Source organism: Bos indicus x Bos taurus, chromosome 2 (assembly GCF_003369695.1).
Source record: "Bos indicus x Bos taurus breed Angus x Brahman F1 hybrid chromosome 2, Bos_hybrid_MaternalHap_v2.0, whole genome shotgun sequence".
NCBI lineage: Eukaryota > Metazoa > Chordata > Mammalia > Artiodactyla > Bovidae > Bos > Bos indicus x Bos taurus.
In genome coordinates this window covers 125,423,398-125,543,017 of record NC_040077.1, presented here as the reverse complement: position 1 = coordinate 125,543,017, position 119,620 = coordinate 125,423,398, and the positions used below count along the sequence as shown (strand labels likewise).

The 119,620-nt window shown below is 46.3% G+C and overlaps 2 protein-coding genes and 2 non-coding genes across 5 annotated transcripts; 2 read left to right on the top strand and 2 right to left on the bottom strand.

The window, feature by feature from the left end:
• The first annotated feature begins 9,066 nt into the window (after positions 1-9,066).
• Positions 9,067-12,234, top strand: GPR3 (G protein-coupled receptor 3). Its single transcript, XM_027519221.1, has 2 exons — positions 9,067-9,177; positions 10,218-12,234. The coding sequence occupies exon 2, from the start codon at positions 10,223-10,225 to the stop codon at positions 11,213-11,215; it is 993 nt and encodes a 330-aa protein (XP_027375022.1). The 5' UTR covers positions 9,067-9,177; positions 10,218-10,222; the 3' UTR covers positions 11,216-12,234.
• A 7,055-nt stretch (positions 12,235-19,289) lies between these two features.
• On the bottom strand, positions 19,290-90,304 carry WASF2 (WAS protein family member 2). Of its 2 annotated transcripts, none has more exons than XM_027519204.1 (9): positions 90,103-90,304; positions 39,562-39,734; positions 32,925-33,059; positions 32,243-32,396; positions 30,030-30,147; positions 28,879-29,003; positions 26,406-26,561; positions 24,145-24,650; positions 19,290-23,170 (listed from the first exon to the last, which is right to left on the bottom strand). In XM_027519204.1, exons 2-9 carry the CDS (start codon positions 39,689-39,691, stop codon positions 23,013-23,015), a joined length of 1,482 nt encoding a protein of 493 aa, XP_027375005.1. In that variant the 5' UTR covers positions 39,692-39,734; positions 90,103-90,304; the 3' UTR covers positions 19,290-23,012. The 2 variants fall into 2 exon arrangements, with proteins under 2 accessions (XP_027375005.1, XP_027375011.1); XM_027519210.1 differs by lacking the exon at positions 90,103-90,304 and adding an exon at positions 40,911-41,079.
• Positions 49,328-49,434, top strand: LOC113881956. The gene has a single exon (XR_003508230.1). It is a non-coding gene; the product is annotated as a U6 spliceosomal RNA (small nuclear RNA).
• Positions 90,305-102,328: 12,024 nt separating the features above from the next.
• Positions 102,329-102,400, bottom strand: TRNAC-ACA. Its single transcript has one exon. It is a non-coding gene; the product is annotated as a tRNA-Cys (tRNA).
• Between the last annotated feature and the right edge of the window lie 17,220 nt (positions 102,401-119,620).

The window sequence follows — 119,620 nt, the reverse complement described above, 5'->3', positions numbered from 1 at the left end:
TGGCATCCAGTCCCATCACTTCATGGCAAATAGATGGAGAAACAGTGGAAACAGTGGCAAACTATTTTTCTGGGCTCCAACATCACTGCAGATGGTGACTGCAGCCATGAGATTAAAAGACACTTGCTCCTTGGAAGAAAAGTTATGACCAACCTAGACAGCATATTAAAAAGCAGAGACATTACTTTACTGACAAAGGTCTGTCTAGTCAAAGCTATGGTTTTTCCAGTAGTCATGAGAGTTGGACTATAAAGAAAGCTGAGTGCTGAAGAACTGATGCTTTTGAACTGTGGTGTTGGAGAGGACTCTTGAGAGTCCCTTGGACTGCAAGGAGATCCAACCAGTCCATCCTAAAGGAAATCAATCCTGAATAGTCATTGGAAGGACTGTTGCTGAAGCTCAAACTCCAACACTTTGGCCACCTGATGGGAAGAACTGACTCCTTGGAAAAGACCTTGATACTGGGAAAGATTGAAGGCCGGAGGAGAAGGGGCTGACAGAGCATTGGATGGTTGGATGGCATCTCCGACTCTATGGACATGAGTTTGAGTAAGCTCCAGGGGTTGGTGATGGACAGGAAGCCTGGTGTGCTGTAGTCCATGGGGTCACAAAGAGTCAGACACAACTGAGCAACTGAACTGAACTGAGTCAGAGGTCACAGAGTTAGTGGCAAAATCTAGATTTGAAGAGAGGTAAATTTCCTGATTTCTGAGGTTCTGTAGAGTTCATCCTTTAACCAGGAGGGAAGAACAGGCCCCCAGACTCTGGCAGCCTGTATCGCTTCACCTGTTGCATCTTCTTCTCTTCTGCCCCTCAATACACTGCATCTATCTCTGACCCACCACACACTTTGGCCAAGCCAGCCATCTCACTGGTACTGGGATAAGTGGTCTTTCTGCAACCTTCCCCTCTCCCTCTTCTGGCTTTTCTCCCTCTGCAGCCACTTCTCAGGTCCCTTAGAAGACAGCTCCTCTTCCACTCTGCCCCATCCTCCATTCTTCCCTTTCCCCTCCCCACCTCTCCCCTCTCCTCCCCTCTCCCTTCTCTACTTCTCCTTTTCTTCTTTCTCCCTCTTCATTGCTGCTGGCCCAGTTCAGTCCTGAGCCCTATTCCTCTCCTCTTCTGGGTCATCTCAGTCAACAAGTACCATATCTCTATCTCCAGCCCAATGCTCGCTCCCCAGCTGCCACACCTGTAATAATATATCGTTAGGTGGTTCAGTGGTAAAGAATCTGCCTGCAATGTAGGAGATCCAGGTTCGATCCCTGGGTCAGAAAGATCCCCTGGAGAAGGAAATGGCAACCCACTCCAGTGTTCCTGCCAGGATAAATCCCATGGACAGAGGAGCCTGGCAGGCTACAGTCTGTGGGGTCTCAAAGAGTCAGACATGACTTAGGGACTGAACAGCAACAAAGCAACTATTAATGACTTACTACTAGCGGAATTTACATTCTACTAAGCGGAAAAGACTCTGATGCTGGGAGGGATTGGGGGCAGGAGGAGAAGGGGACAACAGAGGATGAGATGTCTGGATGGCATCACTGACTCGATGGACGTGAGTCTGAGTGAACTCCACGAGTTGGTAATGGACAGGGAGGCCTGGCATGCTGCGATTCATGGGGTAGCAAAGAGTCGGACACAACTGAGCGACTGAACTGAACTGAACTGAACTGAAGCGGCTTAACTTATCAGGTCTTTTCTGATGTCCACAACTACCCTCTAAACATGGGTTTTGTAATCTCCCATTTGCAGGCCTCTGGTAAAATCACTTTCCCAGGGGCACACAGTTATAATGGAGGGGGTCAGGATGTGGACCAGGGTCTAGTGAGGCCAGAGGCTACTCTGCCCTCCACTGTGCCTCCTGAGGGTTCATCTGCTTCTAGGGCATCTCCACTTGAGTTTGTGCCTCAGGCCCTGGAAATTGCCCAGTCCCTCTTTTCCCCTCAGGGAGGCTCCTTTCATCTTACCAGGCAGCTGATTGGAAACCCTGGTCTCATCCTCACCCCCTCCCTCTGTCTTGCCCCCAGACTAAAGTCCTGCAAATCCTGCTCCTGGGTCCTGCTCCCTCAGCTTTCCTTTGCTGATCTCACACTTCCTCTCAGTCTCCAGGCCTCTCCCCAGCTCACCCCTCACAGTGCAGAGCTGTCCTGAAAACGTGGATTTGACCATGAAACAAATTTCAACTCAACTTGGCTTTCACAGCCCTTTGATTCCTAGCTCTGGAAGCCTCAGAAGTCTTGTGCTCACCCCAACATCTTACCCTCTGAGAAAATAGAATAGCTTTCCCCCTAGCATGCATCGTTTGTACCTCCTTGCCTTCATCTGGTAGTGGTTTTCTCTCTTGGAGGGTCCTCCTCCTCTCCAGACTACATGTGTCTGGCAAACTAATCCTTCATGACAACACTAAATGGCCACCGCCTGCAGGAAGCCCTCGGTGACTGTCACGGAGCAAGGCTGAACTGCTGTGGCACTTGTCCCAGCTGGAAGATCCGAACCCATCTGTCCTCCTGCACCCAAGGCCTCACCAATCTCTTGCCTTGGTGACTGCAGTGGCCTCCTGGTAGGGCTTCTGCTTCTGCCATAGTCTGTTCTCCACTCAGCAGCCAGAGCAATCCTTTGAAAATGTGAATCAAATCATATTATTCCATGTTTAAGCTCACCGATGGCTTCCATCTAACCACTTTCCAAGACTTACATGATCTTTCCCCGGCCTGCCTCTTTGAGCTCAACTCCTACCTCTCCCCTTGGCTCCTTTGGTCCAGACACACTAGCTTCTTCTCTGTCCCTCAAACAATCAACCCTTTCCTCATAAGACTTTCAGTTCAGTTCAGTCACTCAATCATGTCTGACGCTTTGTGACCCAATGGACTGAAGCAAGCCAGGCTTCCCTGTCTATCACCAACTCCCAGAGCTTGCTCAAACTCATGTCCATCAAGTCAGTGATGCCATCCAACCATCTCATCCTCTGTCGTCCCCTTTTCCTCCCACCTTCAATCTTTCCCAGCATCAAGGTCTTTTCCAAGGTGTCAGTTCTTTGCATCAGGTGGCCAAAGTACTGGAGTTTCAGCTTCAGCATCAGTGCTTCCAATGAACATCCAGGACTGATCTCCTTTAGGATGGACTGGTTGGATCTCTTTGCAGTCCAAGGACTCTCACGCGTCTTCTCCAACACTACAGTTCAAAAGCATCAATTCTTCTCCGCTCAGCTTTCTTTATAGTCCAACTCTCACATCCATACACGACTACTGGAAAAACCATAGCCTTGACTAGATGGACCTTTGTTGACAAAGTAATGTCTCTGCTTTTTAATATGATGTCTAGGTTGGTCATAACTTTTCTTCCAAGGAGCAAGTATCTTTTAATTTCATGGCTGCAGTCACCATCTGCAGTGATTTTGGAGTCCAGGAAAATAAAATCTGTTACTATTTCCATTGTTTCCCCATCTATTTGCCATGAGTGATGGGATTGGATACCATGATTTTAGTTTTTTGAATGTTGAGTTTCAAGCCAAGTTTTTCACTCTCTTTCACTTTCATCAAGAGGCTGTTTAGTTCTTCTTCACTTTCTGCCATAAGGGTGGTGTCATCTGCGTATCTGAGGTTATTGATATTTCTCCCAGCAATGTTGATTCCAGCTTGTGCTTCATCCAACCTGGTATTTCGCATGATGTACTCTGTATATAAGTTAAATGAGCAGGGTGATAATATACAGCCTTGACATACTTCTTTCCCAATTTGGAACCAGTCTGTTGTTCCATGTCCGGTTCTAACGATTGCTTCTTGATCTGCATACAGATTTCTCAGGAGGCAGGTCAGGTGGTCTGGTATCCTCATCTCTTCAAGAATTTTCCACAGTTTGTTGTGATCTACACAGTCAAAGGCTTTGGTGTAGTCAATAAAGCAGAAGTAGATGTGTTTCTGGAATTCTCTTGCTTTTTTGATGATCCAACAGATGGCAGTTTGATCTCTGGTTCATCTGCCTTTTCTAAATCCAGCTTGAACATCTGGAAGTTCACAGTTCATGTACTGTTGAAGCCTGGCTTGGAGAAGTTTGAGCATTACTTTGTTAGCGTGTGAGATGAGTGCAATTGTCCAGTAGTTTGAACATTCTTTGGCATTGCTCTTCTTTGGGATTGGAATGAAAATTGACCTTCTCCACTCCTGTGGCCACTGCTGAGTTTTCCAAATTTGCTGGCACATTAAGTGCAGCACTTTCACAGCAGCATCTCTTCAGATTTGAAAGACTTTGCACCTGCTCTACTCTCTTTGAAACTCTTCTATTCTCTTTTCAATTGACTTGCCCCTGACCTCCCTACTAAAAACAGGTCTCCTGGTTATTCTACATCACGATGTCTCCTTTTCCCTTCAGAACATGTATCAGCTATGTACTTAATTACTCAGTTGTTTCCTAGTCTATAAATAAGTTCCAGGAAGGCAGAAACCATGTTTGCCTTCATCTACAGTTAACTCCCTGCACCCATAAAAGCTAAGCAGGTGCTTATTAAATAACCACACTGTACCATGTTGTGACTGTGTACATGTTTGCCTGTCTCACTGGCCTGTGAGACCCTCAAGGGTTCCCTACTTAATATCATATTAAGTGTTTATTTGTAGATTGTCCATTTCCCCATTAGAATGGAAACACCATGAAGAGGAGATATCTGTTCATTGCTATATTCTGTGCCTAGAACTATGCCTGGCAAATAGTAAATAAACTCGATAAATATTTACTGAATGTTGAAAATGCAGGGATATGGCCACATCGTCTCTGTCTGTAGCACCCTCTTAAACCCAAGCCCAGGGGAACTGTCAGTGAATATTGGCTGAATGAATGGGTCTGTGCTAAGAATGTGTACACTGATGATGGCCAGATTCTTGGAGCTTGGACAGGGGGCTTCTGTCTGTGTCTCTCTCACACACTTCCCTCCAGAGTCTAGGCCCACAGGGTTGGTAGAGGGAAAGAAAGAAAGAAGTGTAACCTGGAGGTGAGTGCTCACAGCCATCTGGTGGTCACCTGGGGAACTACAAGTATTGTCCACCTTAGTCAAATTTCACCCCCAGCCCCTTCTGGGGAGAGAGCTAGGCTAGAATGAAGGCACACTGGATTTGGTTCCAAATAGAGTGGCTTCAGATCCCAGCTCTGCCATTGACAGTGTGATTTGGGCAAGTCGTCTGGCTTCTCTGGGCTTCACCTATGAGATAGGGGTGTAGGATTATGGTACGTACTGGGCTCTGGTCTGGCACCTGGTAGGTGGGAAGGGCTGGAGGGCGAAGTCAGTGACGAGCAGAATTAAGGAGACAGGGAAGTGGGCCTGAGGATGAGAGAAGAGAAAGGGTTGCCTTTTCCTCTAGATAGCAGATCTCTGGGGAACAGACCTGGTTGGCAGTGATGGCCTCAATTGTCCTGTTGACATGGGGCAGTTTTGGAGCACGAGAGAGTGTACTCACATGAAAATCCATAGCTTAAGACTTCCCTGGCAGTCCAGTGGTTAAGACTCTGTGTTTCCACTACGGGGGACGCAGGTTCAGTCCCTGGTCGGGGAACTGAGATCCTACGTGCTGCATGGCACAGCCAAAAACCCAAAACAAGCAAAAAAGAAACTCCACAGCCTCACTTGAGTCTCTTAGGTCTCCAGGGTTCCTCATGGTTAGAAATATCACTCCACTCTTTTCCTCTTTGGCTCGCTGAGGATCGCCTCCATCATGAACCAACACCATGATTCTCTGGACCAGGAAATTCTGACCAACCAGCTACTTCAGGGGAAAGGTGGTCACTGATGTTCTTCACCCTGGAAGGGCAACCGTATCCAAGACAGAAATTTGGGGAAAACTAGCCAAAGTATGGAGAAGGCAATGGCACCCCGCTCCAGTACTCTTGCCTGGAAAATCCCATGGACGGAGGGGCCTGGTAGGCTGCAGTCCATGGGGTTGCTAAGAGTCAGACACGACTGAGCAACTTCACTTTCACTTTTCACTTTCATGCATTGGAGAAGGAAATGGCAACCCACTCCAGTGTTCTTGCCTGGAGAATCCCAGGGACGGGGGAGCCTGGTGGGCTGCCATCTATGGGGTTGCACAGAGTCGGACACGACTGAAGCGACTTAGCAGCAGCAGCAGCAGCAGCCAAAGTATACAAGACCACACCAGATGTCATCTTTATATTTGGAGTCAGAACCCATTTTGGTGGTGACAACTGGCTTGGATGTGATTTATGATTCCTTGGGTTATGCAAAGAAAAATAAACCAACACCACCTTGCAAGACATGGGCTGCCCGAGAAGAAAAAGAACTGAAGGACAGAATGAAGGAGCTTGGGGGATCACAAAGACCAATGTAGGTGCTGGCAGAAGGAAGGATTAAAGATCCTGCAGTGACTTTATTTGTGGTGATTGTACAGATGTTTCATGAGAGGATTAATAAACTATGCAAAATAAAAAAAGACCACTGCCACTCAAAAGAGAAGATGGTCTCTCATACATCTCCCCTCTCTATTTGTGTGTGTGTGTGTGTGTGTGTGTGTGTGTGAGCCACATGGCTTGCAGGATCTTAGTTCCCTGACCAGGAATCGAACTTATGCCCCCTGCAGTGGAAATGTGGAGTCCTAACCACTGGACCACAAAGGGATTCCCTCTCATACACCGTCTCATGCCAACCTCCCAGCAGCCTCTCTGAGACCAATTGGACAGTTGTTGGGACCTGGCTCTGACAGGGGAGAAAGTGAACATCTGGGTTCCTGGGGGCAGATGTCCTTATATTCTCTTTGATGCCCCACTTTCCTCGACACTGTGCATATTACTACTCCCTCCGTGTTTTCCTTCCCTTTCTTGGATGTTGCTTTTTGTCCAGTCATCCAGTCAGCAAGTATTTATTGAACACTTCCTGCATGCCAGGCTTTGTTCTCCAGCACAGACCAGAACAAAGTCTGTACCCTCGTGGAGCTTATATCCTGGTGGGGCTGACATGTCTTTTCTCTTAAAACAATAAATTTATAATTTCAGGAGTGCTAAGTGCTCTAAAAAATGATAAATCAAGGAAAGCACAGAGAGAATGATGGAAGCGGGAGTGGTCGTCTAGGGTAGATGTTGGGAAAGCCTGCTCTGGAAGATATTGACTTGGCCACAGAGGCTCTCGAATGGAGTAAAGGGGTTCTGGGCAGAGGGAAGAGCCAGGCAAAGCCCAGGAGCAGGAAGCTTCTTTCCCGCAGTCTGTACTCTCACTGGTGGGTTTCCCTGAAGTTCCTCCTCTCTGCTCCCTCGCCGCACACCCAAGCCTCCCGGGTGTCCTCCTGCAGCCAGCACAGCCAGTGCTGACAATGTGCCAGGCCCCTCCCAACAATCCCATGCAGAAGATACTAACATGGTCTTTTTCTTAACTTTTATTTATTTGGCTGTGCTGGGTCTTGTTAGTTGCGGCATGCAAACTCTTTAATTGCAGCACGTGGGATCTAGTTCACCTGACCAGGGATCAAACCCCAACCCTCTGCATTGGCTATGCAGCATCTTAGCCACTGGACCAATTGGGAAGTCCCTGTCTCTAGAGAAAACAGGCCCAAAGAGCCTAAGATATTCACCCAATCTAACTGCTGACCACACCACCTGCTAACCACCCCAAACTCACCATGTCCAACCTGAAGTACAGTATCTTCCCCAGCCCTGACCTCCCCATGTACCCTGCCACTGGCCTGCCCCCTCCTTCTCCCTGTGACACTTCAGTGGTTCTGTGCTGGGAGGATAAGTGGTGGGGCCTGGGATCTGGGCCCTCACCTGGTCCCTGCCCCCCAGCCCCATCCCACAGGCCTGGTTGATTCCAATGAGGATCAGAGCTCGAGTTGGAGGGTGGAGGAGGCAGCTATTTTCCCTTCCCCAGAACTGGCCATATCTGTGGCATCTGGAGAAGTCAGCTGGGAGAGGTTCCCTGGGAACAGGAAGAGGTGGGGAAGGGGGAGTTCCTTCTCTGTGCCCTGACCTGCCAGGGTGCCTAAGATGGGAGGCTGAGAGGGGCCCGCCCTGGGGACTGAGCTGATGGCTTTCTGCTTCCAAGTTCTTCCCGGCTCCCCCACTCCTGCTGCTTCGGGGAAGTGACCCCCACCCCCACCACCACCCCGCTGGCTTTCCAGATCCTTGAATAAATAATTCAAGTTTTGAAATCTTGCCAGGCCCACCCCTCCCTGTGCAGTGAGGGCGCTATTGGGCTGACATGATTGACGTCGCCCGGTTCCTTCTGCCAGCCCCAGCATCACGAGGGCTGGCCCGGTCACTGTCAGTCCAGACCCTTTACCCTGTCCCACTCACCTGGGGGCCCACAGTCACCTGGTATCTTCATTCCAGGACCCTGTGACCCTCATCACAGCCTGGTCACTTCAGCACTTGTGACAGGGTCACGGTGACGTGAAGAACTATCACCCAGCCCCTCCACCTTCCCTTTCTTTCGCCACCACCTCATCCCTGAACCCCATCATGGCCCAGAGTCACCCTGACACTGCTATGGTTGCCCTAGGGGCTTCTTCTCTACCTCAGCGTCGTACTGCCACCATCCCCCCAAGATCCTGTCACCACGCTCATACCGTCACTTCCACCCACCTCCCTGCTCCCTCGTGCTCCTGTCACCATCACCTCAGGGCCCCATCGTCTTGGCAACCCCTGTCATCCTCACTGGGGACTGGGACGCTCATTCAGCCCCCATCACTCGGTCTCCGTCACCTGAATTCCGTCAGCCTGTCTCTGCCACCCGAGGGTCCCATCACCTCCATAAACTCTCCGGGGCCCCTTTCCTCCTCTCCCTCTAACACATGCCCCCCGCCACCTTCCTGAGACTTCAAGGGCTCTCGCACCAGCGACCCCGAAACCCCCGGCCCGTAGAGGGCGCAGCGTCAAGGACAGCGCGGGCCGACTCAGAAGGGGGCGGAGCCGCAGCCACGGTCGCTTTTTATGAATGGGGGAGCGGGCGGCACGAGGCCTCATTACTATGCCGAGCGGCGCGCGCTGCGCCCCAGCGCAACGCACCCATTGGCCAGCCGGGCCACTGACGTCACCAAAGCGGTGGTCGGGGGCGGGGCGGGGCGGGGTGACTCACGCCGCTTCTCCCGCGGCCGCGGGGGCTTCTCGGGGTCCTCACACACCCTGCGCAGCCCGGACCCGAGTTCAGCCTTCCCGCGGCCCGGCCGCGCCCGGTTCCGAGAGGTGAGTAACGGGCCCCGGCCTGGGTACCAGGCATCCGAGAGGGCACGCAGGATGCTGGGGCGCTGGGCAAGCGGTCAAGCTCCCAGCGGTTGATTGGGGTCGGAGGTTGAGACCAGGAACCCTGAGTCTGGGCTCACAGGAAGGGACCCAGGGTCTGGGTGATAAGAGCTGTCAGCTGGGTAGCCCGGCGTGGGGTGAGCACTCCTGCAAGGACCCGAGGCCCTGAAGGGACTGATGGTCATCTGAGTTTGGGCCGGCAGGAGGCGTCTGGGCCAGGACCCAGGCGTCCGAGCAGGAGGAGGTGTCCGACTTAGAAATCCAGACGTCCGGACAGGAGGCGGAGTCAGGCCCAAGATCCAGGTGTCCAAGCAGAGGGAGGGATCTGACTACAGGATCCTGGCTTCCAGCAGGGGGTGTCTGTCCCAAAGACCCAGAGGTTCAGGCAGAAAGAGGGGTCCAGCTGGGGGGCAGAAGTCTGGCCGAGTGTGTGTTGGGGGGCTGAGGTTCCAGATGTTGTTACCCCAGGAGTGCAGGGTGGGGGCTGGCGGGAGCTTCACGAGCATTCTCTGGGGGCGGAGTCTGGGGCTGGCCATACTGAGAATCGTGAGGGGTCTGGTGAGCCTCAGAAACTGAGCGTCATCCTCCCTGGTGGGGAGGGAGCAGAGCTGCTGTCAGTCTTGAGATGTCACCTCCCCCGGTCCTGGGCCTTTCCCAGCTTCTCCGGGATCCTATGGGCCTCTATCCACTTATGGTAGTCCTTGATCTTGTCCTCCTCAGTCACACAAGTGGGAGAAAGAGACCTGCAGGACTCAGTGAGTTAGAAGGGAGAGGGGAGCGACCCACCACAGGGATCACCAGACCCCTGCTGGCCTAGGGGCATAGGCGAAGACAAGGGTATCCTGGAAGGAGCTTCAGGGCATGGGAGGGGGTGGGCAACCTGGGACCCAGCCAGGTATCCTGAGGAGAGACCCCCACTGCTTCCAGACCCCTCCACCCAGCACCCAGCCCTGCCAGCTTCTCACAGGGCCTTTCTCCTACAGGTACCATGATGTGGGGTGCAGGCAGCCCCCTGGCCTGGCTCTCTGCTGGCCCCGGAAACGTGAACATGAGCAGCATGGGGTCCACAGAGGGGCCCACAGGCCCTGCCACACCGCTGCCCTCCCCCACGGCCTGGGACGTAGTACTGTGCATCTCAGGCACACTGGTGTCCTGTGAGAACGCGCTGGTGGTGGCCATCATCGTGGGCACTCCCGCCTTCCGTGCCCCCATGTTCCTGCTAGTGGGCAGCCTGGCTGTGGCAGACCTGCTGGCAGGCCTGGGCCTGGTCATGCACTTTGCTGCTGTCTTCTGCATTGGCTCAGCAGTGATGAGCCTGGTGCTGGTTGGCGTGCTGGCCATGGCCTTTACTGCCAGCATCGGCAGCCTACTGGCCATCACCGTTGATCGCTACCTTTCTCTGTACAATGCGCTCACCTACTACTCAGAGACAACAGTGACGCGGACCTATGTGATGCTGGCCCTAGTGTGGGGGGGCGCGCTGGGCCTGGGGCTGCTGCCTGTGCTGGCCTGGAACTGCCTGGATGCCCGGGCCACATGCGGCGTGGTCTATCCGCTCTCCAAGAACCATCTGGTGGTCCTGGCCGTTGCCTTCTTCATGGTGTTTGGCATCATGCTGCAGCTGTATGCCCAGATCTGTCGCATTGTCTGCCGCCACGCCCAGCAGATTGCCCTCCAGCGGCACCTGCTGCCTGCCTCCCACTACGTGGCCACCCGAAAGGGCATAGCCACCCTGGCCGTGGTGCTTGGCGCCTTTGCCGCCTGCTGGCTGCCCTTCACCGTCTACTGCCTGTTGGGCGATGCCCACTCCCCACCCCTCTACACCTATCTCACCCTGCTCCCTGCCACCTACAACTCCATGATCAACCCCATCATCTACGCCTTCCGCAACCAGGACGTGCAGAAGGTGCTGTGGGCTGTCTGCTGCTGCTGTTCCTCTTCCAAGACGCTCTTCCGATCCCGCTCCCCCAGTGATGTCTAGTCTCATCCTGGTGACCCTCCAGCCCTGATCACTACAGAATTCCAGAGTGTTAGGTCCTCCAGGGCTTTGTTCCAACCCCCAGCTCCACACCCCAAGACCCAGCTGGTTCTGGAGTTCTAGGACTTTGGGTGTTTCACAGGATTCTGTTCAGATCCCTGCAGGGCCCAGCTGGCTCCATGGTTCTAGAATGTTCCTGTGGTCAGGGTTGCAACTCAGAAATGTCCCACAGCCCAGATGGGCTTGGAGTTCCAGTAGGCTGCTGGGTGTTTCACAGTGCCATTCCAAGTCCCTGACCTTCCCCCTGCCTTGACCTTGACCATGTCACTTTACTTTTGGGTTTCTGAGCTAAAGAGTCAGAGAGGTTAGTTACTCCGTTGCCTAGATAAGAGAAAGATTTATCTGTATATATGTGCACATACAAAGAGAATATCTATTTATTATTTATTTATGAATTTATTTATGGGTGTTAAGGGGAAAAAAAGAGACCCACACCTTGAAATCCAGGCCATACCAGGGTACTCCCAGTCCCCAACACCCTCATTTCTGACCTCAGTTCCTAGAGGGGGAAAAGGGAGAGAGAGAAACCACGTATTTTGTTATTATTTTTGCTTACTTTTTATCGAAGAGATCATAGAAACCAGAGCCTTCTCCCCAGGCCCGCCCCCCTCGGGTTTGCAGGGGGAACACACCAGCCTCTGGTTTTTTATTTTTTTAAGAAGCCATCACCTGAGAAACCGAGAATTCCTCTGCTCTGGGGGCCGACTGCCCTCTGGTGGCCGTTTTTGGGGAACTGCAGCCGGGTCGGCCGTCAGAACCAGGCCAAGCAACCCCAGCTCCACTCCAGCCTGGTGTCCAGCACCATAGCCAGAGCCTGGGGTCAGGTCTCACCCTGCAGTGCCCTACAGGAGGCAGGGTGCGAGCCAACACCTGAGCCCTCTGCCATCTGGGGTAGGGTCCCCAGTCCCCTATTCCTGTTCCTAACCCAACCCTCAATAAAAAAATGATTTTGTGATAAATAAGATTTGTCTGTGCGTGGAAGGAGTGGTGTGGGGTGTAATGGGTGACAGCCTGGAATGGGAGGATTAGGCCAGGCCTGGGGACCTATGGGAGGATCCAAGAAACTGGAGACCCAGGTGGAGTATGGCTGGCAGGTGACACCTCCCACCCCAGGATGCCAATCTGATGGGTTCCTCTGTTCAGACTCAGGCATCCCCAAACAAGAACCCCACCTCCACCGAGACTAGAACTCCTGGTGCTAGAGCCCCTTGGGTTTCAGTTGCTCACATCTTGCCTACATTAGCTTTAGTTTGGGGTTTGGGCATGAAGAATGTGCTCAAGGCATGTAGGTGTTCCAAACAACAGCAGCCTCTTCCACTCACAGGTGTCTTGTGTGCTGGGCACTGCACTAAGCGTTTTGCATCCGTCAGCTCACGTTTGCCTAACAAGCACCCCCTGGCACGGGTAAGAACTTCTCATGTTACAGACCAGGAAGCAGGCCAAGGGAGAGTCAGTGGTCAGCTCAAGGTCATACAGCTAGGAAATGGCAGATCCAGGATTCCAAAGAGGAACATTTGTTTCCAGGCCCTGTGCACTGTCCCCTGGCCGATGTCCCCTCATCTCCTGCCTTCCCAAGCCAAAGGCTTAGGACATTCTGGACCCTGCCTTGTGTCGGGGTTAATTTTCAGAGCCAGTGGCCCCATTTTGGGAGGTGGTTGGATGGGGTCTGTTCACTCAGGAGCTGGAAGGGCTTTTTTTCTATGCAAAGGTGAGTGATAGTAAGAGTGTGTGTGTACCCTTGCGTGCATTTGAGGACAAAATTGGGCAGGACTCTGAATTTCACTGTTTTGGAACCAAAAAGAACTTGTTCACCAGGTACAGGCAGGAGTAGGTTTGGGGTGTGGCTGAAGAGGAAGCTCTGACTACCCCAAACCCACATCTACCCAGATGGGCAAAGCCTGGAGGTGGGGCCCTCAGAGCGCCCCTATTGCACAGTTGGGGAGACTGTTTCCCTGGCCAGAGAGCTTTTGCCTGATGTTCAAGTCTCCTCCCCAATAGTAGCCACAGGAATCCAAGGGGAGTGGGTATACCAACAGGGTTGGGTCACAGCTGGCGGAGGGCGGGCCTGGGCTGAGCTACACACAGTGCCAATCCAGGCCCAAAGTGGGGAGGCTCCACCAGGTCAGGTTGAGGCTTACCTCCTCTCCCCACCTTCCTGGAAGGTCCCTAGGGAAAAGGTCCTCAGTCAGGAAGCACCTGTCCCATGCTAAACATCTCACACAACATCACCATGGTCCCTTTGGGGGAGGGGTGGTACTACTGCTTCCCCCATTTTACAGAAGAGAAAGTTGAGGCTCTGAGAGCAATGAATTTTCGTTTATTCATTGCTGTCCCTGTGGGCAGTGTAAATTCTAGCTGGAGGACACAGTAATAAAGAGAAGAACTAAAATATGATAATGTCAGAGTGATATATCCTCAGAATCGAGGCACAGGGAGCACATGTAATCTTTAAATGAGAGTGCCCCTTGGGACTTCCCTGGCAGTCCAGTGGTTAGGGTTCAGCTTATCCACTGCTTCTGGGGACCCGTGTTGGATCCCTGGTCGGAGAACTAAGATACTGCAAGTGATATGGAGTGGCCCAAAAGTAAAAAAAAGATACGGATGCCCTCAAAATCCTCACTGAAGGTGACATTTGATTTGCCTAAAGTCACACAGTTAAGAGCTGAGCTGACCTGAGGGTTGAACCAGGTCCTTGTGACTCCCAATCTGTTTCTTTTCTGGGTGAGGGAATTGGTTTCAGGAGCAGCTCAGAAACAGCAAGCAAGGAAACCAGGGCAGGGAGCCCTGTCCTGGGCTATGGGAAGTTTTGGGGGTCTCCAGGGTACCCCTAGGCCTTTGGGAGGGGCAGTGTAGGAACAGGCCTCCTGTTTGCCTCCGCCACACTCCCAAGGAGCACCCACCAAGGTCCCGAAAGAGCAGGGCCAGGGCCCATCCCACCCTCGGCGGACTTGGCTCTTGGCCCCCTCCCCGCTTCCGGCTCCAGGGCCCAGCAGGGCCAGCCTCACTGCTGGTGGACCCTCACGCTGTGAGTCCTCTTCTGTCTCCGTGCAGCTGTGAGGTGGCGCTCAGGCATTTCTGGAAGCCTGCATCTTCAGTCTCGGCCTTGAGTCCTGGGCCCACACGAGGGTGTCTGAGCCTGTCCCCGGGTTGGGGTCTGTGTGCAAGGTGGGGCCCACTGGCTTCTCCTTCCCCTGGGATTCTGCAGCTACATCTCAGGTCCTCCCTGTACCCTAAGTCTGTGTTCCCTCCAGGAAGCCTCCCTGGCTCAGCCCTCCTGTGGCTGTGAAGATGAAGTTTACACACCTCGCTACACTTCTCCTTAGTAAATATTTACAGAGAAGTTTTACCTTCCTCATCAGAGTGGGGGCCACTGAAGGTTGTGTCCCAGCTCCAACCGAAGGGCCCTGAGAAAAGGGACATGTCTGGCCCTCAAACTGAAGCCGTCTGTGTCTCTTTCAGGCTCAGACTTCTCAGCCTGGGGCTGCTCATCACGTGTGCATGCATGTGTGTGTGTATGCCTGTGTGTCTGTTTTTCGGGGTGGGGTGTGGCCAAGCCTTCCAGCCTCTCTGCCTTAGCCAGTTGTCCAACTCCATACCTGATCCCCCCAGTGACTGAGGCCCAGGAGGGTGAGCTGGGCAGTGGTGGGGGAGGTCCCTGGCTTGGAGGAGGCAAAGGCTGGGGCCCAGAACCCTGCCTTCCTGCAGGGGTAGGCCTTAGGGTGGGGCTGGGGCCCTTCTCTTCTCCCCTTCTTCCCAGGTCCTGTGGAGGGGGCAGCCCCCACCAGGGCCATGACCGCTTCTCCCTGCAATAAGTGAGGAGACAGCAGCTATTAATATAAGATGAGTTCACGGGCTCACAGCTTCTGCAGGCTGGAAAACAGGCTCCTGGGGCCAGGGGCTGCGGCAAGTCTCGTCTGTCAGATTTTCTCCTGGAGCCTGAAACCTGCCAACCCTGCACCCTGAAACTCCCTACATGCAGAGACATGTGTGCACACAGGCACATAAATGGAGGTCCAGGTTCCTGGCTGTTGAGAGAAGACCCACACATGCATACACATCCAGACACGCACATATGATCAGTGTGTCTGCACACCAGTATGCGCACCTGTGCACACAGATATATCACATGTACACAGACCATGTCAACCTCAGGTACACATGTTCTCATGCAGAAGCACAAACCTAAATGTATGCACATGCCCCTGCACAAATACGTATGCACACAGACACACAGCCTTGTATATACATGTGTGCACACAGGTCCAGGCATGCTTGCATACCCAGACCCATCTGCACACCATGGCACACCCACATATATACAGACACAAAACTGCCCGGGTGCATACAGATGGCATCAGTCATGTACACACATGTGCATACAGGATTACATTCAAGGACTTGTACATGTACACATATATGTACATGCATGTCTTTTGCACACAGTGTACACACAGTCACACAGGTTCCTCACTGTCAGTGTTCAGCAATCATGAACTCACAGGCAGACCCTTGGTTTCTAGCACCATCCGGCTGGCTCAGCCTCCCCTCCCCCCAGCCTCATGACAGGCAGATCAGGCTCCTGCCAACCCCAATGTCTGCCCTTGGCTTCCCACCCCCCGGGGGTCCCCAGATCCCTGATTAACCCCCTCACTAATTGGCCACCAGCCCCTTGACTTTGCTGCAGGCCTTCTCAGGAGCTGGGAGCGAGAGGCTGCAAATTGGCCAAGCAGGTTGGGTCTGGGGAATAGAATGCGAGGCAGGGCGGGGGTGCTATGAGCTCAGTGCTGAGCTGGAGCCAGGCAGGGTGCCCCTATACCAGGATTGGGGGGGCACTGGCTTCGTACCCTCGTGGGAGGGCACTTAGGATTCACATGCACCCAGTCACCTGAGCCTTGATTGCACGCACTTTCAAACACACTAGTCATGTGGGTGGACATGCTCCAGCCCACTTCACACAAATGCATGTGAACATTTGCACACACCCACACTCAGGAAAAACCCCATTAATCAAAATCTTACATGTTGATAAATTCACCTGTCAGATACAGAGACCACTGATATATGTACATCCAAACACACTTCACCTAAATGCCCAAATGTGTCACATGTATACACGCTTGCAAACACGAGTTTACATGCTATACATGCCTATGAATGTACACCTAGGTATACCTGTAGGCATGTAAGAACATCCATCCACACCTGTACATGCACACCCAGAGTCCAGGCTTGTGTGTGCACACCATTTATGTGTGTGCCTACCATGATGGACCCCCAAATAGCCACAGAATAAGAACTCCCACAGCCAGCCACCGGCTTTGTGGAGGAACAGGGAGTTTGAAGTTCCTGCAGTCTAGGGAGAGGGGTGTATGTTGGGGGCGGGGAGTGGTGGAACTTGCCTAATACCTAAGCCCACTACTCCCTCTGGGTTCTCCTCAGCCTCGGGGCTCCCAGACAGGACGGAGGTTCTGGCTTTGCTTCTCTAGTTCCTGTCTCCTTGGCTCTGGGCCTGAGCCCACAGTGAGTTCTGCTTTCTTGCAGACAGCCAGGGGCATTGGAAAGCAGAGGGTTTCTACTTTCATGCTTGCTGCCAACTTGCTGTGTGAACTTTGGGCAAGTTGCTGTACCTCTCTGTGTCTGCCTTTCCAACTGTAAACTAGGAATAAAAAGCTTGGTATTGGCCATCCTTCCAGGATTGCCTGAGGAGTCCATGGGTTCATCTTCATGGATGTGCTTTACCCGGGCATATGTCTGGGAGAGGTTAGTTCCCAAGACAGCAAGACACTGGAGCTGTGGTGGGGGGTTGGTGTTGGGCAGAATACATAATCCTGTTCAACTCCTCACTGAACAGGAGGGAGCTGAGTCCCAGAGGGAGCCGCAAGGTGAGAGCTACAAAACCTGGCCTCCGACTTCTCAGCCAGGAAATCTTCTTCTCTTTAAATACGTATGCAGGGCATGAGCAGGTGCGTGCACAATCCCCCAGGTAAGGGCGGGGATGCCTGCCTGCTGCAGCGGGAGGGTGTCTCTGCAGAATGCCTGCCACCATGGTACCGAGCATTCTACCAGGGAGAGATTCTTTTGGGTGTGAAAGGCTTTATTTTCTTGTCCTCTAGCTTCAGACCCCTCACAAGACACTTCTCCCGGGGCTAAGGCTGGCTCTGGGGAGCACCTGAGACAGCTCCTAGCTTCCTGATCTAGGAGGGAACTAGCTGACAACCACCCAGAGCAGCGCTTACAGAAGTGCTGCCAGGTTGCCCTGGCCGCCAGGCGGCCAGGAGGGGGCAGTGCGGAGCTGGCCGAGGCAGCACAGGAGGGGTGGCTCCTGAGGACTTGGTGTGGTTTGCTTATGCTAGTGCTCCTGTAACTGTGTGCTGCTCTGTGCTCTTGTGTGCACAAAGACAGCATTCTGTGTGCACGTGTCTCCATGTCTGAGTGTGCACAAATGCCCACATCTTAACAGGTGTGTGCATATACTGAAGCTGTGTCTGTTGGGAGCCCCCGCCCATACACAGGGAGACCACTTTGTTCCAGGCAGTTGAGGGCACAGGGTACTTCTAACTCTAAAGGTCTAGGATAGCAGGGCCCCCAGTACAGCTCACTTATTTCAAAGCAAGAGCAAAATTAACCATCATTTATAAAACTAGGCACCAGTGGGTAGGTAGGTCAGCCTGTAACAGAAAACCTTTAACACACCCGCCTCTGACACCAAACACCATGATCCTCGATGGAGAGATTCTGAGAATGGTTTACGTTGTGTGGTGGGCAGAACAGGAGACCCACGTGCGAACTATGGCTCTGCTCTTGGTCGGCTATGCGGTCTTAGGCAACTCAACCTCTCTGAATCTTTTTCTCAACTGTCAAGTGGGAGACCCTTGGTTGGTGAAATAAAGCATAGGCAGTCTCGGGCAGGTAGTAGTTGAATGCTCATTCTTCTCACGACTAGCCCAAAGAGCTGAAGCTCCCAAGCGGAGGAGCTGGAATTTAAGTCAGACTCCCAGCTGCCCAGAACCACATTCCTTCCCTCCAATTCTCCAGCAAGGGCGGCTCCCGACACCACCATTTTGTCTTCTCCCAGGGCGGGCGTCTGGCTGCCTGTCAGTCACCGACCTCGGGAAGCCAAGTGCTGACTAAACACAGGCCTGAGCACGAGGGTGGGGCGAGGGGCTCCGCCGGGGCCAGCCGGCTCCCGCGCCCCCTCCCCGGCACCCCCACCCCCAGCGATGAGCTCAGAGTGGTTGGCGCAGCACTTGCTGACGATTCAAAACTTCTGCCCCCTCTCCTGGGATGCCAGTGGGTGACTCTCTCGCAACAGCAGGCGTGACCAGCCGAGTCACCAACCCGGCTCCCACCCCTCTCCCGGGGCCGCCCCACACCGTCTGCTGGGCTTGGAACAGGGAGTCCGCTCATCAATTACCCCCGGGGACAGCTACTCGCAGCAGCTGTGCTCGGTACAACCGTTGCTTCCTGGGTAGGTCATTTTTTTAGGGTCAGAAGAGAAACCCAGACCTGTCACCTTCCCAGGCAGGAGAGAGAGGGGGCCTGCGGCAGCCTAACCCTTTTATCGGATTCCATTGTAAGTCGTTCTATTTAAGGTAAGTTGCTCGGGTCTGAGAGGCAGACAAGATGCCGGCCAGATGCTGGCAGGCAGCATCAGCATTCTCCTGCCTGATGTGAGGCTCCCCACCGCCCCCCCGCCGCCCTCCCCGGCCCCAGCACACCCCTCTCAGCCAACTGAGGCGGCCTCCACATCCCCCAACAGGTCTCCTCCTAAATCAACACCCCCACCTCCCGCACAGGGCGCACCAGCCAGAGGCAGAGGCCCCCGCCCTCTGAGCCCACCCACACCGACCTCCCTGTGGAGCTCTGGCCACCACCTGTGGCTATCAATGTCGCCCCCTTGGAACTGCTTCTCCCATTACACAGATACAAGTGTGCACACACACACACACACACACACACACACATACACACCCCCCCCAGAGGTGGCTGCGTGGTTACAAAGACTTTCATCAAATTATTTAAAATGTTGGCATTTATGTATTCGGAAGTATACATTAAAAGTTACATAGAATCTTCAGGTCACTTGGTGTGCTAACGTGCTACACACATGAAACCTGGCAGGGACTCAAGTGAGACCAGGCCTGGAGGCACAGGGCTTTGAAAAACTGGATGTCCTTTTCTAAGGACCTGAGAGGAGCAGGGGAAAGAGGAAAGGGTCACTTCAGGGGTCTGGCTCAGCCCCACTGCTCAGATCTCAGTTGCAGCTCCTGTCCCATCTTCAGGGGAAGGGACCCCATCTTCAGACTGTACCCCACGACATACAAGCCCAGTCCCTAACATCTTCATGTGGCAAACACACCCAAGAATAATCCACCAGACCAGGTCCTTATAAATATATTTATATCAGAGAAAACAAGGCACTTTGGGAGCATTACAGCTCACTCTCCTACACATACATCATTCTAGACAGAAAGTAAAAATTGGTTAGTTTCTCAAGTGAGTTAACTGAGTAAAGTTAATACAATAACAAAATTGCTCCCTAGCCCTTCCTGAGGCACGGGATGAGGTGCATCTCTGGGCACACCTGGTATCCCAGGTCAGCTGGACCCCGGTAGAGCTCAAAGCCTGATGACTGCAGAAAGCCTGACATCTCTCCTGAGCAAAAGTCCCTAGCCTTGGGGCACTGCCCCCCTCCCCAAGCCAGGTGAGGGGGGGCTGCAGTGGGAGGCAGGCAGAGAGCAGAGCTGGGACACGGTGGGAATGCTTAAGCAGGGTCACCAAAGCCACAGAGACCTCAATCTGTCCGAGCTGGCGCTGCAGAGCTGGAGGATCGGCGCCACGGGAAGAGATTTCACATTAGCCCTGACAACACCGCCTCGGCTCTGCGGTGACATTGGCCAGGGTCGTTTCTGAGGGGCGCGAGCTTCCGTTGGACGCGAGCTGGAGCTCAGGCCAGCTGCTCTGAGCCTCCAAGGGATCGCTGAGCCTGCCCCCTCCCCGTGGCTGCTCCTTTGGAATGTACTCATCTCACAACCAAGGCAGAGCCACAAGTCACTTCTGACACTGCCGAACTGGAAGCTGGGCCCCTGGGCCACAGGAATGGGGGCAGGTCCCCTGGGCTGGGCAGAACAGGGAAGGGAGGCGGCTCCTTGCCTTCAGCCCTCAGAGTCCTTAGGGGCCATTGCTCCACACCCTCACCAGCCTCAGCCCAGTTTAAATAATCACTAAACTTGGCTTTCTACAATTACAGGATTCCAAAGACACACAATCACCTGCACAAGGTCCTTTATCATCTTAAAGGGCTCTGGGTTTAAAGAAGCTTTTTCTTTTTTTGGTGCACATATGCATAAGTAGAGCCCAGAGGGCCTCTCGGCTGACTGGGTCCCCAGCCCCCCGAGCTGAGGAAGCTTCGCAAGGCCGGCTGCTACAAAGCGCCGAGCTTGGCTGCATAGATTTTAATGAGAGCGTCAGGCAGAGCTGTGCTGTTGCTCTCCGGGACTTGCAGATCATTACCAAACCAGCTGTAGGATGAGAACACAGCACATCGAAACCCTAGGAGGTCACTGAGCTAATGATCTAATCCTACCTTCCGCAGGCAGTGCCCCTCCCCACCTCCTCCTGCCCCCAGCCCTCTTCCACGGCAGGCTCTGTCCATTCCAGAAGCCAGGCCAACACCGCCCCCTTCAAGGTCAGAGCAGGATGATACGAGCACAGTGCTGGCTCCCCCTTTTCCAGAAAGGAGGGGGATGGGGGTGATTCAGTCAAAGCCATTAGGCCCAAACCCTGGCCTGGCCTGGCCAGGCCCCAAGACTCCTATTTGGGAGAACCGCTGCCCTCTGCCTGCTGCCCTGGTCACTGCTGGGCGACAGCTGGGGGCACCTTCAACAGCCATTTTAGAGTTCTGAAGAAAGCACCTTCAGCTTCTGGAGCACACTGTGGGAGGCACGGCAGGGGTGCACACGTTCTGGTTCTCAGCGCTGAAGCCCGGTGCCCGCCCTGCGCCCAAGACGCCCTATCTGGGGAGACAGGCGGGCACACTGGCCTCTTAACGGCTCCGTCCTCATGACTGCACGCTCTCCTCGAGCTGGAGGGGCTGATGAGGGCTTTGGCAATTACTAGAACCATGTGCTGTGCTGGGGGGAGACAGATCCTGTTTGTCTTTGTTTCAGGGCTCGGAGAGCTGGAGAAGCCAGGAAAAGCCGGTTTCAGCCTAAGAGGCTACACAACAGAAGAAACCTCACTGCTGGCCAAAGCTGACCAGCTTTTTTTCCTCAAGAATAGCACCTGTGTATTAGCTTGGGGAAAAAGGGAGGAGGGAGGGAGGGAACATCATGGTACAGTGAGGAGGGGAGCTGGAAACAGGACCCAGAGACGTCCTGCGTCTCAGCCCTCCTCACAGCTGCCAGGCCTCCCCACCCCACCTCCCCAGGCACTACCTGCGGCCGCTGCCAGCCTGAGGGACTGAAGTTTCTACAGTTGGCAGGACCTATGCTTAAACTGGGGAAACAAACGGGGGAGGAGATGCAGAGGAATTGAAAGCAGCACCTGTCACACTGCCTACCCTCTTCCTCCTCTCACTACTCTGGTCCCCCAAAAGAGCAGCTCTCAAGGCCAGGTGCTGGGCTGGTGACAGGAAAGCGGGGGCAAACGACAAGAGCAGCCACGAGGGTCTGAGCAGTACGGACAGGCCTGGCGCAGGCCCTGAGCCCTGTTGCTGGGACTCCCCTCTGCGCGGAGGTCTGGAGCAGCGCAGAGCCCAGAATCTAGCAGGTGCCCACAATTTGGTCCCATAAAGCACAGGGGACTCGGAATCAGGAACTCTGGGCTCGAGCTCTGTCCCCATCCAATGGTGTGACCGTGAGCAAGTCACTTCCCATTTCCAGGCTTCAGCGTCATTCAACCCAAAGACTTCCGTCTTCTTCCAGTCCTGCAGCTCCAAGTCTCTGCTCGGCTCCTAACCGCAGCAGAGGCTCAGATCCCTGGGTGTCAGGGCTAGTTTGGTCATGGGGTCTAGAGGTTAGAACCGGGCTGTGGTGCTTGGAGGCACCTGGTGGCAAGGGAGGGGTATTTGAGGGACACAGGAACAGCACAGTCAGGGAAGGAAGCCTGGGAGGGAGGCAACCACCCCTGCCTTCATAAAGGCACTGTTTCTGAGCAGAGAGGGTAAGACATTTCTTTAGGGGCCTGATGGCTCCTGGAATAAAGGGCATCTAGAAACAGAGATGGCTTAGAAAAAGGCAGCCTCACCCTGTGGATGAGGACAGAAGGGTGAGGCACCGGGCCTGCGGCTGCTCCGCCCTCTCGATGCACGGGAAAAGGGCCAGCAGGCTTCAGGACCAGAAGATGGCTGGCACTATGCAAAGCAGCTGAGGACAAGGATTCTGGAAGACTACAGAAAATGGCTCCTGGGGGAAGGCACCATTCCAATTTAAACCCAATCAAAGGAGTGTGCTTTGGGGTCTTCCTTTCTCTTCAGTTGGCAACATTCACTTGAAGGGAACAGGGAATATCCCAGGTACTGAACCTCAGCAGCCCCATGGGGCCTGACCTCAGGGAGACGGGAAATACATGGTGATTTGGAGGAAGGACTTGGGATATATCTTTGGTTGCTTCAGGGAAGGCTCTGGCCCCTTGAAATTCTTTTTTTCCTCCCTTTTCTTCCCCTTGGGACTGTTGGGGTAGGCATCAAAGAAGGCAGGTAGGAAAGAAAGAAAAAGGAAGTAGGCGGCAGGCAGAAGAGTTAATCCGACCATTCGTCTTCATCAAACTCAGAGGAGTCGTCTTCCGAATCGCTGTACTCCACAGCAATGCGACGCGACAGGATGGTGGCCACGTCGTTGCCCACAACATCCCGCTTCTCTTGTTCCCGCTGCTCCTCAACCCTGCGCAGCTGAAAGCCTGGAGGGGGAGAGAGAGGAGGGTTAAGAAGGAGCGTCAGTCTCTGAATCCATCCAGGACTGAGGAAGAGGGAGTGGCCCCTGGTGGAGGAGGGTACTGGAAAGGACAGCTCAACAGAAGGACGCTGGAGGAGAGCAAAGAGGGAGAGGGCAAAGCCGATGAGAGGTCAGACAGGCTTTAGGACACTGTGGTCCCAGTGCGACAAGAGCGTCTAAAGGGAGCCTGCCATTCTTTCAGGCTCCCACGCTCTCAGGCTGGTGAGGACGGTACTTCTCCCAAGGCTTTGAGTGAGGAGTGGCTGCCATACCCCATCTAGCAGGCACTCAGTCTGCCGAAGTCATTGATTTTCATGGAGTTGAGCTGCCTGAGGTTGTCTCCTCTAGACAACCCTTCAATTCACTGAGGATCAAACAGAAGAAACCACTTTCGCCTCCTGGGAGCAGAACCAGCCTCTGACAGAGAATAAATGCTCCACAATGGGAAGACGATGATGAGGGAGAGGAGGAAGGCAGGGTGAGAGGAAGGAGACATGGAGACAGGAGGGAAAAGGAGGAAGGAAGGAGGTGGGAAGGTGGGGGAGAGGAGCGGAGAAGAATAGGAAAGGTAAAAAAGTGAAGGACAGGGAGTGTCTGAGTCCAGATGAGGAAGTACCTTCCAAGACAGTGATTCTTGGTTTTCTCGGGGGCACAGAATGAACGCAAGAACACACAAAGCATAACTTTCCAAGCAGTTTGAACATCCTAGGTTAAGAAGCCTTTACTTTAAACCAAGGTGGAAAGAAATACAAACCTCTGCATTTTGGGGTGAAGCCTTTCTTCAGACTGATCTGAGGTCTGAAGTCCTACTCTCTCTCCACCCAGCGAAAGCCATTCCCCTGGGAGGGCACAGGGCCCCCCCCCCGTCCACCCTCCAGTCAGTCAACCCAGCTGCCCAGACAAGGCGCCACGATCCTGGACCCACCCCTGGGGGTTTACCTTGACGGATGGCTGAAAGCAAGTCGCTGCGGGCATCGCTCACAGGAGGCAAGGAGGACTTGGGCTTGGTGGTGTCAGAAAGTGGTGGAGGAGGTGCAGCCAGCTGGCCATCTGCACCACTGAAAGGGGGCGGAGGGGGCCCTGGAGGAGGGGGCGGGGGCGGAGGCGGAGGTGCGCCTCCTGCTGACTGGGACAAGGGAGGTGGTGGCAGAGTCGAGTAGTCAACTGCCGGCGGTGGGGGAGGAGGTGGAGGGGCAGCAAAATCGGGGTGAGGCGGGAAAGATGGGGGTGAAGGTGGTGGAGGGGTCGCTGGAGACCCAAATCCTCCAGGTGGTGGTGGGGGTGGAGTGTTTATCATCGGAGGTGGAGGCGGAGGGGCAGGTGGTGGAGCAAACCCGGGTTTGGGGCCTGGCGCAGAGCCCAGAGGAGGAGCTGGCGGTGGGTGGCTTGGGCTGACCACACTGGACCTTTTGAGTCCAGCTCTTTGGTTATTGTCTGCCGGGTAGCTGAAAGGACAAATGAAAAAGACCCACTATCACTCTCAGGATGCAAACACCCACCCTTATGTTAAATTTATCGATTACCCTAGGTTCATTCTGGTTGACGGTATAATTTCATTTTAGCTCAACAGAAAGAACAACCTGGGGATGGTCAGAAATTCCCAGCCTTGAAATGGGCAGCTTTGTAAGATAATGAGCTTCCCGTCAGCAGGAGTAGAAGCAGAAATTGAGAAATACTGCCTGAAAAAAAGTGGACTTAGGAGTTCTCTAACAGGTAGGGCTGGCCAAGACCATCTCTTAGGTGCCCTCAAACCTTTCAGCTCTGCAAGGGAAGGCGCCCTCCTGAGTCCTCCTCTAAGAGGAAGGGTCAGCTCAATCTTGGAGCCAGGACTAATAAGCCACGCAAGAACGAACCGAAATAAAAATTCAAACACCACCACCCACCAGGCTCCATTCCACAGGCTATTAACATGCACGGGATCTTGTGAGGGCAGGGAACCCAAGCCAAGCTAGGCAAACCTGACCAGGGTGCAGATTCAGGTGAGCACACCTTCAGTGCTCCTGTGGAAAAGCCTGAGCGCGAATGAGGGCCTGAGGGTCAGCAGAGACGGGAAATGAATGTGCCGCCAGACTTGACCCAAGTTGAGGGAGCATTAAGGCTCACCTCTCCTGGGTCAGGCCTGCTTGCCTGCAGCGGCGAGGTCTGAGGCATGTGTGAAGCTGAAGGGCCTCTTTTTCCACCTTTGTGTCTGTCCTACACTAATAGCTACTCCTTAGGAAAGCATCCATCTTGGAATTTTCCACAGACCTTGGAGCCTCACTGTATCTGACGCGGCAACCAGCAGGAAGTGATTGGGAGGCAGAAGGAGGTTTGGGATTAATGGTTTCAGACGCCAGGAACAGGGCGGGGGGTGGGGTGACAGCGTGGCTACAGGTCTCCATTGGGAGGGTCCTCAACATCCAGTCTCTGATTAAACAGTGTCCAAGGAGACAAATGTACCTTTCAAAGCTCTCACTTGTTAGGCATCAGAAAGAAAAGTAACTATTTTTCCTCAGGAAACACTGAAATCTAACACTCCTCAGATCCCTCCCCTTTCCAGCCATGACATGCTAACTCTTCCTGTATACACCTCTGCCAGGGACACTGACAAATATCAAAATGGTCAGATCCTAAGTCTCATCTCCTTCTCCTTTGTTTCATTCTTTCTGGAGATTCTGGCCACAGTGAAATGGAGCAGAGGCAACAGGAGAAAAAGGCAACTACTTACTAGGTTCCTAGACAACTAGGGAGAAAGGCTATTCAGTATTTTATGGACAGCAGCAGATTACACCACTTTATTTCATGCTGAGTCAGACAGAGCTAAGCTAAAAAACAGAGAGAGAAGCTGGTGACTTCTCTGTTCAGGTGTAGCCAGTAGTTAAGAATTCAGGCTCTGGAGTCAAACTGGCCTGCTTTCCAATCATGAATCTGCTTCCTACTGACAGTGTGATCCTAGGTGAGTTCACGGGCCTCTGTGCGTCCCTGTCTACTCGTCTGTAAGATGGGTACCTATCTCAAGAGGACTCTTGTGGAGGTTAAGTAACATATATAAAGTTTGCTATAATGCCTGGTACCTTACAGACAATAAATATCAATTATTTCTATTATCCTGACTCACTTGTCTGGAGTTACTTTAGTGGTCCTGGCCTGGATTTGGAACTTTTACTTTGTTCTTGAGTGTTTAACCAACCAGAGTAAATAGAAGAGATGCCACTGTTTACCTGAATTCTGCTGGTGGGGGAGGCAAGTTGTCCTCAGAGAAGGAAGGAGAAGGTGGAGAAATGGAGTCTGACTGTGGTGGTGGTGGATAGTTGCCTGCATCCACATTCTCAACAGAGCCAATGCTGCCATTCTGGTACACCAAGGTGGGTGGATACCTGATAATGAACCCAATGCCAGAATTGTTATTTAAAGCCTGAGTGATACTCTCTTGCTTTCCTAAAAAAGCCCACAAAAAATGCATTTGATTGCTAAATATCTCCCAGATATTTCTACTCCCCCAAGTTGCTGTAGTTGTAATTATTTTATTTTTTAAAAAAAATTTAATGGAGTATAGTTGATTTACAATGTTGTGTTAGTTTCAGGTGTACAGTAAAGTGAATCAGTTACACACACACACACACACACACACACACACACACACACACATCGACTCTTTTTTAGATTCTTTTCCCATATAGGTTATTATGGAGTACTGAGTAGAGTTCCCCCTGTTATACAGTAGGTCCTTACCGGTTATCTATTTTATACATAGTAGTGTGTATATGTCAATCTCAATCTCCCAATCTTCCCCTCCCCTCTCCCAGATATTTCTGTTGGATTGTCTGTAAAAATGGGACTCAACCCAGCTTATCAAAATCATGCTGTTCCTTTCCTAGTGCTGGCCTTGTCACACCCAGCAGTTCTTTGAAATTCTCTCCCAAATGTTAGGAGCAGCCCAGACCCAAATCCCAAAGTCTGTCTTGCGGCAAAGGGCAAAGCCAGGCCCCAAGGCTAGTGAGCTGCAAACACGTGACTGGCACACAGCCTGGTTTTGAGGTCGGCAAGCCTCTGGAGCGCTCAAAGGCCAAGGAGGCATCTGACTGCAAAACCAAACTGAGGATAAAACCAAGCTGAGGATAAATGCAAGTTGCTATGTGGTAGTTGGATGTGGTCTCTTATCTCACAAACCAAGCTGCTGATTCAAGTGGGGTCCTAGGGCTGGCCTCATGAACACCTGTCCCTCATAGCACTGGGCCGTGGGTGAATTCACTCTGGGTGAACAGCAACAAACTTCCACACAAACAGGAACACAACAGGCAGCAACTAATAAAAGTGTGGCCTGGCCCGCTCCACCTCGCCCTTCTTTCCATCACTGCTGGGTTATAAGGAACTCATCTAAAGTAGACCCCAAGGAGAACAGAGTTGGAGGAAACTAACTAAATCAAATGATGCTCTGACGTAAAAAATCCCCAAGGCCTTCAGCCCTGTAGACCTGGCATATCTCTTTACAGGTTTACCATGTAGAACAGCCTTGTAGCCTGATCCCGAACCTCTTGGACAACAGAATCACCATACACACACACACACGTAATGGTTGGCATTCTGAACACACAAGCTGCTGGTCTTAAGAGTCACTGAGCCTTCCTATGACAAGGGCCTGTCTGAACAGGATGAGATCATGGAACAAAATGGCCCCTTTTTATTGGGAGGTGAAGGTAATGGAGGTACCCTCAGGGCTGATTCCCCTGTAGAAAGGTTCGTTTTTTTCCTCTCACCATCTTCATCACTCTTTAAAACAAATCTCTTAATCTAGGAAGAACAAGTGTCAGAAGTGTCAAGATTTCTAAAAGTCAAGAATTTCATGGTAGAATTATTCCTAAAAGCAAGAACAACTCAACTCTTTCCTTTCATCATTCCTAGACACCCGGTATGGGCTGGCATGGTTCTCCGACAGCCAGGATGCAAGGTATTTAGGGGAAAACCAGGGCGACATTTATGCCAGGCAATCTCAGCGACTTGGCTTTGAATGTCACACAGGTCAGATACCAGGATAAGCATCAAACCAAGCTTTAAAACCATTTTCCCCCCTTTTAAACCTCTAGTGTGATTTGGTATTGGGAAATGGGGTCAGACTGACATCTACTATTTCTCCACAGAGATATATAGCCTCAGTACTGGCTGCACGGCCTTTCCCACACTGTCTCTGAGGTCTGCTTTCAGTCCCTTGGCCAGCCTCTCTCCCGAGACTGACAAAGGCTGACTGAAAAGTTGCTTTGGTGATGTGCACAAATTCTCTGCCTGGCCTTCCCTACTCCCATGAAATGTCCAGTTCTTAGTCACGACCTTCGAATCAATGCTCTGAAGGCAAAGAACTCCTAAGACCACTTTTCTTCCCTTTCTAGTCTTTCATTTGAGGCCCTCAGACATCGTAAGGGCCCTAGAAGCCATGCGCTTTATTTTCCAGACCACTCTGGTCACCTTATTTAAACTGCTGAGCCTCTAGATTTTTTTCTGTTTTTTAGCAAATTTTCATCACCAAATGGAGGTACTTTAAAGTAGCTGATTAGCAGTGGTATTGATTTAAGCCACACAGCCAGACGTCAGGGGTATGAAAGGTGTCACACCAGAGCTGTCAGGCTGCTGCCCCCAGGTGCCCAGACCCTTCAAAGAATGCTGCCAAGAGGAAGCAATGCTACCAAGAGCAGCACCTACCGAGAAGGCTTTTCTTTGGATTCCACAAATTCTTGACCCATCTTCATTTTCTCCCACTCTTCCTTACGTGTCTTGATTTTACGTGGGTTTACATTTCCTCGATTTGGATTATCTTTCTTTTCTTTCTATAATGAAAAGAAACAGAAAAGCTTAATAAACATTTCCCAAAGTTCTTCATTAAAATTCCACCCACCTTCATGGATATACACCCTAGAGATAATCTGCCTAGACAACATACAGTAACCACAGAACTTACAAAATTGCTGGGTTTAGAGTGACCTAGAGGTCATTTAATCCAAACCACCTCCTGGGCTCAAACACATTTCTTCAACCCCACACTCAAATACCTGTAGCAATGGAAATCTACCATCTTTCTGGGTAATTCATTCATGTTTTTGAGCAACTCTAACTGTTAGGAAGTTAATAAATAGCTATTTATTATTCGTTATGCCACAAAGGTCAGTGAAGAGAGAAGAGAAATAATGACAGCCATAGATATCTGGGACAGATATAAGGAAATAGTTAAAAAACAAACCCAAACAACTGATGGATTCTTCAGCTTGTGCAGCCGCACTAGCCCCTGGTGCTCTCTTAGGCCTCCCAGCAGCCATGCTAATGGGATTGTGAGGTTGCAACTGCTAGGTCATATGCTTACACACATCACTGGGAGTCTAAGGGGAGGGGAGCACCTCTACCAAAACTAGGCCTATGCCCCCACCCCTGCCCCGCCCAACCAGTAGTCAAGTGTTAAACCGCTCCCGTTGCAAATCGAACACTGTAGAGCCTTGTGCTGATCTCTGAGAAATGAGCTGCAAAGCTGGCGCGGAAGGGACTAGCCTAGCTCAAGTGTCCAGCAGAGTCAGGTGCAAATTGCAAAAGAAATAAATGGTGAATAGAAAAGTCAATTTCTAAAACTCAGCCTGAATATACTCAATTGTTAATAGCACTGGGGGGAACAAACACATTTTTGGTGTGATTTATACTTTCATCTTGGTTGTGCTTGGAGTGGACACATTTTTTTAAGAGTCTCACCTGGCATCCAAGCAAGCAGCCACTCAGAATGATTACTTCACATAAGACTGGCTTCCTTTTTATCCCCCCTCCACAATCGTGCCTACTGATGTGTAGAACAGAAGCCCCTTTCCCCTCACCCTATGCTTCCTCTTCTCTTTCATGATATCCTTGGTGTCCTGCAGCATCTTCTCCTTCCAAAGATCAAAGAAGTACGAAGGGTCTGTGTAGAATTTGAGTGCCTCTTTCCCATCGTCCCTGGGATAGAAATGAAGACAAGTAGCTGTCAGTAGACAAATGAGCTCCCAACCAAATCCAATATTCCAAACACCTACCAGTTAGCAGTTTTTACACTGAGGAATCAAGAAGTCATTCAAATCGACTGCGTATTTTCCTCCTCTATACCAGAGTTCCAAAGCCCCTGAATGGCATGGCACCTCTTTACTTATCTAGCTTTTTAAGAACCTTAGTCTTACATTCAATTCCTGGTGGAGGAATCTGCATGGTTAGGGCAAGAATGGTTTATAGCAGCAGGGATCCTGCTTATGTCTAATGATCTCCAGGGCCGCAGACATCTCCCTGAGGACATTCTGATGTCTTGGCACATCAGACCGGATTTCTGCCACTGGCTCCCCTACCACCATCAATTGCCCAGGACTCTCCAGCAAGCATTAATGGCCTTCCACCCACCCAAAACCTGTGTACACATGCACAGCTTCACATGTGTACAGACGTATGCATATACACACATGAATGTGTATTATGTGTGTAGCTGTCATTCCTCTGTAAATACAGGCAACACAGCACTTAACCTATGAGAAGAGCTCAGCATCCGCCCCCATCCCCCAACCACAAGGGGGCCCCAGTGAGAAAAGACAGCCAGCTGTTCTATGACCACAAGATTTAATTACCATCTCTTAGTGGCTGTGACAGAAGAACAGGGTGAGCTGATGAGTGTCAGTGTAAGGGTCATCCACCAGATTCAATGACCCTGGCTGGAAACCTGAACTTTGGCATGGCTAAGTCTCTCCCCTTTTTCAGAAAGCATGCATTACACTATTCTGAACTAAAACAAATTGGAAAGGTAATTCTTTTCTGACCTCCAATCCTATCACAATACACAGAAACCAGTTCCAATCAAGCACTAATGATTTTTATATTAAATCTTATTCTGAGTTAGCCACATCATTCGTTTCTGTTAGGCTAAATCCAGAAAACTGAGAAGAGAATGTTAAAAAGGAAAACACCCTACATTAGCTGAAAAATATACTCGTCTTACCATACTCCATTCGATATTATTAAGTGTGTAATCCCTTGCTCTCCTACAAACCCTCTGCCCAGGTCCAACCAGACTCAATGATGGAGGCTGCAGAGTCAGATCTCTGCCCTGCTATGTTAGTTGGCCCCTTTGAGAGCCAAGGGGCAGACGTAATTTCACATGGTAATAACAAAGGATAGGTACCACGCACTTTCTCTGCATCTGTGTGAGAAGTGGCCATGTTCCTATTCTGGCTCTCTGGATCAGGTGGGTGTCCTTGAATTTCACACACACACACACTCTACTTTGCAGTACACCCATGTCTCACAGAAGACATCTGCCTCCAGCTATCTGTAATTACTTTTACCTGTTCCAAAGATATTTATGGATGCGAGCAAGATAAATATTCGCTTTCTGTCCCTGCTTGGAAGTTTTTTACACGGTAACACTACCAGACCAGACCACTAGAGGGGAGGGGCTTTAAGCTGTCTATAAGGCTGCCTTTTTCAAGTCCAGCCATAGCACCGTAGGTCCTTTCACAGGGGAATGTTGAAAGGATGTTCAAAACAAAGTGAACGACACTCACTGGAAGAATGCCAATTACTCCTTAGGCTCTGGAAGGACCCTCAGGGCCCAGAGAAGCCAGTCCAAAAGGCTGGCCCCACTAACACGCCCAAACATCTGGTAATCTAGCGGTTTCAGAGTAAGTGGGAGCCTTGCTAAAATGTTGCCCCTGGGATGCAAGCTATAGGACTGCCTTGTAACAAAGTCCTTTTGGTTCTATAATAACTAAATTCCTTGGATGGAGTCCAAGATGGACCTGGCTTATACCAAATTAAACTCTGCAGCATAAATGCTGTAACAAACTTTCAATATTATATATTATATTCACTCATATTATATATGAGTTTCAGAAACCAAACAATAATAAGTGACACCTGTTTATATGGTAAATGTTAGCTTCTTCCACCATAAGCAACTCCGGGGTAGGTAGTACGCTTTTCGATACAATCCTCTGATGTACACAACATCTTTAAAAAGACAATCTAGTGTTGTTAGCCACAGGCTGAAGAGGGGAGAAGCTAGCCAGGCTACCTGTAAGGGGTAAGGTTGTTGAGAGGTGGAGGAGTATCACAGGTGTTGTATGTTTCCAAAACAGGTATGGGGAGAGAGTTTCTGTCAAAGAGCTTCTGGTCTTGAACAGTAGAGCTTCTGAAGGCCTTTCGGGTGTTGATTCCTTGTAGTGATACTGAAAGAAGATGGAAGGCATTAGAAAATGGACGACAGGCTATCTGAGCAAACACTGAGTCACACCAGCCAGAGAGGCCTCAGCTGCTGCATTTCTTGGCTGCGGCTGTCTGCAGCCAGGTTTTTTTTTTTTTTCTTCTCCCCCTCTGGGGAAGCCCCACAAGGCTGTCAGCGGCCCAGCCATTTCATGACTGAACAAAATGAGGCAACACAAAGGTTTACTATGTGGCCAGATCTAGCAGGCCCCTCCTTAGGAGGATTGAATCTTCCAAGTACTTTTATGGTAGCAAACACGACTGGGGGGAAGGGGAATTTGAGAAAGAGGGAATTGGGGAAATGGGAGAAAGGGAGTATGTGGAGGTGTGGTAGAGATGAAAAGGTTTCTTCACATCACCCAGGTTTGTGTCATTTCAAAGAAGAACTCCATAGGTCTCTCTGATTTCCCCCCTCACTTTTTTATAAATCAGGGGAAAAAAATTCTAAGCAACTGCTCAGCAGAGCCTGCAAATGCTGAGCTCAGCTTCCTTACCTTCTTCTTCCTTGGGATCCAGCTGAGTGACTTTAACTTGTAGGCGGTCGACCCTCTCAGCAAGGGAGCTTACCCGAGAGGCAAAAGTATTTGCCTGAGTAAAGAGCTCTCCAAAAATGTCCTCGGCATATTTACCTGAGAGAGCAAAGAACCAAGTCAGTAGTGCATAAAAGTGACAAAAATGGTCAGAAAAACTGGCTACTAAAGACTGTACTCCCCACCTCCCAAATACACACGGACCCCGCCTCTCTAAGATGGTTCAGGCTACAGGAAGAGCTTGTTCTTGGAGACAGAGATATACCCTCCAGAGCCTGGGCAGCCTACAATGTGCTCTGTAACTAAGAATCTTCTTGGCAAACTGAGCTGTCATGAAACTCAAAGCAAGCTGAATAAAATCAAAATGTGTAATACAAAGAAACATCCTAGAAGAGTGGATAGTATGTCTACACATTTGCCTATAGCCCTTAGCTGTTTGCTGTTCTGTAAAAGTACCCTCTGAAAGTAGTTCTGGAAAACAAACTGTGAGTTAGTTAAGTGTTTACAATTAACATACAAAATAAGAAGTTACAACCTCAATGGAGCCCCCAAAATACACTGAACCACCATGATGAGATGTGGTATCTGTAAGAGGTCTTGAACTGTCACTAACAACTCCTGCTGCTGCTGCTGCTGCTGCTAGGTCGCTTCAGTCGTGTCCGACTCTGTGCGACCCCATAGACGGCAGCCCACCAGGCTCCCCCGTCCCTGGGATCCTCCAGGCAAGAACACTGGAGTGGGTTGCCATTTCCTTCTCCAATGCATGACAGTGAAAAGTGAAAGTGAAGTCGCTCAGTCGTGTCCAACCCTCAGCGACCCCATGGACTGCAGCCTTCAAGGCTCCTCCATCCATGGGATTTTCCAGGCAAGAGCACTGGAGTGGGGTGCCAATGCCTTCTAGTAGAGACTAACAGCTTCTTCTAAAGGGTGAAAAGGTGATTTTATGATTCATAAGCTACAATTTTGAAAGTCTTTGCTTTAGGTTATAATCCTTCAAATCTACATCTTAGGGAACAAGTGGAAAGCTGAAACATTCAAGCTCTCCCTGAAAAACAACATACCAGTGGTCTCATTCCACAATGTCTTGTTTTTTAGAAAAAGAGCTCCGTACTTTCAACCCTGGAATGCAAGGAGAATCTGCAGCCAAAGAAACATAACAGCAATCTGACACTACCTCCATACTGTCATTCCAAGCCACAAAGCACATTCTTGCTAGGAATGAAAAGTGGTGCATACGAATAAATATACCATCTGAGTGTGTTACTTGCAAGGTGAAGGCAGGCATAAGTGACTGCGCCCAACCGACAGATCATTTCTTTGAGAATTATTTAAAGTAGATCTGATTTTTAGCTTCTAAACTACATTTATGCTTAGTCCACACCTAAGGGGGAAAAAATTAGTTCAAAAGGCCAAAACTTCACCTTGAGGGTGAACTGCAGCTCACTCACCTTCCCGGTGTAACCTGAAGAGTAAGCATAAGACCAATCAACAGCATATTCTGGATTGCTAGTAGATTTAGTCAATAAGGAGTTTCTAATCAAGGAAGAAGCAAGTCTTTGCATACTGAATGGTTCTGTAATCTAAACAACCATGGGAAGCTCCTGAGCTCAAAGGACCCAAACTGGCTAACAAACTGCATTTCCACTGTGCAGGTTGAAGATTCCTATCTGATCCCTGTCCATAAAAAGGCTAAGTTCCTATAAGAACCATACTGTATTGACTCACAGATACAGAGAACAAACTAAGAGGGAGAGGGAAGAGGAAAGGGACAAGATGGGCTAGGGGATTAAGAGGTACAAACTACTAGGTATAAAATAAGCTATAAGAATACATTGTAGAGCACAGGGAATATAGCCAATATTTTATAATAACTATAAGTGGAATATAACCTTTGAAAATCTTGAACTACTATGCTGCACACCTGACACATATTGTAAATCAACTACATTCAAAAAAACAAAAAACAAAAACCATACTGTATCATGCTTGCCTAGGTAATGAAAGACCGACTGAGAAACACACATTAGTATGGAAAATAACAAAGGCTCAAAGATATCTGGTAACCAACCAACTGTTGTGGAGGAAAAGAAAACCCCAAATCAACTCACCCTTAGATCACCGAAAGACAGCACTCAGGACTTTGCGTGCTCCTCAGTGAAAGGAGCAGTGACAGCAGGAGCAGAGCTCAGTGCGGCACAGTGACTTAGGATAAAAGTCATACAAAGAGCTCCACCACACAGAAATGGTGACACTGAGAATGCTACCTGAAGGGGCAGTGAGGCGGCGTAGAGGCTTCCCCACTGTCAGGTTACATCAGGACTTAAGCATACTTAGAACCCAAGATAATGCGTGGAAGAAGCAGTAGTCTTCAAACCAGAAAGTCTGAATTTAAGTCTCAGTTCTTTCTCTCTATCCTTGTCTTACTGACTCTTCACCAAGTCAAACTCTCAGCCTCAGTTTCATCATCTGTGAAACGGGGGCAACTGTATCTATCTCACCAAGTTGTCATAGGACTAAATAAGCCCAAAACGTAAACAGTTATATAATGAGATTCTTCCTTATACTGATGACTTTTAAGAGTATCGATATCTCAGTATCTTAAGACTTATGCTTGAAAATGAAAGTGAAATTCGCTCAGTTGTGTCCAACTCTTTGCAACCCCATGGACCACACAGTCCATGGAATTCTCCAGGCCAGAATACTAGAGCAGGTAGCCATTCCCTTCTCCAGTGCATCTTCCAATTTAAAATATAATTCCAGTTGGTAATGTGATCAGATCAAATCAGATCAGTCACTCAGTCGTGTCTGATGCCCTGCTCTATAAGTACTAAAAAGTACTACAACCTCTGAAAACAGGAGTGTGATACTTACATATCTTGTTCAGAGTTAAATTTCACTCATTCAGATTACCAAGACAGATCCACTATCAAATCAGGGCATTCATAATAGACATCTACCTCATTCTGCAAAAGATACCTTAGCAGTAGAATTTTTCAAACGAAAACAAATCTTCTTAATGACCCAAGAGGAGGTTCCATTCTCCTAGGTGGTCAGAATACTGATTCAGTGCTGGTTGGCTGCACGTTTTCTAAGACATGGCAACCTAATACGTGAAACGCCAATCTCACTGCCCTGAGGGAAAATAAGAACTCTGGATATGCTATCAGGGAGCAATCCATGGCTGTGAAATTTTTAGTTTTGTGCTTCATGCATTCCATAATCAGACTTTCCCTACTAGACCAAGCACTTCCGGCTAGAATATATAATGCATGAGGTCAAGGTCATAAGCCTGAAGTACACAGGAGCCCATTCCTGCACCCCTCTCTGTTGGACGTAAGCCTAGTCATCTTTCAAGGTTCGGTTCATTATGTAACCTCCTTTATGAAGCTTTTCTTGACTCTCCCTATTCCTGCTATGTTCCCACTCCCCGTAGGAAATATTCCTTCTTTCCCTGTATTCTCTGTGCACCGACAGCATGGAAGGACAGAAAGAATAGAAGCACGAATCACTTAACAAATATTTACTGAGCTCCTATTGGGTGCCGGGTACTACACAAGATGGACACTGGGGTTCAAGGAAACAACACACGATTTCTGCCTTCAAAAACCTTTTAGTTTAGTATAGGAGATACAGATAATTTTTAATATAATGTGGCAGGTAATAATACAGCAAGTAATAGGATCTCAGAGGAGTACTCAGTCCAACCTGGAGGAGATCCCTGAGCTGGGTCTTAAAGATCCACTGCAAAGATGGCAAGGGCTCTCTAGCAGTGGGAACAACAAAGGCACAGTGCAGAAGTATGGAGAGTACACGGCCCGTCTCAGAAGCTATGCGCAGCTGGCAATTCACCTTTCCTTCCTTCTTCCTCCCCCCCTTCTTTTTTTCCCTTTTTAAAAGAATCTCTTTAAAAGATTGTAAAATGGGAGAAGATGGATTGCAGAAGATGAGGCTGAAAAGAAAGGTATGTCTTAAAGCCTTGAATGCCATGTGAAGGAATTTAAAATTAAGTAACTCCATAATGAGGAAGACGGGAGATGAAATACATAGCTAACATTTATGCTCTTATTTTAAAAACATTTTTTAAATTGCAAAAGTTAACACAGACTTAACTTTTTAAAATTCAAACAAAAATAAATAAAAATAAAATAAAATTCAAACAATTCAGAATTATGAAAGTAAAAAGTCAGATTTAGTTTTGTGCAGACCACTCTGGCAAGATAAGTTTAAGATTTAAAAGATTTTACACAATTTTTAGGTTTATAGATTTAAAGAGGTTGATCAGAGAAAGGGAGGCCAGAGGTGGACTAAGAATCGTTTGGTGAGTGTTCAGTTGGGCTGCCCTGGTGGCTCAGCAGTAAAGAATCCGCCTACAATGCAGGAACTGCAGGAGACATGGTTTTGATCCCTGGGTCGGGAAGATCCCTTGGAGGGCACAGCAACCCACTCCAGTATTCCTGCCTGGAGAATCCTTGGGACAGAGGAGCCTGGCAGGCTACAGTCTACAGGGTCGCAGAGAGTCAGACATGACTGAAGAGACTTAGTACGGCACAGCAAAGGTCTAATACAGGGCAGTCGTGGGAGAGACAGGGAGCCAGGGGACAAGCTTAGAAATTCTTAGGAAGTCTGACTTTGCCTCTCAGTGGCTACTGTGTCTGCATGCAAGTTACCTTACTTTTCTAAGCCTTCATTTCTTCACCTGAAAAACGGGAATGCCAACATCTAACCTCAAAGGATTATTAAGAAGATTAAATGAGATAGTCTATATGTCAAGATCCTATTAAAACCTGGCATAAAGTAGGCAATCAACAAATATGAGATCTCTTCTCACCCTCTCTCATTCTCCCCTTATTTCTTTCTTTCTCCTCTGGTAGATTATGGGCTCCCAGAAGGCAGAGACCACTTCTTATTATTGCTGTATCCTCTCAGCACCTGGCACATAAAATATGTTCAATACATGTTTACTGGATGAATAAAGGGTCAGCCAGCTCTACGACGTGAGAAAATCTTGTTTCCATAAGCACAGGCCAACCCTGGCCCTCAGATGAACTTCCTCAAGATAGGAGTGGCCTGATCACAAGTGGGAGAGTGAGCAATGGCATCCAGCAACACTACCCTGGAAAAACACCTGAGAGAGACCATAACGCCTGCTGAGAGAGAAGACGACGCATCATTAGCTAGATGGCCTCTGTCCTACAGAGAAGGAGCCCGAGTGTGACTGACTTCCACCCATTTGGCCTTCTCAGGGTGACAGAAGCAGCAATGGTGCTTTCAAGGCACAGTGAGGCTCTCTGCAGTCTTCATGTGCCTCCCCGTCAGCCGTACTGCTGTGGCACTGCTGTCGACATTCCTTTGTGTAAGACAGACACTGGCAGGGTTTCATTTCTTTCCTGACGCCCCATCCAGGTTTCCCTAAGCCCTGGATCAACTGAGACGGCCTCTGAGCTGGGTGACGGCTTAGGAATCTCAGACCCCATACATCATCTGGTCACAGGCCTCTATCTCCTCAGGCCCCTGTTTCCAAGGCAGGGGCTATTACTATCTGGGGTGGCGGGGGAGGAGGGGAATGCAGACTTTCTTGATATTCCACTGCTTTCACGAAAGGCAGTGATGCGACAGGAGGGTTAAATGTCTGAAATAATTCACACTAAGATGCTTCTGCTAAGGAAGATCACTAAAATGGCATTTTGACAGAGGTTCTTATGGGAGCTAGAAAGGCACTAGACAAATGCAGAGCCTATCCAAGCATCTGCCTTTCCCATATCTCGGCTCCAAGCAAACAAAATCCGCTCAATTCAGAATGAAATCCAAACCCAAGCATGTACCCCACTCAAGGCGGTCTCATTCATTCTTAGCAATTAAAAAAAAAAAGAAATTACGGTTGAGCTGGCTTTCCTTCAGCTTCAAAATAGACTAGGTTAACCCCCATCTTCCTCCTAGAGAGGAATGGCTCCAGCTACAATCTGTGTCACTGTGTTCACACAGCTTGCAAAACTCCCAATACCCCAGAGACTACAGAAGTAATTTGTACCCTGAACTTGGACCTGGGGGCTTGCAGCACAATTAAATGTGTACCAAGGTAGACAAGTCAGCCAGAATCTCTCTGAATGTGTGTTTGCTTTACTCCTCTTTGTGAAGAAAGGTGGTGGGGGTGGGGGTGGGGGGTTGGGTAGATAAAGACTATTGGTACATTTGAGGCTTCAACAAAGTCAGGCTACATCGAATAGCTTGTGCAATTACAGGCACATTCCCCAACCCAAGATACTGCTCTGTGAACCTCCCACTTTACACAGAGAATTCTGCTCTGTCATTCCATCTGCAGTTTCTGCTGCAGCCCTTCCTGCCACCCTTCCCACAGATTTCTTTTGAAGCAGGTGGAGGGGGAGGTGGAGGGAACCTAGAGGGTGGTGGTAGAAGAAAGGGTTGAAGGGAAGAATCTGTATAAAAAGAAGCCTCTCTCTGGGGAGGGGTGAGGGTGGGATAAATTTTCGCACTACCTAGGGAAGGCAGATGGGGGAGAAATAGGAACACGGAGGAGAAGGGGAGGAAATAAAGAGCACCAACGACCCCTGAGGGCAAAGCACAGGCTCTCTGCGGCACTCACTCAGGCTGCCCAGCTGTCGGATGACATTTGCCAGGGTGATGTTGGTCATGCATTCCAGCTCGCTTCTAACGCTAGGCAACGTCTGACGGCACAGGTGCCTTGGCTCGATGTTCCTCGTTACTAACGGCATGGTGGACCTGCTTCAGGCAATGTTCTGAATGATGAAAAACAACCTAAAAAAGAAATAACAGGAAAGTATTACTCAACCACAAATTCCAGGCACACCAAGGCTGTGTGAGTCGTTTTTCCTTTTGTCTTGCTCTGATCTAAACAGCTTTAAAAAATCTTTCCCTCTATCTCTCTTTTTTTTTCCTGCTTTAAGCCCTCCCCATCACACCCTTCTTTCACAGGTTTGCTATTAGAGCCCTGTTGGATGAGTTTAGAAATTCTGAACTGGTGACTGCTTGCTGAGAGTACACAGGCAGCATAAAAACCTAAAAACCCTAAAATAACAAGTATGCTCCAGCTAACAGAAGTCTCTAGAGGCAGGGACGCATGGTCAGAAAACAGCCCATTCAGCAGGTCCTGGATGGTACAGATCCTAACCTAGGGGTGTCCACAATCAGAACAGATCAGATTCCAAATGATCAATTATGAGAATCAAAAAAGAGCTTCTGTCATCTGACAGGCTCCACAATGAAATTACGTTGCCAAGTGATTCCACTGTTCTACATCAAAACATAACTTCTCCAGTTCTTCCCTGATGGAGGACTCTTAATGTACAACTAAATACTGTATCTATTAAGACTACTAAAGTTCAGTCTGTAAATGGACAGAATGAAAGAATACCAAGGAAAATTTTACATGTTCAATATATCAAACATGATGCCAAGCACACTGTGCTGTAAGATTCTCCAGTCCTTTCTCTTCTACTCACAGCTCCCTTTCTCTCTCCCATCCGGTTCAACACACCTGGGCCAAAAGGCTCTTGAGACAGCAGGAAGTGTCTGGAGCAGATCCGGAAACCTTCCAGTTACCGTTTCTTATCCTGTCGGCTAAGCCCCTTTCCCTAGGAAATCCCCCAGCACTTTAGGCTCATGCTGAGCTATTGTTTCAGAGTTAGATTACCAAATTCCTAACTTTACAAGGACAGGAGGAGGTTTTTTTTATCCAACAAAATGACTATATGACTATAGCCAAAGTACACGGGGCTGGAACTGTTCACCTAACTTGTGAAACTAAAGAAATCTGAAGCAGTCTAAAGGCTTTTGTGCTAGGGAAAATGGCACGTTAAATGGTAAAGCATAAAGGTAATATACTCAAGTCCCCAAGACTGCAAACACCTCTTAACACACACACACACACACACACACACACACACACACACAAATCCACAGAGGTTTACTTACATTGAATCTTAAAACACCAGCTCATCACCAAAAAAGTTGACTGTGAACACGAAATGCTTAAACCAAGCTATACATCATAGAACTTAAAAGTGAACCAACATATTGTCTGACCAAAAGAAAAAAAAGCCCTTCAGCTCAAAGAGGGAGTAGAACCCTTTGGAACAGACTGCTCCTTGTTATGGACATTCTGATCTGCTAAGAGTAAAAATAAAACAGGAAGCCAGCAGCTTGGGGAACAAGATTTCCTGTCACCAACAGCAACAGCCCAAGAACCAAGAGAATCAGCTGTTTGCTCATAACTCTGAACCTCCCTTTGATAGTCACTGTGTGGCAGCTGTGCCTATCTTTGGGGTGCAGAGGTGTTTCCTGAATATTTGTCTACTGTCTAAGGAAATAATTTTCATTCTGTTACTCAGCTAAGTTCCCCTTTGATTCAACAGATTTTCTAATCCAAACTCTGGACTTTCCCTTCCAGTCTAACGATTCTCCTCTTTTACATAATGTAAAGGGTACTGGGTACTAACATGCAAGCTTCAGTAACTAACTCAAACTGAAAGAGAGTTTAGAACAGAAAAGGAGACAAGGGGTTACAAATAAAAGAAGCTCACAGGGCTCTGCATTCCTCTGGATGCCCTCAGATTCCCAAAATTTCAAGCTTACCAGAAGAACCAGAAATTCAGGGTACAGCCAAAGATGACTGAAAATAGCCACTATGGCTCCCTCCCTTAGCAATCATTTCAGAACTTGCTCCAGCATCTTAGAGGAGCTACAGGAGCCAGATCCCCTTGAAATTCTGTGTCGAATGGCTACTGACAGGGCATTCCAGACATTCTCTTTGGACACCTAATGGAAACTGGATTCCAAATAGCTAGGTAAATGTCAGACGGGGATGAAGCTGGGGAAGCCACTCTTAACACCTTGGTACTTTAGCATTTATGTTTTCCCAAGTTCCTTGGGTAAGAAGACACAAATGGAGTCAACCCTGTGTCATCTGGAGGGGGGGGGGGGGGTAAGTTTTCAATACCAAGATAGCTAGCTGCGTCTTGCCAAAAAAACCCAGCTCCCACATCAAGCTAGAGTAATCAAAAAATTACAGTATTCAATATCCATCAAGACAAAAGAATTTAAAAAGTGAATCTGCTACTAAAAAAAGTCGTTTTACATGTTTCAGAGTCACCAAAGACAAGAGTCCTTATTAAATGGAATTACCCACATCACTGCTCACTTTTCTTCAAAAGAAGTGTGGAATTATGCACAATCTGAACCAAAATACTAACTTGACCAAGAAAGAAATCCTACATTCCAGTGAAGATAAACTTGGAAATGAGGCAAAGACTTCCAAGGCTCTTGACTCAACTCAGCTTTAAGTTGTGGAGTTGAGACATACTTGGGTTAGTGCCCTGAGTCTTGACACCTTACTAGCTGTGTGATCTTGGGCAATTTTCCTAGAGACATTAAATAATGTAACATATATAAAATGTCCACTACAGGGCTAAGAAAAAAAGGTAGCTATTTTTAGTTCACTAGACCTGAGGCAAATCCTCCTGTAAAGTCAATTTTATTCATTGACAAATATTTTGAAACACTTTTAACAATGGACATATTATGCAGTAGAACGCAGTGTTCACATAAATTTAAAGATGAAACCCTAGACGTCAATGAAATTTGTGAGTTCTTTTTCTGGGGACTGCTCCCAGCCATGCTGCTGGACCTCTTAAAGAACATAAATTCTCTCTCCTCTACTTTTACAATGGGTTCCTCATCTGAACCACAGAACAGAGAAAAGGATTAGAGTGACTGTCTTCTCCATTCTCATCAAGAGTGTAAACAACCAGCACCATTCCAGATGCACTGGAGAGAAGCTAAGGCATTATATACAACTGATGCCTACTGGCATTAGGGCTTAATGTTCTCATGGGAATCCAGTTGAGAAAAACTCCTCGATCATCAGTCGTCATTTAGTGGAAAATGAGTGGAGCACTGGGTGTTGAGGAACCACTAAATTAAGGAAGTGACATGGTCAAATCTGCATTTTTAGACAAATCATTCTAACAGAAGTAGGAAGCTGTATTGGGACAGAAAACTGAAGGTAAGAAGACCAGTTGGGAAACTCTTCCCAGGATGAGAAGGAGACAATAGAATGGAGAGACCCACCACAGCTAGCAATTAAGAACTGAGAAACCACAGACAGGCTGTGAGGGTGAGTCCAATCCTTCAGCTATCCTATCTGTAGCTCTCCCCTGATTGTTCTGTACAAAGTGATAAAATGTATGTTTCTTTATTAAACATATTATGAGAGAGTTCCCTGGTTGCCTAGTGGTTAGGATTTGGTGCTGTCACTGCTGTGGCCTGGTTGCAATCCCTGATCAGGAAACTGAGATCTTGCCATTTATAAAAAATTTTTAAGAATAAAAGTACTATGAAAGAACTAAATGCTAGTGCCAGTAATGAAGGGACAGTGAAGAAAACCAAGAAAGTAGTCATTCTTAGCTAGAAAAAGAAGTTTTGGACACATGAAAAGTGGAATGTCCTGTCTTTATAGAATCAGTAAAAGTTCTTTTTCAGTTATACTTTACTTTGATTAGAAAAAGTATACACTATAGTGATATTTGCTAATTTGGGGGTTTGAGAAGGTCTTACCTTCAGGGATGTTACATAGGAGAGGAATTAAATTAGAACCATTGAGAAGATAAAAGTTATAGGAACGTAGATTTCAATTAAGTTAGTTCCTTTTAATTAGAGCTGTCCTATATTAGAATGGGTTCTCTTCAGAGGTGATAAGTTCCCCAGTATCATCCCCTGGATATCAGCTATTAGGCATGCTGGGGGAGAGATTCCTAGACTGTAAGAAAATGATATGGAGAGGTCAGACTGGATGATTTATACAATGCCCTCTAAATCAAAGATGATATAATTCTCACTCTGGGCTTCAGTTTCTTCATTTGCAAAATAAAAGGACTAAGCCAAGATCTTTAAGAATTTCTAAAATTCTTGGATTTGCTGGACTTTGGCCACCTAATGTGAAGAACTGACTCATTTGAAAAGACCCTGACACTAGGAAAGATTGAGGGCTGGAGGAGAAGGGGACAACAGAGGATGAGATGGTTGGATGGCATCACTGACTCAATAGACATGAGTTTGAGTAAACTCCGGAAGTTGGTGATGGACAGGGAGGCCTGGCGTGCTGCAGGCCATGGGGCCACAAAGAGTCGGACACAACTGACTGACTGAACTGCCATAACCTCTGCTTGGCCAACAGTCACTTGCATTTTGAACATAAGGCCAGGAGAGGTCTAGGTACTGTAAAGATGGATGGATCATGTCCATGAATCAAACTCTTCTATAGATCTAGAATGGTGAAAAGGACATTCCAGACAGTGCTCTGGGGTTAAGTTAATTACACTCTGGGAGCCTCCCAAGCCAATTTGGGGGTTGGCTACCCAAAGATGTAAAAATGTCTGGACCAGTGACAAACATCCAGTCAGACTCAGCAGCAACCCCCATCTTCACCCCCAGCTATTTTCAGCTTAAGGGACTTGAGAATGAGTCAGAATAAATCAAAGACTTCAACCATCTCCTCCGAGCCATGGCTTGGAGTACACTGACCAGTTTGGACTTCCAGTACCATGATGGGATTCATGCTTTGAATTGGAAACTGGATGTGTTCTTTGAGGTCTCTTCACAACAGTAAGACTCTACAAGTTTGTGTATTTGAAGTTATCATGGGATATTTATATATCACATTTGGCCAGTCTTAAGGCAAAAGGAGACTCTGACATGTACCCTACACTCTGAACTCTCAACTCTGCTCCCGACAGCCTGCAGCAGGAGTGGGGTGAAGTAGGTGAGAGGGATGGATTGGAAGCTGGAAGAAGGTAATAAAGGAAGACTGCATGTGAGGGGGAAGATGCACTCATCTGTACCCTACACTTTGAATTCCTATTAACAGCAGGACAAAAAACAGATGACTGCTCATTCTGGCAATGACATGTATTACTAGCTGTTTATTATAAATAAATAAGCAATGTTTCATTTAGAGCCATGGTCACTGATAACACCTGCAGATTTCTATGGTCACATCCCAAAGCAAGTATATCTGAGCTACAGCAATAACTATAACAACAGAAATGCTTCTCAAGGCAGTTCCTCTTTGAAACATACCCTCAAAATGCTGATCAGCAGTAGCATGGGATGAGAACATGTGGGGATATTGTATGTGTGGCAATTAGTACTTCTGCTTTTCACTTCAGCATTTCCCACTGTTCTATAGTTAACAGCACTTTGGATAGGGGCATATGAGAAGCGCCTTCCTTTGTAGACTAGTTTCCTCTTTCAGGAGATAAATTTCTTTATGATAAAGAATATGCATTCCACAGTGGTTCAAGAATCTCAACTGAAAGGTCAAACAATCGCTTGATTTCAAAATGAAACACAACACTCAGGTTTACTGTAATCTAAGTTGGTCCATCAAAATATTTAAAGAAGTATAAATTGACTGTTGCATATAGCAGTTCCTCACTATCATGCAACAATTACAAGGAGAATTGCCTCTTTATAGACTTAGGCACCTGCCTACTTCCTGTTGAAATACAGGGCGGGGCTGAAGCTACACATATAACCAGACTCTCTCCAAACACAAGAAATTACTGATAAACCAGTTTAGGTCACTAATGTTCAAAAAAGCTAGCAAGATAAATGGAACTCCACGAGTGGACAAAGAAAGTATCTGACTGGGAGAACCAAGAATAAAAGCTTACTTGTGATCTAAAACCAGGAGAGATTACCAATTTCATAAATGAATGACACCAGCTATGGACCTACCTTCAATAAATGTAAAGTTCCTTCTTGTCCTAATTTGGTTTTGGGAAAGGAGTCCAGGGGAACAGAACTTCTAAACTACAGTGTCTTACTCCTTCAACATACTGCACATCTAGCAAGGACCACTCACATCTGGCAATTTCGTAACTTTCTATTATCTTTTAGGGGCAATACCACCTTTTTTCTTCTATTACTCTTCAGGCTCTATTCATAGCTTTGTTCTTAAAGCTAAAATCGGGGGGGGGGCTAACTTCGACCTGCAAAACTGGTTTTTTCTAGTATCAACTATTCCATAGAAAACTGCCTTTTTTTGTTGGTTTTTGTTTTGGGGTTTGTTTGTTTTGTTTTGATTATTACTGTATAGCTTTACAATGTTGTGTTAGCTTCTGCTGTACCGCAAAGTAAATCAGTTACACAGATACATATATCCCCTCTTCCCTGGCTTTCCTTAGGTCACCACAGAGCACTGAGTAGGATTCCCTGTGCTGATAGCTGGTTCGCATTAGTTTATCTATTTTATACATAGTAGTGTATATACGCCTATCCCAATCCATCCCCAATCCCACTTCCCCCTTGGTAGCCATGTTTGTTCTCTGCATCTGTGCAATACCTGGAGAAAACCATAATTCAAGAAGATACAAGCACCCCCAATGTCCACTGCAGCACCATTTACAATAGCTAGCACATGGAAGCCACCTAAACGTCCATCAACAGAGGAATAGGGAAAGAAGATGTTGTAAATATATACAATGGACTATTATTACTCAGCCATAAAAAGGAATGAAATTGTGCCATTGGCAGAGATGTGGATGGATCTAGAGACTGACATACAGAGTGAAGTCAGAAAGAGAAAATCAAATATCATATATTAACACATATATGCAGAATCTAGAAAAATGGTAAATATGAACTTATTTGCAAAGGAGAAATAAAAAACTACTTTTCAAATGGCCAAAATTAAGCTCTTTTTTTAAGTAAGATCCATCTGGTTGTCCAAAAGAAAATACACTTAAAATTGTGCATTGGAAACCACTTAAAACTGTGAGTCGGGTTCTAGTTCTTAGTCTAATGATGACTAGCAATTGGAGAAAAACTTTCAATTCATCTTTCCAGTTCAGCTGTGAGCTGCACTAAAAAAAATGCTTGAGAGGTGCTATATGAAACTGAGATTTTGTTTACAAAATATTCCTAGCTCCAAAGAGATTTATTCACATAAAATATTTCCTGTATCTGCATCTTTGCCTAAGTTCCTAGTTATGAATCCATTTAAATTACACAGGGTCTGCATGGTTATCACTGATAACTCTAATAACAGACACAAAGTTCATTTTACTCTCCCAGTCTTAATTCCAATTTCTAGCAAAACTTAATTCATCAAAATGGAATGGTCTGAAATACTCCAAACTATCCATCTAAAAGGTCTTTTGATCCAGCAATTACACTCCTGGATATTTATCCAAAGAAAACAAAAACACTAACTTGAAAAGATACCTGCACCTCTATGTTCACTGCAGCATTATTTACAATAGCCAAGACATGGAAGCAACCCAAGTGCCAATCAATAGATACACACTGGAATATTACTCATCCATAAAAAAGGAATGAAAACCTTTGGGACTGATATATACACACTACTATATATCATATAGGAAACTAATAAGAACCTACTGTATAGCACAGGGAACTCTACTCAATACTTTGTAACAGTCTATATGGGAACAGAATTTAAAAAAGAGTGGATAGGGACCTTCCTGGTAGTCCAGTGGCTAAGACTCAGGCTCCTAATGCAGTAGGCACCCGATCAACCCCTGGTCAGGGAACTAGATCCCACATGGTGCAACTAAGAGTTCGCACATTGCAACCACAAGATCTCGCATGTCGCAACTACAGATCAAACACACCATGTACCTCAACTAAGACCCAATGCAGCCAAATAAACACTTTAAAAAATTAAAATAAAAAAATAGAGTGGATATGTACATGTGTAACTGATTCACTGTGCTGTATAGCAGAAACTAAAACAACACTGTAAATCAACTACTGTAAAATTACTCCCCCCACCAAAAAGAATGAAATCTTGCCATTTGCAACAACATGGATGGACCTAGAGGGTATTATGCTAAGTGCAATGTCAGACAGAGAAAGACAAATACTGTATGATTTCACTTATATATGGAATCTAAAAAAGAAATGAACAAACATAATAGAAATGGGTTCCCTGGTGGCCCAGCGGTTAGGATCTGGTGCTTTCAGAACTGCCGCGCATGTGTGTGCGTGTGTGCTCACTCAGTCACGTCTGTTTGCAATCCCACTGACTGGAGTCTGCCAGACTCCTCTGTCCATGGAATTTTCCAGGCAAGAACACTGGAGGGGGTTGCCATTTCCTACTCCAGGGGATCTTCCTAAGCCAGCAGTAGAACTCGAGTCTTTAGAGTCTCCTGCACTGGCAGGCGGATTCTTCACCACTGGGCCACCTGGAAAGACTGGGATTCAACTGCTAGTTGGGGAACTGAGATCCCCTAAGCTGCAAACTGTATGGCAGCGCCATAAAAAAAAAAAAAAAAACAGAAACAGAATTATGATACAGAGAACAAAATAGGTGGTTGCCAGAGGACAGGGGGAAAGAAAGAAACAGGTGAAGGAGATTAAGATGTATAAACTTCCAGTTTCAAAATAAACAAGTCAGGGGTATGAAATGTACAGTATGGGAAATACAGTCAGTAACTATGATATGTATTTGTATTGTAACATATCTTAACCAGACTTATCCTGGTGATCAGTTTGAAATGTTTCAAAACACCAAATCATATACTGTATAATAGGAACTAACACCGAGTTGCAGGTCAATTATACTTCAAAAATAAACTCATAGAAGAAGAGATCAATTTTATAGCTATCAGAGGCAAAGGGAGGGGAATTGGATGAAGGCGGTCAAAAGGTATAATCTTCGTTATAAGATAGATAAGTGATAGGGATATAATGCACAACATGATAAATATAATTAACACTGATGTATGTTATATACAAAAACTGTTAAGTGTAAATCCTAAGAGTTTTTAACAAACACACAAATTTTTTTTCTATTTCTTTAGTTCTGTTATCTATATGAAATGATGGATGTAAGTAAAATCATTACACTGCATACCTTAAACATATACAGTGCTGTATGTCAATTATATCTCAATAAAACTGGAAACAATAAATGGGGGCTTACTTTTACTCTGACTGCATGCATGCTAAGTTGCTTCAGTCATGTTTGACTCTGTGACCCCATGGACTGTAGCCCACTAGGCTCCTCTGTCCACGGAATTCTCCAGGCAAGAACACTGGAGTGGGTTGCCATGCCCTTCTCCAGGGGATCTTTCCGACCCAGGGATTGAACCCACATCTCTCTGTATCCTGCATTGGCAGGCGGGTTCTTTACCACTGGCACCACTATGAATAAGTGAGGAAACCTTATTCCTATCATTCGTGGGTACTCAAGTACCAGATTTCTTTCAGCTATCGTCATCAAATGAGCATTAAATTCACACAGGAGTTTAACATGAAAAACAACTCAACTGCTCTGGGACAAAAAAACCCTCACAAAACAAAACCTCGTGCTTGCTCCAGCAGCACATATACTAAAATTGGAATGATACAGAGAAGATTAGCATGGCCCCTGTGCAAGGATGACATGCAAATTCATGAAGCGCTCCATATTTTTTAGGAATAAAACTACCATATGACCCAGCAACCCCACTCCTAAGCATATACCCTGAGGAAACCAAAAATGAAAGAGACACATGCATCCCATTGTTCACTGCAGTACTATTTACAATAGTTAGAACATAGAAGCAACCTAGATGCCCTCTACAGATGAATGGATAAAGAAGCTGTGGTACATATACACAATGGAATGTTACTCAGCCATAAAAAGGAATGTATCTGAGTCAGTTCTGATGAGGTGGATGAACCTAGAACCTATTATACAAAGTGAAGTCAGTAAGAAAGAGTCAGAAAGAGAAAGATAAATGTCATATTCTAACACATATATATGGAATCTAGAAGAATGGTACTGAAGAACTTATTTACATGGCAGCAATGAAGAAACAGATAATAGACTTATGGACATGGGGAGAGGGGAGGAGAGGGTGAGGTGTATGGAAAGAGTCACATGGAAACTTACATTGCCATATGTAAAATAGATAGCCAGTGGGAATTTGCTGTATGGCTCAGGGATCTCAAACAGGGACTCTGTATCAACCTAGAGGGGTGGAATGGGGAGGGAGATGGGGGGAGGTTCAAAAGGGAGGGGATATATGTATACCTATGGATGATATGGACTTCCTTGGTGGCTCAGATGGTAACGCATCTACCTACAATGCAGGAGATCCGGTTCGACCCCTGGGTTGGGAAGATCCCCTGGAGATCCAGTATTCTTGCCTGGAAAATCCCATGGATGGAGGAGCCTGGTAGGCTACAGTCCATGGTGTCACAAAGACTCGGACACGACTGAGCAACTTCACTTTCACTTTCTTTCATGGCTGACTCATGTTGAGGTTTGACAGAAAACAACAAAATTCTGTAAAGCAATTATCCTTCAACAAAAAAATAGATTAAAAAAAACCAAAACCTCAACAAATCACTGCACAAGATTATTAGAAACGTGTCAATAACTCACACAAGCCCTAATAAAGTATTCTCTTTTTAAAAAAGTTTTCTTTATTTACAGACAATGACAGAAATGAGTGATCTCTGGTTGGTGGTGGCCAAAAAACTGAGATGAGGATAGATACAAAAGGCATTCCTCTCCAAGTACCTGGGCTTGAAAACCTGGGAGGAAGCCTAACCTGGACATGTGCTACATATGGGAACACAAAGTTGTTTTTTATCGGAGAATGTCTAGTTCCCAGTTTACTATCTCACCGAGGGATAGAGAAAATGGAGCTAGGCTGTAACCCTTCTTTCCTGGTTCTCTACTGCACTTCGTTAAGCTCCCTACAGATGAGACATTGGAGCACCCACTGGTGGATGAGATACTGAAGCAAGTTTGAAAATGAGGAAGGAGATAATCAGGATGGAACCGTACATTAGGCACTGAGTAGGTCTCATTTCATCCTGCTGGCTCTCTAGCCATGCATTTAATCTCTATTATGCTTCTCTTCATATTTCAAGCATCCCTCTGTAGTAACTACTCCCTCTCTGGGATGAAAAGGCCAAAAAAGAAGCCAGTTCTATACAAATGAGAAAGGCCAGGGGGAAAAAAGGTTACAGAGTAACAACAAAAAAGGAAATTCAGCAAAATGTTTTGCTGACAGCTCAAGGTGATACACACACACTGGTCATGGAGTAGCCAGAGCAGTAGTCCTGGACGTGACTGCTAATACACCGACTTAAGTGAGGAGAGAGACCTAGCAATCTCAACTGCATCTGTACACCAGGGAGTGGAATTATGAAGCAAACTGCCATGAAATTTCATAGCAACTATTCTGTTCTGCCAGCTGTAACAAGAATTCATTGCTGAAAAAGTGTCACACACTCATCTGTCACTAACGGCCAAGCTGCCAGCAACTGACTAAGAGCAGCAAAGGGCAGCTGTACATCTTCCTCTCACAAGGTCTATCCACCATTCAAAACATGGGATTTATAAGGAAAAGTCCCTGAACAGCAGGAAAAGTACGTGTCCATTTCTTTTCTTTCTATTCTCAGTTTACTAGGTTACCAAAGCCCTCAAAAGACCTAATAAGCAGTGATGTAGAGCAGCAAGAGTATGGACATTAGAGAAGGAGGTATGGATTTCACCCCACTACTGCCAAACTTCAGTTCTGGGACCTTGGCAAGCAGTACTCGCCCTGTCTGTTTCCTAACCTGTTAAAATCAGTAAAATGATCCTTAGTTTAAGGTTGTTGTGCAGAAAAATGAAATAATGCATGTATAAAATATTTAACATAGTACCTGGCACAGCATAATTACAATAATAGTACCAATGACTGTAGTATTAATAGTAGTCCCTGCAGCAGTAGTAGTAACAGAAATACTAATTCTACATCTATCTAGCACTTAGTTCTGGCATCCAGTTAAATATATGGTTCTTTTAACCAGTAAACAACTCTTTAAGTTTTGGGTTGCATTAATTGCTAACTACTAATTATAGCACGCTTATCAATCAATGAATATTTATCAAGTAGACACTGCTGCTGCTGCTGCGGCTAAGTTGCTTCAGTCGTGTCCGACTCTGTGCGACCCCATAGATGGCAGCCCACCAGCTCCTCCGTCCATGGGATTTTCCAGGCAAGAGTACTGGAGTGGGGTGCCACAGACACTAGATGATACAAATATAAAATTCTTCCCATGACCAAGAGCTTATAATTTGAGGAGACAGATAAAACACAGGTAAGTAACAACATAGTAAACAGAAGTTATCAAACGAATGATGTAGTCAATTATGACAAAAGAAAGGATGAAAAGATCACTTTCAACTGAGCAGAATTCCTGGAATAAAGACTGGAACTGGGCAGGATTTGGATTTAAAGAATAAAGAAGGGAAGTTTTCTAGGTCAGGGTAATATAAGTAGAAGACTTGAATTCTACCGTAAGTATTTATGGAAAAGTCACAACTCTAATGGGTTTTTACGGTATTTCATGAAATTTAAGATGCATGATTATTCCAGAGATGTTAAAATATGGGGAAAATATGCATCTCAGAATTAATGAAACATAATATTTCTTTTTCTATAATATGAGAGGGTAAACACGATGATCTTTAAAAAGTTCTTTCCAATTCTAAAATGATATAAAAAAAAGAAAAAAGAAAATGATATGATTTGGTAACTTAGACTTACAAGATAATACTCAAATTTTACCAAATCATCAACAGCATGAGAAGAAAGATAATAAAAAATAAGAGAGACTGAAACCAAATTCCACTATTTGTTTGCAAGGCTAAAATGTTTACCTCCTAATTAATATGTTTGTATTTTCTTTTATATGTGCTAAGTCACTTCAGTCGTGTCCAACTCTTCGCAACCCAATGGACTGTAGCCTGCCAGGCTCCTCTGTCCATGGAATTCTCCAGGCAAGAATACTAGAGTGGGGTGCCATTTCCTTCTCCAGGGGATCACCTACGTATCAAACCGGCGTCTCAAGTCTCCTGCACTGGCAGGGCGGGTTTACCCTTTCCTCTGTATATTTGAACATAATTATAACAGCTGTTTTAATATCTTTGTCTGGTAGTTCTATCACCTCTATCATTTTTGAGTGTTTCTACGAACTGATTTTTCCCCTAATTATGGGCCACATTTTCCTGGTAACTTTTGACCGGACGTTGGACGTTGTGATTTTTTGATGTTGAGTACCTAACATTGTTGTCTTGGTTTCAAAAATGTGAGGCTTTGTTCTGGTTGGCAGTTAAGTGACTTCTGGTTCAATTTGGTACACCTGAGGTTTCTTTTTAAGCTTTGTTAGGGTGGATCTTGAGCAGCTTTTACTCTCTTGGCTCTTTAGCCCCCGTACAGACGTGGCCCTTCAGTGATCTCTACTGTATACTTTCTACTGAGGATCTCTGCTGGAGAGTGAGCAACATGGGCTCTCTACTCAGGCTGATAGGAATTAGTACACCTCCCTGCACTGGGAATCAGTTAGCTCATAAGTTTCTGGTCACTCTTTTCCAACCTCCTATAATCTGACCCCAGGCAAAGAAGATTTCTAGAACAGTATTCTTCCTTTCTTCCAGAACTGCACCCCACAGCTTCCAGTTGCCTCAGACTCCCTTGAACTATTAACGCAATTTGTCTCAGTTCAGTAAGACGAATCTGCTCTGCTTGGGATTCCCCACCGCCCTGCCCCGCTTTGCTCCATGGTTAGAATCTAGACAGAAAATCAGGGTAATCACGGGGCTCACGTCCTTATTTCCCTTCTCCCAGAGATGAAAGCCACAAGCTTCCTATGTAAGTCAGGACTGATTTCCCCTCTGGTTTTGCAAGGTCCCCAATTATAAAGAGGTATTAATTTCAATTTATCTTCAATAAGTATATGCCATAGAAAACTTTTAAAAGGAAGAACAGGTATCCCAAAATCAAATAAGAAAACACTGCAAAAAGGTAGGATATCACCACTATATGCCTATAACATATTTGAATAACATTTTTCTGAATAATCATAATTAATAATGGCAGAAAATTTTCCCTTTTTCTTTTTTTAAAGTTGGTACTCATATAGGTATTTATCACATTAAAAAAAAAAATCAGTACAGCTTGATGAATCCAGAGGCAAGTTCAGCCAAGAGACAAGGGTCCCCTGAGCCTCTAGTTATATATGACTCTGGGCTGGTTCATCTTTCCAAGCCTCATCTGTAAAATAGGGAAAATAAAACCTATCCCATAGGATGGTTTTCAGGATAAAAGGAGGTAACATACGTAAGCCTTCTAGAGGGGTATCTAGCACCTAGTAGGTACTCAACAACTGACAGCTCTCATTATTGCTAATTCAAAGCAGCACCGAGTTTGTTGGACTTACCTCCTAGTGGTAATACAATAATTTAAAGAGCGCAGGTCAAATTAAACAGCACTGGGCATTACACACAGAGTTCTCCTAATTGGTTCTCTTTTCTTTGGTCTCAGAAGAAACCAAGCAGTAGGTAGGCCTCTTAACTTCTGCAACGGGTTCTCTGGGAGTCTGAAGACAGGAGCTGAGAATGAAATGGATGGCCTCAAAATTCCACCAAATGCAAAACTTATTTTTGAAGTGGAATTAGTGGATACTGACTAAAATAATAAAGACATCAACAATAAAACATGGCTGTAAAGAAACTTATGTATCTAATTAGAGCTGGTTACTATTGTTAAGTGAAGAGTCAGCTGGAAAATTCAAGTTAGAACTTGTTTACTTGATCCCTCAACTTTTAAGAAATGCAATCCATTATAAACCTTTGAATTTTAAAATATTTTACTACAGCTGTGTAAAATATCACTTGAAGAGAACTGATTTGCCTTTTACCTCATGTTGTAAACTAAAAGGTTCAATAAAAATGTATCCAATGTCAAAAAAAGAAAGAAATGGATGGCCTCTGCTTACGTTATACCAATTTTAAGGATTAAGACAAAGGGTATCAGTCTATCAGTCTTTCCAATCATAGTCAAGAGTGAATTCAATATTTTCACTTTATGTATTTTGAAAGCAGTCTCAAAGGTACTACTATCTGGATTGTGCCATTTCTTAAAAAAAAAAAAAAGAAAATTCCTTCATCTTAAAGGCCCAAGGCAGACGCCACCCTTTCTAAAAGCCCAAGGCAGACGTCACCATTTCTAAGAAGCCCTCCTCAACTCTTCTGGTCTGAAGCCATTTCTCCCTCTCCAAAGGTGCCAAAAAAGTATGCTGCACCTTTTACGGCAGTCACTACATTCTATATTGTAGCACAGCTTTTTGGAGTGTACAATTCTTTGAATACAGGAACTGAAAAACAAAATATCTTTAAACTTAACAGAAACAGTAGTAACAGCAGCAGCTATTGGAATCTGCTATAATAAGGGTGGGATTTTTAAAAACTTCTTTGCATCCTATAGTGTCTGCCCAAAATGTGTCAAGTATTTATTCACATTTTCTTTAACAGATCTAATCTTCAAAACACTACTGAAAAGTAACTGGGAGCATTGTGATTTTACAGCTAAGAGAACTAAAACACCAAGAGCAGTTCTATAACTTTCTCAGTCACACAGCTTTTAAACCCAGGTCCACCTGCATCCATGACACTATGCTGACTTCACAAAACACCCTGGCCAAGACTGTGCCCACATTTCTCATTTTCATACACAAGTGCCATCAAACCCCAGACTAGTTTCTTCCCCCTCAAAAAAAAAAAAAAAAAGATAATATGCTAACATAAGAAAGCCTTCCTGACATATTTACCCTGGAACTGCAATGGTGTTAATGAGAATAACACACTGCTTTCTCCCTCTCTACACCCAGTTTTAGCCAGCTGCTCAGGGGCTTCACATCTTTCACTTTAAATAACAGAAACACTGGCTCATTTAAAGCGCCAGCCTCAGATACCATGTTCAGATGCTACTGCTTTTCAAACAAACGCCTGTTTTCAAAGAGCTAGGCATTTGGGGTTCTGTCACTTCTGATGGGTTACTTTTATTTACAGGGTCTCTGAAAATCACTTTAAGTTTCATTCTCTGGGCACTGTTGAAATCATCAAATCTTGTCATTAAGGACTTTTTAAAAGTGCCTAATCTGTCGTCTTCTTTTACAATGAACCAAAACACATTCCCATGGGTAATTCCTAAAGTGTATACAGTAGTCCCCTTTCTCCAAGAGTCATACGTTCCAAGCCCCCCAAGGATGCCTGAAAGTACCAAACCCTATATATAAACAAAATACTTTTTTCTTTCCTTGTTAAGTCGAGAACTTTCACCTTTTCACTTTTTGGCCTCTCTTTGCCTACTCTTGCATTTGAGGGTCATTAATAGGAAATATAAGGATTATGTGAACACAAGCACTGCAACACCTGACAAGTGATCTAATAACCGAGATGGTGGCTAAGTGACTAACAGGCAGGTAACATACACAGTGTGGCTACGCTGGACAGAGACAATTCACATTCAGGGCAAGACAGCATAGGATGGCGTGAGATTCTGTTATGCTACTCAGAAAGGTGAGCCATTTAAAATTTATGAATTGCTTATTTCTGGAATTTTTCATTTAATAATTTTGGACTACTGAAATTAGTTATTATTTAATAATTTTGGTAACTGAAACGGAGGAAACTGAAACTTCAGATAATGGGTGATGACTGTATGTATGTTTTAAAATAATATTCTTCTGAGCCTTTTTCTAAAAAGCACAATTGTTTTTCCTTTTTAGCCCAAGTAAAGATACTTATATATCAGAAGTGAGTCCCACCCCCCCATCTCTTTCTGCATATGGGGAATGCTGAAAAGAGAAGTCTTTTTTAATTATTAAATGTAAATAGCTCATTAAATATAATCCAATTACTTTAATTGTAAAAAGGAAGTAATTACAATATGTACATGTATTCTTGCCTAGTAGATTTAATATCTTAAATTAATCTTTTCAGCATTAATATTTTAAATTAACCTTTGATATCAGAAAAATTCAAGAGACTGATGTCTACTTTAAATATATACATATAAAGCTGTACCTTATGGATCTTTGTTGTGCTTTCACCCACAAACAATTTTTGTGGGAACAGCCCCATCCCCATAAAGAAGGGTAATTAAATAACACCTGCCCTAACTGAACTGGTATTTCTAGTCTGCTGTAATTCATGTTAAAGGGTCTGTTTTAAATTCTAATGCTTTTGTGGGACAAAAAGCCAAGAGATGAATTCTGTGGCATTCCAATAATCACAACAGCTTTACTTAGCAAGACAAATTCAAGCCAAAATTAGGAGCATGTCTCTGGTATAGTAGCCTAAATTTTCCACTACCTCATTTCTATTCTGTTCCTATCAATTACAGTTCCCTGAGACTACCCCCGAGCATTCTTCTCTTGCTAGCCCCTTCTGGTCTAGCCCCTCAAGTTTGCTGTTACAACACTTTCCCTTAGCAGCCATTTGGCTCTTTGATTTTTACTCTTTCTTGGTGACCGAGAGTAAGTAAATTGCATAGCTAAATCTATGAACTGCTTTGAAAATGGGCTCTGCCACGGTCTGTGCACAGAAGAACTTCTATTAAAATGGAGAGTAAAGGCCTATACAGATGAGAAATTACGAAGACTGAGTTTTGTTTTTCTACCCCCCACCAAAATCTATCAATGAGTGTTGTTTTAAGATATGAGCATGTGTTTAGAAAAATTAAAACTGTGTTTACATTAACACGGAACTTTTCCAAACTTTAGAAATATCAAGAACTGAATGAATATGTATGTTGTAGCAGTAACAACTGCAGCCATGTTTGTACAGCACTTCCCCTCCAAAGTAGAAAAGTTCTATTTAAAGTACAAAGAGGAACTTCTCTGGCAGTCCACTGGTTAAGATTTTGCGCTTGCACTGCAGGGGGCACAGGTTCAATCCCTGGTCAAGGAACTAAGATCCTACGAGTCACTCAGTGCGGCCACACACACAAAAGAAACTGCAAAGAAGCATCATGCGTTTTCAGCAACTCTCCAGGATTTCAGTGAAATAAATTTCACGGCTCAGACTCCAGTATTAATGAGCCAAAGGTGCATCTGTGTCTCACTGTTATGACTTCTCAAAACAAATAATGAAATAGGTAAGCCTGCTGCTGCTGCTGCTAAGTCGCTTCAGTCGTGTCCGACTCTGTGCGACCCCATGGACTGCAGCCTACCAGGCTCCTCCATCCATGGGATTTTCCAGGCAGGAGTACTGGAGTGGGGTGCCATTGCCTTCTCCAATACATAAGCCTAACTATGACTAACTCCTTTCGCCATTCAGACTGTAGCCATACTGGAACGGTTCCTGACCACATAATACATAAGGCTGGCTTCTGCTGTCATCCTGGCTAACCTGGAAGGCTATTTTATGGTCCAAAAGGATAGTGACAAGGGGTCACTGTGAGTGCCTCATTTCAAACACTGTAATGAATTCTGAACAGTTACCAAAGGTTAGCAGAAGGAATGGAGTCTGATATCTGATGATGATCACAGGACTCCAGAAGGACAGTGCCATTAAAAGACAAGAAGTAATTTCACAAGTAAAAGGTGTACTGGCAGCTAAAACTGAGCCCCTTTCAAGATTTAAATGATTCAAGTCTCATCTTAGTAACACTGGTATTTTTGTACAAAATATATCTTATTAGGCCAGCCCTTGAAAGTTAAAAGGTGTCTTTAAATGCCTGCTGACCTAAAATTGCCATGTTCCATGTTTAAAGGGATTGATTTTCTGGAAAAGGACAATAAGATGCCAAATTTTGTTCAATGGAGATCAGAATACTATTTGGTGAACCGATTCTGCACCTGTGGAAGCAAAAGAATAAGACTGGCTCACACACCCCAGAGGGAGGGTAGTATTTATGTGGGCTCTCCCTATGACCTCTTTGGCAGCAATGTAAGAAAGCCCTTTTTTGAGGCTAAGGGGTGGGTCCAGGACTTTCAACTACCCATTCAAGCAGGGTTACGATTCCCCTCCTCCGTAATTAAGTTCCCTTTCCCACTCTCCATGCATGCATGAATTGTAGTGACATTGACATGGGGGTCTGACATTAGTCTTTGAAGGTCATTTAAATCCTCCTCCTTCCAAGCTGCCTTAAAAGCAATGCATCATCCTCTCCACAATGCCTGAGTATGGGGTTTGACTAGATGGTTCTCAATGTGGAGTGAACCTAAAGCATAAAAGGAAAGGGGGCTCCAAATTCATATGATACCTCCAAGGGGTATCATAAAACGAACAAACCAAAGAAATAAAACATTAGGTAAAACTCAGCTGCTCAAGAGACAATACCAAGAGAAACACTAAACATCTAACATTACATGAATGAAAACATGTCTACTGATTAATTTAGGAAGGTAGAAAAGGTCATTCACAATATGGCCCCTTTCTTTGGCTCCAGTCTCATCTTCTGTCATATCTTCACATTTACATACTCTTCCCTGAAGTCCCACAGACCTTCTCATGGTTTCCCATCTCATCACGTTCTCTCTTGCTTCCATACTTTTGTTCAAGTCTAACCACCTACCACAACCCCCAGCTTCTTGGTTCAGTTCAGTCGCTCAGTTGTGTCCGACTCTGCGACCCAGTGGATTGCAGCAAGCACGCCAGGCCTCCCTGTCCATCACCAACTCCCGGAGTTCACCCAAACCCATGTCCATTGAGCCAGTGATGCCATCCAACCATCTCACCCTCTGTCGGCCCCTTCTCCTCCTGCTTCTAGGGTCTTCTCCCCAACATCTAGGGTTTTCCAAAACTGAGCTCAGGTATTTCGCTGGTGGTCCAGTGGCTAAGACCCTGCAATCCCTGCAGGGGGCCAGGGTTCAATCCCCGATCAGAGAACTAGACCCTGCATGTCACAACTAAGACCCAGGGTAGCCAAATAAATAAATTAAATTAAAAACAAACAAACAAACAAACACACCCACTGAGCTAAAGTGAAACATCTTTTGACATGCCTTGACCCCAAAGGAGCTTGATGCCCCTCCCTCACACCCTCTTCAAAATTCCATAATACTCTGTGCATGCCCATCCTATCCCACTGCTTAAAAATGACTGATTTTCTTACCTGCTCTCCCACTAGACTAAATTGAGGTTAGTGATCAGTCATCTCTAATTCTAATGCCTACCACCATGCGAGACACAGAATGTTCAATAAAAATTTATCAAATGAATAAAGCTACAGTAAGTGGCTACTATGCTTTAGCCCTCAAAAAGGTGAGGTGGGGAGAGTGTCTCTGGACCTCCAGTCTTACAGCACTGCTTCCTGAGGGAAGAGAACCCAATCTGAACGGTCCAAGTTTAACCTCTATTTTAGATTAAGAGTCCTGGTAGCACACCAGATCACAAGACAGAATCTCCATACACTTTCCAAGCCCTAGAAAATATCAAGGGTCTAATCTGGTACAGAGTGAGACATTAAAAATTAAAACCCAGGGCAAAAATTAACTAAAAAACAAAAGGCTACCCTGACCAATATGATCAATCTGCCACCTCCTTTTTATTCACTCACTTCAAAGTTCTTACTTCCTAAAGTAGAGAGAGATGAATGATAAGAGTCATCAGCCAAAGAAGATAAATTTCCAAAAAGGCTAGGGAAGGTCAGAAGAGGGTAAGTCATGAAAATCAGCACATGTCCACAGCTTGAAAGAAATCCAGGCTGTTATTAGAATCCCCGGGCACTTAGCCTAAAACGTTAATAAGCCTCTGAATCTTTCCTTTCCCTCCCAAGTCAGCTTCTGGCTTCCCTTCCCTCGATACTTCTTCCCCATCATCTACTCACCCAGCAGCCTGCCCCCCGTCTTTCTTTTCCTTCCTACCTTCACAAATACTGACAGAGATTATCAGAATGTGGCAAACAAGTGACAACTAACTGCATGTGGGGCATCAGTATAAAGGACATCCAATTACTCATTTGTTTGTTCCTCCTTCCTTCACTCATTCAACAGACCTTATATACCAGACAGTGTGCACACAGTGGGGAAATAATTCAACACTGCCCTGTCCTCATGAAGCTTGACCGCTCCTGAAGGAGACAAATTAAAAAGGGGGACAATAATATAAAGTGATGAATGTGACCACAAATGTTAAAATTCAAGGGTTATGGAGGCATCCAGCTCACACTGTGGGTGAAGGGGTCATAAGAAAGAGTGTCTTAAAAAAAAAAAAAAAAGTGTCTTAAAAGATGAAAAGGGTTAGTTAAGAGAAGTTTCAGGGGAAGGAAGCAATGTGTGCAGAGGCGAACAGTGTTCCAGGAACAGCAAACAGCTTGGTGTGGCTGAAGTGCAGGAGGTCACGAGTGATGAGGCTAATCAGACGGACAGAGGCCCAGGTGCAGAGAGCCTTGTGTGCGTACTATAGCACTTGGGAGTGTGTTGATGGCTACTTCGAACTACTTAAGATTGAGGCCAGGGAGTGACATGATCGGATTTGCATTTAGAAAGCTCTCTCTGGCAGCAGAGAGAATGTATTACATGAAGGGGAGAAAGACTGAGGCAGTAATCCAAGTGGAAGCACTTCTAATTGATCGATAGAATCTACATAATGGGAAAGTTGCAACGTAAGATGACAGAAATTGCTCTATATTGAGTTTGAGACCAAGTTGTCACTGATAAGCTTTCTCTTTTGAACAATTAAATTACCTAATCTCTCTCAGTTTTTACATTCTGAAAAATGCATTTGTGTGTTCTAGGGGGAACACTAGACTATCACCTATCATCAACCTTTTCTTAATGCTTTAAAATTTATAGTATAAGTTTTTTAATATATGTATAGTGAGATAGCAAGTATCAGTGTAGAGTGTACCTACCGCCTAGTTTAAGAAGAACATTACCATTAGTTTTAAAGTCCCCTGCATGTCTCTCCCCAAACCCACCTTCTTCTCTTTTCACCATGAGGTAACACTATCCCAAATAGTGATAACTTTACCACATCTGTATCTCTAAACATTTTTAGTTTCACGTTTCTTCACATGAATCTTATCATAATATATATTCGTCTGCAACTTTTCACTCTACAATTTGTTGAGATTCATTCATGTTGCTACAGTTGCAATTTAATCATTTCCATGGCTACACGGTGCTCTACTGTATGGCCACACTGAGATTTATTTATACAATCTGAAGTTGATGGATACTGGGATTTTTTTCCCAGTTTGGATTTTTTGTTTATTTTGCTAATGCCAACAGTGTTGCTACGGACATTTTTGTACACATCTCCCACTGCACACGTGCAACAGTTCTTCAGGGTAGATACCCAGGAGAGAAACTGCTGCGTACAGGTAAGCACATCTTCAATCATGAGATAATACCAAATTGTTTTGCATGACAGTTGTACCCATTTACACCACTATTTGCTGGGTTCCGGTTGCTTCATGTCTTTGCTGACATTTTTTGCCAAACTTTAATTTTTGCCAATCTGATAAACACAAAACAGTACATCACTGTAGTTCTAACATGCATTTTCCTGATTGCTCATAAGGCTGAGCATCCTCAATGCTTTTTGCAGAAAGGAGCTACTTTTTATTTTCAGAAACCTTCTCTGAAAGCCTTGAATGGCTGGAAGTCCTTCAGAAAGCTGCCTCCCAATAACTAACAAGATGAAAATTGGTCTTTCTTAGCACTAAGCTAAAACTGTATGACCAAACCTCAGCCATACTGACATCTGACACACAGGCAAATCTAAGATTTTTCATCTGACAACTGATGGTGAGTTAGAGGATTTAGAAGAACTATGCTGCTGCTGCTAAGTCGCTTCAGTCGTGTCCGACTCTGTGCGACCCCATAGACGGCAGCCCACCAGGCTCCCCCGTCCCTGGGATTCTCCAGGCAAGAACACTGGAGTGGGTTGCCATTTCCTTCTCCAATGCATGAAAGTGAAAGTGAAGTCGCTGAGTCTTGTCCGACTCTTAGCGACCCCATGGACTGCAGCCCACCAGTCTCCTCAGTCCATGGGATTTTCCAGGCAAGAGTGCTGGAGTGGGGTGCCATTGCCTTCTCCAAGAAGGACTATAATGAGACAGAAAAATCAGGGGGGCAAATATTGCAATATTTAAGGCCTCTGACTATCTGATATCAACATACTTCTTCAGCTTCCTTTCTGGTCACACCTTTACAATGCTCTACACTTCTCCTGCCTGTGATTTCATAAAAGACATTTCCTGCTTCCTGGAATACCTACCTTTTTTAAGTTTTTTTTTTTTTTCCTCCCCCTACTTCTTGAAATTTTATTAATCCTTCCCTGCCCAGTTCAAATGTAATTGCTTCCGTGAAGCCATCCTCACCCTGTTCCCCAGAAATAATTAATCAAGCTCTCCACTGCTTCAATAGCACTCTATAATTCTTCTGTTAGAGTACCCATCCCATATTACAGTTGCAACAGGGATCAACTAGGAGCTTTCTAAGGGAAAGTACTATCTCTTAAATCCTCAGGGGCTGAGTAGCACTCTGTCAACCACCATCAATTCTTCATAAAACACTGGGTAAGCAGACAGAAAGATAAACAGAATCTGCTAAGAAAAATTCTCTAAGGAATACCCTGGTGGTCCAGTGGTTAGGACTGTGCACTTTCACTGTCTAGAGCCCAGATTCAATCTCCCTGGTCAGGGAACTAAAATCCCGAAAGTTGCACAGTGCGGCCAAAAGGAATATAGTTCTTAAAAAGAAGAAAAGAAAAAATCTTTCAACAATAAAAAGGTTCTTTCTTATTCTTGCTCATTATGAAGGAAAAAAAAAAATCAGAAAAAAGGCAAGGTAGGACAAAAGCACTGGGAACTAGTAAGAATTAACTTTGACAATTCAGACTCCTTAATGGAGCTCTGTGTCAGGTAGGCCAGGAAGTGAACATGTAAACGGTACAGTCACCTTTTTAATGGGGGACAAGAACATCGAAAAAGAGATTTATAACTGAATCTAAAACCTCAGGTTGTATCTTTAAATTCATCTGGAAATTATTTGGGCCTGGTATTTTCTGCAGGAGAAGTTGTTTTCATTATAAATTCAATTCATTAAATAGTTAAAGGTTTTCAATTTTTTCTTAAGTCATCTTGATAAGCTTTCTTTTGAAGTTTGTCCATTTTATCTAAATTTTAAAATAAAATGACATAGTATTCTTTTTAACTTGATTAGCAAAAATGATTACTATAAAGAAAAAATATCTAGAAGACTGGACAGAATAAGGGCAGAGATAAGGATCCAAAACAAAGATTTGAGATTTCACAATACTGCAAAGTGTTCATGTGTCTCTGCATTCCTAAAGCATAGACTTCTTTTGGACAGGGATCATGTCTACCAGTCTTTTGTACATAATGTATTCTAAAAAGTATTTCCTGATTTCCCACATCAAATAAAAAATACAAAATTGATAGTTCAAGTCAACAGGTATTTTCTTATTTTAAGAGTTGATTTTGATTAATATATGGTTGACCCAAGTAATATTTGTAGTTGTCTTTAAAATAAAAACCTTTTTTTCAATCAAGTAAAAACTGGTTTCAAAGGTTACTCTCACTCATTAACTTAGATCTTAAAAAAAAAAAATCCATTTAAATACGGGAATTCATTGAATTTAAAGGGAAAAAAACCCAGCAGGAACTGATTTGAGCTATAAAATACAGCTTTGAATGAAAAAATACACATTACTTTAAAAAATAAAAATGCAGTTATTATTAAGACTATTGTTACTATAAAATCACACTTCATGACTTAAGAAAAGTCAGTTTACTGGTTTAAAAAAAAGCATGGTAGTCATTTGTTTTATTCACTTCTTCCTCAAACCTTAGAACACAGTAACTAACTGGAAGGAAAACTATCTGATTTAAATTTCAGGGTCCCTACCCTGTCCCACCCTCTCCCGCCCCAGCGGATGTGCACTTGGTTAAATGCATTTTGTATGAGAAAGGAGAAGCAAAGAGATGGTTTGAGCTTTAAAAATCCAGAGCAGATTAGAATAATTTTGAAAGCTTGTTTAGCGACTCATGGAATAATACTAGTCTTCTATTAGTGAAGGTCAACCTTTTTAATTGGACATAGTCCAGGACACTACCTGGGCAACAAATCAGTGAGACAGTACAGACACCTCTGATTCTAAACTGGTATAATCCTTTTTTAACAAGCATTATCACAGCCTCCAGTATTATACAATAAGATTTCCCAAATATCTATGAGAAGTTGACAGTGGTAATACTTCTCTACCTATCTCATAATACCAATGTATTTTACCAGCTCTTCTCCCTATAGAAATCACATTAACAGAGATGTTTAGAGAAATTCCCTGGCTGTCCAGTGGTTAGCACCCCACGCTCTCTCTGCCCAAGGCCCAGGTTCCAACCTTGGTTGGGGAACAAAGATCTCACAAGCTGCTCAGCACAAGGCCCCCCCCCAAAAAAAAAAAGATGTTTGAGGATTTATGGTTTTAAATGTCCGTAGTTTTAAAAACTAGACAAGTGTTACAAAAATTTTTGTTGGTATTTTTCAGGCTTGGTGAAAATGGAATTTGACAAAGATTATTTTCCAAGTGGTGTGGAAGGAAGCAGAGAATTAGCAAAATCGAGAGGAGAAAAAATGAGAACGCATCAGGTGAAGGCCTGAGGTTTGTTGGCAGGAGAAAAGTATGGTACTCTGTAAACAAGAATCCATGGTAAACAAAATTTAATTAAAGTGAAGCAATTATCATGTCTTGTCACATTTGTTAAAACTAAACTCTGCCAACAGGTATCCTGTTTTAGGGTGTCCATCAACTTGATTTCCATCAATTGTCCCAGAGAAATTATTAATAGCGCCCCCTCTTACTCTTAAAAGTGAACTAGTTTAAAAAATACCAAATCACCATGTTGTACACCTGAAACTAACATAACATTGTAAATCAACTATCAGTCAGTTCAGTTCAGTCGCTAAGTCGTGTCCGACTCTTTGCGACCCCATGAATCGCAGCACGACAGGCCTCCCTGTCCATCACCAACTCCCAGGGTTCACTCAAACTCACATCCATCGAGTTGGTGATGCCATCCAGCCATCTCATCCTCTGTCGTCCCCTTTTCCTCCTGCCCCCAATCCCTCCCAGCATCAGAGTCTTTTCCAATGAGTCAACTCTTCGCATGAGGTGGCCAAAGTACTGGAGTTTCAGCTTCAGCATCATTCCCTCCAAAGAAATCCCAGGGCTGATCTCCTTCAGAATGGACTGGTTGGATCTCCTTGCAGTCCAAGGGACTCTCAAGAGTCTTCTCCAACACCACAGTTCAAAAGCATCAATTCTTCGGCGCTCAGCCTTCTTCACAGTCCAACTCTCACATCCATACACGACCACTGGAAAAACCACAGCCTTGACTAGACGGACCTTTGTTGGCAAAGTAATGTCTCTGCTTTTCAATATGATATCTAGGTTGGTCATAACTTTCCTTCCAAGGAGTAAGAGTCTTTTCATTTCATGGCTGCAGTCACCATCTGCAGTTATTTTGGAGCCCCAAAAAATAAAGTCTGACACTGTTTCCACTGTTTCCCCATCTATTTCCCATGAAGGGATGGGACCAGATGCCATGATCTTAGTTTTCTCAATGTTGAGCTTTAAGCCAACTTTTGCCCTCTCCTCTTTCACTTTCATCAAGAGGCTTAAAGGGTGGTGTCATCCGCATATCTGAGGTTATTGATATTTCTCCCGGCAATCTTGATTCCAGCTTGTGCTTCTTCCAGCCCAGGGTTTCTCATGATGTACTCTGCATAGAAGTTAAATTAGCAGGGTGACAATATACAGCCTTGACGTACTCCTTTTCCTATTTGGAACCAGTCTCTTGTTCCATGTCCAGTTCTAACTGTTGCTTCCTGACCTGCATACAGGTTTCTCAAGAGGCAGGTCAGGTGGTCTGGTATTCCCATCTCTTTCAGAATTTTCCACAGTCTATTGTGATCCACACAGTCAAAGGCTTTGGCATAGTCAATAAAGCAGAAATAGATGTTTTTCTGGAACTCTCTTGCTTTTTCGGTGATACAGAGGATGTTGGCAATTTGATCTCTGGTTCCTCTGCCTTTTCTAAAACCAGCTTGGACATCTGGAAGTTCACGGTTCACATATTGCTGAAGCCTGGCTTGGAGAATTTTGAGCATTACTTTACTAGCGTGTGAGACGTAGCGTGTAAATCAACTATACTTTACATAAAAAAGTTTTAAGTGAATCGGTTTACACAATCAATTATATGATCACCCTGTCCTTTAAGAACCAGGAGGTAGAGCTGCCTCAATGTTCAGGATCGAATCATAGTCCCAACTATTTAAAATTCAGTACATATTTCCCTCATTTATCTAGCACCATGACCACAACAGCAACAGCAGAGTAACTAAGAACATGGACTCTAGAAGCAAACAGCCAGAGTTCAAATCTTAACCCTGCTACATAAACTCTAGCTATGTGACCTCAAGAAATTTTGCTGTTTTTTTATTTTGAAATAATTTCAAACTTGGAGAAAAATTGCAAGAATAGTACAAAGGACTCCTTTATGCCCGTCACCGAGGTCCACCAATTATGAACATTTTGCCATATTTACTTTTTTATCTTCACCACACACACAATTTCTTACTAATTTTTAAACTATTTTGATAACAGGTTGTAGATAGACATGGTGCCTCTATGTCTAAATACTTCAGAAAGTCAACTCCTAAGAACATACTACAGTCCAATTATCACATTAGAAAATTTAACAATAACAATACAGTATTATTATGCAACATAAAGTCCATATCTAAATTTTACCAATTGTCCCAATAATGCTCTTTATGGGAATTTTTTTCCCTCAATCCAGGATTCTAATCCAGAATTGTGGCCAGGTTTCTTAATTTTTCCCTCATGGGATTACTGGGAGAAATAAAGGAGTAAACATACAGAATTTAGAACAGTTTTTGGCATTTAATACAGGTATTAGCTGCTTTTAGGGAGAGACAGACTCCATATAGGGCTTCCATGGTGGCTCAGACGGTAAAGAATCTGCCTGCAGTGCAGTGCAAGAGACCGAAGTTCGATCCCTGGGTGGGGAAGATCCCCTGGAAGAGGGCATTGCAACCCACTCCAGTATTCTTGCCTGGAGAATCCTATGGACAGAGGAGCGGGGCAGTGGGCCACAGTCCATGAGGTAACACACAGACTCCATACAAAGTACAATAATTGTTGGATAATGAAAATAACTCTTTAGACACTATAGTTCTATTGTGTGTGTGTGTGTGTTTTTTGGCGGGGGGAGGCATGCTGTTCAGCATGTGTGATCTTAGTTCCCCAACCAGGGAACGAACTCCTACCCTCTTCACGGGGAGCAGGGAATCTTAATCACTGGACCACCAAGGAAGTCCCTAGACACTATACTTCTTGAAGTCATTTTAATGAAAACCCTCTGTAAAATATGTTGTGCATATCCATTATTTCTTAAACACAATACACAAAATATAATTCAATCTTTTCCTTAGTAACTCAGGGTCTTCACATAAGCAGGAGTACTGTGCTATAAAACCATGATGCTGTCAAAGGTTCTTGAGGCGTGAAGTGCTATCTACCTCTGTAGTGAAATGGCAATAAAGTTCTGGACAGACATCTTGAATCTCCTCCCTCTGCTGTCATGCTTTTGATCATTTGTATGTATCAGTGCACCCACTCTACATTATTCTAATAATGCTTATAGTCAAACAAGGCTTTTAGTTTAAAAGGCACTTTCATGTCATCTCTCATTAATTCAATAAATATCTACTATGTCATTTGATTAATTAGCTGATTTGAATTTCACAAGAAGTCTGTGAGGTAAAAAGAACATGTATTACTACTTCCAATTTTAATTACCTTGTTATAGATGAATAAATTAAGGCTCAGAGAGGTCAACACACTTACTCTGGGCCACAGAGCCAACAGGCAACACCGACAGCCTTCGCACACCTAGATCCTCTGCCCCTCAATACAAACACAGCTACCTCAGAGTGAGGCCCTAGGATGATAGACTTTTTAGGTAGGTGAACAAGCTTTTGGAAAGCTCTTTGACTTTCAAAAGTACTTTCAGCTTCCTTTCAAATGCAAGGAGTTGCATTCTGCTCTGCTGAAAATGCCAGATGTCTGACTTTCAGATGCTCTTCCTCTGTATTTTCTCAGATATTTTTTCTAAAATTCTCTGAACTTAAAAAAAAATAACAAATTAAAATAAAAAATAAAATAAAATTCTCTGAACTTGAGGCAACACTTTATTAACATAGACTCCATACCCATTTGAAACTTGAGATAAACTCAGATCTGAGCTAAAGTTAACCTCTGCACTCTAATAAAGAAAAGCCTGGCTAAGAAAATGGTGTAAATAAGATTGCAGGGAGAAATGTTTAATGAGCTGTTTTTAAGCATTTCAGGAGTCTAATTTACATACAATTAAAGTTAAATTGCACATCATTCTCAGCTATTCATTAAACCAGGTACAGGGACCTCTACCTAACAAAATAACCTGGTAACATTATTAGCCTAGTTTCAGTTATGGCTCAAAGTAACAGCTGCACCTAAAGAAAAACAAAACACAACACTCTCACTAGGATTTACCCCAATTAGCCCAAATTAATGAGGTTTGATTGTACCTCCAACAATGACCCACAAAACCTATCTTCCCCTGACGGCCTAGAGTAGAAGCTCAAATGCAGTTAAAACAGCTGCCGCAGAAGCTAAGTAGAGAAAGAAGACAAAATGGCAATGGCAGAGTTAAGAGCCAGAAGCCTCAGGTTCCAGGTCAGCTTATGCTGCTAATCTGTGTGACCTTGGTTAAATCACTCTACTTCTAGAGCCCTCAGTTTTCTAAGCAATAAATGTGGTCTTTAAATACCATATCTCACTGAAAGCATCCAGAGCTCTTTGACTAAAGGGCAGGAATTGTTCAAGACGAGTCTGGAACATCTTATAAACTAGAAAGCAAGGAACAGTATCAAAGACTACTTCAGTTATGTCAAAAGGAATCAGGAGCCAACCTGAGGAGGCTCCCACTAGTTCAAGACGGAACAAACTGAACATCAGTAAAAATAACTACAATAGACTAAAACATATCAAGTATGCTAAAACTCATGATGATACTTTTTTTAAAAACCCAAACAACTCATTCATTCCCTTTGGAGTGTATCAGGGAACCAACTTATTTTCAAACTTGCAAATAAGGGAATAAAGGTAAAGAATAGAGTATTTATCCTGCCTTTCATGCACAAATCAAAAACTTCAGAGAAACCAAAGAGTTGATTAGGGAAGTTTTTCTTTTTTTAAGTATTCCAGCTCATAAATGAAGAAAGAATAATAGGGGAAAAAAAAAGAATGATAGAACAGGAATGAATATCACCATTTTGCAAACATCTAGGTAATCATCCATGACCACTTACAACACAAAAAGAGACATCTGGACATTACAGGCCTTCTGACAGAACACAACCACACTTAGGAAGCATTATATCGTCAAAGCAGGGAGCTGATTTAGTTCAGGCCATCAGCGTTGTGCTGACCAGTAAACAGCCACTACACACATGAAGCTACTGAGCACGTGAAATGTGGCTGGCTCACATGAACTGCACGTGCTGTGAGTGTAAAATACACTCCAAACCACAAAGGTTTAGTATGTAAAATATCTCAATAATTTTTATATTTATTACATGGTGAAACGATAGTAACTTACAATAAAATGAATTTCACCTGTTTCTTCTTACCTCTTAAATGCACCTACTAGAAAATTTAAATTTCACTTCAGACTTGAATATTTCTATTAGATAACGGTGCTCTAGATCTAACAACCAGTTTACAAGGAATACAAGCGGCAGAGAAACAAATAAATCACAGAAATTCAATAAGCAAAATCTAGAATAAGAAAACTTGGTTTCATCAACAACAACAAAAATATAAGGGAAAAAAGAGGCAAGAGAACCCAAAGATTAAAAGAGACTTAAGAGCCATATAAACCAAATCAATGTATGGACATTTTTTTGGAACCTGATTTGAATAAACCAACTGTTTAGAGAGAAGGGAGGAGCACTGGTGAAGGGAGAGAGGGAAAAGAGAAAGCAACTGTGGAAATATGAACACTAACTGGATGTTCAATGATGTTACTGTGTACTGTGATTATTTTTTTTTCAAGAATAATTACCTTTTAAAGCCACATAATGAAATTACTTACAATTTAAATGATATGGTGCATGGAATTTCTTTCAAAAAAATCTTGTGAGGATGCGACAGTAGCAGTACAGATGAAACAAGACTGACCATGAGACTGATGATTGTGGAAGTCCAGTGACGGACATGTAGAGGTTCATTACATCATCTTCTCTACATCTGTAATGTTTGAAATTTTCTAAACATACTTTTTTTATGAGAAAAAATTTTACTATAAGGACACTTCCAGCTTGTGAATCTACAAATATCTATGAAAATAAAAGATGGGGTTGGCAGGTACCTCAAGAAGTCATTCAATCTAGTTTTTTGCTTCCAGGAATGTTACTTGCAATATTACTTCACTCAACAAATATTTATTAAGTAATTACTAAATGCAAAGGCCATAGCACTGTAGAAGATGTATGCAGATATAAGAGTTTCTGTTTAAAGAGTTTCATAATACAGGAGAGACAAGAAAAGAACATAAATATAAAATAAAGTAAAAGTGATGAAGTTATGGTTTACCTGGTTAAGTAAATCACAAAAAGGCATGATAGAAGAGTGTCATATAACTAGGTGTTAAAATAGGCAGGATTTCGACATGTAAAGACAAGGAGTATTATGTCTAAGGTGGACAGTGTGAGCAGAGGTACATAAGCAGAAAATAATGAGACATTTCTGAGGAATGAAGATGAGTACATTATTGCAAAAGCAGTAGGGAACACGGCTGGAAAGACAAGTATGGCCAGATGATAGAATCTTAAATATCAGGTTGAGTTTGTACTTTAGTCGCTAAGAGATAGGAGTCACACAAGAAGAGATACAGATTAAAGAATATTTAGGAAGATGCTAGGCATCTCACTTGGTATTATTGCCTGGAAAATTCCATGGACAGAGAAGCCTGGCAGGCTACAGTTCATGAGGTCACAAAGAGTGGGACAAGACTGACTGACTGAGCACACACACATACATCTCACTTGAGTAGAGAAGAACAGAATGGACCTGGGGGGCGGTGGGAGTGGGGACAGGCGCAATACAGAAAGTAGAAGCAACAGTCAAGGCAAAGCTAACAAGGAACCTGAACTGGTATAGTAGGGAAAAGAGGGAGGGACCTGAGAATATCTTGGCATGAAAAGGGGAAGGTCAGGAAAGTCAACCAGCAACTAAGGCCTTACATCTCACTGAACTGGGGAAACAGTAGAGCCAATGTTTGGTATGTTGGCAGACCTATACTAGCTCTGAAATGTACTGAATAAACGACTGACTGAGTGAATAAGTAAATAAGGGGGTTTGGGGGGTGGGATGGGCAGAAGAACAGCTCAGCCTTCCTGTTTTAACTTAGGAGGAAGTCAAGGTGCTGAAGGAAAATGCTGCCCAGGTGTGCTAAGCAACATTGTCAGAAAAGCAGAGGTTCCATCGTTAAAACCTGTATAAAAAGTATAAAATCCATCCTGAAAAACTTTTACCATGTCTCCCTAGCAAGAAGGAAACAAGTTGTACCAATATGATCACTGGTTCCCAAAAGCAAACAATCCATGAAAAGCTGAAGGTGCAGAAGAGATGACCAAGTGGAAGAATTCAATAGGAATTCTGGGACTGGGGTTCAAAGGTGGAAATACAGATCTGGAAGTTTCCAAACAGAGGAGGTGATAGTCAAAGACATGAGAGAAGAGATGACCTCCTAACACAAAAGCATAAAGAGAAAGGTAAGGACACAGGACCACCTGGAGACCGACAAAGAAGAAAGATCAAGGAAAGCCAGAGAATCAGAACAACGCCCTGTTAAAAAGTTTAGAGAAGAGTTTCTAGAAGGAAGGCATGCTCAATCCTTGTTTTCTTCCTTGACCCACATATCTAATTCATCATCAAGCCTATCGGCTCTACCTCCAAAATACTTACTAAATACATCTACTTCTCTCATTTCTTCTTCCACCAACCTAGCTGACATCTCTACCACACCTGGACTTCTGCTATGCTATGCTATGCTATGCTAAGTCACTTCAGTTGTGTCCGACTCTGTGTGACGCCATAGACAGCAGCCCACCAGGCGACCCCGTCCCTGGGATTCTCCAGGCAAGAACACTCGAGTGGGTTGCCATTTCCTTCTCCAATGCATGAAAGTGAAAAGTGAAAGGGAAGTCACTCAGTCGTGTCCGACTCTTCGCAACCCCATGGACTGCAGCCTACCAGGCTCCTCTGTCCATGGGATTTTCCAGGCAAGAGTACTGGAGTGGGGTGCCATTGCCTTCTCCGGACTTCTGCTATTCACCTTAAATCAATCCCTGCCCCTCAAATAAATTTTTTTTTTTTGCAGCAATTGGATTAATCTTTTCTTTAAAAAAAAATTATTTATTTAGTTGGCTGCGTTGGGTCTTCGTTGTGGCATACAGGATCTTCAGTCTTCATTGTGGCACACGGAATCTTTAGTCGCTGCATGCAAACTCTCAGGAGCAGCAAGTGGGATCTAGTTCCCTGGTCAGGGACTGAACCTGGCTCCCTGCATTGGGAGCTGGGGTGGTCTAGCCACTGGACCACCAAGGAAGTCCCTGGATTAATCTATAAAAAATGGAAATCATATCACATACCTACTCCCTCTTTAAAACACTAACTAAATGGATATTTAAAGACACTGGGGTGTGACAATGCTAATATAATCATGTTCCTGTGGGGGAAATACTTGCATTATATATATATATATATATATATATATATATATATATACATATTATATATATGCTGAAATATTTACAAATGAAGTCTGCTTCAAAAATAATAAGGGCAAACAAGTCTGAACTTATTCTATGAGGCCAGTACTACTGTGCTATCAAAACCAGACAAAGGGACTTCCCTGGTGGTCCAGTGGCTAAGACTCCATGCCCCCAATGCAGGGGACCTGAGTTCAATCCCTGGTCAGGGAACTAAATCCCATATGCTGCAACTAAGGCCCAGTGCAGCCAAATAAATTAATTAATTAAAAAAAAAAAAAAAAAAAAACCCAAAGACTTCCCCCTAAAGTTAGGAACAAGGCCGCAATATCCATTCTTATCACTTCTGTTCAATACTGTGCTGGAGGTTCCAGCCAGGGCAATCAGGTAAGAAAAAGAAATAAAAGGCATGAGACTGGAAAGAAAGAAGTAAATTCTATTTGCAGATAACATGATCGTGTAATACAGAAAATGCTAAGAAATCCATCAAAACACTGTTAGAACCAAGGCAGCAGGATACAAGATCAATATACAAAAATCAATTTTAGGGACTCCCCTAGTGGTCCAGTGGTTAAAAGAATCCACCTTGCAATGCAAGGGACAAGGATTCAATCCCTGTCAGGGAACTAAGATCCCCCATGCCTCAGAGCAACTAAGCCCGTGAGCCACAATTAGAGTCCATGAACTGCAACAAAAGATTCCCCATGACTCAATGAAGAAATGATGTGCTGCAAGTAAGACCCACAACGCAGCAAAATAAATTTCTTTTTAAAAAATCAATTTTATTCCTATACACTAGCAATAAACAATCCAAAAATTAAACTAAGAAAATAATTTCATTTACAAATGCATCAAAATAAATTTAGGAATACTTAGGAATAAATTTAATAAAAGAAGTGTAAAACTTGTAAAGACTTCAAAATATAGAGAAAAATTTTAAAGGCCTAAATAAATGAAAAAACACCCTATATTAAAAGAGTGAAAGACTTAATATTGTTCCGACGGCAATACATCCTAAATTAATCTACAGATTCAATGAAATTCCTATTAAAATCCCAGCTGAATTTTTTTTTTTTGGCAGAAATTGACAAGCTGAGCCCAAATTCATATGGAAGTGCAAGGGACTCAAAAAGTCAAAACAATATTGAAAAACAGAACAAAGCTGAAGGACTCATACTTTTATATTTCAAAATTTATAATAAAAGAGCTTCAGTAATCAAGACTGTGACACTGGTGTAAGAACAGACATTCAGGTCAGTGGATAAGAACTGAGAACTCCCCAAAACCTCTATGGTCAATTTATTTTTAGCAAGGATGCAAAAAAATTCAATGGGGAACAAATTGTCTTTTCAATATATGGTGCTGGGACAATTGGATACTCATCTGAAAAGAATAAAGTTGAACCTCTACCTAACACCATAACAAAAAATTAACTCAAAATGGATCAAAGGCTTAACTATAAGATCTAAAAGTATAAAACTCTAAGGAGAAAATATAGGTGTAAATCTTCACAATCCTGGACTAGGCAATGGTTTCTTAGATAGGACACCCAGAAAAACAACCAACCAAAGGAAAAGTAGATAAACCGTACTTCATCAAAATTAAGAAACTTTTGTGTTTCAAAGGTCACAGCAAGAAAGTAAAAAGACAACACACAGAAATGAAAAGAAAATATTTACATATCATATCTGGTAAGGGGCTTGTATCCAGAACATATAAAAAACTATACAATACAATAATAAAAAGGATGAACAACCCAACTTAAGAATGGGTAAAACATTTAAACAGACATTCTCCAAAGAAGATACAGAAACAGCCAACAAATACATGAAGGCTGCTCAACATCACACTAGTTAGTAGGGAAATGGAAAGCAAAACATTAGCTATGTGGGAGGTGGGTAAACTAGGCATTTGGGATTAGCTGATACAAACTACTACATAAAAAGCAGATAAACAAGAGGTCCTACTGTATAGCACAGGGACTACACTCAGGATCTTGTAACAAACTACAGTGGAAAAGAATTAGAAAAAGAACATATACATGTATAACTGAACCACTATGCTGTACGCCAAACACTGACACCACACTATAAATCAACTATACTTCAAAAACAAAACGAAAGCTATGAGGTATCATTTCACACTCACTAGGATGGCTATAAAAAACAGATGAGAAATATTGGTGAGGGTGTGCAAAAACTGGAATCAGACAGTGCTGGTGGAAAACAGACTGGCAGTTTCTGTGTTACCATATGACCCGGCGAACCCATTCATAGGTATGTACTCAAGAGAAATGAAAACATACATCCACTCCAAAAAATCTCTATATGTTATAGCACCGTTATTCATGACAGCAAAAAAGTGGTAACAAACCAAATGTCCACTAACTGATGAATAAATAAAAGTGTTACATCCATACAATGGAGTAGTGATACAAGCCTACCACATGATGGACACTTGAAAGCATTATGCTAGGTGAGAGAAGCCAACCACAAAACACCATGTATTGTATGACTGAATTTATATGAAATGTCCAGAAAGGGCAAATCCACAGACACAAGAAGCAGATTAATGGTTGTCTAGGGCTGTGGGGAGGGGAAAATGGGGAGTGACTTCTTTTTGTTTATTTTTTTTACTTTACAATATTGGTTTTGCCATAGGGGAGTGACTTCTAATAGGTATGGGGTTTCTTTCTAGTGTAATAAAAACACTCTGCATTTTGGAATTAAACAGTGGTGATGTCTGTATAACCTTGTGAATAGACTAAAAAACACTGAATTGCATATTTTATTTTTGTTTTTAATATTTATTTATTTTTGGCTGGGTTGGGGTCTTAGTTGCAGCACATAGAGTTTCCTTGCAACATGCAGACGTCTCTCTAGTTGAGTCACCCGCTACAGGTAGCGCGGGCTTAGTTGTCCAATGGCATGTGGGATCTTAGTTCCCCGACCGGGGATTGAACCTTGGTCCCCTGCATCACAAGGCAGATTCTCAATCACCAGACCACTGGGGTCCCTGAACTGCATGTTTTAAATGGGTAAATTGTTTGGTATGTGAATTGTATCTCACTTTATATACATATTTATTTATTTATTTATGGCTGTGCTGGGTCTTCATTACTGCTCGGGCTTTCCTCTGGTTTCGGCGAGTGGGGGCTACTCTCTACTGGCGGTGCACAGGCTTCACATTGAGGTGGCCTCTCTTGTTGCAGACCATCGGCTCTAGAGCACAGGTTCAGCACTTGTGGTGCACAGGCTAAGCTGCTCTGAGGCATGTGGAATCTTCCCGGATCAGGGATTGAACCTGTGACTCCTGTATTCACAGGCGATTCTTTATCACTTAGCCACCAGGGAAGCCCTGCATCTCACTTTTAAAAATCAAAAAGAAATGTCCACATAAAAACTTGCACACAAATGTTCATAGCAGCTTAATTTGTAATAGCCCCAAACTAGAAACATCCAAATATCCATCAACAGGTGAATGGATAAACAAACTACTATATTCATGTAATGGATTATTACTTGACAACCAGTGAAACTTGCAACAACATGGATGAATCTCAAAATAATCATCCCAAATGAAAGACACCAGACCTCTGTCAATCAGCACGTACTGTATGATTCCATTTATATAAAATTTTAGATTTCCTGATGGCTCAGCAGGTAAAGAATCTGCCTGCAACTCAGGAGACAAGGAGACAAGAGTTAGATCCCTGGGTTGGGAAAATCCCCTGGAGGAGGAAATGGCAAACCTCTCCAGTTATTCTTGCCTGAAAAATCCCATGGACAGAGGAGCCTGGCAGACTATTGTCCAAAGGAATACAAAGAGCCGGACACAACTGAGCATGCACACTGGCTAGAAGATTCAAAATAATTTATAGTGATAATGTATCAGTTGTTGCCTGTGGCTGGGAGTGTGAAGGTGAGCAACAGAGCAGAAGGGAGTGATTACAAAGAGGCAGGAGGAAAGATTTATGGGTGATGAAGATGTTCATTATCTTAATTATGGTAGTGTCTTTAATGGTATATACATATGTCAAAAATTACCAAATTTTACATTTCAATATGTGGTTTATGCCAATAACATCTCAAAAAAGCTGTTATAAAAATGAAAAAAAAAAAAGGTCTGTTAATTCAAGTATTTAAACTGCTGCTGTCTATATAGGCTAGATAGTAATTTAAAACAAAAGTTACATGATTAATAGTTACTATGTGAGGTGATGTATGTGTTAATTGGCTTGATTGTGGTTAATCATTTCACAATGTATACACATACACCAAATTTTCATGTTGTATACCTTAATATAAGATTTTTGTTTGTCAAAATATCTTGATAAAGCTTAAAAAATAAAAATAAATAAAAGTTACATTAACTGTTGAAAAAAATAACATTAGGGGAAGAGACAGAGTATTAGAGGAAAAAATTAGCCATGAATTAGTAACTCTAGTCAGGAAATAGATACACAGGGGTTCATTATACCATTTTTTACTTTTATATATGCTTGAAATTTTGCATTAACAACTTTTTAAAGGGAATACCCTGGCAGTCCAGTGGTTTCACTGGACTTTCACTGCCAGCCACAGGTTCAATCCCTACCTGGGGAACTAAGATCTCGCTCGCAAGCCACACAGTGGGGCCAAAAAGAAAGAAAAACAACAGTTTTTAAAAAAAACTGTTCAAGCATCTGAATTAAAAAAATAAAATCTCATCAAGACTTCCCATTTTACTTAAAAATAAAACTTAGCAAGCCTACTAAGCTTTGAAATACCTTTGCCCTTCGTTCCTTCTCCTTCTACCTCGGAACTGTCTTTTCCTCACCTCTTCATTTGGTTCATTCATTTTCACTCTTCAGTTTTGGTTTGTCACCGTCTCACAGAAGCCTTTTCTGACCATCTCTGTGCTGTGCTTAGACACTCAGTCATGTCTGACTCTTTGTGACCCCAGGGACCATAGATTACCGGGCTCCTCTGTCCATGGGGATTCTCCACACAAGAATACTGGAGTGGGTTGCCGTGCTTTCCTCCAGGGATTCTTCACAATCCAGGGATCGAACCCAGGTCTCCCACATTGCAGGCAGATTCTTTACCAACTGAGCCACCAGGGAAGCCCAACCATCTCTAAGTTCCTCCATTATTTCTGTTATAACACCTTATTTTATTCTCTTACTAACATATCACAATCTTTCAATATTTTATGAGTTTGTTTTTGTTGTTCAGTCACTAAGTTGTGTCCAATTCTTTGCGACCCCACGGACTACAGCACACCAGGCTTCCCTGTCCTTCACTATCTCCCAGAGTTTGCTCAAACTCCTGTCCATTGAGTCCATGGCATCATCCAACCATCGCATCCACTGTCACTCACTTCTCCTGCCTTCAATCTTTCCCAGCATCAGGGTCTTTTCCAGTAAGTCAGTTCTTCGCACCAGGTGGCCACTGTACTGGAGTTTCAGCTTCAGCATCAGTCCTTCCAGTGAATGTTCAGGGCTGATCTCCTTTAGGGTTGCCTGGTTGGATCTCCCTGCCGTCCGAGGGACTCTCAAGTCTCCTCCACACCACAGTTCAAAGCACTGATTCTTCCTCACTCGGTCGCCTTTATGGTCCACCTCTGACATCTGCACACGACCACTGGGAAAACCAGAGCTTTGACTAGACAACCTTTGTTGGCAAAGTGATGTCTCTGCTTTTTAATATGCTGTCTATGTTTGTCATAACTTTTCTTATAAGGAGTAAGCGTCTTTTAATTCATGGCTTCAGTCACTGTCCTCAGTGATTTTGGAGCCCAAGAAAATAAAATCTGTCACTATTTCCACTTTTTCCCCATCTATTTGCCATGAAGTGATGGGACCTGAGCCATCATCTACTTTTTTGAATGGTGAGTTTCAAGTCAGCGTTTTCACTCTCCTCTTTCACCCTCAACAGAACACTCTTTAGTTCCTCTTCACTCTCTGCCATTAGAGTGATATCATCTGCATATCTGAAGTTGCTGATATTTCTCCAGGCTATCTTGATTTATTTGTCTATGTGATTAATTTAATCTTGATTTATGTGTTTACTTATTGCCTACCCGAGCCTCCTTAAACTGCATGAGAGCAGAGACCTTGCCTCTTACAATCACTGAGCTGTGTTCTTCATGCCTGGCACATAACAGATATTCAATAATTTTTTGTTGAATGTTAAACTAGTAACCCAATACTGGGTATTATTGTCGAACATTTAATACATTAAGGTCCTACAGAGAACCTATTGTTTGCAAAGCTTCAGGTAACACATATGCATGTCTGAAGTGAAAGGATACGTGATGTAACATGAATAGAATGAAAATTTTTTTAAATTCCTCCAAAGGCTAGTGAAAACAGTAAATAAATACTATTTAAGACTTATTTTTTTTCTCTGGAGAATTCATTTAGAAACAGAAATAAAGAGTGTTCTGATATAGTATTTACCTTCTTCTCAAGGCAGACCTATAAACAAGGGGATCCCCCAGTGATTAATGCTGAAACCTATCAGAAATAACATTTTTAGAAATTATCTAGAAAAAAAACTGTCTAGTGAATCTTCTCAGCTTGCATACGACTCTAAAGTAGTAGCTAGAGTTACGATGATACAAAGTCGTGTGTTAAGAAAGGTGGAAAATAGCATCCATGTAGACAAAAATAAGGTCATGCCTGGATTTATGCTGAATACAGCTACAAAAAGGCAACAAAATGCTGGTCATTATTACCAAAGCTTTGGAAACAGGGAACACATCATCCTGCCCTTGTACCAAGCAAAGTGTATCTGTATTAGAATAGAATGTGCAGTTGTGGTCACCATAACACAAAAAGGTAAAATAGAGAAGGCCTAAAAAGATACCCAAAAAGGCCAAAGGACAGAGGAGCTTATGTAAGTATATATATATATTTTTAATATAGATATATAAAGGACACATTAGTATGAAACGAAGAGGGTGTGAAATGGTAGACTACATCAAATCTTAAAAGTTACAATCCAGTTAGAAGCGTAAATAAACAAACAAAAATAAAGTATATATTTTTTTAATTTTAAGCCCAGGTTTTAGAATAAGACAGACAGAAGTTTTATGTCAAAAAAGGGAAGGGAAGGGGGAAAGGGAAGAAGGGGAAAAAAATGAAGGCAGGAAGGAATTGAGCTTTAATCCCAGTAGGCTTAGCTGTGTGACAGTGGGCATGATACTTTGAGCCTCGATTTTCTCATCTTTAAATATCTAATTTGAAGGGCTGCCATGAGGATGGAGATATGCACACTACCTAGTATACAGTCTACATTTACTACTTTTATTAGGACTAATAAAAAGTAATAGTTTACTACCCAATCCAATACATAAAGTAATAAAACTCATTACTCAGATGATGAGTACAGAATGTAAGGGAAAAAACAATCAAAGATAGTCTAGAAAAATTCATAGGCAGCTTTTCCATAAGAACCTTCTTCCTAAGAAAAATTACAAACTTTAGAACAGAGCCTTAAACTTTGAGGCTGACACTTTCACCCCTTTACCATTAGCAGCAGAATTCTGGACGAGATGATATATCCAACCAAATACGCCATTCATTGTCTTAATTTAACTAGACAGGTCCCTCTCTTACAGATGAGAAAACTGAACCTAAGCGAGTCAATGCCCAAGGCTACACACAAAGCTAATACATGGAGGAGCCTACATTTGAAACCAGATGGGCTGACTCTGGAATCTATACTCATAACCACAACTAACTGCCTCCTACTCTGCAAGAAATGTTGGATGCTGGGTATGCAAGAATGAGATGAGTGATTAAGGAGTATACAGTAAGTATTCAAAAAGGCTGCTTGATGAGTCCAGCCCAGCCAAGGTCACCACCAGTTAGATACTCAGATTTAGGGTGACCACAAGCACAAACACTGAAATAATAACTGATTAATGAGGATGTAACAAACCTAATAAAAGAAGGGAAGCCTAAAAATCCCTAAACTGTGGTCTCAGATATGGTAAACAAACTGCAGAAAAAGAGGAAAATATATCAAAATGCTAACTAGTGGGATTATGTGAAAGTGAAAGTCGCTCAGTGTGTCCAACTCCTGTTGACCCTGTGGACTATACAGTCCATGAGCGGGTAGCCTTTCCCTTCTCCATGGGATCTTCCCAACCCAGGGATGGAACCTAGGTCTCCCACATTGCACGCAGATTCTTTACCATATGAGCCACAGGGAAGCCCAAGAATAACCCAGGAATCAAACTGGGATCTCCTGCACTGCAGGAGGATTCTTTACCAACTGAGCTATCAGGGAAGCCCAATGGGATTACGGGTAACTCATTCTCTGTTTCATATTTTTTTAATTTGGCTTTAAAAACAAAAAAGAGCTCATATTATTTTCATAACTGGAAAAATGAAGAAATAAAAATAAATCTGAGGAAACTTTCACTCTTTACTCACTTCTAATTCTATAATTTGTTGCAATGAGCATGTATTACTTTTGTAATTCCAAAGACATTTTAAAAACAAATAAATCTAATATATTAGAAAAATGAAGTAAATTACATGCAAATACCAAAGCCAAAAAAATGGATATAAGAATTAGCAAATAAGGAGTTACAGTTTGTTGGAAAGAACTCTATACATACACCACAAGACTTAAGATTCACACTGAAAAAATGAAAAAAAAAAAAAAAAGATTCACACTGATATACACACTAACACGGACATCAAAAACTATTTTGAACAGTAGAATTCAGACACAAGAGTACATACTGCATGAGCCAAGAACAGGAAAAATTAATATGCAAGGATAGAAATCACAACAGTGGCTGCCTATAAGACAGCAAGGAACTGAGGAGGGTTATGGAGACATTCTATCTCTTGACTGGGTGTTAGCCATCCACGTATTTACATGTGTCAAAACTCATCTATCAATAATTACATACTTGTATTTCTATGTATTCCACTATATGTAAATTTTACCTTTAAAGAAATCTCATTTTTAAAAAAAAGACAGGGTTCAATCTCAAAAGACAGGGTTCAATCTCAAATCTGTTATTTATTAGTTGAATGACTTTAAGGAAGTTACTTAACCTCTCTGAGGCTGCTTATCTGTATGTATGCTCAGTCACATCTGACTCTCTGCTACCCCAAGGGCTGTAGCCCACCAGGCTCGTTTGTCCATGGGATTTTCCTGTCAAGAATACTGGAACGGATTGCCATTTCCTCCTCCAGGGGATCTTTCTGACCCAGGAATCGAACCCCCGTCTCCTGTGTCTCCTGAATTGGCAGGCGGATTCTTTACCACTGAGCCATGGGGAAGCCCATTTATGGGTATAAAATGTAGCTAACATAATTTATCTCAATGCTGGGAACTGACTGTAACATGTATCAAAGTCAGAGACTGTGCTTTGCAAACTATCACCCTATGAATGTTCAAAGAACTTTAAAGGTAAAATGGGGGCAAAGTGGATCTTATATTTCTCATAATACCACAAATGGCTTTGTTATCAGGAACACTATTCTTTAAAGACTATCAGTATTCTACAAAGGGAAATTTACTTATAGTTCTCCATTGTGAAGGGAAAGGAACATCATGGACATGATCTAAGACCTCCTTCTACACAGTTAAAAACAATTACTCAAGATACGACTTGAGAGAAAGCTTGCTAGACTGAGTACTTGCCAGAACAATGGCATAATCACAGGAGGAAAAGGTCTCAATTCTAAATATGTGAGAGTAAAAGAGTTGCTCACTACTTTACTATGTCAATTACAAAGTTTAAATGTCTCCGTAAGTCATAACATAAGTGTGTGTAAATGTGTATCTGTGCACATACATACACATATTTACTCAAATTGGAACAGAGTTAAACCACTGCTTCTTCCAAAAAGGGCTTCTACATTCTAAAAATAAGAAACTTAATTCTGTTCAACTAGAATTCAGAATTCATCTTATAACTGAGAGTATGTCTCAGGCTTTCCCATATTTACCCAAAAAGAAAAGCAGCTTGAAAAATAATATCATAGGCAAAGTCTAATAGCCTCTCCCATCAATCTCAAACTGTTTGTCTTTATTAGTGTATAGAAATCATGAAGACAACCAAATTTTTCTGCGGTAATTCTATATCTGAATGTTATTTCTTCTGTAAGCATTCAACAATTCTTGTTTCTATTCTTCTCTTTTCTAATTCAATTCTGTTTGGTTTCTAAGTTAAGAAGTGTGTTTCATTTGCATAAATGGTAACTATTCTGAGATACCATTCATAACTATACATTTGAATTCTCTAGAGTACTATTCATAACTTTAAATGGAACAGGGGAAAAAAAACCCTCATTCACTTCACTTTAATGGTGACTAAGACATGAATGGTTATGCTATCCTGTAGAGGGCTGGCCAAAGGACTCAAGTCCCCAGTGCTACTGCTAACTTGTCATCATTTTATGAGCGTCCAAAGGAACCAAGAGGATCACTGCCTTGACCAATCCACCTACCACAAAAAAATACTGAGCTCAGAAAAACATGCTCATTAGCTAAACATGTTTAGAGTTATGAAGTATCTATGTAGAAACATTAAAAGAGGTATCTTAGCCAAGAAGCTCAAAAATTAGCTGAGAAGAATCCTGACAAGTCCTGGCAAGTTCTCTATAAGACCAATGCTGGTTATTCTCTAAGTGTTAAAACAGCTTTTCTGAGAAAAGCTGAGTCTTTTATTCAAAGTAGTAATATTCTAGTAGTTCTTTACCTAATCAGTGGCAGAAACTGAATTCACAAAATCTGCATAAATAATTCAACTGTACTGCTCTAATAAATTTAAACCAAATAAAATAAAATTTGAGCAGAATAAAAATGATGGTGCTATTTTAAGTTTGTCACCTCCTGATTTCCCTCATTTTTCTTTCTTATCCAAAAGTCAGAGACAAGAGACTATATAACCAGAAAAGAGGAATGGAAGGACAGTGCATATGTGAGGACACCTACATTCATTTCCGCTGTATGACCCTATCCTTGACAGAGTTTTCAACAGAGGGCAATTTTCCCCCCAAAAGACATTTGACAATATCTGGAAACACTTCTGGTTGGCACAGCTGAGAAGGGACAGAGGTGTAGTTACCATTAATAGGTAGTGGGTAAAGACCAGGGATACCGCTAAAGATACTACAATTCCCACAACAGTCTACCACTATACAGCATATTATTCAACCCAAAATGTCAATAGCACTAAGGATGAGAAACCTGAACCCAAGGCTCAATAAAGACCTACCTCTCAATAAATGTTTGTTGGAATGAACTGAAAAGGAAAGACCATAAATTGGAAAAAGAGAAGCCTACAAGAATGAAACAGAAGACAGAGGCCTAAATTAAACATTACTAGCATCTATCACGGAGAAGGCAATGGCACCCCACTCCAGTACTCTTGCCTGGAAAATCCCATAGATGGGGTTGCTGAGGGTCCGACGCAACTGAGCGACTTCACTTCACTTTTCACTTTCACGCGTTGGAGAAGGAAATGGTAACCCACTCCAGTGTTCTTGCCTGGAGAATCCCAGGGACAGGGGAGCCTTGTGGGCTGCCGTCTATGGGGTCGCACAGAGTCGGACACGACTGAAGCGACTTAGCAGCAGCAGCAGCAGCAGCATCTATCAAGCCTTTATTGAGACTTCCTGGAGGTCCAGTGGTTAAGACGCTTCACTTCCACCACAGGTGATGTGGATTAGATCCCTGGCGGGGGAACCAAGATCCGACATTACACGTCGCATGGCAAAAAAAAAAGGCTTTATTGTGTGTTTCACAATCGGTCATACAGAAATGAACAACAGAGCCCAGCCCATAAGAAGCTCATCGCCAGGTAAAGCAAAGAGTTTTATAATTTGTCTGTTATCTGATTTGACAATATCCGATAAATGCTTTAATGAAGGAGAAGACAAACAAGGGAGTCACTCAACTTTTCCTAGGAATGATTCACATCTTAGAAGACATCTTAGCTCAGTTCTGAAGGATGAGTAGGAAGCATCTTACTTCACAGCTTACAATGTCTCTTTCTAGACAAAAAGCCATTCAAAAAAAACTGTGGAATACCAATTATGTTCCACGCATTCTGTTATGTTTTGGAGACACAAATTACAACTTTCCACTTTTTCCCTTGGCATTGCCGGTACCCAGCAGCCCACCTCCACAACCCAAATCCCAACAATTCTTTCATTTAGCAATTGTCACCAACCTATCACAGTAGTCAGTAAGGCCACTATCTACAGATTTAGTAGAACTTCCAGTTGCCTGTCGACAAGACTGTATCTAATCTTGCCTAGATCACAAAATCAGGATGACGATGCTGGCAGAGTAACCTGCAATGAACTGACTATGCGTCCAGATCTGCCAACTGTTGGATGTGTGCTGGTATCTTGGAAAGCTATTTAACTTTATGAAAAAATCCTCTTCCACCCTACCCAATTCATGCCAGAACCAACATGGAGTTGCTCAGTCGTGTCCGACTCTTTGTGACTCCATGGACTGCAGCCTACCAGGCTCTTCCGTCCATGGGATTTTCCAGGCAATAGCACTGGAGTGGGCTGCCATTTCCTTCTCCAGGGGATCTTCCCGACTCAGGTATCGAACCCAGGTCTCCCACATTGTAGAAAGACACTTTACTGTCTGAGCCACCAGGGAAGTCCAATATCAAATTAATCAACATGTATTTACTGAACACCTTCCAGGTGCTTACCTCAATGGTTGTCAACCCTGGTTGTTTACTGACATCAGAATTCTCAGATATAATTTCCTTTTTGATGGTAAATTCTGATGCAACAAAAGTGTGATGCCTTGGCCTTTAGGCTTTACAGAATATACAAGAAGTGTAATACACAGTGCTTGTCTTGAAGAGCTTAACCACAGTCATAACAGAGTAAATTGTAATAGTATGTTTGTTCACTAATTTGTAACCCTTTTGCAATATTATCAATCCTTACCAAACAGAAGAAACTGAGGTAGTCTGGATAAGAACTACTTCTATTCCCTAGTCCAATCAAACACCAACTACACCTAATACACAGTTACACTGATACACTGTTCCACACCCTTTCTATCTCCCAGACAGTCAAAGTGCCAGTCTCAGAAACTATGAAGACACTCCAATTAGGAGAATGAATTGAGGCCCTCAAATCAGGTGGCAGTTTGTCCTGAAGCCCAGAATCTCTCAAATTCATGCTGTCGAAGGCCTTCTTTTAAATAGGAAAAATAATTATTTAACCTCTAACAATACCAGTCTACCTCACTCCTAGTTGAATTGTTCAAGAATAGTAAAGAGCAGACTGAATTTTTGTAAATGCGCTCCTAGAGGTCCTTGGCCGTTTAAAGAAATCACCCAAATTCATAAGGCTGGTAAACTTCAGTTTTTCACATGGTAAATAATTGAAATTTTTAAAAAAGTAAAAATATAAATCAAAACTATCTAAATCCAATATATTTTAGTAAACTCCTTGATGTACAAATTGAAGAAGCTTGAAAAGTTAAAAACGTAAAAATTTTGATCTAAATCTCATCCAGCAGCAATAACCTCATACTAAAGACCACCTTCAAACTTTAAATTCTGCAAACATGATTCTACAGATCCTCACCTGATTAGTCTTTCTCTGAATTATATGGGAAAAGATACAATTCTCTTAATTGCTACATAAAAATTGATCACAAGACCTATAAATTACTTTTTAAAAAAAGAGGGCAGGAAAAAAAAATAGAGGGCAGGGATGTCATTCAAACATCTAAGATAGAGACCAATAATGGTATTAAAAGGTAAAATTTTGTACTTGAGGAAAAATGCATATTGATGTATATTAAAATAAGAATATCATATGAAAGAAAAAAGTGTCTTCTATGTAATACTGTTTTTAGGACCTATGACTTTAAAATTTGCTTGGTTGACAATATTTGTCCTTGTAATTGTTCATCATATAAATTATATCCATAAAATTCCACAATTCCTTATTTCCAAAATCCAAAAGGCTATAAAAAACAAGTTTTCATTATTCATTTGGTGGCAAATCCTAACATGAAACGACTATAAATGAAATGACATGAGGCTATTCATAACATTTATTTATCCCAGTTGGTGTGAACATTCTGACATTTTACTGCAGAAATAGAATTGTGTTCGATTACAAGGCGCTGCCCCACACCTCTCAGGGATGTTACATAACTTACAATATATGTACATTTCTTTTCCAAAATTCTAAATTCAGAAGCACAACTAGTCCCAAGAACCTCCCCCCGCCCACAGTACTGCAGACTGATAAACTATATATAATTAAGACTAAATCTTTTACAGAAAATATAACTGATATTAAGAGTAAATGCAAATCTTTACATGCAATAGATAATAAATTTAATGTCTTAACTATTCACACCTATGCAATCCTGCAAAATAAAGCATTATAAAGACTTAACAAATGTCAAAAAACACACCATTTTTTGTTTTTCAATTGATGGGGACATTTGCATCATCCAATATCTAGATCAAGTCCTCTCAGGCTGAAATCCACTAATTTAAATGACAGTTTTAAAAAAAGAATCCCAAAGATGACAATTGGTAATTATGTTGAGAAAAACAATTATTCACTGACAAATAACATATTCAGTTCTGACTTTTTAAAAATTATCTCAGAAGGTTTAAGATTTAAAATTCTTTCATTCTAGAACATAATCTCTGAACGTAGAACATATTACAAGTGACTTTTTCTGTGAAAGCAGAGCCTTGGACAGGGGACAACAACAGGAACAGTCCTTAAAAACATTTCAATGGGAAGAAGAGTTTCACAGTTCTTTCCTTGCTTCCTCCTTCAGTTGCAGCTTTTCTGGTTTTAGAATTTCAAACAAAGAAATACATATTGGCTCCAATGCTAAGAAACGCCCTCCTTCTCAGCAACTTCCTCTTCCAATTTTCTTCCCTACGGTTGACATATGAGAACAATGCACACTGCCGACCTACCATTTTGATTAACCAAAAGCTCTGAGACTTGGAAAAATTAAGGGTTGCAATTTATTTGTAGTACCCACTCTAGGTCCACAATCTTCACTAATCTAGAAGTCAAATAACAGGAAGCAAAAAGAAAGGAGTATTTCACTTAATCAAGAAGCGGGCTATTGAAACTTTCACCCCAAGAATCCAAAGAAATTTGCACTAACAAATGGGAAATTCCTTCCATCCCAAGAAAGCTTGGCCTTCTTAGGGAAGAGAAAAAGTTACTAGGCTGGCACCATTCCAAACCAAGAGTCAAGTCTATGCACCAATAGTTAGTGAACTTCTACTGGCCATGCAATCAGGATTCAAACTGAGTTCTCTTGAGATCCTGACACACTTCCGAGTGACTTTTACAATTCGCTAACGGTCCTTTCCAACTCACAAAACTGAACAAAGGGGATGCACTTATGATTAACCAACCAGAGATTAAGACCCAGCCTGTCTCCTTGTCAGAAGTCAATTCAAGTGTCTGGGACCCAACCCCTCCCCCATCCATGACAAAGCAAACTTCCTTTAAGTAGACAGTCAATTGCCCCTAGACCAGTGATTCTCAAAGGAAACACCCTAATGTTGGTAAGCTCTGAACCTTACTGTGTGACCTTGGGCAAGTTACTTAAGTCCTCTGAAACTTAGTTTACCTATAAATTCTCAAGTGTGGCTGTAAAAATTAAACAAGAACCTGTTTGACATACAGTAGGAGCACCATAAATGTTCCTTCTAAACCACCCAAAAGAAAAGCGAGTTCTTTGGGGCCTAAATTTCAATCACAGCCCCAAGAGGCTCCAAGGATCCCTTCCTCTTCTCCGATTCTATGAAGAACTGTACAAAACTTCCCCATCTCAGAGACTCTAGGGTCCTGGAAGACCAAGACAACCAGACCCCATCCCATTATAGTCTGGGGTCCATCCAGAGTCTTCCTCGATGGGCCCCTTTAGCCAACTTTCCTTATTACTTTGCAGACCATCCTGGACACACACCTACACTCACGTACACACACATTCCTCTCCGCCACTCTGCAACTGAGGCCGGAAGTCTCAAAGAGCGCTTTAATGCCTTCATGGCCGAGAAATGGAAACTGAGGCTCCGCCGAGAGAAGATCTCTGACAACGTCTGCCCGCAAAGCCTTCGTTTTACAACTGGGTAAAACGAGGCCCAGAAAGGGAAGTGACTTGCCCAAGGTCACACAGCGAGTTGAAAGCACAGATAAATCAGGTTGGGGTACTTTCGCAGCCTCGCGGGCCCTTCCAAGCCTCCGAGGGGATCTCCGGGATACCTCCTCTCTGGGGAGGGGAGTGTACTGTGAGACATCACCCCGCGCTGACCGCTCACCGGCTCTCAGTCGGTATGTGGCTGGAGGCGCGGCACCCACTCCTCCGGAACCCTGAGCGGCTCGGGAGAGGCGACCCGACCGGGCCCGGCGCCTCACGGCTGGGCCCGCCCGCGGGGACTTGTTGCTCACCTGGTCTCGCGCGGTCTCCCTTAGCGTCAGAAGGGCTGGCCAGCCGCCCTTCTCCGCACAGGGTCTGCTCTCTCCGGCCACCTCTCGGGTTGCCACACAGCCGGACCCCCCGCCCCCCCCCCGCCTCAGCGCGATACGCCCCCAGCCGCGCTCGCCCGGCCCGCGTCCGCCATTACGCGATTCCCCGCCCTGGGACGCAGCCACACCCCGCCAACAGCCCTGATTGGCTCTCTGCCCCACCCGCCTGGGACTTCCGGGCTTTCCATTGGCCTGAGTGCAATGTCAGTTAAAAGCTACGCAAACGACGTACTCAAGGGTACTGTCCCGGGAGCTCCACCCGAGCTACTTCCGCAATCGGAGTAAACAGCAAGGGGCAAACCAAGTGAAGTGGGGGTGGCTTTGAAACTAAACCAACTCTTATATTCAAAGTAGGAAAATCCCACCTAAAAACTCGTACAAAGTGTATCGAGAGGCGAATTCTTCTTGTTAGAGTTCAAATAACCAGGATCTTTGGTAGAATGAATGGGCCAAACCTATAAAGTTTCTGTGGACACCCCTAAAGTTACTGATAGTTTTGTTCCTTCCCGGCCGGTCTTAGGCCGGCCGAAAGTAGGGTGGGGAGAGTGAGTCACAGGCTCTCGCCTGCCGCCGAGGGTCCTTCTGGGGTGAGGCCCGGGGTCCTGGGATTGGGTGCTGGGTGTGAAAGGCCAGGGTCAGGTGAGTTGGACCCTGGTTCAGCCGCCACCGCACTCTGCGACCTCAGGCAACTCTCTAAACTTACCTGGGTCTCAGTCTGTCCTGCAAAGTAGGAGCAGTCACGTCTGCCTCTTGTCCTGTAGTGTTTGTTAAGGATTCATGCTTGAGTGGGTATATGCGCGTCTTGCTCATCATAAAAGGTTGCAGGCCGGATTCACATTGTACCTCAGTTAGTTCTCTAGAGCAACTCTTAAAGGCAGATACTGTCCTTATTTTGCAAAAGATAAAACTAAAAACGCCATGACTTAACGCCTGGCCATGAGTCGCCCAGGGAATTTGAAATGACCCTGGGACTCAAACCTGTATATTTTGGCTTCCATTTCTGTATTTCTCCCTTCCAGGTCTGGTGTCCCCTGAGAAAGACCTCTCCCCCAACTTGTTAGCATTCCAGGGAGATTCTTGAGGGTGCCCTCAGCCAATCCCTCATGTCTCTGGTCACCATAGACTTAGGTGACCACTCCCCAGCTCCGAGGTTCCTGGGAAAAATAAGCCACTCCCAAGCTCCGAGGTTCCTGGGAAAAATAAGCCAAGGGATGTACCCGAACTGTTTCTGGGGGCCTAGGAATCAGGAGGTGGGTAAAAGATGACAGGTGGGTCAAAAACCCAGGTAGAATCCTGAGTAAGGACACAGAAGCTCCAAGAGGGGCAGTCTCCATTCCAGGACTTAGGTCCAGGTCTCTCTGCTCTCCGAACAGGGCTCTTTTCACCGCAGGATTGTTTTTCTCGGAACGACTGCCTTGGCTATAATTCCTAGTCCTTTTCCCTCTCTGGAAAGGAAGGAAGCCAAAAAGGGAGTGTGAGGGGGGAGCAGCCTAAGACATTAGAAGGACAGAAACCACCAAGTGGGTGGTGCCCATAAGGCCCCAGTGCCCGCTGAGTCAGTGACCTCCAGGCTCAAATTGGGCCATGTGGTCTGACGACCGATGACTATTTAAATCCTGACTGTGGCCACTGGGTGCTGGGAGGCAGCAGGTGCTATGCAGAGGTCAATGACTTTAGGGCAGACTAACCTAAGATTAGGAGAAGGCAATGGCACCCCACTCCAGTACTCTTGCCTGGAAAATCCCAAGGACGGAGGAGCCTGGTAGGCTGCAGGCCATGGTGTCGCTAAGAGTTGGATAGGACTGAGCGACTTCACTTTCACTTTTCACTTTCATGCATTGGAGTAGGAGATGGCAACCCACTCCAGTGTTCTTGCCTGGAGAATCCCAGGGACGGCAGAGCCTGGTGGGCTGCCGTCTGTGGGGTTGCACGGAGTCGAACACGACTGAAGTGACTCAGCAGCAGGAGCAACCTAAGATTGAATCCAAGCTCCACTACTTTGTAACTAACTCTCAGCCTCACCCAGGTCTTCTCTAAAATGGGGACAACATAGCAGTTGTGAGGATTCAATAAGTTACTTGTGGAATTAATGAGTCATGTGTGTAAAGTGCCTGATAGCTATTTATTCATTCATGGATTCATCCATTCAGTAAAAAAATGATTACACATCAACCATGTGTAGGGCAGCCTGCCAGCGGCGTAGCTACAGTGGTAAGCAAACCAGACTCATACCTTCATGGGGCTTACAGTTTGATGAGGAAGCAAGTTGTTAAATGATCAGACAAATCAAAACTTATGATAAGGAATAAGGAGGCAAAGTACAATGTGTTTATGAGAGTGAATGTCAGGAATTGAGATGGGGTCTCAGGAAGCTTCCTGAAGAGGTGAGTCGATGAATGGGGATTAACTAAGCCGCAGATGGTTGGAAGAAGTGTTGGAGGCCAAGAGAAAGCGTGCTGAAAGTATCTAGGCCCAGGCCCATGCGTGTGAATTGCAGCATTGGGGACAGAACTCTTGCTGTGGGCCTAAACAAATAAGGTGTTACAGGGTAAGGCAACTGGCTTTGAAAGTGAGGCCATTCTCCAAGGGTCTCTGTTCTTTTCTGGTAGTGCCTGAGTGTTGACATCAACCTCCCGGGCTTGAATCTTGGCTCTGCCATCTCACCTTGAACCATGTGACCTTAAGCAGTCACCACACCTCTCTGTACCTCAGCTCCTCTTCCAGTCAGTGGGGATAGTGGTAGAAGGGCTTAAGGTGAGGGAGTGAGGATTCAGTGTAGAAATGTGTATAAAACACTCTGGCAATAGAAGGCACTTCACAAATGATGTTTAGCCTTCACAGCATGGAGGGAGGTGAGCCTAAGGCAGCATATCCAGTAGATAAATCATGCTAATACTAATTAGCAATTAGTATTAACTGATTAATACTGATATTGGGAGAGAGCTGATGCAAGCACCTAGGCACCAGGCAAGTTGTCATCTGACCTTAATTGTCATAAAAGACTTTGGAGCCAGGCAAGCCTGTGTTCAAATCACATCTGTACCATTTCCTGGCAGTGTGACCTTGGGCAGGTGACTCCACCTCTCTGAACCTCGGTGGTTTCCTTGTCTGTAAAATGAGGATGATAATTGCTCCTGATTCTCAGAGATGTGAGGATTATCACAGCTTTATTTATCTCAAATGCGGGGACTTCCCTGGTGGTCCAGTGGTTAAGAATTCACCTGCCATTTCAGAGGACATGGGTTCAATCCCTGGTCAGGGAACCAAGATGCCACATGCTGTGGGGCAACTCAGGCACAACTACAGAGCCCACATGCTCTGGCACCTTCACATCACAACAATAGATCCTGCATGCTGCAACTAAGACCTGAGGCAGCCGTAAATAAATATTTAAAATGTGTAGTAATTAGCATAGTGATTGGCACATAGCTGCAGTTGTTGAATGTTCGCCTTAATAATATTATTATTGATGTCAGGAGTTACTGTCTGTACTAGGTAAGATTCTGGTGCTTTGCTTGAAGGTTGTCTGGCAACAGGAGACTTCGTTTCTCCTTTCAGGCAATGGAGATAGGTTACTTTCAGAAGGGGAGGTGCTATGCATCTTAATACTAATCTTGGGACTTACCTGACAGTCAAGGTACTGCCAAGGGCATGGGTTCGATCCCTGGTTGGGGACCTAAGATCCACAAGCCACATGGTGCTGCCAAAAAAAAAAAACAAAAACCATTACTGTTACTAATAATAAGCACTAACATTGAGCATTTGCTATGTGTCAGCCATGGGGTAAGTGCTTTACTCATACATTCTTACAGCAGGCCTGTAATTTAGGTCCTGTTATCATTTTCCAAATGAGATAAAGGAAGCACAGAGAGGTCAAGTGACTTACCCAAGGCCAAACAGTCAAGAAACAGTATGACTGTATTGCTGTTTTGGGAGAGGGAGGTGGGAGCGGGGTTCAGGATAGGGGACACAGGTACACCCACGACTGATTCATGTCAATATATGGCAAAAACCACTACAATATTGTAATTAGCCTCCAATTAAATAAATTAATTTTAAAAAAGAAACAATATGACTGCAATTTAAACCCAACCTTGGAATTTGAGAGGGCTTGGTGCTTTTGAGAGGCAAGCCCTCTCTCTAGTACCCAAGGAGTTCTCACCTGGAATGATGAAAGAGTTAGTCCCAGGTTCTGAAGACCAAACCCTGTTCCTTTCCCACCAGTTCTAAAAAATAACCCCTGCCTGTTCCCTGTCCTCGGAGGCTGATAAGATCAGGGAACCTAACTTCTCCCTCTGCAAGGGGAAGCAGGAAGACACATCGAGTCACCAGAACTGGATTTGAGTCCCAACTGTGCCACTTAATGGTTCTGTCCTAGCCAAGTCACACCCTGTCTTTGAGCCTCAGTTTCCTTGTCTATGAAATAGGGATGATAATAGCTCCGCCTCCAGGGCTGTTGTGAGGAGCAGAAAAAACAAGTCCTGTATGAACTATAAAGTACTCTTCAGCACAAGGCTTCCTCTCCTTGTTGCTATGGGGATGGTGAGCACTCCAGAAAAGCAGTCACAGCCAGTATAGTGCATAGCAGGCAGATTGCCATCTCTGGAAACAGTCCTGGATTCGAGTCCCAGATCTGCCTCTTACGCCTGTGTGACCTTGGGGCAGTCTTAACCTCAGTTTTCTCATCTATAAAATGGAGTGAATCGTACTGATCTTGTAGGGCTGGAGGGAGGGCAAGCACAGTGAAAGAAGGCACCAAACGCCATGAACCCGTGCCTGGTACAGAACTGCCAGAGCACAGGGATTCAGAGCAGAGGGACCACGGAGAATCACCCTGACCCCTCCACACAACCCCTGCCTGAGGGCGAGAGGGTGGAGAGGACTGTGCTCAGAGGCAGAATGGTCTCCAAGCCACTGCCCTGCCTGTGGCATCCTTAGCTCAGGCTGGGTCCACTGCATCTCTGTCTGTCTCCCGCCCTCCCTCCCTCTCGTCAAACAAGTTCTTCTCCACTGAGCAATCCCAGGGGGCCCCCGAACCTCGGTTCCAGCCAAGCTTGCAGGCTTTCCCCGCCTCCACATCCTGAATCCACAGCCTTTGCATTTGCCATTCCTTCCACCTGGAATGCTCTCTCCTCCCCGGAGCGACTTTGATGGGGGAAGGTGGGGGGAGGGGAAGGGGGGGCGGTGCTGGAAGGGAAGGATCTGGAATGATGCTCCCCCACCACCTCACTCCCCTTGCCTGCAACCCCCACACGGCAAGCCTGACCTCCCCCCCTCCCAGCATGGGGGATGAGACAGCGCTGGGAGGGGGAGGAGGAGGGGGAGGACTCAAGTGAAGGGCCCTCTGTGGGGTTTTTCACCTGCTCAGAAGAGGCAGACGGAAATGAAAGCTCTAGAAAAATGCCTGCCGCTCTGCTCCCGAGGCCCCAGCTCGGCAAAGCCTCCCTGCCTTCCCACTGTGCCATCTTCTCTGCCTCCCCCCTCCTCCTGCAGGCAGGTGCCACACAGTCAAGGAACACGGGTGGGCGGGCAGGCCAGAAAGCCTTGAGTTCAAGTCCCATTCCTGCCGCTTACCCAGGGAGTGGCCTCCACAAGCTGTTTGGCCTGCTTACACCTCATTTCTTGGTAAAAGGAGACAACAATCCCTTCTCAGGCCGCTGTGAGGACTAAACAGGGAAGCCAGGTGAAAGTGCCCAGCACAACCAAAGCGCTCAGCAATGGAGTTGGTAACAGTGATGGCAACACACCCAGTGCCCACGTGTGCCTGGCACAGCTCTCAGCACCTGGCAAATATTAGTCTATTTGATTCCTGGTGAGGTGGATCCCATTACTGTTAGGGGAAGCACACTGACTGAAACGTCCACCCTGGCCAGGCACCATAGTAACCATTTGCATGAGTTGTTTTATGACAGGAGGTCCTGGTAAGGAACACAGACCTAATAAGCCACCACCAACCAACCGGAAGAGTTCAGGAAAGGTCAAAAGGAGACACCACATGTCTGACCACCTCCCAGAATCCTTCTCTCTGGCATCCATTTGGCTGAACAAGGCGTGTACCACCAGGAAGGACTCTGACTCAGAATGATTGCCTAAAGACAACCCGGAAACTAATCCCATCACCATAAAACCCGAGACTGAGAGCCACATGGCAGAGCAGTTGTCCTGGCTTCCCTTACCTTACTGCTCTCCACCCGGGTGCCCTTTCCCAATAAAATCTCTCGCTTTGTCAGCATATGTGTCTCCTTGGACAAGTCATTTCTGAGAGTTAAACGAGAGCCCAGTTTTGGGCCCTGGAAGGAGTCCCTCTTCCTGCAACATTACTATCTCTCATTTTACAGATGAGGACACTGAGGCACAGAGAGGTTCTATAATCTGCGCAAGGCCACACAGCCCACGAGAGGCAGAGCTTAGCTCTGTTCTTACCCTTTGCACTCCGGTGCTCTCAGTGGTGGTGGTTTTATTTGCTGTTATCTGTACCGACTCTATGCCCTCGGTAAGTACATGTTATTCTTTTCTTTCCCTCCCACCTTCAAAATCCTGCCTTAAGTTTCTCTCCTTTGTAACGCCTTCTAGTCTATTCATTTAATGAGCCTCTACTGCTGATGGCTCTTGCCAGACAGACCTGGCAATCCAGGGATCCATCCACCCAGTCTCTGCCCTAGAGTGACTCCCAATCTAGTGAGGGAGAAAAACACATACATAAAAGCTACACATACATAGGACTTCCCTGGTAGTCCAGTGGCTAAGACTTTGAGCTCCCAACACAGGGCCTGGGTTCTATCCCTGGTCAGGGAACTGGATCCCACAGACCACAACTAAAGATCTGAAAGAGGCCAAGTGCCACAACTAAGACCTGGTGAAGCCGAATAAATATGTAAATAAATATTTTTAAAAATATAAATAAAACTCTCTAACAGCAAAAAGAAAAGTAAAGTATTAAAAAAATACATTATTTGAAAAAAAGAGAGGAACACCAATTGCAGCAGGAGCTGGGAGCCCACAGAAGCATAGAACTTAACTGGAGGATTGGGGCAGGCTTACCAGAAGAGGAATCATTTGAGTGGGGTCTTGAAGGGTGGATAGGAGTTCCTCAAACAAAGTTATAATATAGAGACATAAAAAAAAAAAAAATAGAGAGACATAGAATATGATGTATAGTGCAAACCCTGCAAAGGAGATTGAATCTATAAAGGCTAGATACTAACATGCTGGGGTAAGTTCTATGCTAGGTCTTCTGGGCACCGCAGATACAGAGGTGGAAAGAAATGCCCCCAGGGAGTTTACAGACTTAGAATCAGGGAATAGAAAGCAATAAGTAAAGCAAAAACAGCAGTATTAAAGAAGAATCCAGAGAGGCTTTGGGACTACCAAAAAAGAAACCTAAACCTGTCAAGGGGTCAGTGAAGGCTTCCTGGAGGAGTAGTTGATGCCTGTGCTAAGTCACGTCAATGGTGTCCGACTCTTTGTGACCCTGTGGACTGTAGCCCATCAGGCTCATCTGTCCATGGGATTCTCCAAGCAGTACTGGAGTGGGTTGCCATGCCCTCCTCCAGGGGATCTTCCCAAACAGGGATCAAACCTGTGTCTCTTATGTCTCCTGCACTGGCACGTGGGTTTTCTGTCACTACGACTACCTGGGAAGCCAGTTGATATCTAGGCTGAGATTTAAAGGTCAGGGCCAAGGACTTCCTTGGCGATCCAGTGGCTGAGACTTGGTACTCCCAATGCAGGGAGCTCGGGTTTGATCCCTGGTCAGGGAATTTAATCCCAGAAGCCACAACTAAGAATTCACATGCCACAACTAAAATTCCGCATGCCGCAAAGAAGATAGAAGATCCTATGTGCCACAACCAAGACCCAACACAACCAAATAAATAACTTTTTAAATTTATTTTTTTATTGAAGGATAATCGCTTTACAGAATTTTGTTGTTTTCTGTCAAAGTTCAACCTGAATCAGCCATAGGTATACATATATCCCCTCCCTTTTGAACTTCCCTCCCATCTCCCTCCCCATCCCCCCTCTAGGTTGTTACAGAGCCCCAGTTTGAGTTTCTTAGCCATACAGCAAATTCCCCCTTGGCTATCTATTTTACATATGGTAATGTAAGTTTCCAATAAATATTTTTAAAAATAAAAAAAGGAAAGATCAGAGCCAGATTATGTCAACCTACCACCATCCAGCCCATATGTAAATTCAACATAAAAAACGAAGGTAACTATAAGAGTAAGGAACTCCAATAAACTTCAGATGTTTGCCATGAATACTATTTAAATGTTTTTTAAATTATCAAACATCAAATCATTTTTTTAAAATGTTTTTAGTGTCCCTGCTTTGTTGGTGTCCTGAATACACGTTGCTCTGCTAGTTGGGTAATCGGACAAGGTAATTGGCCAGAGGGAGTCAGCCAGGTGAAGAGCTGGGGAAGGGTGTGGCCGGCAGGGGGGAATTTCTTGTAAGTACAAAGGCCCAGAGGCAAGAGAAAGATGGCGTGTTGGGGGAAAAAGGAAATCCTTTGATGCGATCCGGCAAATGGAAAGAGGTGGGGGATGGAGAATTGGACTGGATTCTAAGGGTGCTGGGGAGGCACGGAAGGGTTTTAACTGGGATGTGAGGTGATCAAATGTTCCTTTTGCAGGATCACCCTGAATATTGCTAGAGACCTTTTGATGGTTTGAAATCATTCATGCAAGAGACACCAAGTACCCAGGATGTTTCAAGCACTGACCCAGGTCCTGGGGCTGCAACAGATAATTAATTAAGGGTTCCGCAGGCAGAGCAAGACCTGGCGGGCACATTGAGTGCCCCGCTACGGAGGAGTCTGAGTGGATAGAGGCTTGGAGTGTGGAAGTGTATGGCTTTCACAAAAAGAAAGCCAAGCCCTGGTGCTGGATGACGAAGCAGTGAGATGGGAGATGGCGCTCAGGGAACTTGCAGGGGACTTGTAGTGGAGAGACTACAATGTCTAGGAGAGGAGAATAAAGGAATGAAAGCGGGAGTAGAGGCAGTGGGTTAGGGGTGAAAACTCCTGCTCCGTGTAACCTCCCTAGAAAGTGGCCAAGTGGGCAGAGGGCAGAGGCCCTGGCCAACCCCATCAGCCCCCCATGCTTCCTGAGCTCTGCTGAGCCCTGCAGCTCATCTCCTCCTGGCTCCAGAAGTCAGACGAAACCCTGAAGGAGAGCAGAGGCGGGTGAGGAGGGGGTGGGCGGGAAACAAGCCCAGGCCTCTCACCCCAGCAGGGCCTTCCTTCCCAGCGGCTGGAGCCAACCCTGCTGAGGAGCCAGAGGTTACAGGGAAGGATTAAGGAGTTGGTTGCTTTTTTACCCAAATTGTGGCTGCATTTCTCTCTCTCTTTTTTTTTTTTTTAAAGAAAAATGTTCCTGTACACGCACCCGGAGGCTTTTGCAGGAGGCGGCTGTTGGAGAACTGGGAAAACAAGCCAAGAAACAAGAGAGAGGAAAAAGACCACGCCTCGCTTGGCAGATTCCTAATGGCCCAGGAGACCTGAGGCTTTACAGTGGGAGGCCGGTGGGGGCTGGCTCGGGTGGGAGGGAAGGGCAGGCCGAAGGACAGCCACTTGCTGGCCAGTGACCTTGGGCGGGATGCTGCCTGCTTCCCTCTGGTGAGAATGGGGAGGAGGGGGCAGGGGCCAGGCTGGCCCGCTAAGGTCACAGGAAGGCCCCTTCCAGCCTGAAACGCGATCTCGGGATGTGGGGCCTGCCAACCTGCAGCGACCCTGGGCCAGCAGAGATGAAAGGCTGCCTGTCCCCGGCTTCCGGACCCCCGGGGCCACAGTGCCTCCAGCTTGAAGGGCAGCAAAGCGGCTGCAGCTGGCTGAACCCGGTTACTGGGCTCCCCCCACCACCACTACCACCACCACCACCCTCCCCCACCACCTGATGTCCTTCAACCCTCCCTTCCCTGTTTTGCAGAGGACACTTGGAGCCCAGAGAGGGCTGGTGACCTGCCCGAGGTCACACAGCAAGTTGGAGGCTGAGCCAGGACTCACCACAAAGTCTTTAGATTCCAAGGCCAGGCCTCATTCCCTTTCCTGGAAACTTGGCTGCCTGGGGGGGCTTACCCTGGGGAGTTGGAGAGACCCAGGGTTATGGAGGACAGTTGGGAGCTGTGTCTGTTTGAAGTCACAGCTTAATGTTGATTAAAGTGCCTTAAAAAAAAAAAAAGACGAAAGGAACATTCCCAGCCCCTGCCATGAGCCTGGACTTGCTCTGCTGGCAGGGGAAGGAATGGTGGCCAGCTGCGGCCTCAGTTCCTGCTGCTCCCGCCCCAGCAGACAGAGGGACAAAGGCCTCTTCTCAGCCTGTCCCCTCCAGCCCCCTGGATCAGAGCAACAACCAGGAGGCTCTGTCACTGACCAGCTAAGTCCCTGTTTCTCTCTAGATCTTAGTGCCCTTTCAGGAAATGGGGGCAGAGTATCTGCCTGACCTACTTCTCAGCACCATTTTGAGGTTTCAAAGAGGGAAAGTTAACAGAAATACAAACCTCTCAGCACCTCCATCTGCCTAAGGGTAGGCCACCTCTGAGACCCCTCTCCCTTACCCTTAAACTGGCCAACCCCAGTGCTCAGCGGGGACCATCCCTCACTTTGGGGAGCCCTCTCTCACCTCCAGACTGTGCTGCTCCTTCAAGGTATTTATCCCTGTTGTAATTAAATAATTAATTGTGTAATTGGATCTGTCTCCCCATTAAAAGGTGAACTCTGTAATAATAATAGCTGACACAAAATGCTTACCCAGTGCCAGCGACTTCCCATGTATTAACCCATTTAATCCCCGTGCTGGGTACGGTTAGTTTTCCCATTTTACAGATGAGGAGACTGAGAAAAGGAAAGATAGAGTAATGTACCTGAAGTCACAAACAAACTGGAAGCTGAGCCAGGACTCGGTCCAAGAAGTAGCAGAACCAGGATTCAGATGCAGACCCCAGGTTGGAATCATTAAGCCACTAATGAGGCTAGTTCAGTTTGTTCCTTGTCCATCCTAGCTCCAGAATACCTGGCATACAGTAAGTGCTCCATATGTATCGGGTGAACAAGGGCAAAAGTAAGTGATGAATGCATTCAGGTATTTGGAAAAGACTAAGTGGTATTGGAGAAGACTCTTGAGAATCCCTTGGACTCCAAGAAGATCAAACCAGTTGATCCTAAAAGAAAATCAGTCCTGAATATTCATTGGAAGGACTGATGCTGAAGCTGAAGCTCCAATACATTGGCCACCTGATGTGAAGAGCTGACTCGTTAGAAAAGACCCTGATGCTGGGAAAGATTGAAGGCAGGAGGAAAAGGGGACGACAGAGAATGAGATGGTTGGTTGGTATCACTGACTCAATGGTCAAGTTTGAGCAAGCTCCCGGAGATGGTTAAGGACAGGGGAGCCTGGCATGCTGCAGTCCATGGGGTCGCAAAGAGTCAGACAAGACTGAGCGACTGAACACCAACAAGAGCGCCATCCAGGGGTGAGTTTTGCAGGTGACATGTGTGGAGCAAAGCCCTGATTAAGGGAGGCGGTACCCAATATATTGTTAAAGACCTGTTATTAAGCTTCTTTCTGGAACATAACAGGCCCCAAACCTGGGACATCATCTGTGATTTCTCCTTCCACTTCATCTGCCGGAGCCATTTAGCCCCCAGGTTCTGCTTGCCATCTCCCAGTGCACCCCGTCTTCTCCATCTTTCAACCCCCATCTTTTCCTTGGATTTTTGTAGCAACTCTTACACAGGGTTCTCTGTCTCTAATTTCTCCTCCTTTGAGCTGGGGACTTCCCTAGTGGTCCAGTGGTTAGGAATCTACCTGCCAATACAGGGGACACAGGTTCCATCCTTGGTCCAGGAAGATCTCACATGCCATGCAGTAACCAAGCCCATGCGCCACAGCTACTGAAGCCCTCACACCCTGGAGCCTGTGCTTTGTGACAAGAGATGGCACCTCAGTGAGAAGCCCGTGAACCGCAGTGAAGACCCAGTGTAGCCAAAAATAAATAAATAAAGTTTAAAAGTGGTGAAAATGAACTCAGTCATTTAGGACTCTTTGCGACCCCATGGACTGTATAGCCTACCACGCTCCTCCATCCACGGGATTTTCCAGGCGAGAGTACTGGAATGAATTGCCATTTCCTTCTCCAGAGGATCTTCCCAACCCAGGAATCGAACCTGGGTCTCCGGCATTGTAGGCAGACGCTTTACCATCTGAGCCACCAGGGAAGTCACTTAAAAGTGGTAATAAATAAAAACAGAAAGCTAATTGTGTGTCCCATCCCTCTTTACTCCCTCCCTCACTAATGAACCTTGCATGGCTCCCCACTGCTCTCTGGATAAAGGCTGCACTTCTCACCAAGGCTTCTACCACCCAAACCTCTGCCTCCCCCAGCAGTCTCCCCACCCCCCAGTCTCACCGGCTACCCTTCTCCACATGTCCTTTGCCCAAACCACTCTACGTAGAAGTTAAGAGCATGGAAGACCTAGGTTCAAGTCTGAATTTTGCCATTTACCAGATGTGGAAGTTTGTAAATAAATCAGTTCCCTTCTCTAAGCCTCAGTTACCACATCTGGGAAAATGGGCATAATTATAATACTTCTTCATAGATTCATCATAAGGATTAAATGAATAAATAGGGTGCTGAGCACAGCACCCAACACTCCCAGTAGTTCCCTTAATTCTTACCCTTTCCTCTGCTATAAAGAGCATTTCCTACAGTCAGTCTTACTATTCTTTATGACCCAGCTCAAATATCACCTCTTGGAGGAGATCTTGCTTGATATTCACACTCTGTTCCCCAAGTAAAATCAGCCTGACTTTCCAGGCTCACTTGCACTTTGCACCTCTGTAAAGCACTTGTAATATGGTTGCACCCTTTCCCCCATTACCCCTAGAGTTCCGGGAGAGCAGGAACAACACCTTCTTAACTCTAGCCCCTGCCTGGAGTGCAGCTCAGAAAGTGTAGGTAATATTGAATGGAGGCACCACTTTCAGCGCCTTTCTCTTTTTTTTTTTGGTTGCGCTGGGTCTTTGTTGCTTTTGTGTGGGCTTTCTCTATTTGCAGAGAGTGGGTGCTACTCTTCTTTGGGGTACGCAGGCTTCTCCTCGCACCCACTACTCTCTTGTTGCAGAGCACAGGCTCTAGGCACACGGGGGTCTCAGTAGTTGCGCCTCTAGGACCATAGAGCCTGTGTTTAGTTGCTCTGCAGCGCATGGAATCTGCCCAGACCAGGATTCGAACCTGCGTCCCCTGCACTGGCAGGCGGATTCTTACACACTGCACCACCAGGGAAGATCCTCGGTGCCCTTCTTGAGCGCCTTGCAGGCAGGAGGCCTGAGTGATGCTGGGACCTGGCTGCCTGAGTCCCACTTCAGCTCTGGCGCAGGTATGTTGGTATGCGGGTGGGAGTGGAAGTAGGCAGAAGAAACCCCTGACCTCTGTGCTCTTTCCTCCTGCCGGGCCTCTGCAGTCCTCTGAGGGAGGACGAGATGGGAGGAGGAGGGGAGGAGGCACAGGTGCTGAGCAGGGGTGAGGTGGGGCTATAGCCAGAGCTGAGGCGTGAGTGGGAGCTGGCAGACTCCAGCTGCTCCAAGACCAGGGCTGGGCCCAGCAGGACAGAGCCTCACAGCCCAAGTCCCCACCTGCCATGCCCCGCCTCATCCTGGCACCTGCATGAAGTGACTTTTCAGGTTGTAAAACTACATCTTGATCTGCAAGGAAGCAGAATCCAAGCCTGGCCTTGTCTAGTTGCTGAGCAGGGAAGAAGGCGAGTGTTCCCTTTTATTCTCTTTTTTGTGTGGGCAACCCCTTGCAATCCCAGACACATCAAAAGAGGTAGCACTCTGCAAACCCAGGTTAAGGTCAAGTTATCCCCCAACTGTTGCTTCAGTTGCTTCTCCTGCCACTCCCCCTATTCAGAACCTTCCTTTCAGGGCCTAGCACCCTCAGGATAAAGTCCCAACTCCAAACCCAACCCATAAAGTCCTGGGTAGTCTGGCTTCTGCCTCCTCTTGCACTTTTTCTGCCTCCATGTCTTCTGGCCTTTTCTCAGTTTTTTCCAACACACCTTGCCCCTTCCTTCCTCTGGGCCTTCACACACACTGTTTCTCTGTCTTGAATGCTATTCCCCATGCCCTGATAATTCTGTTTCATGTTGAGTACTTTTGATGCCTAAGAAATCTTTGCCTATCCCAAGATCCTGAAGGTACGCCCATTTATTTTCTTCTAGGAGTTTATAGTGTTAGCTTTCTCATATAGGTCCCTGATTCATCGCGGTGTGTTGTCAGGTAGGGGCTGAGACTCATTCCTGCTCTAATTCCTAGTCATTTTTTCATTTTTTTTATTTTTAATTTTTTGGCTGCCCTGGGTCTTTACTGTGGTAGGCGGGGTCTTTCGTTGTGGCATGCAGGCTTTCTCTAGTTGTGCTACAAGGGCTTCTCACTGCAGTGCCTGGGCTTTTCTTGTTGTGGGGTGTGGGCTTAATTCGGAGAAGGCAATGGCACCCCACTCCGGTACTCTTGCCTAGGAAATCCCATGGACGGAGGAGCCTGGTGCGCTGCAGTCCATGGGGTCGATAAGAGTCGGACACGACTGAGCGACTTCACTTTCACTTTGCACTTTCATGCATTGGAGAAGGAAATGGCAACCCACTCCAGTGTTCTTGCCTGGAGAATCCCAGGGACGGGGGAGCCTGGTGGGCTGCCATCTATGGGGTCACACAGAGTCGGACACGACTGAAGCGACTTAGCAGTAGCAGCAGTAGGTTTAATTACCTCATGGCATGCGGGATTTTAGTTCCCTGACCAGAGATTGAACCCATATACCCTGCATTGGAAGGCAAATTCTTAACTTCTGGAACACCAGGGAAGTTTCTCCTGCTTATTCCTGACAGTTGAGCTTATCCCTCACCTCCTCTGAGAAGACTTCCTTGACTGCTCCAAGACTAGATCAGTTCCTCCCACTCCATAGCCCAAAGCACCCTCTATTTTATTGCAGCACTTTTCACAATTGTAATTAAGCAATTATTTGTGTAATTAGTTGTTTAACATCTCATCTCCTCTTGCATGCTGTAGCTCTCTGAACTCAGTGCCTGTGAAGGTCTTCTTTAAAAACTTTGTATTGAAATAGACATTCCGAAAACTGCGCATATAGAAATATGCAGCTTGATAAATTTTCACAAAAGGAACACACCATGTAACCGGTACCCAGACCATCATGACACTAAACATTTTCTGTACCCAGGAGTCCCCGCATGTCTCATCCAGCTATGGCTGTCTTTTTTCACCCCTATATTCTTAGTACTCAGCACAGAGCTTAGCATCATTAAGCTCTCAAAATTTTTGAATGAATTAGTTGGTGATGCTTAATTCTCCTGCGAAGAATTAGACATGGAACCTGATCTCAGCTCTAGCTCCAGTTCATTGTGACCTTGAGGAGGTCCTTCTGCTTTCTGGGTCTCAGTTTGCTTGTTTATAAAATGGGTGGGTTGGGGGGATGGAAGGAGGTTGGATAATAATCCCTTTGGGACTTTTCCAGATATGGCATTTGAGGCAGAATTAACCCCTCAGGTTCTGACAATATATCGTCAGGGATGATTTTGGTTTCATGCCTGAAAATGAGGGCCTGGAAGGATTAGAAACTTGATCCAGATGGAGCATCAGGAGCCTGGGCCTAAGAGTCAGAAGAGCTAGGTCTGGCCTCTGGGTGACCCTCGGCAATTCCTTCCCGTCCCTGGGTCTCCTTGGTTTCTTCACTTAAAATGAAGAGTCGGTTGGCCTCCAAAGCTTGACAAATGGTGATGCTGGCTCCAGGCCTCTGAGCACCAAGTTTCAGTTCCTGGAGCACAGGAAACTGGCTCCGGGCTCCTCCCTTGCCAGGCACCATGGGGGGAGAGGAAAGCACACAATGTGATAACCACCCTAGCAAAGGGAACGCACAATCTGGCCGGGGGACCCAGTGTTCAGCCAGGAACCAAATGGAAAATGGGCTGATGGTCCAAGTGATTCTCTCTACGTGTGGGGCTGGAGGGGAGGAGTTGGAGTGTTCCCAGTAGGGGTAGGAGACCTGGGAGTGGCGGTAAGGGAAGACAGAGATGGCTTCTTGGGGGAGAAGCCTTTGGAAATTGGCAGGGCAGCCCAGGGTGCTTCCCAGAGATGGGAGGAGGCAGGAAGGAGGAAATTGGGTCCAGGTGACCACAGAGCAGCAACTTGGCCAGGGAGTGGGAGAGGCGGGAGCTTGGGCAGCCACCCCACAGCTGAGTCTTGAAGGGGAAGGCGGGGGCGGGGGCGGGGGGCTGTTGCCTCTGCCTCGGCCCTGGGAAAGCGCCATCTTCTCAGGCCGCAGGCTGCAAAGGAGAGCATGGCTGTGAGCTCAGGCTAGAGGGGTGTCTTTTGGAGCTATCCCCCAGGGCCCTGCCCAGCTATCCTAGAGCTGCATAAAAAGCAGAGTCCAGCTCCTTCCACAGGGCCTTCCCTTCAGCTTGGATCTCATTTCTGCCTCTTCCTGGCTTTACAACCAGGGGGCACTCAGAGCATCTTCCCTGAAGCCCGTTCCTCAGATAGATGACTGAGGCAGAGTGATTGGGAGCCAAGTTAAGGCACTGAGTTCTGCCTCTGCAAATGGTAATAGGCAGCAGAGCCTAGAGTTAAGAGCTTGATTGCCAGGGTTCAGCTCCCAGCTCTGCCGCTTGTGGGCTGTGTGACCTGAGGCAAATCCCTTAACCCTTCCGTGCCTCTGCTTCCTCATCTGTAAAGTGGAATGATCATACTACTTAAAGCATAGGGTTGTTGTGAGGATTAAATGAGACAGTGGGTATAAAGCATTTAGATATAAATCACTGCCACCTCCGAGGCAGCAAAACGAACAGACTTTGGAGTTGCTCCTCTGGTCCAAGCCTCAGTTTTTTTATCTCTAAAATGGTGTTAATAATGCCTGCCTTTCAGGTCATACGTGAATATTAGTCAGGATGAGCCGACCCCTAAGAAGAGTATACTGGAAGCCTCTCTCTCACATCCCCTCCCTGCCTCACCATCAGCCTGTTCAAGCTCTGTTCATCGGTCCCCAGCAGCAAACAGCTGCTCCGTGGCCAGCTCAAAGGCCTAGGAATCTACCCTTGCAGTGGGGTTTGGTTTAGGCTAGGGCCATTCAGGCTCTGGGACCTCGTTCAAGGGCTTTGGGGATCTGGGTACCCAGAGGTGGTCTAGAGGGGGTGGAGGTGGGCTTCAGGTGGGCATGGCCTCTTGACCTCTCTCTGACTCCTCCTTCGGTGAGGGAAGGAGCCAGTAGAGGAGGCTGAAAGTAGACCCTCTGAAATGTGGGGGTTCCTACTTCCCTGGTTGCCTGGGCCTAAAGATCAAACTAATTAAGAAGAAATGACAAAGCCTATCGTGGTCCCTTGGGAAATAGTAAGACTCTCTGCTCTCCATTATCTTCACAACAGCCCTGCAAAGCAGGCACTATTGAGCCCATTTTGAAGATGAAGAAACTGAGGCTCAGAGAGATAAAGTCACCTGGGGGTCACAGAACTATATCTAGGGGCACAGCTGAGATTCAAAGCTGGATCTGTCTGATCCCAAAGGGGCTGCCAGCCAAAGGATAGGAATCCCAAGGTCACCAGCACCTTGGTGACCAACTGGGGCTGGACGAGGGGCCAGATTTAGAATGGGCATGGTGTGGCCCCAGCATGATGACCAGATCCACTCAGGATAAAACTGTTTGATTTACCCTCAGAAACCTGTCTGTGAGCCCACTCACCACCCTCTAGTAGCATTCTTTTTTTCTTGGCCATGTTGGGTCTTAGTTGCAGCACGTGGGATCTTTTGTTGCCACACGGGATACTCTATAGTTGTGGCCAATCTCTAGATGTGGCACATCCCGCAGCATGTGGTATCTCAGTTCCCCGACTAGGGATCAAACCCAGGTCCACTGCATTGCAAGGTGGTTCTTAACCACTGGACCACCAGGAAAGAGCCAGTAGTAGCTGTCTTACTAAAGTTATTTATTCTGTCTACAGACATTTGCACACCTCTTCCATACATAGAGCCATATGCTCGGCCCTGGGGACCCTGGATGAATCAGACTTGGAGATTGCCGGCTAAGTGCTGCTAGTCTGCAAGGAAAGTCAGAGGCATGGCTAGAAACCATACTAGGGCAAGGTGGACTAAGGAATAAGCACTGAACTGTGGCCCCCAGCTTCCTGGGTTTGAGCCTCAGCTCTCTCTCTTATTACCTTTAGAAATGGGGCAAGTCACCTAACTTTTCCAAGCCTCAGTTTCATGTGTGTAAAGTAGAGATGATGATAAGATATTTTCTTTTAAGATATCCATGAGGATGAAATAATATCATGAACATGAAATGCTTACATATATAAAGTCTAGCATATAGAAGGACTTCCCTGATGGCTCAGCTGGTAAAGAATCTGCCTGCGTGTGGGAGACCTGGGTTCGATCCCGAGGTTGGGAAGATCCCCTGGAGAAGGGAATGGCTCCCCACTCCAGTATTCTGACCTGGAGAATTTCATGGATTGTATAGTCCCTGGGGTCACAAAGAGTCGGACACCAGTGAGTGACTTTCACTTTAGCATATAGAAAAAAGCATCCGATGACTATTAGCTGTCTGTAATTAAGTGGAATGGGGGTGGAGAGGAGAAATCTGTTTTTGTTGGGCAACAGGAATCAGGAGAGGCTTCTTGGAGGTGGGGACATCTGAGTTGGGCTCTGAAGGATGACTTCACCTGGAGAAGTGGGGGAAGACACGCCAGGGATAAGGCCCCAGAGACCAGGAGGATATGACCTGTTTGGGTGTGGCTGGGCAGAGTCAGCTGGGAGGAGTGATTGGAAATGAGGCTGGAAAGGCGGTTTCAAGGGCCTCCAGTGCCTTGCTGCCCGAGTTTGGACTTTAAAGGGCCGGGGACAGAGCAGGCCTTTAAGAGCTGGGAAGGGACATGATTGTGCCTATTTTAGGAAGATGATTCTAACTGTAGTGTGGATGGAGCATGAACCGGAAGGGGAGAGACTGGATGTCGGGGAGCGAATCTGAGCGTGTGCCCCGGAGGTTAAAGTCCCCCAGGGGCTCCCCCAGCAGCCTGCAGATCAGGCCCTGACCTCTTCCTTCCTGACTGCCCCCAGGCCCCTTCCTCTGCGTGGAATGTCTTCCCCCCTCCCTTCGTGGGCTAATTCCTTGTCCTCCCTCTGGTCTCCGTCTAGCCATGCTTCCTCCTGGAAGCCCTCCTGGGCACACCCCAGCCAGGCCTAGATTAGGTCTTCTCCTCTTGGGGACTCGTGACTAAACTCTGGCTGAGCGACCACCTGCTCAGGGACCACCAGGCCCAGCACATAGGGGGCGCTCAACCCTGAGCAGAGGAAAGACGGAATCTGTGAGTGAAGGGACAAGCCCGTTAGGGGGCAGGTGTGAGAGTCAAGTGAAAATGATGGGGCCTGCGGTGCAGTGAGGAGCGAGAAGCATTGACAAGACGCACGATTGATGAGAAGTGAGCACAGGGTGAAAAAGAAAGAGTTGGCGATAACTCAGAGGTTTCTCCCTCTGATAGCCTGCTGCCTTTCACCAAGAGAGGAAACATGGGTGGGGTTAGAAGTAGGGGAGGAGGGGCAGGCCAGGGCGGAAGATGGGCCCCCAGTGCTGGCTGCTCCCCGGAATGCCCTCCCCACTGCTGGGTCCCCATCAATGTCTGTGACTTGGGCGAAACGTTGCCTCCTCAGAGAGGCCACTGTGAGCCCCTCTAGGGAGGGTGGCCCCCCCTGTAGATTACTCTCTACCAGCATACCCGCTCCATGCCCTTCTAGCCCTCCGCAGAGCTGTCATCGGCTATCTACTGATTTGTATTTTGTTTGTAGTGCGTTTTTCTCAATAGATGGGAAGTTCCTCTGTCACCTTGTTGCATGGACCACGTTGCATCTGGCAGGCTTCCTGAAACACGGTAGGTGCTCAAAACAAGATGTTTTTTTTTGGTACGAATAAGTGAAGGAAAGAAGGAAGGCAGGCCTTGAATGCCATGATAAGGAATTTGACTCTTGGCCTCCAAGAAATGGGGAGCCGTGGAAAGTTCTTAAGGGAGGCAGTGTCAGGATTCAGCTTGTGTTTTAGGAAGCTTGCCCTGGGGGCAGTGTGGAAGACGGACTGGGGAGGGAGGGGGACGAACTGAGACAAAGACAGTACCCAGGCCCAGGCTTGGAAGCCCCCATGCCTGTGGGGGCCCTGGAGACCCTCCCCGTCCTTCCCCACCCCCGGCCAGGCCTGTTGTCTCTGAGCCCAGCGGCAGGCGGGTGGTGGGAAGAGCAGGGCTGGCAAAGCTGACACTCACTAATCACGGCCCTCACCCCAGAGCCGCACTGACTGTCTGGTCTCCATGGAGACAAGGCAACCTCCGGCCACTTGTTAATGGCAGCTCAACAAGGCTGCAGCAACCGGGACGGGCCTGACCAGCGTGCCCCAGCCCGGCACCACCTGTCCCAGACTGGTCTGCCGCAGCACACCCCAGGGGCGCCCGAGTTGGGGGACAAGACTGGAGGTCTGGTGGCTGGGAGGCCCCCCGCCCCTCCACGGCCCCACCTCCCTTGGCACTGCCAAGCAGGGAGAGGGCAGAGGCAGCCTTCTGCCCTGGCTGCCTCCTCCGCCAAGCTGCTGGGAAGCTGAGCTCACGCAGGTCACCCAGGCAGGGCCAAAGGGCTGCAGGGGGATGGTGAAGGGAGTATGTGGGGGGGACCGGCCTACATCCCACACAGGAGAGGAACGGACAGGGCGCTTCGCTTGCCCTGACAAACCTCTGCTCTGCTAGCCTGAGGCAGGGACCCGATTGGGAGCCATCTGTCCAGAACCTCTTCTCTGGTTTGCTGTCACTACATCTGAAATCTGAAATGCCACCATTAGCAATTCACTCCTTCAGGAGGCTGTGTGGCATAGCGCGCACACACACACACACACACACACACACACACACACACACAAACAAAAACAACTCTGGCTTTGCAGTCAGGCAGGCCAGGATGTAAGGCCTGGCTCCGTCTTGCCACCTCTGAGCACTGACCTCCCCATCTGTAAAATGGGATAGTAATTGCACCCCACACAGACTCACATTGAAAGGCGCACACGTCTCCGGGCTTACCCTGATGTAACCTGGAAGGCTGAGCATGATACCTGTGAACCCTCCAACTCCTAGAGGCCTTTCTTCACTCCCACAGCTGAGCTGGGTGTCTCCTCCCTGGCCCCCAGGACTAATACCACAGCATTCACCCCACTCAGGTAACCATGTGTCCCACCTTTGTCCTCCCCACAGATTGTGCTGTTGGGCAGAGTAAGCAGCAGGAGTTTGTCCAGTAAATAAAGGCGGCCGGGTGGGGGGGGGTTGGTGGGGGGCTCCCTCCACCTTTTGTCCTCCTCCCTCCACAGGGGGTGCTCAGCCCCTGGAGCACTGCTTGAGAGTCTCCTTCCCCCTTCCTCCCCCGCCGCTCTCCTTCATACCTTTGTTTGTCCATCTGTCTGTCCACCCAGCCATCCTGCAAAGATGTGGGAGAGGGCCCAGCTGTGACCCCAGCAAGCAGGTGAGGCAGAGGCCAGATTCCTCAGGTCAGATACCTGAGGCCCACCCACAGCTGCCTGGACCTTGCCACAGCTGCCGCCCCCAGCCACTTTTCTCCTCCGTCACTCCCCAGGCAACATTCCAAGCTGAGAGGGCCCTTGGAAATCATCTAGTCCAATGCACTGCAGCCAGATGAAGAAACCAAGGCCCAGAGAGGACTGGGGCTTGCCCAAGAGCCCAGAGAAGCTCTGTTTCTGAGCTGACAATGTACCAATTATGTGGGCCTGTTTGGGAGGTGACTTTTGGCTCTCTTGGCCCTGCTGACAGCTGTGTTCCCAGTGGCAGCTGGAATGCTGGTGGGAGGCCTGTCTGGCCTTTGCACCCTGACTCCCCAGGGCAGAACCAGGTGGCTTTGGGAGGTGGGGGTGGGGGGTGCTCAGGGCTCCGTTGGGAGGGTAAGACGATTGGTGGGAGGGTAAGACGATGGGTGGGAGGGCCTTAGAGGGGCAGCCAGGATACCAGGGAGGGTGTGGGATGTCTGGAAGATAAAGGAGGCAACATCGATTTTAGAGACTAAATCAGAAGCCTTGAGCTGCTGTCCCAGCCCTGCCATATTCAGGGTGCATCATTTGACCTCCCTGAACCTTAGTTTTCTTATCTGGAAAATGCTGCTACCTTTGTAGAATGAAAACGTCCTGTCAACGGTGACAGCAGTACAGAGGGGAGGGATGTTTAACTGCTGGACTGAAAAGCTAAGTGTCTGAAAGGGGAAGGGACTAGCCCGAGGCCAAGGAGTGAAGCTACCTCTCCCTCCCCTGAGTTCTCTGCCCTGCATTGGATACAAGGTTTGGGAGCTGGAAGAAGCATACAGAGCAGACTGTTCACTCACTGAAGGAGGAGGAAACGGGATCAGAGAGGGGGAGCAAGTTCTCCAAGGTCACCCAGTGAGTCTGGGGCCAATGTAGGCCCAGAGCCCGGGCTGGGCACGAAGTCCCCCTGCCCAGCTGCCTTGCCTACTCATCCAGCCCCCTTGGCTTTTGTCTCCCCCAGTGAGTGGGCGCAGAACGGGCCCAGCTTCCTTCCTGCCGCCCTGCCCGCCGTCTGCCACGTTGGCAGCCGCCCGCAGCCTTCTCGCCCCTGCTGCTGTTGCTGCTGCTACGGCATCAGCCGAGACCAGCCCGCCGAGAGAGTTTGCCCAGAACAGCCAGGGCTGCCGGAGCTGGGGCTCGGCTGGCTTACTCTGCCAGACAGGAAGGAGCGAGCCAGCCGGCGGAGGGAGGGAACAAGGGCTGAGCCAGCCCCCAACCTTCCCAGTCCTTCCCCACCCTCACCAGCCAAGAAAGGGAGGCCAGGCGACTGGGGCTGCGGGCCTGGGGCTGGTGTGTCTGTGTGTGGGCTTTTAGCTGGGTCTCTCCGTGGCTGCGTGCATGCTTGTGTGTGCAAGCGGTGGGGGGCATGTGGGGGTGATTGGTGTGAGTCTGTTTGCCTCAGTGTGTGCAGGTGATGCTGTGTGGGGTGAGTTTGTGCTGGTTTGTGAGACACGGGGTGTGGGGGGGTACCACTGCGTTGTTTGTGTAAGCACGAGGAAAGACAACAAGACGACAACTGTCAGTGACAAGGAATTGGTGTGTGCATAAAAGGCTCAGCATGCGTGTCTGAGTCTGTGTACTCACCTCGTGTCTGGGTGTGTTGGCCCCCTGTGAATTTGTTATTGTGTCCAAGAGGATAACGATGATACTGTGAGTCTGAGCTCCTCTGTGTTTGCCCAGGGGACAGTGTCTGTGTGTGTACACCAGAGGGATGCTTGCAGCTGGGATTTGAGGCAGGTCCCAGGAAGACACTGTGGAACAGAGAAGGCTGGCCCAAATGTCCAGGGCATGGGCACGGAGTGTCTTTCTGTGCCCGGCAGGCTTTGTAAGCGTGGTTATCTCTGGTCACGCAGAGGATGACCGTGTGTGACTGTCGATTGCTGGGCTGTGTGTGCAGAGAAGAGGCGGCCCGGGTGTTGTGTTCCTGGGGTTGCATCCGCAGGGGCCGCAGCAGCCGTGGTGGTGTGGCGGCTGTGTGGTGCAGGGAGACAATACGCTACGGGTTTGCACTTGTTTCTCTGCTCGGCAAGGCCCTGTGTGTGACTGTGTTTATGCGTGTTTGTGAGCACCGCGTGCTGGAAACGGCGTGCTTCGGGGTCTGTGGGAAGCTGAGTGTAGGAAGGGGGGAGCACATGGCTGTGTTTGTACTTGTCTGTGAGCCCGGGGTCAGATGCGCTCCATGTGCTACCTCCTGTGTGCACAGGTGGCCGCTGTGTCCAACCGTGTCTTTGTGTGTTTCGGGTCGTCTGAATGTGCACAGGAGGAGGACATGGCGGGGATGGTTTGAGTGCGTGCCTGTGCAGGCCCCTTTAACGTGGCAAGTCGAAGAAATGTCGGCCTTCTTGGCAGCAAATCTGGGCTTGGTTCCACTGGGGGTGTCTGCAGTGAGGGGCTCTTAGAAGGGACGTGCTTGAGCGAGAGAGACAGGAAGGGAAAGGGGGGCTAGCCCCAGCTCGGGGTTTCCAGGAGGGAAAGCCAGACATTGGAACTTGTCAACGCTACCTCCCTCCCCGCCCCCACCTCTCCTCCTGGCGCCTTAAGGCTGCTGGCAGCTGGACAGACAGACAGACAGCGCACACAGAGACTGGCTCACCGGCACAGAGCCCGAATGTGAGCCCCTAAATACACAAGCCTGGAAAGCCTAAGGTCCAGAGAGGGCGAAACACATGGCTCAGGCTTAGAGGAGCACATGTGTTTATAGGTACCAGGGGGCAGGGGGTGCTGTTGGCTTCAGGTGCTTCAACCCAGGGGAGAGTCCAGCCTAGAAGCGGGAGGAGGCTGCAGGGCTGGGGCAGCCCCTGAGGAGGGGCCTCTTATTACTCTAATCAGACTCCCAAGGCTCCCGGGCCCCCTCCCTGTTATATTATACAACTGCTGCAGAGTCTCTGAGAATTTTGGTTGCCTCAGAAATCACCAACTGCAGCTCTCTCTTTGTTAGAAGCAGAAGAGTGACCCAGAGAGGGGCAGAAACTGCTCCAGGGTAACACAGCAGAGTCAGAACTGGAACCCAGGGCTGCCGCTCTGCCTAGTATGTCTGCTGTGCGCGCTGGCCCAGGGGCCAGTCCATCCTATCCTAGCCTTCCCGTGACCCACTGAGCTGTTTCTCCCTCCTAGTTCTTCAGGATACGATAATGACCTCTGGCTTTTGCTTTGGTTTTTTTGTCCCAAGTGATGTGTCTGTCTGCTTGTTAGTCCGTCTGTTTATCACAAGGGCACCAATACCCTCTGGGGCAGCAGAACCTGGAAGAGAAAAGGAGAGTTTGGTTCTGGGCCAAGGGCTACTGGGATGGGGAGATGGACAAAGAGAAGGAAAGGAACTCAAGAAGAGATGGAAGGGACTTCCCTGGTGGTCTACTGGCTAAGACAGTGCTTTCAATGCAGGGGTCCTGGGTTCCATCCCTGGTTAGGGAACTAGATCCCACATGCCCTAAGAGCTGGTGCAACCAAATAAATATTTTTTTGAAAAAAAGGAGGAAGAGAGGGAGGCGGGGAGGAGAGCAAATTGGGGAGGGGCCTGGTGGCAGATCTGAGAAGCTTAAACTCTCCTGGCTCCACCTCCAGCCTGGGCACCAAGGGCAGACTCTGAGCTCCAAGGGAGTCTTGCCCCTTGCTGGGTTTCTCTAAGGCCTGGACTCAACCCCCCAAACCCTGGGGTCCGTAGGGTTGGAATCTTGGGGGCACCACACACGTGTGGTGTGCAGTGACTAGACTCACCTTAAGAGAAAATGGGGTGGGTGTGAACTTGGGTGTGTGGCATCTTTGGAGCTTGGGAGTTAGGTGTGTATGTGACCTTGTGAGTGTGATAAGACACTGCATGTACACCTGTGAACACAGGCACACAGGCTTGGACTTCCCTGGGTAGGGGAAGGATTGTGGGAATGTGTACATGTGTGTGTGCTATAGGCAGGAAGAGGAATTTTATTTACCCTGAGGTTGCGTGCCTGTGTGTGTGCGTGCATTCAGGTATGTGGAGGAGGCTGTATGACCTTGCATTTACATGCTGTTGTGGAGGCTGTATTCTGTGTACACTAAGTAAATTATATGGCTATGCACAGTGTGTGCGTGGCTGGATTTGTGTGTGTGGATCGTGTTTGCGTATTTATATGTGAAGTGTATAATTGGATATGAGTGCAGCTGTGTACATGTCTGTGATTGTTTTGAGGTACAAGGTGGAGTGGTGTGTGTGTCTTGACTAAGAGTGGCGTGTGCAGTTGTGTATTTGTGGGACAATGAATGTGAGGGAGCTGTTCACATATGTGGTTGTACATTTTGGGGGATTGGGTTAAATGTGTGGTTCTTGAAACGGTACTTTGTCTATTTTTTATTTATGGTCAAACATTCCCCCACCAGAATGTAAACTCTGTGAGGCTGGAATTTTGGTTTGTTTTCTTCATGGTATCTTTTGTGTTTAGAATAGTGCCTAACACACAGTAGGCATTGAATCCTATTTCTCCACTAAATGATGAGCGAATGGGCGCGTGCTGGGCTATGTGCGGGAAGTGTGTTGTATGTCTGAACTGTGTGTGCGTGTATCTGGGTGTGTGAACGGGTACATTTTGGTGTTGTCCAGGTGTGTGCAGTTTTAGGCTAAAGTGGCTTGTGAACCGAGTGTGTGTACAGGTGTGCCTGTGTGTGTCTAGATCCGCACGTAACTTGTGTACCTGAAGCTGTGCCCCTTCGGTGAGCGTTGGGAGTGTTGGGGGATGTGTCTGTGTGTGTGCACAGTTGTGTGTGCATGTGCACGGGGGCGGGAAGACGCTGGCGGCTTCTCCCAGCCTTCAGCACTCACTCAGCTTCACCCCAGGTCGCCTGCTGCGAAATGTCAGTGGCAGAGAAGCTAAAAATATCCGCTCTCCTCCTCCTGCTCACTGCTTGGGCTGATGGAGCTGTGGGGCCCCAGCAGGCCCCTCGGGCCCTGGGGGGAGGAGGAACCGCTGGGCGAGGGGCGGGTGTGGGGTGAGATAAGGAGGCCCTCCTCAGCACACCCCCTCCTCCTTCCCTCTTGGGCTCCCAAACCAGGCCCCAGGCTTACCTCTGTCAGGAAGCCCTCCAGAACCTCCCGGGAGCTGCCACATGCTGGGCTGTGTGTGTGTCTGTATCTGTAGTGTCCAGAGCTGCCTGGGAGGGAGATACGGGCTCCATCTGACCAGGGCTCCTGTGGGCAGGACCATGTCTCCTCTGTCAGTCCAGGCAGGGACTTGGGAGGGCAGAGCTGCCAACCGGGCGTTCTGGGGATGGGCTATATCTTTCCCCCTTAGCCTGGGTAGGGGGCTCCTGGGGAAGAAACTGGTGCTGTTTCCTCCCTAGCGCTGAGGGTCAAGGGTACAGCCCAGGCTGTGTGGGTTCATCTGGAGCTGGTCCTGGAGCCACTAGGGCCCTCTGACCCCAAGGCACATCTGCTGCTACTCAGGGCTTGTGGGCAGGGAGGAGTCTCAGCTCAGCTCACACCCTAGGCCGGCATGTTTTGTGTGGGTGTGGGCGGGACATGTCAGGGCCCGTGGTTCTTCAGGGACCTGTGTCCCATCACATGTTAGGCTCCTGGGTGTGTCTTCGCTTATGTCTGTGCTGTCAGCAACTGCCTGCCTTAAACCTTGTGGGCAATCAATGAAAGTATGGGGAGTTGGGTGTTCCCCCGTGTGAATGTTCCTCTGTATGTGAGGCTGGGTTTCTTTCATAATGCAGACCCGCACACCCTAGGCTGGAATGAACTGTGGTGGTGTGTTAGCTGCCGGTGTTACCACACGGAGAATTCGGCGTGGCGGTGTGTTGGAGTGTGTGTCTCTATCAAATGGTCAGTGCCTGTTTGTCCTCTCTACCAAGAGGTCCGCGAGTGTGTCTGTATGTTGGGATGTCCGCCACCTGATGACTCTGTTTCTGTGTGTCTGTGTGTGTCTGCCTGGATGTCATTTTGTCCATGGGCACCTCTGTGCCAGTGTGTGTGCCTGTTGTCAGCTTGATTTCGTGGGTCTGTTGTGGCCATGCGTTCCTGCAAATGCTGGAGTTGTCTGTGGGGGTTGAAATCTGTGCACAAACTGAGCACCCCTGTCCCTCAGTCCTTTTTCAGTCTTCCACCATTTCTGTGTTGAAGGCCTCGGGTTTTGTGCCATGTGTATGTGTGTGTGTGTCTATCAGTTGTCCCCAGCCCCAGTGCCTCCGGCTCTGAGATCTGCCCTCCCACCCTCTCTCCCGTTGGACTTGAGGTGGGAGCTGAAGTAGAGGGCAGGCAGGAACCAGGCACGGAGCCCACCACAGCCGGGAGCCGAGGCCAGGCTGCCACCAGGGCACTGCCTCAGCTTTCCTCCGAGCAAGCGGTAAGCCAGAGCCTCGGTTACATGTAAACACCAGCTGTGTCAAGACAGCGCAGCTTCTTCTAGGTCAACAGACAGCTGTGGGGTTGCTAGGCAACCGCCTGGCTCCCCCCCTCTATTAAGCCCCCACCTCCCACTGCCTCTACCTGCAAACCCTCTGCCGGCTCCCCCCACCCCGGGATACTGCCACGCCCCCTCCATGCCAATTAAAACAGCGGGGTTGAGAGGGTAGGGGGTCAAGGCTGAGTGAAAGGGGGGCTCTGGGACTGGGATTAAGGTGTAGGGAGGTGTAACCCTTCTGGTGCCGCTGTCCTCTGGCCCCCAGTCCTCAGCCCACTCTTCCACTCTCCCCTCCTCCTCACCCGTCAGACAAGGGCAGGACTGGAGGGAAGGTAACTGATGCCCCCTGCCAGAACTGGAGAGATGCTGGAAGCAGATGGAAAGTGAGGGGTGCAGACCGTATTAGCGATTGGTCAAGTCTCTTCCCGCTCCCCGTCAAGCCTGGGGAAGACTGGCTGGAGGACCCTCTGGCAACGAAAGGGTTAAATTCCCCCTTTATTTCCACCCTCTCCCAGGATAGCCACCCCCTCCTAGCTACCCTCCCCACCCCCGTTTCCAAGACAGCACCTGCGCTCCCAGCTGCCAATGCCCGTTTGGTGCCCGTGCCCAGGCCAGGCAGCCCCCGCAGCGCCCCAGGCCCTCGCCCTGCGCCGCCTTTCACCTGGCCTGGGCCTCCTCTGGGGGTCCCGCAGCGACCCCCCTCCCATCCCCGGGCTTCCAGACCGCCCCAGGCCCCAGGCCGGCGGGGTGTGTTGGCTCTCGGAGTAGGGTGCGCGGGCCCAGCCGCGGGGCCAGGGCTACTCTGGCTGAGCGGGAGGAAGGAGTGGGCGGAGGGAGCGGGCCGGGCAGGGGGCAGCGCCCGTGGCCGCCCCATTAGTATGCGGTCGCGCTCTGTGCTCCATGGCAACCGCTCCCCCCGCGCCGCGCCGGCCAGGCTGCCCCGGGCGCAGCGCGCACCTCTCCTCCCACAGGTGGCGGCGCGCGCGGGCCGGGCACGCTAGCGCGGGCACGCACAGGCGGGGCGCCTGGGGGCGCCCGGGGGCGAGCCATGGGCGCCAGGTGCGCTGGGCCGCCGGGTCCCCGCGCCCGCCGTCCGTGGGCGTGTCCCCAGGTGCTCCAGAGTGAGCCCGGGGTGGGGGGGTAGTGTACCTGAGGATGATCTGCTTGTGCCTGGGTGTGTCCCTCAGCGCGCCTGTTGTGCCTGTGTCTGGTTGTCCTTGAGGGTATTTGCCTGTCTGTGCTCATTTGCCTTCTTACTCCTGATTGTGGCTCTGAGTGTGACTGCCCCAGCGTAACTGTGTGCCTGTGCCTTTGTGTATCTGTGTTTCAGCGTGTGGTTGTGTCTGCCCTCTTTGTGCCTGTGCGCCTGTATGTTCCTTAAGGTGTGTGTGTGTGTGTGTGTGTGTGTCTGTGTGTATGCCCATGGCCCTGGGTTTTCCTGTGGAAGAATGCCA

Excerpts from the sequence above, each read along its gene's own strand:
- GPR3 (XM_027519221.1), top strand. The coding sequence starts at position 10,223 with ATGATGTGGGGTGCAGGCAGCCCCCTGGCCTGGCTCTCTGCTGGCCCC.
- WASF2 (XM_027519204.1), bottom strand. The coding sequence starts at position 39,691 with ATGCCGTTAGTAACGAGGAACATCGAGCCAAGGCACCTGTGCCGTCAG. Across the intron at positions 30,148-32,242 it reads AACAACCTTACCCCTTACAG|GGACGATGGGAAAGAGGCAC; the intron begins GTAGCCTGGCTA and ends TTTCTATCCCAG. Across the intron at positions 24,651-26,405 it reads CCCCCACCAGCAGAATTCAG|CTACCCGGCAGACAATAACC; the intron begins GTAAACAGTGGC and ends TTGTCCTTTCAG.